General features: G+C 50.3%; 3 protein-coding genes and 1 long non-coding RNA gene across 10 annotated transcripts; 2 read left to right on the top strand and 2 right to left on the bottom strand.

Annotated features, from left to right (window-relative positions):
- Nucleotides 1-64480: 64480 nt before the first annotated feature.
- On the bottom strand, nucleotides 64481-67563 carry Fam43a (family with sequence similarity 43 member A). The gene has a single exon (XM_003476957.5). It carries the CDS (start codon nucleotides 66688-66690, stop codon nucleotides 65404-65406), a length of 1287 nt encoding a protein of 428 aa, XP_003477005.1. The 5' UTR covers nucleotides 66691-67563; the 3' UTR covers nucleotides 64481-65403.
- A 10214-nt stretch (nucleotides 67564-77777) lies between these two features.
- Lsg1 (large 60S subunit nuclear export GTPase 1) lies at nucleotides 77778-109033 on the top strand. 4 transcript variants are annotated; one of them, XM_063224286.1, is made up of 14 exons: nucleotides 77778-77970; nucleotides 78812-78938; nucleotides 86514-86634; nucleotides 86771-86857; nucleotides 87344-87430; nucleotides 96796-96856; nucleotides 97730-97852; nucleotides 100046-100453; nucleotides 101929-102030; nucleotides 102113-102256; nucleotides 103792-103915; nucleotides 105153-105232; nucleotides 106394-106567; nucleotides 108560-109033. In XM_063224286.1, the coding sequence occupies exons 1-14, from the start codon at nucleotides 77872-77874 to the stop codon at nucleotides 108737-108739; spliced, it is 1917 nt and encodes a 638-aa protein (XP_063080356.1). In that variant the 5' UTR covers nucleotides 77778-77871; the 3' UTR covers nucleotides 108740-109033. The 4 variants fall into 4 exon arrangements, with proteins under 4 accessions (XP_063080356.1, XP_063080355.1, XP_063080354.1 ...); XM_063224285.1 differs by having other exon boundaries at nucleotides 97730-97906; XM_063224284.1 differs by having other exon boundaries at nucleotides 96796-97030.
- LOC134470348 (uncharacterized) lies at nucleotides 91690-96863 on the bottom strand. The gene is made up of 2 exons (XR_010039187.1): nucleotides 95373-96863; nucleotides 91690-92551 (listed from the first exon to the last, which is right to left on the bottom strand). It is a non-coding gene; the product is annotated as an uncharacterized LOC134470348 (long non-coding RNA).
- A 1956-nt stretch (nucleotides 109034-110989) lies between the features above and the next one.
- Tmem44 (transmembrane protein 44) lies at nucleotides 110990-130655 on the top strand. Of its 4 annotated transcripts, none has more exons than XM_003476956.5 (10): nucleotides 110990-117636; nucleotides 118490-118616; nucleotides 119790-119883; nucleotides 120439-120614; nucleotides 120770-120856; nucleotides 121535-121705; nucleotides 122250-122384; nucleotides 123247-123348; nucleotides 124653-124823; nucleotides 130190-130655. In XM_003476956.5, the coding sequence occupies exons 1-10, from the start codon at nucleotides 117314-117316 to the stop codon at nucleotides 130202-130204; spliced, it is 1401 nt and encodes a 466-aa protein (XP_003477004.4). In that variant the 5' UTR covers nucleotides 110990-117313; the 3' UTR covers nucleotides 130205-130655. The 4 variants fall into 4 exon arrangements, with proteins under 4 accessions (XP_003477004.4, XP_063117323.1, XP_012996253.2 ...); XM_063261253.1 differs by lacking the exon at nucleotides 130190-130655 and adding an exon at nucleotides 125648-126008 and having other exon boundaries at nucleotides 122250-122324; XM_013140799.3 differs by lacking the exon at nucleotides 130190-130655 and adding an exon at nucleotides 125648-126008.
- Nucleotides 130656-141327: the final 10672 nt, after the last annotated feature.

Below are 141327 nucleotides of genomic sequence, written 5' to 3'. Positions count from 1 at the left end.
ACCGTGTCACTTGGAAACAAACCACTCCAAAGTCTGGTTGTTAAAAACAAATTCTGAAGGCCTGAGCGCGCCTTCCCTGGGGCTCTCCGGGGGCTGGAGTCAAAGCAATATTTATTTTTGATCTGTCAACTTAACTGCATTACGAACCACCTGGCAGGTTAGTAAAGTCTGGATGTGTCTGTGGATGATTGGCATATAGGCCAGCCAGTTGAGGAGGAAGACCCCAGATGTGGGCGGTGCCAACCAATAGGCTTGTAGCCTGGATGGAACAGAAAGGGAAAGAAGGGAGTCTGCCCTTGCTCCATCTTCTCCAGGCGGTGGTCTGCAGTATGTTCAGGCTTCGGACACAGACGTGCACCCCACACTCTACAGTGAGTTTCCAGGGCTTTGACCTTCAGTTGCTACTGGATCCTCTGGCTCTGCAGAGTGCAGGCAGCTGTTTTGGATTCTTCCGTGTACGAACCAGCAAATGCCATTGGGACTCTTCTGATTCAGATCCTGTGCATCTACCTCATAAATTACAGTACCTACATTTTATACTGAATCCGTTCCTCCTTCTGAAGGCTCTGTGGGGCAGGGACATCCAAACAGCTTCCTCCCCAACACATTCTGGGCCTGAGCAGTTAGAGAAAGGCTGAGCACCTCCAGCCAGGTGGCCTCTTCTGCCACCAGCTTGGGCAGCCTTGCAGCATGGTAGAGCCTGAGAGGTGCACCTTGTGCCACATAGCTGGACCTCCCCGGGTGAGCCTTCTCAGAGACAGAGAAGCTGCCAGCATCTTACGGCCTGGCTTCAGAAGTCAACTGCCATACTCACTTTGGTGGCACAGGGCCAGCCCAGATTCCACCAAGAGGGAAGAGGCATGGGGATAGGAATATGACACAGCTCCCTGGGGCCAGCACGGAGCCTGGCCACCATGCAGGCCATCAGATACAGTACTGAGACATCCTCTGGACCCCAAGTGGGGAGGCTCTGCTTCAAGCCTGCAGCTACGTCACTGCCACCCAGAGCTCCCATTTGGTTATCTGTGGAGATATGTGACACATGCTCCCTTGGTTGTGGTGGAAACAGATGCCACCATCTGCAGAAGATTCTAGCACAGTGCCTGCCACACAGATTCACAAAAGCCCACCAGCCTGTTCCAAACCGGAAGAGACCCTCACCCTGACACTCTTAGTCTCCCTCCTTGCAGGGGCCCGCTGAGCCTAAACAGTCGTCCCTCATCCCCAAGCTCCATGTGTGTGTTCCAGTGACACCTGGCACTGAATAAATAATGCATTATTCAGAAACATAATTGCCACCTCATACTGTGTTGCCCGGCTCCTTCTGAATGGAGTTTGTGCTAAATTCAGAGTGAGTTATTTTAAAAATAAAAGAAAAAAATTAGGCTAGCTGATCTAAGGAACTTCAGAAACACTTCTATTCACTTGGACCTCTATTCTTTGGGACCTGCTGGGGACCTCACATGTACTCATTTGGGATTTAACATGAATTACCAACCAGCTGGAGAGAAATCAAGGTGGCAAATTACTGACAACAGTTCTTAATGTGGAGCTCTGGGCACCAAAGAAAGCCACTTAGCCTCTCAGTGGCGAGCTGTGTCACTTCTCTGTGGCCCTGGGCCTGCAGGGAAATCAGCAGACTCCCGGAGTGGCAGGACCCAGGTGCCAGTCACGGTGTACCCCCCTCTCCCAGCTGGCACCAAGACGAGGGAGCACCTAACGGACCCCTGCTCCTGACTCTTGGCCGCCAGCTTCTTGCAGCAAAGGAAGGAGCAGTCTGCCCACATACCTCGTGCATCTTAAGGTGCTGGCTGAGAACCTGACAGCAGCCCTGTTTGTAAGGCTTCGTCCCCTCCTCGCTCTCCCTGGGCTGGTAGGAGGATGTACATTTGCATGAAAGGGTGTGACCTAGAAATCAGCTCTGGCTCTGCTCCTACGCCCTTACAAACTTCCCTCTTAGGGCTCAACTTCCAGACTGTGCAGGGGGAAATGCCACATGTCACCGTCCTGGAGCCACACAGCTCCTTGTCCTCTGGACTCCCCATGATGTAACACATCCAAAGCTCATCACCCACTTGACAAAGCCACCAGCTCCTACAATCCTAACACACAGGCACCAAGACAGGGAGCCGAACTGCACCCTTCTCCAAATTCATACCCAGCCTCTGCCACCAGGTTCCACCTGTCCTGGGAGCAAGGTCCAGAAAAGAGCAAAGTGCGGGGCAGCCCGGACTGGCTGCGGTCCCGAGGCCCCTCCTTTCCTGCTGTAAAGAGGTGGGACTGGCTAGAGCGAGAGCTTCCGGAAACATCTTCCTGTTCTATGAGGCATGAGAGAACATTAAGGTGGATGCTTTAATACAAATAGAAATGACACATTGCCACGAATCCTCCCAAACCCTCCCCCTTGCCACTCCACCCTCTGCCCATCTTCTTGCCACTTTCTGAAGCAGTTCTGGAGTCCTCTTTCCTGAGTGTCATTTCCTGAATCCATTCAAAATGTTCATAGCAATCTTAGTCAAATAAGAGCCTGATGCTGAGTCCTTGTCTGCTTTATTCACCAGATCTGGCGCTGTGCAACCTCTGGCTCCTCCCCAAAGTCCACATGACTACTGAAGAGAAAATGTTTAATCAGTTCAGGACACCACGGCAGCCAGAATAGCACACTAAAGACACTCAGGAAAGAGAACTCCAGAGCTGCTTAAAAATGCCAAGAACAATGCAGTGAGTGTGTTCAAACTAGGGGAGAATTTTAGGGGAGGTTAAGCAATGTGTCTTTTACTTAAACATTCACACCTCAGACAGGCTGCTGCCTGTAGCACTGTGAGGTGTCACAAAACTCCCTAGGACCTAGGAGCCTCCTGTGCTAAAGGAGCTCCCTTCCCTGCTCAGAGTCTTAGGCAGAGCCCGCTCTTCAGAACCCGCACTGAGATAACAACTGGTGTGGTTAAATGGCTCCTCCAGGTGTAACTATGGGTCCCCAGGAAGGAGGATCTGTTACCACTCACCCTGCATCCCTGACCTGGAGCTCACAGCATGCATTCTGCCCGCGGCCCATGGGAGCTCTACATGACAGCTGGGGGTAGCACAGCAAGTCACATGGCACTAACTGTGTCTTTCTGGTGAGGAAATAAGGCTCAGAGAGGTTAGGGCATTTCCTAAGGTCACACAGCTAACAGCAAGGTCAAGGTGTTCTTCCTAGTGCCCTGACCACATCTCAGGCTCTATTGAGCCAGCCAGCTGCCTTCCCACCCATATTTGTTGCTCAGAAAAAGCAGTTGCTATGGCGACATGGCTCTCCCTGCTTTTTATGAAGCTACTGACCCCCAGGTCGGTTCATGATCATCATCATTAATCACCGCCATCTCGACTGTAATTATATCTTGAGTGTAGACGTGTGGGGATTTTTGCACACCTAATACCCAGGTGAGCCAGGGCAGTTCAGGACAGGCTGGCAGGGCCAGGGAGGAAGGATGGAAGCTGATGTTGATGGAGATGCCTCATCCTCCAGGAAGGCGCCCGGGGTTATGATTTAATCCTCGCCACAGACACGGCGGATTTCGTTCTCGCTGCAGTCCTGCGCGACAATGCCACCACCTCCCTTTTATAGAAAGGAGACTGGCCCATAGAATACCCAGGGCCGGGGAAGATCAGAGTCTCCCAGAGCAGGATTAAAATCCTTTGCCTGTCCCAGGCCTGGACACTGCAGGGATCCTGGTGCCTCCAATCAGTGTGGCCCTGACTCCCCTTAAGGAAGTGCTCCTCCAGGTCCTTTTTTTCCTTGGTGTTTTGAGAAGGGTCTCACCAGCCCAAGCTGACCTTAAATGCACTATGCAGCCCAGAATGGCCTCAAACTTGTGGCAATCCTCCTGCCTCAGCCTCCCAGGCACTGAGATTACAGATTGCACCACTGGCATGATAAGCACCCAATTCTAATTCCTAACCTTAGTGATCTCAATTCACCCTGAAGCAAACACCACTGAACATGAATTACCCTATGGAGACCTGAGGCACCACTGACCCATTCTGCACAGCATCCCTGCTTTCATCCTGTTCAGCCCCAACCTTAGAGTCAGAGGCCTGTGGTCCAAAGTCGAGTCCCTGTCTCAGCTCCCCACTCCCACCCCAATGTCCTCTCTGCCCCTGAGCCTTAAACTAAAGATCAGCTACCACCCCCTCTTCATGCCCCAGACGCAACCCAGCACCAGCTCTAACTGCATGTCCCGCTTAGGACTGCCAACCCCCCTCCTCTGGGTCACACCATCCCCTTCCCAGCCCGTCCTGGACTCTGCACCTCCTTCAAGACCTGCTCCCCGCAGGTTCTCGCTGGACCCAGCCTCCACTTGCCTGCCCCCTCTGTTCCCACCCCTCCCCTGGCCAGCTGCCTCAAAGTTCATTCTGCACTAGTGTCCTCCAATGCAGGAGCCTCACCAGCCTTACTCACTATTGTATCCCCAAGGCTCAGGACAGAAAGAAGCTCCATAAGCACATGGGAGGATGGATGGGTTGATGGATGGATAGGTGGATGGATGGATGGATGGATGGATGGACCAGTGGATGGTGGGTGGATGATGGGTGGATGGGTGGGTGAATGGATGGATGGGTAGATGGATGGGTGGATGGATGCATTGATCCATTGCATTGATCCATGCATTGATGATTGATGGATGGGTGGGTGGGTGGGAGGATGGGCGGGTGAATGGGTGAGTGGATGGATGGGTGAATGGATGAATGGGAAGGTGGGTGAATGGCAGGATGTGTAGGTGGATGGATGGATGGGTGGATAGGTGGATGGGTGGATATATGAGTGAATAAATGGCCTCATAGTGCTGCAGCACAGTGTCATAAGAATGTACAGTTTTGCTCCCTGCTTCTCTAACCCCTGGTGCTCTTTTCCAGGCCCCTGGCTACAGCAGCACAGGCCTGACTATGTCTCAGCTTATTCTCCATTATGGGCCAGCTCAGCCACCTGTCCCTCAGCCAGACTCCTGCTTCATCCCCAGAGCTCCCTGGGGCCCAGCCTTCTATGCTCTGCCTTCCCTGCTCTGTCCTGTGGGAGAAGCAGCCCAGTACAGGCCTCCCTTGTACACCCCACCCATCTCTGCCACTGTCACAAGGGCACAGCCCTGTCCAGATCCCCTCTGGAGGCTACATGAGCTCTCTTTACTCCCCCTGCCTTGAGTGTCGCCCTCCTGTAGGTGAAGGGATGAAGCACAGGGCTGGCACCTTCAGTCAGCGCCCTGCATCCATCTCTCCCTGCTGGGCTGCTTTCCCAGAATGCCTGGCAGTAAAAACACATCCTAGGGGTTGGGGATACAGCTCAGCAGCACAGTACCTGCCTGGCAATTGTGAGTTCGATCAAACAAAACAAAACAAGACACGCCTTGCTGTTATTCTCCAAAGATGTGCATTATCTCGGTTCTCTGCTGTAGAGTGGAGCCCCGGGTGACCCAAGCTTGCACACACAGTTACCATGTTGAGGGGAGGGTTAGAGTGTTGTGATGCATGGGACCTGCTGTCCTCAGAACTCATCCTGGGCCTGTGTGTTCTGTCTGGGCTGTGTGTTCTGTCACCTCCCTGATCTCCAGCTCTGGGCTCCTATAAACCAGAGTCTTGGGCTCCCACCAGGAGTCTGTGTTCCATTTTCTGACAAAGATATAGGTGAGGTCACTGGCAGCAGAGCTCTGCGTGCGATGCTAAACAGCATGAAAACATCCTGCAACTTTCCTCCTGGGTGAAGAGCAGCCAGAAGAGCACACCTGGTTATGGCTTAACACAGCGCACGCCGTGGCGGTGAACTGGGAGTCACTGGGCCAGGAGCATCCAAAGTATCAGCAGATACACGGAGCCCTGCGAGACCAAGGCATCGCTGGAGGAAGGGTAGGGCTGGGTTTTGCAAGCTTTTGAGTTGTTCCAATCCTCACAAGCATGTTGTGTGTTCCTTAAGAAAAGAGGCCGTTAGGATTGTGCTGACAGACTGAGCATGACTCTCCGGAGATGGGTTTGTTACAGCTGGAGACTGAGTGAGAAAATGCTGGAGCACTTCCGTGGTCAGGTGGGGATGGAAGGGTGACCCTCCTGACCACATGTCGGTCAGTATTTCTACCATCTCTTACCCATTTCTTGGGAGAAGGAGAGAGAGAAATTGAGCAAAAGAAATAGATCACATGATGGGGAGAAGAGGGATGGGAGGGTGACAGGTGAGATGGATCACATAATTTTATGACTTCTCCTTCCTCAAGTTCCAGGGGGAAAAACTTATCTGGCAAGAAGATAGAAAGTTTAAAAAACAAAAAAAGAAAGAAATGGGTCCCCAAAGGTCTTTTGAAACCACGAAAGAGGACTCTGGTAGGTCAGAAGGTTGGAAAGGATCTTCCTTATGTGTCAGATGATATGATTTGCATGTTCTTTGCCTCACAAGGATCTCTGTGTCCCCAGCATGGCCTTGGTCCCCAGTATGATAATGCACGAGCTGATGGAAACGTGAAAAGGTGGGGCCCACTGAGAGGTCTGTAGGTCACCAGGGTCACTTTATTTGAAAGAGATTAAGGTGATTCTGGGGAGAGCAAACCTGACTCTTAAATCTCTCACTTCCTGTAACATGAAGTAATCACTTCCTTCCACAAGCTCCTACCACCGCATCCGCTGTGATGCGACACAGCCCAGAGGGCCCTCATCAGAACTGAGAGGATGCAGGCAGCACACTCGTGAACCTCCACACACCTGTGAGTAAAGAAACCTTTTGTCTTCATAAGTAACTTGCCTCGGGTTTTTTAGTATAGTGACAAAAAGCTGATTGGTGCATCACAGCAACAGGGAAAGCTGCAGGGCTTTCTTTTTCTGCTTTCCAGTTTCAAATGCCTGCGCCTCCCTAGAATACCACCAAAGCAAGCTATTGGTGAGAAAGAGAAATGAATTTAATCTTGCTGACATAAGAAGAGTGCTACTTGGAGAGAGCCTCAGTAGCTCCAGGGGGGCATTAGATAAAATTACAATACTGTGCTTACTGAGTTCTTGAAGTCTAGCTGGAGACGGGCGGGCTCTCAAAAAACACTACCCGTCACTATGACTACAGTTCTGATGAGAGGCCTGGGCTTAGACCCAGCCAGGAAAGGCGGGAAGCACCCTTTCCTTGGCTTTCCTGGAAAGAAAGACGGAAGATGAGCCCAGGAAGCAAAGGTGACCTGGGGAAGGGGTTCTCTGGTGCTGCCATGGTCCAGGGTTCTCATGGCTCCAGAAGGGACAGACAGCTTCAGGAATGCACGCTACGGGTAGGTCTGCCTTCTCCCTGGACATCTGGGATCCAGGGAGGGAAGAGAGGGAAGCTGCCCTCGGAGGGCTCAGGGGAAGGCTGGTCTCACACAGGCACCCAGGAAGAACTCACTCCATGGAAGCCACATAATTGATTTACTTATTGCCCGCTGAGTTTTCCCTGAGAGCCCAGGCCTGCCCTGTTTTCTTCGTGTGTGGTTGAATTTAACCCTTCTACAGAGAGAAAACCAGCACCACCCGCAAAGCCACGAAGATACCAGTGCACCCCCAAAGGCGTGAGTGTAGGCACAGGTGGGGAAACATTCCAAGATCCGGGCTGTGCAGTTCAGGAGCTGGCGGGCTTGACATCTGCACACCTGCTGTCCCAGCTTGAGTCCGAAGGTGGCAGGTGCCACAGGAGTGGGAAGAGCTGACGTCTGACTTCCAAGGCCATCAGGTGGAGAGGCCGCCTTTTATTATGCACGGGCCTTTGCTGCAGATGATGATCCACACATGATCATCGGATATTAGGGTCTGAATGTCTCCCCCAAGTCATTCCCAGAGCAGTAGTGCTGGGGTCAGGGGTCCTGATGGCCAGGATTAGGCTGAGGCCTTTGTCCTCCTGGGGCAGAAGCAGGCTTCTTATGGAAAGGCCAGGACCACTCAGACCCTTATTTCATTTCCACTCCTCCTCTTTCTCCCCTTCCTCCTTATTTTCCTCTTTACCTCCCTTCCCCGCCTGTCTATCCTGCCCCACTCCAGGATACCACAGTAAGAAAGCCCTGCCCACCAGATGCCAACCACTCAATCTTGACCCCCCCCCTTCTCCCTGCCAAGCAGGGGACCAGTCCTCTTCTGTTCATGGGACTGGGGTTCAACTCAGTGGTGAACTGCTCGCTGGCCTGGAATATATAAAGTCCTGGGTTCAATCCCCAGCACTGGGAAAAGAAATTCTGTCCACTGTAAATTACCTGGCCTGTGGTACTCTGTTATTTCAACACAAGATAAACAAAGACCTCCCTGCCCAAAGCCCAATCATTCATTTAAAAATCACTCAGAAATACCCAGAAAAATGTTTGACCACAAATCTGGGCACCAGTGGTTCAGCAAGTTGACATGTAAACCTCACCTTCCCATTTACCCACAACTCACACTAATGAGAAGGGAGCTGGGAGGGACTTCCCGGAGAACATGGTGGATAGATAGCAGCAGCTACGGAGGCTCTCTGAGATACCCCGCTTTGAGTCCAGGAATGGTGCGGTGCAAGGAGTCCTAAGCAGGGGGAGGTGTACCCTGCCGACCCAGGAACGAACTAAGCTAAGAGAAACAACTGGAAACGCAATCCCGGTGCTATAACAGGAACAGATAAGGTCTCAGCGTGGAAGCTGGAGCCTGAGCCACTGGAAGCTGCAATTTGAATTTCCTGCTACTGCTGCTATGTCTGAATTGGCACAGCAGGGAGAGAGACAGCACAAAAACTCTGAGAGTGGGAACCGGCAAACTGAGTTGAGAGCGGGACTGGCAGGGAGCCCTGCATCGACCTGCGGTGAGTGAGTGGAACCGGGACCCTTCCATAGAGTAGGAGGCTTCAGCAAAGGACATTCTGGGACCGGGCGGACTTGCCGGAACAGGACACTGCAGTGACTTTAGTTGCACATTCCCCTCTCAAGCGGGATTGGTGGGGAGTATCTGGCTTGGATGATGCTGCTGACTAAGACCCAGTAAGCTAGCCCAAACCAGGTCCCAGCGCCTGGAGGTGCACCCTAGCAGTGAAGCCTTCAGTAGGTTGACCTGGAGGGGTGGGCCCAGCAGAGGCTGCCCAGGTCTGTGTCTCCATAGTACACTGTAGTAGGCAGGAACACCTAACCGGTGCAATTCAAACAAACTGTAACAGACAAAGAGAAAAAAAACTGGGCCTCCTATACTCGCTTGTATGGAAGGAACAAAAAATATGGGAAGAGGAAGCAACGAGAAAGGGTCCTCAGTCCCCAATTCTGAGAACACTGATGCAGGAAAGGTGAATGCAAAGGAGAATGAGGAAAGAAAACATGCAATATCAGACACAGCACCAATAGACATAAAGCGATATCTCCAGAGCCTCATAGACGAGTTCAAATGCAAAGTATTTAATGAAATAAAGCAAGATATAAGTAGAATAGTTAGAGAAATGCTAAGCACCGCCCAAGAAAAAACAGATGGTGGAATGGAAGAGCAGAAAAAAAAGGGGGGGGGGACTGTTTGATGGAGAAAATAGAGAAAACATAAAATACATGAAGCAGGTTCAAAGAGATTACCAGGAAACTAAAAACTCTATTGAAAGCTGGGATAACAGCTTGTAAGAAACTAAGGATAGATTATCCGAACTGGAGGACAGGTTCGTAATGTGGGAGCATGAAATGAAAAACTTCTTAAAAATAACAAGAAAACAAACAGCAATAATACAAAGGCTAGAAGATGATAAGAGGATCTATAACTTAAGAATTAAGAATATAAAAGAAGAAGTAGGGACACAAACAAATGGACTACAAAAGCTATTCACAGAAATAATCCAGGAGAATTTGCCTAATTTAGCAAAAAGTAAATATACTTAGATATAGGAGGCATACAGGACCCCAGCCACCTACAACCCAAACAGAGCTACACCCAGGCATATAATAATCAAAATTCCAGAAATCCAATATAAGAACAGAATATTAAAAGCCATCAGAGACAAGAAACAGATCACTTACAGATCACATACCCATCAGAATTATAGCAGACTTCTTGGCACAAACCATCAAATCATGAAGAGTGTGGGGAAAATAATTCAAGCTTTGAAGGATAATAATCTCCAGCCAAGATTGATATATCCTGCACAACTGTCCCTAGAAATTGATGGAAAAACAAGGTGCTTCCAGGGTAAAGAGGAACTAGGGGAATTTGCAACCACCAGTTCAACTCTACAGAGAATACTGCAGGATATTCTAAAAAAGGAAAATACCAAGATTCCAGAAACAGTGGCAGAGCGGCCACAATGAATGGAGCAGAAAACAAAATGAAGAAGACAAACTGACAACAAATGATAGAAAAAGATCTCAACAGAAATGAGGCAGAGAAGGTTGGATGGTAGGAACAGCTATTTTGGAGAACATAAGACATCATAATAGCTAGTGCTGATTTAATATCATCTTGTTTTGAAGTCCCATCAAGCTTTTATTCTTCTGTCTCCATCGGTCTTAACAGGTTGTATCTTATTGGATTTTATTATATGTGATAATATAAGCAAAAACTTTTATAGACAAGGAGATTATACAGAAACCACTGTTCATTTTCTGATAGTTGGTTCTAAATACCCTGTAATAATGTCATTCTCTTGAATGGTTTTACATTGTCTTGATATGTTTGATGCTACAGTATACAAAGTTATACTCAAAGATTTCAAGGAAAGAGACACTATGGTAACTACTTTTATGTCGGGATATCTGGTGGTGAAACACTATTTTGCTTAAATGGTTATGCTTTGACCTGTGCTCTTTTGTTGTTATGCTCTCTTTTATCTCAATCTCCTTTTTTTAATTATTTACTTTTTTATTTTTATCTTTTTAATTAAGGGAAAAATAAAAAATAGCAGGATACATTATAGTAACCCACTTTGATTTCCTATTAACTTGATTTGAAACCCTGTATAGCCCTCACCATCTTGTTTTAACTGATTTTCCTCTATTCTGTTTTGCTTAATACTACCAAGTTTGAGAGTATAGGCAACAACTGTGAAGACAATAAGATTCATTATGATGCCCATTTTGGTTGACTATTATCTTCTTTTGAAGTCCGGTAATGTCTCCAGTGTTTTGGTTTTATTCTTTACTGTTTTGTTCAATTTTATTATAACTGATGATATAGGCAATTCTTTTTAAGATAGCAAGAGGCAGTATGGTAACCATTGTTGATCACCTGGTATTTTGTTTTTACATTATCTATTATGTCCATCGTTTTGATTTGACTGACTCTGTTCTATTATGTCACATTTGGTTTTACTCTCTTCAAAAAAAAAGTAATAAGAACTGTAGGAGTAATAAAACCCAAAATGTGTAATTGTCATTGTACAAAAGAGAGGAAAAGAAAGAGCTCTAAAGGATATAACTGCATATATATTTAAGTGTATAAGATAGATAACCATATTACGGAGTTTCGTTGGATCATTGAACAGAACTGTTTGCAGTCTCACTGTTTGAAAGTCCACTTTATATGCTTTAATTTAGTAACTTGAACAACTATTTGTAAGATAACAATATGTAATCTATTAACTAGTGATTTCCTACTGTTTATTCTTTCTGAAATTCTGTATAACTTGTACCCTTTTTCTGTTTTTTTTTTTTCTTTTTCTCCTTAAATAAAATTTTTTTAAAAAGGGAGCTGGGTGAGGACCACCAGGATGAAGCAGACCAGAACCTGGACGGAGAGAAAGCCTAAGCCATCACCACTGTACCACCTTGCCTCCAGCATCAGCTGCAGAGTGGATGCTCAGTATGTTTGTCAATGAATGGATGATGCAGGAAAGAACAACTTAAGCCAAGTCCCGTGAGCACAGAAAAGACGGAAACTTTCTGATTGAGAAGACAAAGGAAAACTTTCATGAGATCACACCCAGTTTCCAGTTAGCAGAGCAGATAGAGCAAAAAGAGGTCGGGTGTGAAGTCAGATGCCAACGTGGCCCGTGGTCCCTGCCTCTCTGTCTTTGTCATAAATGAGTCAAATGGGTCAAAAGCCCAAAGCCTCATGGTAGGGAGAGACATGGTGCAGCCATCCTGTCCGCGGTATGGCACTGGGGGAGAACTTTAGTTCCCATGAGAAGCAAGTCACCCAGGGCTGAAAAGCTGTCCTCTGTAGTGGGACACGGATGTAACCCTCGCATTCAGTCAAATGGCTATTTGGAGCAGACACAGAAGTTTGGCTCAGAGGTGGCTGCCGGTGCTGGACTCAGGACCGAAAGCACTTGGTGAGAGAGGGAGACAGGCCAGGATGCGCAAGAAGCAGAGGCAGCTGTGAAACCACAGCCCCAGAGCTCTAAGCACCCCAAGGCCAGAGCCACAGCGCATCCCAGCAATGCCCAGATAAGCAAAGGAAAACCCCATTCTGACCGTGCCAGCCACGGCCCTTGGCTATAGACAAAAGGCAGCTTTCAGGGGCTCCAGGAGAATTCATTCATTCCGCAGCCACCGCCAGACCGTGCTGGCACAGATGGGGCATGGCGCTCTGGGGTAGGAAATGGCTCTGCCCTTGGCAGCACCAAAACCTGTGGGAGACAACAGGAAACAGGTACCGCCTGGCAGGCAGGTTCAGGGTCACATGAGGAGGGAGACACTGCCAGAGAGGGGCCCGTAGAGCAGGGGCCAGGAGGGACAGGGCAGGAACACAGCTCCTCATACACCAAAGGTCCAAGGTGGCCACCACGGAGCGGGCAGTGTGGTTGAGGCTGGAGCGTGCTTTGGGACAAGATGGATCCCAAAGCCTATTTTTAACAATTCACCCCAGGAAGCTCCCTGGCTTCTGCCCCGGGCTGCTGTCTACTCGGAGGGGAGAAGTTTGCAGGAGAGAGAGAGAGCTCACACCATCTTCCCAGGCATGCATCTCTCAGGCTCCCTCATGCAGGCTCAGTCGCTATTTCTCCTCCAGGTTCTCCGTACAAAACTGGTTTCCAGCTGCCAGTGATGGGAGACAGCGGGTCTCTGTGTCTTACCCGTCATTCAGCGTATCAGTCAGTGATTTACTAGAGAAGCAGACATAACACAAGATGCACAAATGTATAAGAAATTATAAGATGGGCTTATGACGATCACCTACAGTCAGACAAGAAGTGTGCAGGTGGTGTCTGCACACGGGAGACCAAAGGCTTCGGTACACAGTCTGGAGCTCCCTGCAGTGTCCCGTGTGAGTCCCCATCAGGAGGCCAAGGGGTCTGCAATGGAAGGCTGAAGAGTCTAAGTCAGAGAGCTGAAGGGTCTGCACCGGAAGCAGGGAACTCTGCTCTGGAATTGAAGTCAAGACTGTAGCTCCTCCAAAGACCAGAAGCAGATCCCTCCCTCCTCCTTCCCCCCAAGGTGGGTCTCCTGCGCCCTAGGGAATAGAATTGCTGGGCCGATTTAATGAAGCTTCTGGTAACTACACTTCTCACACTGACAGTCAATCAGCACTATAGTGCCATGGACCTAAGCCAGACAGGCAAAGCCTTGAGGGCCTAGGAAGGAAACTTTCGACAACAGCCCGATCCCATGGTTCCCCTGGTCTGCAGAAGAGTTGACTTATTTGGTCCAGAACTCAGATCCTTCGTGTTATAGCCCTAGTCATTCTAGTGTCATCTCCTGTTTATCCCTAAGTCACCTGCCACCCTAAGAATCCATGTCCCCCAGGTAGGTCCAGCTCACCCCCCCCAGGGGCCCTCACGCCCACTGTAGGAACATATTTACTTAAGGCTGAGTTTGTTGACATTGTCTGTAGGACAATGGATGGGGGAGAGGATTGGAGAAAATACCAGTAAGAGAGTGAAGGAAGGAAGTCTATATGGGGTGCCCTTTGTAGCCCTGTCTCATGATGGCTAATGAAGGTTTGATTCTCCTGAGGACTCCGGGAGGCTGCGTGGACCCTGCTCCAGCCCGGGGTGCTCATCCGGCCACTCCGTCAGCATGTGAGTCCAGCGGACACTGCAACGTCCATGCTGAGCGGATGTGGGCAGTGTCCCAAGAGGGCCACGGCCTCCTTTCACACCCTCCCTCTCCCACCAACGTTTCTTTTAGTTTTCTCAAAAGACTGGTCCATCCGATTCAATGCCATCGCCTCCTAAAAGCTTCTTTAGTCTTTATTCGAAATCAATAGCCCCTTCCATGTGTGTCCATAGAAAACCACTGACCGTTACCAAAACCCTGTAGGTCTTGGCTCCGCATGCAGATGAACAGATAAAGGCCAAGCTGACCACTGGACTGTAGGATACTGGCCCTCCTCCTCCTCCTTTGATCTCCTTCCTGCCTGCTTTATGCGCAGTAGGCTCCGTGATTTGCATACACATTGAAATTTTTAGTTCCATTAACATTAGAAATTAGAAAATACCTCTTTAAAAGGACCATTGGCACTATCGCCTCCAGCTGTTCCTTAAAATGAAAATGCAAAAATGAAAATTTAAATAGATGTTATTTGAAGCAGTGTCTGGTAATTGCTGTGTTGTAATTCAGTATGAACAGTCTTATTTGCATAAAGAGGTCATATCTGTGGCCATACAAAGACTAGAGGAACACCTGAGTCCAACTTGCTCGTTCCACGTTACCTGGGGCTGGGGTATTTGCGTACACAGTGGCAAATTCTGCCCTGGAGAGAGAGAAGGTGGCGCACAATTACAGGAAAGGTTGTAGAGAAGAAGCCCGAGACCCACAGGGTTGAAGAAGGCTGCCTGTGAGTATCGAGGTGGTTTTATGGGGCCCACAGTGCACCCCGGGTGATAGATTTGAGGCCACTACACTCTTCCTTGCACACAGCTGTGAAAAGAGCTCACTGCTTACAATCTTATGGAGAAAAGGAGGAACGAAGATCCTGGAGCCACGGCTCATGGATTAAGAAGAGGCCAGTGCCCCTCCTGGAAGCTTCCGGGGCACCACAGGAGGAGAGGGAGGCAGCGTGGGAGTAAATGGCAGCAGAGAGCTGCATCTCTCCATGAGCTGCCCTGTGTGTGTCCCCTCTCAGAGAGCAAGTGTCCACACCATGGTATCCCCGCTTGGCAACTCCTTCTGCAGGACAGGCCCACCTGCACCCACGGGAAATCCAGACACTGCCTCGGCCTCTGACATGAGCAGCATCCGTGACCACCAGGCCCCACAGCGGTAACGGGGCAGCAGAGGCTGGGTGATGCTGCAGGCCGATGCAGACAGCTCTCGAATGAAAGTGGAAGGTGGGCCCTTTATTTGGTCATATTGGAAAGCAATCCTACTGATTCCAACTTGTTTTTTACTGTTTTGCTTTGTTTTTGTTTTTGAGACAGGGACTTGCTACATAGTTCAGGCTGGCCTTGAACTCATTAAGTAACCCATCCTGGCCTTGAACCCTCAGCAATCTTCCTGCTTCAGCCTCCTGAGTGCTGGATTACAAGTGTGCACTGCCACACCCAGCTCCCTGAATCCAATTTTATCTTTCACTTACCTACTTACTCAAGGAGAGAAAATATTTTTGCCAGAGAATTATAATGGATATTTGCATCTCTCCCACTTTTCCTCACTCAGAAATCTCTCTGGTCCTCAGCACACATCTGGACGCCACCACCCCATGTCACCTCCCCTGTCCCCAGGGAACCCAGTGAGGTCCACTCCATACCCTTGCTACGGCACTCACCAGTTGCTGCACCACTGCATCGCTGTGACCAGGGGACAGGTCCTGCTGAGAGGGGACTGGTCTGATTCATCTCTACCCTGCCTACTCTGGCCCACCCAAGCCGCAGACCCAACCAGAACAGCTTGCCAGGCAAAGCAACATGCACTTGTAATCTCAGCACTCAAGAGGCTGAGGCAAGAGGAGCATTGCAAGTTTGAATTTGAGGGCAGCCTAGGCTATGTGATGAGTTCAAGGACAACCTGGGTTACATAGCAAGACCCTGTTTCCAGAAAAGCAGCCTCAACAAAACACCTAACATGGCTCAGGTGGATTCCAGGGCAACTTTCCAAGGTGCCACGCTCTGTGCAGGGGGCTGCAGAAGCTACATGTGCCTCACCAGAGACTGCGTCTCCTGAGCTCTTCGCCAAGCCCCAGCTGACACCCTTTGTCCCCTTGGGGCCCTGCCACAGTGTCCCTGGGCTCCTTCCTGGTCCTGCTTTCAAGGAGGCAGAGCTGGGAGAGACAGCAGACCTTCCTGATCCTGCCAGAAGAAGCCACCGAGGATGGGGACCTGGTTCTAGTGTGACATCAGGCTGTGGGTTCCAGGACAGGGTGAGCTTCATGCCCCTCCATCGGTTACCCTTTCTCTTTAAACTCAGACTCGGGCTGCAGAAGAACATGGAGAGCCAATGGCTCCCCAGACAGCTTTCCTGGAGAATCCCAGGCGGGCAGGGAGACCAGAGAGTGAGCCAGGCGGGTCTCAGGCCAGCTCAACAGTGGCCAGGAAGACGGATGGGAGGAAAATTCCTAAGAGGCACCTTGGTGTGGCAGTGCACACTTGTAATCCAGCACTCAGGAGGCACCTTAATCTTGTTTTCCAGAATTTTCCTTTCACAGAACACTGGAAAGGGTTCCACAGATCAAATCCCTTAAAAGTGAACGCTAAGAGGAGTCACCGGGTCAGCCGCCCTCTCCTCCTCTCCCTTTCTCCCTTTCTTTTTCTCACCTTCTTCCAAACCTGCTGGAGGTAACAAATATCCCAATGTTTTTATGGGCTTGTGCTTTAATTGCCTTAAACCACCCAATGCTTCACATGAGTGGGATATCTGGAGTCCAGAATCTTGGGGGGACAAAGACTTCAGGCCAAAGCTGAACTTCCCGTAATGAGGTCTAAGCTGTAAGCAAATCAGATATCACAGCACAAGATTCATTTCAGCCCTACCGGACTCTGTCTCTCTCTCTCTCTCTCTCTCTCTCTCTCTCTCTCTCTCTCTCTCTCTCTCTCTGTCTCTCTCTCTGTCTCTGTCTCTGTCTCTTTCTCTTTAAGGTAGGGTTTCCTTATGTCCTTGTGTAGTTCAAGCTACCTTTGAACTCACTGTGTAGCCCAGTTTGGCCTTGAATTTGTGGTGCTCCTCCTGCCTCAGCCTCTCGAGTGCTGGGACTACAGGCATGCACAACCACACTGGACTTGATCCCATAAATTTTTAAACTGGCACAAAATCCTTCCTCCCAGTGGATCTATTCCTTCAATCCTCCATTTGATGAAAAGACAAAGCAAAAACATCTTAAGGTGTAAGGATCTTCATGACGTCAACCAGAATCCAGTCCGCGAAACTTCTGAAGGACAGTAAAGCACTTAGAACCTCAGCTTTACATTCATCACCCCGTCACCCCGTCACCCCGTCACCCCGTCACCCCGTCACCCCGTCACCCCGTCACCCCGTCACCCCACCCTGGAGACTTTCCAGTTTCACAAGAACTCTTCCTCCTCTGCTTCCAACAGCCAGTGCATCCCTGGCCCCTCCCAGCCTCACCCCTACTCTCTGACCGCAGCGGAAAGAGGAAGCCCGTTTGTGAGCTGCTGAAGACTTCTTGGGACACTGAGTACTCATGCAACTTACCACAAATGTCACAGACACCATCTGCGGGGACCAAGAGCCCAGGGACCCCGACCCGGTCATTGCACATCCTACACGTGTGTCGAAATGTCTCCCTGAGGAATTCTTATTGTGTGTTAAGTAAGTTTTAAATACATGCATCATTAAATAAATACCTCATAGCATAAGCATTTTTCTGTGGAGTTTTATTTTCTTCCTTAAAAAAATTTTCTCTCAGGGCTGAGGATTTAGCTCAGCAGCATAAGCACCTGCCTTGCAAGCAGGCGGTTGTGAGTTCGATCCCTGGTACCAATAAAAATGAAAAAGACAAAAAAAAAATTTTCTCACCCTAACCCCCACCTCCATACTGGGATTTGAACCCAGAGCCTTTGCACTGAGTTGCATCCCTGGCTCTTTTTAAAATTTTGAGGCAGGTTCTTGCTGAGGGGCTCAATTACCCATGTGAGACTCAAACTTGTCATCCTCCTGCCTCAGCCTCCCTCAGTGCCTGGATAACAGTTGTTTATCATTGTACTTGGCTTTAAAAAGTAAAAAAGTCTCCTTAGAAGTAACATGAAGTGACCAGATGATGTAGGTGAGGGGAGCTTTTGAGCAGAGAGCTTTTGGATTACTTCCCTGGGACAGAGCCTCTGAGGTTAGCTCTCTGAGCTGCAGGCTGCATCTTGAGCCCCCTGGTGCGTACACTGCAGCTTGGCTGTCCCTCCCCAGAACCGGCACTGAAGCAGGAGGATTGTAGCCATTCTCTTCTGTGATGCTGTCACAAGAGGCCACACGAGGAGGGGCCTGGCAGGATCTGACACTGCCTTCTGCCCCGCAGGTCACTCCCAAGGCAAAACAGAAACGTTTCAGTTTTGCTTTTGCATGACGAGACCAAAAATAATCCACCTGCCAGCGCGAGCATAACTGTCCACTCCGCTGGCTATAAAACAGCCCCGGCTGGGCTCAACCCAGCAGCTCGGGGTGAATGAGGCTACTGGCTCCAGGAAACAGGTCCCCAGCTTTCAGGGCGAGGTCAGGCGGCCACAGAGCACAAGAGCTCTGGGTCCCTGCACTGCGGAGATCTCTGTGCTCCGCCTGAGGACCCCCATCCATGCTGCACCCACGCCAGGGTCCTCAGCACAGAGAACGCTGCTCTCCATTCTCTTCCTGAGAGTCAGGAACTTGGGAAACCACCCAGGGCATCGTGAAATGTGAATCGTGGGCAAGGTGTGTGGCGGGGTGTCAGATGCCCCCAAATCTGCCTGCCACTCTGGCTCCAGGACACAGAGGTGAGTGGCTCTGCTGTGGGGGCAGAGTCAAGGTCCTGGCACAGTGCTGCCTTCACTGTGTAACTCCCTGCCAAGGCTAAGGGGCAGAAGGAGGCACGTGTCACCCCAGCTTTGGGGCTGGGAGAAGGAGAAGTGGTGAGCTCAAGGGAGGCCAGACAGACAGTGAAAACATACAGAGAGCATGTGAGAAGCCAGGTCACTGCCAGGGATGCGGCCATAGGGCATGTTATTTACATGAGGGAAAGTCCCTGTAAACAAATGGGCACAGGCACATTCAAATGAAAAGACGCATGCAAATGCATGGGAACGGTGGCTTCTTCTGAAGCGACAGGGCAGGATCAGCAGGTGGGGGTAACCACCTTTGGGCTAGAGAAGGAGGCTGCTCCCAGGGGCAAAGGCCAGTACACAGCCCTCTGGACTTCGAGACCAAACTCTCAAACTTGTTTTTCCTTTTAGCAGCATTGTGATGAAACCCAGAACCTTCACCTTGAGCTACATTCCATGGTTTTTATGTTCGTTATTTTGAGACAGGCTTTCCTTAAGTCACTAAGTTAAAGGCTGAGCTACAACTTGTGGCCCTCCTGCCTCAGCCTCCCAGAGTGTGGGGTTATAGACATGAGCCACCCTGCCCACCGCAAATTCCTTACAAGAGAGACAAAAGCCTTCATCACCCTGGGAGGGTCAGAGTTTAGGGGTTTAGCAGCCCTGGCTTTGAGGACTGCCCTGAAGTGAGCCCAGCGCGACACGCGACTCTCAGGAGGTGGGAGGGTGACTAGGAGCCGGAGGAGGAAACGTGGCCAGCTGGGGTCAGGGTTGGAACAGGGGCGCTGTGTCAGGAAGGAGACGTGGCACAAAGGAAGAGGGGAGCCTGGCATGACGAGATGTGATCCTGAGGACTGAGTGTGGACCTTGTTCCTTCCCCTCTGGCTCTTTCATTGCCTCTCGCTTCCTTTCTGCCGTGAGCTGAACCACTCGCCTGCACCAGGCCCTTTTGCTGTGATGCCCCTCTTTGGAGCCAGCCACCACGGCCTGGACCCTCTGATACCAGGAGCCAGATAACCCTCTCCTCCAGTCACCATATTCCAGCATTTCCTCACCTGACCGAGAGCTGACAGACTTGATCCCGTCATCAGAACCATGCAAGACGGGCCTATTGCTGGAGCATCTTTGGTGAATACAGTCCTCCCACTCTTCCCCCGCCCTGGCATTTGAAGCCTTCCTCCAACTGTGTGTAAGCCCGCACCACACAGGCCAACCTCCTCTCCACCCCTAAATATGGGCCTTCACCCCAGCATGACCGGGCTCCGGCTGTCCATGCCCACTCCTTGATCATCCACCCTGCCTTCCAAAGGTTTCGGGACCCTAACTAACTGCTCCGCGTAAGGGAAGTCACTCAGCAAGGGTCCTCATCCCTGCTCCAGGGCAAGGCCTTGCTCTTCCTTGGAAACGGTGAAGATTCCACCATGCTGAGAACCCCTGGCTCTGGAGAGTAGCCACCAAGCATGTGTCGTCTTCAACTGTAACCGTCTGGGCTCCACAGCACAGTCCGTGTCTCCCAGACAGAAACAGTGAGTGTCATAAATTAAAGGCAGCTTGTTGCAAACTGACAAATGGCACAGCTGACCATAGAAGTATAAACACAGTTCCAGTTCACAGGCTTTCTCAGCCCTGCTGGTTCAACTTATTGGGTAATTACCCCTCAAGTAAATCAGAGCCCAGCACAGCCCCCGAAGCAGACCCCAGGCCCTAGGAGTCTGGGGCGTCTCATGGTGCACCGCACAGGGAACCAAAAATCACAGAGCCTTCACACTGTTGTGTCGCCCTACATCTGGCCTGGGACCACGTCCCTGCTGAGCCAGCGGTGGGCCAGCACTGTCACCAAGCGTGGTTGCCCCACTCCTCGCTCACAGCTCACTGCAGAGGGCACAGAGGGAAGAGGTTGTTAACCCTACTTTCCAGGGCAGGGAGCTGCGTCTGGAATCACTTCCTGCAAAGCCCTTGCACACCCTGGGCTACGCTGCTCCTGTCCTCTTGGGATTCTTTCGGGGACCAGCTGACAGATGCACACGGAGCACGCCCTTCAGACACAGCACAGCACAGGCACCTGGAAAACGCTCACAACCCAGAGTCCCTGCGGTCCTCCAGCATGCGGCCTGGTAAGTACCAAAACCATCCTGCACAGAAGGGAATTGACCTGTGCTTCAAGGAAAACAGAACCGGGTGATGGAGTATGCACAGCATGGGACATAGGCAGAGGCCACTTTCTATTTTTACTATTTTACTTTCTCATAGTGCTGTGCAAGTGCTCTGCCCCTGCCCCACACCCCAGCTCTAAGAGAGGGACCTGGAGAAGCACTGTCAAGCAAGCTTCCCTGAGACACTGATGCTATAACTGATGTTTTCATGGTGCAGAGAGATCATCTGGAGGAAAAAAGATTCCAGGAAGTGGGTGTGGCAGGTTTGAAGGTCCTGAGGCAGAAATAAGAACAGGGTTTCATGGCACAGGGACAGAGAGGTCAGTTAGATGAAAAATCCCGAGCAGGAAAGAATGAATGGACCCACAAGGTCCCCCAGGGAGGGGAGGAGAAAGCCTGGGGCAGCTAAGGAAGATCTAGAGAGCTTGTGCCCCTTGCTTGCCCTGGAGGGGCCTGCGAGAATACAGTAGGAGTGGCTTGATTCTAATTTAAATTTATTTCCCAGGTGACAGTAAAGCTATGGGGTGTTCTTGAGCCTCCAAAGCCCAAGCGTAACATCCATGCGCATGGCTCAGGGTCTGTGACTTTTTCCACTCTTGCCATCTGCCAGCGGATTGACTCACTTTACGATGCTGCGGTTATTTCTGTCAAGATGAATTCAGTGTCAGTATCCAAATATTATGTTCATTATAAAAGTTCTCATCCGACCCAGGTGCAGTGATGCATGCATGTAACCCCAGCATGCAGGAGGCTGAGGCAGGAGGGTCACTGTGGGTTTGAGGCCAGCCTGGGCTATAGCAAGTTCAAGGCCAGCAGGAACTATGTCTTAACACCCTGTCCCAAGAAATCAAAAGAAGGAGGAGGAGGAGGAATTATTCAAACCTCCTGTAAAGGACAACCTAAAGTTGCAGGACCCAAGTGTGGAAGGCACCCTTAACTCACTACTGAACAGGAGACAGAGCGTCAGCAGCGAGACGCAGGCCGACCCCACTCTGTGAAATAATTGCCTCTCCGAACTTTAGGTCCCTTCCCTGCTCAGTGAGGATGGGATGGGGGCCGACCCAGAAGACGATGCCTGAGTCGGGGCATAGCTCAGAAACATTAGCTCTGCAGCCCCGAGGCTTCAGGCGGGGCTGGGCACCCGGGAGTCAGGCCATCGAGGGATGTTTGCTCGCCTCTAAAGAATAATATGCTTTTAAAAAAACTTGTTCTTCACGAGTTCATGTTCAAGTGCACAATGATTACATCCCCGTGGGGAGCTGGAGCACGTACACAATGCTTGTTTTTCAGTCTTTTTTCAGTCCTCTCCCTCGCTCTCACCCCCTCCCTTCACCTCTTGGGCCTTGTTCCCATCTGCCAAAGATCCAGCTCCTTAGTAAACTTGGTTTCTCACACAAGAGAAGCCTTGTGCTATGCAAGCCTGTGTGTCTGATTTGTCTCATTCTCATCATGGTCTCAGGTGCATCGTTTCCTTCTCCAGAGTAGTACTCTGCTGTGTGTAAATCCACATTGTTTTATCCAAGCGTCTGTTGAAGGATGCAAAAGCGGCTTCCAAGACGTAGCCACTGCGAGTTGTGCTGCCGTAACAGACGTGTGCAGGGGTCCCCGCCTTGTGCTGTCTTCCGGGGCAGCGTCCTCGAACAGCAATAGCTGGTGAGTGCACTATGATTCTTATAACCAAAGCTACTCAAAACTCCGGCGTGCCCACCAAAGCACTGCCTCAGATCGTTTGTCAGGAACGTGAGAGAGACCCCTCCAACTCTTCAGGCTCACTGTTTTCCAGAGAGAAATCAGAGGCCTCTCTGCCTCTCCAGTGCTTCCTCAGGCCATGACGGAGTTTGCTGTCCAGAATGTGTGCCAGGCGCCCTGCCAGCTGCTGCGGAGGGAGGGCCACGGGCTCCCCATACCAGGGAGCGGACAGCCGACATCCCGTGGCCGCACTCTGCGTGGAGGCCACCGCGGATCCCCTGGTCCTCCTACAGGCAGTGTCGGCTGAGGGACACTGAGCACAAGCAGCATGGCGCTGGGAGTCCCGGGCCCTCTGCCGGCCTCTGCCTGCCATGCTGGACTGTGCTGGCCGCTGAAGTTAGGGGAGGAAATGCCTGGGATTCCAGGCCCGGCTGTCCCCTCCCCCTGCCTTCCGAGTCAGCAGCAAACGGAGTCCTGGCTTCACCACACAGCTGAGAGGCAGGCCGTTGTCCCCACCATGCACTGGGAACAAACTCGGGAGCTTGGGTGGGGCCCGGAAGCAGCCGTCTCTAAGCCTGGCAGAGATGGCTGGGGGGAGGGGGTTAGCAGTCCTCGGACCTCGCTCGCCCCGTCTGTGTCCCTGTCCCTCCGTTCCGGCCAGGTTGGTGTGCACACACTCACACATATTCATACACACGCTCATACACACACTCACTCATACACACACACTCACATACACTTACACACTCATACACACTCACACACATTCATACACACTCATACATACATTCATATACACACTCATACACTCACACCCTCATACACACTCATGCACTCACACACCCATATACATACTCCGACACACTCATACACACATACACATGCACCCCTTTTCCAGTTTCATCACCTCCCCGCCCCCAACTCTCCCTGCATCCAACTGAAGCCGGGCGCAGGTGACCCTCAGGAAGAGCCGCCCCAGGTCCGCTTCCTGGACTTCCTATTATGCATCGAGAACTCGCTGTCCTCTCAGAGCCAGGCCTGAGCCGGGTACTGTCCCAGGAGCCGCCGCATGCCTCAGGAAGCAGCCTGCGGAGGCCGTGAAGTCACAGCCGGGGCCACCAGGCCACCTGAAAGCAGCTCTGCGGGCAGCACAGCCAGCGGTGGGCAGCGAGGCCTCCGCCTGGGGGAGGGAAGGCAAGAGACGGAGGGTGCTTCCCAGGGTACCACGCAGCATTTAGAAGTCACAGTGGGGGGGGGGTGCTCCTGGAACCTGGCTCTCCAGAGGCTGAGGCAGGAGGATTATTTCAAGTTCGAGGCCGGTCTGAGCTACACAGGGAGACCCTGCCTCAGCTGTGGTCCACCTGTGCACTTGATGATGTGGGTGGAGCTTGGAACCTCTAGGCCGGGTGAAAAGGCAAGATGAGATACACAAACCCCAAGGCGTTGCTAAGCACCCAGCACTCAGGAGCCCTGGACACCAACAGCCCTCGCACAAGCTCGTGTACAGGCAGAGAGAGCAGCAGGCATATTAGAACATGTCACCTGTACGTGCGAAATGAGAGGAATAAAGGAGAAAGCGAGAGAGGGATTTGTAGGGACCCCTGAGAATGAGGCGTCCTAAGCCTCGGATGTGGTCAGCCTGCCGGAAGTCTAAGGGGGGAGGAAGACGTGGGAATCCCCGGCTGCCCCAGGCTGAGCTTTCCAGCCTCACCGCCCACTTGCAGCCCCTAGGTCCAGGCCCAGTGTCGCCTCCTCCTTGCGAGGCCTTTGGGAGCTGGGTACCCTCTCTCCCCACACCACAAGCTTGATCGGTGGGCCAGGAAACAAGTCCTGATGTGCAGACTGGAGTAGTCCCCAGGAAGCCTTGAGGGCAGGGCTGAGGAGGCAAGGTGCACCCCTGAAAGCCCAACACCTGGGAGCCTAGGCAGGAGGACGGAAAGCTCAAGTGTGGTCTGGGCCACTCAGTGACCCAATGACACCCTGTCTTAAAAGGATCAGGGCACTGCTGAGGATGTAGCTCAGTGTAAAGGCCCTGGGTTCAACCCCCCAGTACTGCAAAAAACAGGAAACAAGAAAAAGTGAGGCTCTTCTTCCTAGGGAACCCTGCAGCAGAGACACTCTGTACCCTCGTGGTGGCAGGTCCTGCCTTCGAGAACCCTCCTCCAAGGACGTCCCAAAGAGACTCTGTTCTCCATGGAGATGGACCACTTTCCTGGGAAAAATCCTCCGGCAGATGTTTGGCAAGTAGCCAAATAAAATGATTTCCACAGCCTTCCCATAGGTCAGCCCTGGCCTCTTTCCAGTCCCAGCAGACCTCTGGGCTCCCAACCTCTCTTCCTGCAGACCCCAAGACCAGCCCGGCTGCCTCAGCCCTGAAGACAGCCTCCACCCACCTCACCCGCTGGGGCTGACTGCAGGAGCACCGTGCTGTTCCCTCTGGCAGCGCCCCTCGCCACCCCACGCTGCCACGGTACCAAACACTCATCAGAAACCAGCAGAGCCGCTGGCCGTAGAGAAGGTAAACTTGCCACAGTCAGAGAAGAGCAGATGCACCCGGAGTCCGTAGGCTAAGTGAAGTCGGTCAGACGCACAAGCTTACATGGCGTTTGGTTTCTCTCATATGAGAAGCCCGAAGGATAAATACGAAGCCAAATAAAAGATACACGGCAGGAAACAGGGAGATCGACCTTCTGTAAAAGAACAGGAGACCAAGACATGGGGAGAGTGGGAAGGGGAGAAGGGCAAGGGATTAACAAAAAAGAATTAAGGTGCTTTATGCACATGGTGACAGCAATCATGTACACAAACACAGGCTGATGAAAAGTTTCTTTTTTAAAAAACCACCTAGAGGCTGACAAATATGAGGATCCTGGAGTTGGAAATCTTAGAAAGTGTGTGAGCTGGCTTTGCCTCGTCAGCCCGAGAGAGTCAAGGGACAGACAGGGTAGGGCACACGGCCCAGGCCAGGATGCCCTGAGCCCTGAGCCACGGCCGCCGGTACAGCGGGCGGCACCTGCTTCCCAGGCTGCTCCATATCTACCTCCCGGGGGCCACATCCTCTACGTGCCCTCGGTGAGAAGGTGAATTTTGGCAAAGTCCCTGGGCCCGTGCGGTGCTGGCAGCAGAGGGATGACTGGGCAGACCAGCAGCCCTGCCAAGCCTGGCACGCAGACGGGCGCTTCTGTCCCAGGCCTGGCTCCCACCCAGCGCGGCATCTGCTGGAGTTTGGAGCCCAGCCTGCTCCGATTATCCCGGACCGCTGGTGGGGCTGCTCTTACACGGCTCCCCCCGCCCCCCGTGTGCGTCTGCCCAGCGGTGGGTCACTAGGGCCACCCTTGAGGATGAAGAGCTTGGAGAAGCAGGCCCTGAGGAGTCCCTGTGGCAGAACCTGGGTGAGGGCCTGGCGACGTGCTGAGGACAAGCTGGCCGGCACCTACCTGTCACTCACGGCTTTCTGAGAGGCAGTCGCCTCCTCTGAGCCCTGGGCAAAGAACCAGGTATCTCCTCCTAGTCACACCACTGCCCTGCTGTGTGGCCGTGGCTGAATCCTCCCCTCTCTGGGCTGACACTAGGTGTTTTCTGAACCTGTGGAATTGTGGATGCAAAAGAGCTTTTAAAGCTCTATGCAAGAAAAAAAGCTCTTTGAAAACAGCAAGTCCTAATGGAACTCTGTACCTGCCACTCATACAAGTGCTCTAAAAGATAAAGTTATTCAAGCTGGGTGTGGAGGCACCTACTTCTGATCCCAGGGTTCAGGAGGCTGAGGTAGAAGGATGACCAGAGTTTCAGTCCAGCCTGGCTGGACTGTTCAAGGCCAGCCTGAACAACATAGTAAAACCCTGTCTCAAAGAAAGAAAAGAAATTAATTAAATCACATAAAAATAAAGTTATTCAAAAGTAGGAAACATGAGCTGGTTATGGTGGTGCACGCCTAGTGCTCCATGAGTTTGAGATAGATAGATAGATAGACAGATAAGAGAGAGAGTTCCTGTGATGAACCATAGAAGAAGGGTTTAAGATTCTTTTAAAAACTCAGGTTGTGTGTGGCCCTACAAATCTGTCCTGATCCTCAGTTTCCCTGTCCTGCCTAGTGCGGGCTTTGCGGGAATCAGAGGGGGTTTGGTTTTTTCCTGCTCCCTGGCAGAGAGACAGAGCCGAAGTTCAGCCTACTGGGTAACAGCAGGGCCAGCTACACGCACTGACCCAGCACACTCGGGGTGTTCGGAATGAGCAGGTGGAGAGGGGAGGTGGGGAGAGGAAGAGGACACCGAAGAGGGTGGGGGAGTGGAACACAAAGAGGAGAAACAGGAGGAAGGGAAACCGTGGAGGAGGAGAGGCTGCAGCAGAAGGAGAAGCAGCAGCAAAAACGGGCACAGAAAGCAACAAGGAACAAAGCTAGAAGCCAAATAAATCGAGAAAAGCCACAGCAGAAGCAAAGTCCCGAAGAACGTCTCAGGGTGAGGCTGGGCACACTCAGAAGGTCAGGGAGAGAGGACTGGGGCTGTGGCCTGCCTGGCCTCCGTTGTCCTCTCGGATGGACACAGAGGGCGGGCAGCCCCCGGCAAGTCCAATAGTTTGTGCCCAAATGTAGCTTGGGGCCGAGCGAGAAAAGTTCTCGGAAGAAGCAGGATGAAGAAGTGAGTCTCATCAGGAGCGGTGTGGGGACGGCAGGGGACAAAAGAGCCTCGAGGTCAGGCTCGTACCCCAGTTACTGGACCCAGGGTGATCGCCAAGACCCAGAGTTTGGGAAACAAGAATCCACCAAAGTAGCTTTCCAAAGAAGCAGAATTATTTTTTAAAAAAGTATTAAAGATAACCATAGCTACAATAATGTGTTGATGGATGTCCCAGATTTAAAAATATGAATTTTGACATCAAAAATGTACAGTGTGTGTATATAAAGTTCCATTATTATCAGCTTAAAATAGACTGTGCAATGTTTTATGTAAGTCTCATGACAACCACAAAGCAAAAACCCAGAAGAGATACACGAAAGAATAAGAAAAAGGAATCAAAATACACACTACAGGAAATCACCAAATCACAAAGGAAGACAGAGAAAGAGGAAGGAGGGCAGAAAAAAGAGGGAGAAAGAGAAGCTACAAAAGTCAGAAAGCATTTAACAGTCAGTGAAATGGCAATATTTAGTGCTTACCTATCAGTAGGTGCTTTAAACGTAAATGAATTAAATTCTCCAGTCAAAAGAATAGTGGCAAGATATGGAGGCGTATACCTCTAATCCCAGCTACTCCAGAGCTGAGACAATACAAATTTGAGGCCAACTTTGGCAACACTGTGAAACTCCATGACAAAAAACAACAATAACAACTAATTTTTAAGGTTAAATAAGATCAGATAAATACATAAAAATCAATTGAAAGTGGATTAATGACTTAAATGTAAAACCTAAAACTATAAAACTATTAGAAGAAAATATAAGGGAAGTATAAAATATAAAATATAAAATGAAATGACTTCACAGATAAAGCCTACCAACATGCTTTGTTTTGCTTTGCTTTGTTATTTGAGATAGGATTTTACATACAGTTCAGGCTGGCATTGAACTTCCAATGTAGCCCAGGTCATCCTCAAATTCAGTGATCCTCCTGCTTCTGCCTCCTGAGTGATGGGATTAAAGGTATGCACCATTACATCTGGTTTTCTACCAATATTTAACAGTAATTAATGTTAATCCTTTTCAAACTCTTCCAGACTCATTCATTGAGGCCAACATTATTCTGAGTCCAAAGCCAGACAAGAGCATTACAGCAAAAAAGAATTATAGACCAAACTCCATAATGAATAGAGATACAAAAACCCTCAACAATATACAAACAGTCCAAATCTAACATCAAATTAAAGGAGCCATAAACTATGATTACGTGGACTCATCTCTTAATGTCAGGGTGGCTTGGTGTGTGTACATCAGTAAGTGTAAGACACCACATTAGCAGGAAAAATAAAAATCTTATCCCTGTCTCAGTAGATGCACAGAAAGCATTTGACTTTCCCTAGGAGAAAAAAAAGAAAAGGGGAACCTCTCTCCCCACTTCTAGTCCCCACCTTTGTACAGTGCTGGGAGCTCTCTTACTAAGAGAGACAGACAACAACAGTGCCAGAAAGGAAGAAGTCAAGCTGTCTGCTTTATATGATCTTATACAGATGATACGATCTTATAGAGAGAAAACCCCAAGGGACCCTCGGGAGCCCACCCCCTTAGAACTAATGAACAAATTCAGTAAAGCTGCAAAACTCAAGATCAGGACATACAAACCAGCTGTGTTTCTGCACACTAACAATGAGCCTTGTAAAAGGAACTAAGAAAGCATCCATTTACAGTAGCGTCAAGAAGAATAAACTGTATAGGAATAAAACTTCATCGAGGATGTCAGAGAGCCGTGAAAACTGCAAAACACTGAAGAAAGAAACTAAAGAAGACCGAGGTAAATGGAAAAATATTCCATGTTCACAGACTGGGAGAATTAACATTGTGAAAAAGCCCATACTACTTCAAGAAATCTGTAGATTTAATGCAATTCTTGCCAAAATTCCAATGGCATTTTTCCACACAAATAGAAAAGAATCCTAAAATTCATATGAAAACCAAAAAGAACCCAAATGCCAAAGTAATTTTGAGCAAGAAGACAAAATTAGAAGCCAGATGTGGCCGTGCATGCCTATAATCCCAGCACTTGGGGACTGAATCAGGAGGATCACCACAAGTTCAAGGCCAGCCTGGGCTACAAAGCAAGACCCTGTCTAAAAAAACAAGAAAGGAGGTGGAGCTTCCTGACTTTAAATTACAGTGTAGAGCTACAGCAATTGGTACAGCATGAAACCAGCAGAAATACAGACACACAGCCTAGTGAAAAAGACTAAAACCCCCAGCCCAGAAACAGAGCTCGGCAAACAGTGCAGAAAATCTTCCGCAAAGGTGCCAAGTATACACAGCAGTGAAGAACAGCCTTTTCAATAAGTGATGCTGGAGAACTGGATAGCTGCATGGGAAAAAAAGTAAATCTTACAAGAATGCATAAAAATCAACTTAAATGAATTAACAATTTAAATGTAAGATCTGAAACTATAAAACTATGAGAAGAAAGCATAGATGAAAATCATCTTGATATTGGTCTTGACATTGGTCACATTTATTATAGCAATCATTATGAAGCAATGATTGTTTTAAATAAATATGACACAAAAAGCACAATGAAAACAAAATAAGCAAGTGGGATAGCGCCAAACTATTGGTTAATATCCAAAATAGACAATGAACTCATGCAAAGCAACAACGACAATAATCCAACGTTAAATCGGCCACGGGAGCCCAGGCACGGCGGTGCACAGCTGCAGTCCCAACATTTCCGAGGCTGAGGACAGAGGCTCCACGAGATCGAGGCCAGCTGGAGCAATTAGCCACTTACTGCCATCCAGTCACAAGGTAGAAAAACAGGAAGAACGGGGAATGTAGCTCCGTGTAAAAGCCTGGGTTACATTTCTACTACTGCAAAAAATAATAATAAAAATGCAAATGAGCAAAGGACTTTCATAGACATTTCTCAAAAGAAATCCTGTAAATGCCACACAGGTAGGAAAAGGTGCTCACATCACTAATAACTGGGGAAAGCAAACCCAAACCTCAGTGCAGGGGCCTCTCTCGCCCGTGGGAATGACTGCTGCAGAAATACCCAAAGACAGGCGCGTGCAGAGATGTGCAGAAAGGAGAATCCTGCGCATTGCTGGTGAGGAAATAAATTAGCACAGCCAGCCCCAAAACAATAGGGCACTTCCTCAGGAGATTAAACATAGTACTCAGCATATGGCCCACAACGCTAGCACTGGATAGGTGTCCAAAGGAGATGAACTCGGTATGTCCAAGAGAAATTCTCATTCTCGTGTTTATTGTAGCACTATTTACAGTAGCTGAGATATGCAAACCACGGGCAGTATCCTAACCGTCAACGGATGAGAACAACGTCATGGGGACACACAGGAACATAGTGGAATATTACTCGGCCCTAAAAAGAAAGGCTTGTCATTTACAACTTGAATGAACCTGAGAAATGGGATGGTGAGTGAAATAAGCCAGGCACAAGGAGACTAACACTGCAAGATCTCACTTATATGTGGAATCAAAAAAAGCTGAACTCATAGGAACAGAGTGTCTGGTAAAAGCGGAGCTGCCAGGGTTTGGAGAACAGAAAAAAGGTGTCGGTCCACAGATACAAAGTTTCTGGCCGCTGTGCTCTCTTGCCTAGTGGTCTTGGTCTCTCTCCCAAGCTGCAGGGTAAATTCTTTTTCTACTTACACTTGGGAAAACTCACTCTGTGGAGCCTGTTTTTCTTCCTATCTTTAATAAAATTTTGCTACCAATAAAAAGAAATTCAAAATTTCAGTTATAAGATAAATAAATCCTGGAGATCTAATGAGCTGCACGGTGTCTACAGGCAATGAATGTGTTAGACACTGAGTTTGCTGAGAAAATGTTTCCCTGTTGTGATTTTCGTTTTTTGACACAGGATCTCCCTATGCAGTTCGGTCTGGCCCTGAACTTGCTGTGTGGCCCAGGCTGGCCTCGAAATCTGGGTGAACTTCAAACTCACAGCAATCCCCATGTTTTGGCCTCCCAGGGCCTGGAGTCACCTGCACACCCACGCCTGGCTTTGGGGTTCTGTTTTGAGAAGGTTAGGGTGACAGGCAGGGGTCTGTTAACAAGCGGGACTGTGGCCTTAAGGTGCACTTGTGTATGAAGATGACGTCACCTCCTGCACCTTAAATCGTCACGGTTTGCGTTTGTCACTCATAAAGCTCGGTACAGCTGGACAGGAAGAGAAGGGTCGGGTTTGAGTTCAGAGCCAGGTGATGGAGATGGGGTTCGACAGGCGGATCTGGGTTGGGCAGGACACCCGCCCTTCGAGTGTCTGTGCTCCGGCAGCCCTGGACAGACACAGGCCTTTCTACAAAGTGGGGGCGCCGGCTGGACGCTGTCTGTGGAGCTCCGTTCCTGTGGCTTAGAGCTTGGGCCTGTCACAGAAAAGTGTCCCCCTTCCAGAGGACAGGTGGATGCTGGATTGTGTCCCAGCTCACAGACTAGAAACACTTTCAGAGTGACAAGGGAACCCCAAAGAGCTGAGGAACAGACACCAGAAGGGCAAAGGTGAAGAGAAGAGGCAAGGGCCAGTCAGTGTCCCTGCGGTGGCCCTAAGCTCAAGGAGGGCTGCTCCTTCTGGACACCAGCTTGGAGCTGCCTCCGGATCGTTAAAATGCAGCAGTCTGTGGACTTGGGGTCTTTGATATCTCCTTCCCTTCCCCTCAGGCCACCACAAACGCGTGGCTAGGGAGACCTCAGGCGGCCTCTCGAAGCATCCAGGGCGTGCAAAGAGACAGGGCAGGAAGAAACCAAGGTGGGACCAGGGAACTGTGCTAGGGTCTGTCGTGACTAGGTGATTTCCCCAGAGATGACAGGAGCTGGGCGGCTGGGGAATCAGGGGGCAGGGAAAAGGCCAGAAAGGGAACCCCCACACACTGCCAACACAGGAAAGCCCCCAGCTCTGGTGCACACTAGCACCCCATTACATTTTCTGTCTTTAGTGGCACTGTCATGGCTGTTTATTGTCCTGGCTGTCAATTTAAAACATTGACTGCTCCTGGTCATTTTGACTTTGGGGAAAAGCCAGAGGTCTGTGTCAGATCTGGTGAATAAGATGGATAAGGACACAGCGTCATGTTGTTGTTTTTTTTATTTTGTTTTGTTTTGTTTTGTTTTGTTCTGTCTTGTTTTGTTTTGTGACAGGGTCTCACTATGCAGCATAGACTGGCCTTGAATTCTTGGTGATCCTCCTGCCTCAGCCTCCTAAGTGCTAGGATTACACATATGCACCACCATGCCCTGCTTGAAGTGTGTGTGTCTTTTGTGTGCTTCTTTATTTCACACTGATCTCCCCTGCTTGTAACCTTTACAAGGTGGGACGTGTATCTGTGTGTGTGCCATCACACATAGCCGCCCCCCACCCTACATCCACCTGCCCGAAGCTCCTCCATCCAGCAGGAGGCTGGCCAAAAAAAAGCTTCCAGCGATGGCAGCCCTTCTTCCGGTGCCCAGGGCTTAAGGGGCTCTGAAGCAGGAGCAGGCGTCCACAGACCTGCACCCCGGCCCTCCCAGTCACGACTTCAAGCGGTTCCTTACCTTCTTGGGACAGGGTCCTTCGGCACACAGTGAGGACGCTGTGCTGCTGGTCTCTTAGTTTCAGCATCGGTGGTTTCTGGTGCTGCATGCACCGACCGGAACTCCTGTCCTCCAGCGTCGCCCTCTCTCCTTGGAGCTTCGGTCCTCTGCCCTCTGGAATTACAATGCCTCGCTGCCTTTGGCTCAGAATACAAAGTAGCGATGATCCTACACTCGCTCCCCAGGAAGAACAGGGTCTCGTATTTGCACACATTTATTTCCCAACATGGTTTACACGCTACAGAGAGAAAAGAGAGTCATTCAAGGCACTCCCCAAGCAGCACACTCTATCCACCACGCAGAGGCTCTGGAAATGTGCGCTGGACACGCATCACATGCTCAGGGCTGGAGAAACCGTGTCTGGTTGAAAGTAACCATGGAAAAGCCCAGCAGATTTCCAGGGACCCTTGCACACTAGATAAATGCAAGCCAACATGAGTGGCTCCCCCCGCCCCGGGCCTTTGGGGGCAACTCTTGAACCCAGAACCCTCCTGTCCTAATTGTGCTTCCAAGGACCAGGCCCACCACCCTATTAAAATGAGCTCCAACTAATTAGGTTTTTAAAAGCTCTCCTGGTTCCCGTAATTAATTTGGTCCCGGTAACTTGGATACAAAGCCTGAAACACAAAAGAAGCTTAAAATAGGCCCCAGAGAGTGTTATCGCCCAGCGCTTGTGCCCAGGTTAGGGAAACTGGGACATATGCTCATGAAATGGGGGCCATTAGAATTTAATCAGAGGGCTGGCTGAGGTTCTTAACATCTCCCTGTCCTTTGGGGGAAACAGAGAGTAGCTTCTCTTCCAAAAAAAAAAAAAGATGGAAATCACTATTGCAGAACTCTGCAGGATCTGGACAGGGGCTGGAAGGGTATCAACAGCTCCTCTCAGGAGCAGTGGCCATGCCTGTAATCACAGCACTTGGGAGGCAGATACAGGAGGATCTTTTAGAGTTGGAAGCCAGCCTGGGTTCAATAGCAAGACCTTGTTTCAAAAAACAACAACAAAGAGGCCAGGGATTTAGCTCAGTGGCCCGAGTGCCTGCCTGGCAAGAGCAAGGCTGTCAATCCCCAATACCAGGAAAAAAACAGTAAAAAGGTTTTTACACATGTGGCTGCTGAGAGACAGACAGACTTAGTAACATACTCCAGACACACCGTCAGCCACCGCCAGCAGTCAGCACCGGGGAGTCTAGTTCCCAGCACAGGGGCTCTTAGCTGCAATCTAGGATCAGCTAATTATCAGGTTAACTGATATTCATTTCCCTTGTGATAATGTGAGACTTTCAGAAGAAAAAAACAATTAAAAAGAGAAGTAGTTTAGGCATTTATTCCTAAGCTGGATTTCTTTAAATGTAGCTTTGGGCAAAACGTCATTTTTTGTATTTGGGATATTTTTAAAAAATTTTCTTATCTCTAGCATTTCATTTCAAATGTTGGCAAGAATCAGAGGGCATTTTTTGGTGGACGTTTTGTTTTGTTCTTGTAGTACCGGCTAGCCTCAAACACGGCATATCCTCCCGCCTCGGCCTCCTGAGTGCAGGGATTACGGGAGGAAAGGACATTTTAAAAGGCTGGGAGTTCTTGGCTGTGTCTCCCTCCCCTTGGCTGTGTCCCTGCCCTACCTCTCTCCCCTACCTGCTCCATGTAGCTGAGGGAGTTTGGGTGGAGAGCCAGCAGTGGGCTTTTCTACCCCTTTTAACTTCCCAGGCCAGGGTTTTAAGTAAAGCAGCTGTCTCTGTGTCCTGGTGGGGCCAAGAGTCACCCACTGATGCCGCCTGTCTAGTAAGGGCTCTTCGTGATGGGCAAGTGCGGAAGGACAGGAGCAGGAGGCAGCTGCATTGCGGGTGAGCCGGGTCGCTTGGTGCCGCCCTGAGTTTCACGTGTCTTCCGGTGAGCGAGGCCAGGACCACTCCATGGCTTAGTGGGAAGGAGGCAGTGATCAGTACACGCTTTTCTGTACTCTGCTGAGTGCCTGGCCCTGGGCAGCCTCGCTCCTGCATGCCTTGGGCACAGGTCTCATCATTTCCTTGTGTCCAATAATTCTTCCTCTGTAAAATGAGACCATTGTAAACACCACCCTCGAAGTGGCTTCAGGACTCATCGGCGCTAGGTACATGGTGAGTGCTTTCCAGGGAGAGGCTGAGGGTTCACAGCTTCCACAATTTTGGCACAGAAATGATCTGCATGATAGTGTATACCTATAATCCTAGCAGAAGCAGGAGGATCACCAAGAGTTCCAGACCACAAATTTAAGGCCAACCTGGGCCACAGTGAGATGCCCCATGTGAACACATTTTTTTAAAGTACACATGAACCATCTTGCTCTCTAGGGTAGCAATGGAGTCCTTCTAGGTGTCCTTGTCCAGGAGGTGGTGGAGCACAGGGAGAAGCATTTAGCAAATGGAAACAAATAAGAAAGTGACATTTGCCCCCCAGGAATCCTCAGCTTGACCAGGTGTGTGGCTACACCTATAGCTCCAGCCCCCGGGGGACTGAGGCAGGATAACCCAGGAGTTTGAGGCCAGCCTGGGCTACACAGCAGATTCGCCGGGTTACAACGGGCACCTTGAAGCACTGCAGAGTTGATGTTTGAAGTAAGTCTTTAGAAAGGAGAGAGCACCCTGGCATAAGTGCAGCCTTGGGAGCCGCCCCCCAATACTCTAACACCCTGCAGAGATCCCGAGGGGCCAGGAGCTGATGACCTGTTGCCAGTGATGACCTCTCAGTCGCATGGCCCAGGGTGTCTGGCAGGTAGATCCCCGACTTTCCCAAGTCTGCCCATCACATCCTCCTGTACCTATCACCTCCCAGGGGTGCAGGTGAGCCAGCCTCTCCTTCAAAGATACCCCTGTCCTTCACCTGCCCAAGAGCAGGGTCCCCACTTCTCCTGCATCAGCATCGCCTCTACAAAACCTTTCCTTCAGCATGCACGCGCGCACAAACACACACAGGTTTTATCTTTAAAAAAATGTTTGACATGGTGGTGCACGCCTGTCATCCCAGCAGTGAGGAAGCTGAGGCAGGAGGATCACTGTGAGTTTGAGGCCAGCCTGGGCTACATAGTGAGCGGGGCAGGAGGAGCGGTCTCTTTTACCCACCCCCAGAAGCTGCTTTGCTTCTGTCTTTATGATCAAACTCCTTGAAGCCTGGGGAAGCCTTGCAGCTTCTGTGGTCCGCTGATCCCATTTGGGCTGAGTTTGCAGCGTGAGCTCAGAGAGAACAATGCCCTGGCTGTGGGCCCTGTATCCCCTTCCTTGATGGGCAGCATTTGACCCGACTGTGACCTCCTCCTCCTCCCCAAGCGCACTTTCCGTTTGGAGCCATTCTCTCCTGATTTCCCTCCTCCTTACACCCCGCTCCACCCAGTCACCTAACAAGCCCCTGAGCCTCCATGTCCCAAACTGAGCTCTTGTGTCCCCACCCCGTCACTGCAGCAGCCACCTGTCCTGCCTTTCCTCAGCCCAGTTGATCATCCCCGACTCTGCTCTCCTCTTCCGTCCAGTCTACAGTCTGCTCACTGTGAGTGCCTCCCTCCAGCGATTCAGGCTTCTGCATCACGCCCAGGGCCACCACTTTTGTCCTAACCATGGCCCCTGTCACCTGGATTCCTGAGCTGGCTCTGTTCCCCCACCCGGCCCCCAGCGCCCAGCTGGAACCAGCATGTTAAGCAACAAGTGAGACGGGGTCACTCCAGCTTCTCCTATGCTTCCGTTCACACTGGGCCTCAGCGTGGCCGTGAGGACCCTGCAGGACCTGGCGGTGTCACCTCGCTCCGCTCACAGGCCTCTGCGCTGTACCCTCAGCAGCCCAGACGGCTCTGAAGGCAGGGAATGTGCACCTGGGGGTGACGCTGTCCCCAGCAAGGCTCCCACCCAGACTCCTGTGGATGTCACCCGATGTCCCTGGTCCAGGGTGCAGTCCCCGACCCCCCGCCTTAGCACAGCTCCCAGTCCCCCCTCGCTTCACTCCCTCTACACTTCCCTGTTGTCTGTCTTCCCATCCATCCACCTTGGGGTGCTACCTGCAGGCGGGAAGCCGGGCTGCTTCGGCCAGTGCTGTGGCTCAGGGTTTGGAGCCCAGGTCTCTCTCTCTCTCTCTCTCTCTCTCTCTCTCACACACACACACACACACACACACCCCTGACACAGATCTTCAAAACGACCAGTCCCAAAGCCCAGGTCCCAGCCTGTGCCACGCAACAGACCCCACAGACCCCAATTCCCCGACTTGTGCAAATCCCCCACCGCATCCGGGCTGCAGCTTCCCCGCCCAGTGCCTGTCCTGGCTCCAGATGGCTGACATGCCACTTCTTTCTCATTAAAGTGACAGCTGACCCACACTCGGTGCACTCAGGGGCACCTTCTCCCCCAGGACTTCACACTCACGTGAACAAGGCTTTATGACCTGTGCTCCCAGCCCTCTGAGTCACTGGCCTCATCCACTGGGCAGTCATTTCCTCCTGTTCCCACGTGGACTCTGGGTCACCAGACCACACGGGCCTTGGCTCTGTCTGTGACACAAATAGGATTCCCAGTGGCTCACCCTTGGGAGCCCAAAAACCCCAAAGATTTGCAATTTTAGAGACATGGATTTTACAAGTTCTGTCAATGAACGTGTGTAACTGTGTTGATTCCTGAAGATCCTCTGAAAAGTTATTTTTAATCTATTTTTGAGTGATGGCCACTGGTCACAGACTGAATTCATTTTTTTGCATAAATCCAGGCCATCCATATACAGTCACACTGGTTGTGTCCTGGGGTCAGGCAGCCTTCCGTCACCGTTACAAAATGCCTGTGATGACCGACTTTTAGAGAAGATGGGTTCATGCTGGTTCACAGTTGTGAAGTCCCCGGTCCATGGTCACTGGGGCTGGGGCAGCACAGCGAATCCTGGCCACAGCCCTAGGCAGCCGTCTTCAGCTTGCTCCTGCTGGGAAGCAAAGAGAAGAAAGGAGGTACAGGGCTCCCAACGCCCTCTTCCAAGGACACATCCCAGGGGCTGAGTTTCCTCCACTGAGCACCGCTTTCTATAGGTTTGTCACCTCCCACGCACCTCAGCCTTCCTGAAGCCCTGCTGAGCCCGGGCCAGGGCAGGAAGGGAGCAGTGGCCACAGACCTCCAGAACAGAGCGTGGCTCCTTGTGCCTGGTTCTGAGTACCTCATGCCCAGCAGAATCTCCTGTGGCGGGGACAGAATTACCTCGCTGTGGGGCTGTGAGCTGGGGTCGGGGTTGGCGGCACACTTGGGATTTCTGACCCAGGCCTCGAGCTGCTGAGGAATGAGCAGGAAGCCCTCGCCCAGTGCCACCGAGGGCCACTGTTTCTCAAAATCAAGGCCTAAGATCTAAGCAAATGCTTGTTTATGCTTCCATTACCTTCACCTGTGCAACCCAAGACACTGCAACCCAGTCTTGGGATCTTTCTCTCCAATTGTGGATCCTACCTGAAAACCGCTTTAGACCCAGCAGCCGAAGCAGTCACCACCCACGGATCCACCTGCTTTTAAATGTACTTGACCTCTCTGCTGGCTGACCTCCCCAACCATTGGCAGGCATTCGTAGTCAAAAATATACATTAAATAACAAACAGACTAAAAAATACATGAGCAGCCAGACATGGTTGTGCATACCTATAATCCTGGCACTCAGGAGGCTGAGGCAGGAGGATTACCACCAGTTCAAGGTGAGCCTGGGCTACATAGTGAGTTCAAGGTTAGCTTGTATTATACAGGCTCTACCTTAAAAAATAATTTTTTAACTAAATATGGATCAAAGATCTAAATAGTGAAACAGAAACACTAACTCTGCTGGAAGGTAGAACTCTTGAGGACATTGGTGTAGGCAAAGACTCTATGAACAAAACACTAATCCCACAGGAAATATCACAAAGAATCAACATCTAGGATCTCATCCTATTAAAGAGCTTTTGCCCAGCAAAAATAGTACCAACAGAGTGAAGAGACAAACCACAAAATGGAAAAAAAAATTTACCATGATTACTATGAGAACATATAAAAATTTTTTGTGAAATCAGATCCCAAATTTAAAGACCCAGTCTAAAAATGGGCATCTGAAATGAACAGACTCTTCTCAGGTAAAGAAATAGAAACAGCAAATAAATATATGAAAAAATGCTCAGCATCATTGGTCATTCAAGAGATTCAAAGTAAAACAGCACTGAGATTCCACCTCAGCCCTGAAAGAATGGCTACTACCAAGAAATCAGCCAGTAACAAATGCTGACGGGGTTATGGGGAAAAGGAACCCTTCTCCATTGTTGATGGGAGTGTAGATTGGTGTAGCCACTGTGGAAACCAGTGTGGAGGTTCCTTAGAAAACTAACACTAGAGGTCCCATTCGACCCAGATTTTCCCCTTCTTGATAACTTCCCAAAAGAATTAAAAGCATCATACCACAGCAGTATATATACACATCCATTTTTACAACAGCTCAGTTTGTATAGCCAGATCTTAGAAACAGCCCAAATTTCCATCAACCAATGGATAGATACAGAAGATGTGGCTTTTTTATGCAGTGAAGTACTACTCTGCCATAAAGAAGGATAAGCTTGAGACATTTTTAAGTAAATGACTGCACTTTGAGACCGTAGTCTTAAGTGAAATAAATCTGACACACATGTGTGAATAGTGCATTATTTCTCTGGTGTGAGAAACTAAAGTGTAAATAAAGATCAAAATATATAATAGGTATTGGGAAAGGGGAAGAAAAGTTCAAATGGGAACAGCAATAAGGAGGGACGAGGGGACAAGAAAAAAGGGACTAGAAGGGAAAAATGGAAACAAAGCTTCTGTATGAAGGAGGGGAGGAGGGGTGGAAGGGAGGAGTGGAGGAAGAGGCAGCGGTATATCACACACAGATACAGATTCCCCGGGAGGGTGGGGTCATTACGTGTATCTAAAGTATACCAATAAAAAAAGAGGAGAAACCAGGTACAGACAGTGTAGCCACAAAATCAGGGCTCCAGGTCCCCCTGGTCCTTTCTCAGTCCGCATCCACCTCCGCCCCCTGGTTCCTGTGAGCCGGAACCTACCCGTGTGCACTGCTGAAAATCACGCTACGAGTGGTTGCGCTTTCCCACAACAACAATAAGATAATTGGGGATTGTTCTCCTGGCTAGAAACTTGGCAGCAGATAAATCACAAAGATGTGCAACAATGCACCACACGAGCAAATGGATCCGCTGTAGCCTCCGGTGATTCAGGGAAATGTGGACCATGCGACCCCTCACCAGGGTCCTAAGCACACACGCCTGATGGATCAGTCCGTGCGTACGAGGCACCCAGCCCCCAGGTCACCCGCTAACTCAGCTGCAGTGAACTTCAGGAAATACTCATTAACTATTGAAAAGAATTAGATTTGCCTTCTTAGGAATTAAGAACCGCTGTGGGGGTCATTTGGAGAACCCACATTTCTGTGGGGAGAAGAAAGAATTGCCAAGGAATATTGGAGTCACTGCTTTCTCTTCTTGAGAAGATAGCAACCAACTTCGTTTGTTTGTTTTTGTTTTCCAGTACTAGGGATTGAACTAGGGTCTCTTCCTACTGAGCTCCATGCTCAGTGTCATTATTCTTTTGATTTTGAGACAAGTTCTCACCAAGTCTTTAAATTGCTCAGAATGAGCTTGAATTTATGATCCTCCTGCCTCAGCCTCCCAAGATGCTGGGATTCCAGGCGTGCACCACCACGCTGGGCTCACCAGTATTTCTCGAAGCTCACTGTGTTCGGGGCATTGTCCTGGAGATGCTACCAGATGAAACTCCGCCTCGTCCTTGACCTCGAAGCTGCACCCAGGGGTCTTTCTTTCCAAACTTGTGGCTGCACTGTGTGAGTGTGAAGATTTCCCTTCGGGGTCTAGTCACCTACTGGCTGCTTCTCTGTTCCTCTCTCCTTTCACAGCTTAATGATTTGTTATTTGTTCTTTGTTTACGTTAGTCATTTGAAAGCTTCACCTGGAGGTCTAGAAGCCATGCTAAGTTGGACTTCTGGAAACCACCATCCCGGACTCTTTTCTCTCAACCTGGATGAGCAGTGAGACCCTCAGGAGGCCTTTTCTGAGCATCTCTGAGGAAGAATTTAATGATGAATGTCAGCCCAAATTCCACCCCAAGTCCTCTTCTATGCTGGCTTCTTCAGGCTGTCACAACAAAGCCCCACAAACTTGCTGTCTTCAAACAACAGAAATCAATCAAGCATGGTGACACACACCTATAATCGCTGCACTGAGGAGGCTGAGGCAGGAGAATCATTGCAAGTTGGAGACCAGTCCGGGCTATAAACTGACTTCAAGTCCAGCCTGAACTACAGAGTGAGACTCTATCTCAAATAACAAGAACAACAAAACAGAAACCTCTTCTCTCACAGTTCTGAGAGCTACAAGTCCAAACTGAAGATGTAAACATACTCTACTCCCGAAAGCCCGATCTTTCCTTCCCTTTCTCGCTTCTGTGGCTGCCGTGACCCTGGTCACTCCTTGGTTGGCAGCCGCCTTTGTCCAGTTTTCCTCTCCACTGTCACACAGCCTTCTTCCCTGTGTTTCTGGGTTCTTATTCTCTCTGAATAAGGACCCGAATCATTGGAACTGGGGTCCACCCAGCCTTATATAACCTCATCTTAATTTGATTACATCTGCAAAGACCCTACTTCTGAACAAGGTCACATTCACACTGTCCAGAAGGACGCGCATCTGAGGGGCATGCGATGGGTCACACGTGGGTGTCGCTCTCCGTCCCTGGGGCCCAGGCAGTGGACGCTGTAGTCAGGGATGAACTGCAAATGCATTTAGAGCCCTAACCCCCGCATTAGAAAGCTGTCTACCATGTTAAAAGAAGGCAGAGGGGCTGGTTAGGTGGGCCTTTTAGATGTTTTTAGACAGAGAGATAAGGAAGACAGGCACGTTGCTCACTTACTCAGATCTCATTCCCGCTTTTAGCCACTGAGCCTCTCCCGTGCCTGTGGAGAAACAGAATGTGTGGAGCATCTAAAGTCCAGTCAACTCACTCTTCCTCCTAAGGAAGAAGCCTTGAGAGAATAACACACTCGCAAACTGGACCGCAAGCTTCTTTGACTTTCCCGATTCAACATCGTAGCTATTAGTAGGACATGAGGTACGCAGCTATAATCCAAATACTCAGGAGGCTGAGGCAGGAGGATCCCAGTGAGCTTGAGCAGCCTGCCTACATGGTGAGCTCAACACTAGCCTGAACTATGTAGTGAGACCCATCTCAGAAAAATCACACTGCAACTATTAACATAGATGGGCCCAGGAGCACAAAGGGGAGCCCAGGCTGCTGCTCAGATTTTGCAGGAATTCCTATGTGAGAACGATTTCACACCAATCAGGTTTGCTTCATCCACCACTTTCTTTTACAAAATCAGAGGTGGCTTTTAGCTGGTGCTGTTGCTTGCACAGCTTTTCAGTGCCAGGCCCCGGGTGTATTTGCAGAATTAAACCACATTAGGCTTTGAAGAATCAGAAAAGGTATTTATAAAACCCCTGGCGTCCCCAAGGGCTCTGGCTGACCAAGAGGGCCGGCTTGGGGAATTCACTAATCCCACTTCCATTTCTCCCTGGTACCTGAGCGTCCCCTTGGTGGTGTCACAGCCCAGCTGCGTCTCCTTCTGTGAAGTGAGAGTGATGCTCATTGGCTGCGGACATCAGGGAGCATGAACTGTGGCCAGGAGAGGAAAACTTATCCTCACTGAGCAGGCTCGGTGCTCAGAAAGGCAGCGGTAGGAGGCGAGGGATGGAACCCGAGCCCGGAGGGGGAGGCGGGAGGTGGCAGGCTCGGGAGCTGGTCTCCTGGTTCAGATCTGAGGTGTGATTTTGAGGGGTAGGATACCTACCTTCTCTGAGCACACCTATAAAGTGAGGGTGACCGTGGCAGCGGCCTTGTGGGATTACACAGCAGTAACAACGATGGGGGGGGGATGCCTGGCACAGGGAGTGCCAGCTCGTATTGCCCGAGCGCCAACTCACTGAGTCTCCATGGTGCCTGAATTAGAGCCTGGGGTCCCATCCAGGCTCACTGGGAAAGAGTGAGCAGGTGGATTAGTCACATCTGCGCTGGGCGCAGCCAGGAGGCGGGACTTAGCTGGGGCACGTGCCGGAGTTGCCCTTCCTGCAGGGACAGTGCAGGTGCATTTCTTTCCTTCTGAGACTCCTTTCCAAACCCACCACATGGGAAGCATTCATCAAACACCATGTGTGATTGAAAAACATGGTGTGTTTTTAAATATTTTTGAGATTATTGCAGTAAGAGACACAATGCACCCCTCTCGCTCCCAGCACGCTCATCCCCACCCCTGCCACTTCCGCAGCAGCTCTGCAAGCTCTCTTTCCTGAGGGTCTACACTTTGCTATTGTGGCTGCCTCGACGTCCTGAAGAGATTCAAAGCCCTGATCTTTCCTGGTCATTTTGACTCTGGGGAAGAGCAGAAGCCGCACCGGGTTGGATGTGGTGAACACGCTGAACACAGCGTCCTGTTTCTACAAACCTGAGTGTCCTTCAGGTGGCGCTCAGAGGCAGCCACCGTCACTGTATTTCTGATCACACCTCATAAAGGCAAGAGGGCTTCCTGAACTGCTTCAGACAGCCGAGAGGATAGTGGGGAGTGCGCTCCAGGCAGGAGGGCATATTAGCAACATTGTGTCTGCTACTGTCATAAAATTTTTAATGTAAACATTCGCGGTATTTTTTGGTTATATCTCATCTAAACTTTAAAAAAGAACTCACAGTTACCACTGACCTCTCTGTGTATTATCCTTCCTTCCCTCCCTCTCTGCCCAGAGGAAACCACCCTTTGAAACTAGCTATCTACTGTCCCTGTGCCCTACTCTTCACTTTTACCATGCACGTGGCACCCCTAAATTATCAGCAGCATTGGAACTTATGTTTAACCTAATCTGAATGAACCCACCCTATAACTGAACAGAAACTCACACACAAACTAAAACAACACATTTCATGTGATAAAAATGGGTACTCTATGAAATAGAGCATTAAATATAATATTGGTGAATTCGAAGTGCTGCTTGCCTTGTCTTGGGACTCAACACTTGTGACCAAGCCTCACCCCTGTCGTGAGTTCCCCGACATATTCAGATGCCGCCGTGTGTCCACAGGGTGACGATACTGTCACCTGTGTTTCCATTCTCCTCCCAAGGGACAGGCAGTGTTCCACTTTTTACCCATTTGCATCTTGGAACAGCACCCCGCTGAGCACGCAGGAGTGGTACGGGGTGTGCGCCCAGGAGTGGGACCTGGGTTTGCGGAACCAGAGGCTCAGTTTAGGCAGGCCCTTGTCAGCTTCTGGCCCTTCCTTGCTGCCTTAAGCGCCCCACATTCAATTGTCTTGGTGCCACGAGCAGGATGGCAACACCACCAGCCAGGCCTCCTGCAGAAGCAGAAAAAATCAAACCTATGGACGCAGACCTAGGCCTGGGGCAATGCCACCAGCTACCAGCAGTCTGGTGGCCCAGCCTGAGAAAGAGAGCGGCCCTGTCTTAACTTTCCCCTTTACAAAATATTTAGCTTCAAATTTGGTGTGGTGGCACACACCTGCAACCCCAGTACTCCAGGAGGATGAGGCAGGAGAATCACAAGATTGTGAGCAACTTTTCAGTTTAATGGGCGACTTAGACAATTTACCTCTGTCAATCATAGCCAGGTGTGGTGGTGCACTCTTGTAATCCCAGCACTCGGGAGACTGAGGCAGGCAGATCATTACAAGTTCATGACCAGCCTGGGCCACAAAGTGAGTCCAAGGCCAGCCCGAACCACATGGTGAGACCCTGTCTCAAAAAAGACAAATAATAATGATAATAATAATAACAACAACAACAATAGAGGACTGGAGATGTGCTCAGTGCAAAGGCCCTGGGATCAGTAGCTAATACCACAGAATGAATGAGTAAATAAACAAATATGTCACTTCATTTCTCCCTTATTGTCAAAGTAATATGTGTCCTTCATATACATTTTAGACATTTTTTGGTGTTGGGGATCAGCCCCAGGGTTCTGCACCTGCTAGGCAAATACTCTACTACTGAGGTACATTCCAGCCAGAAAAAGTTTTAATTTATATTAATCACATAAAATACTGCTATTCTGCCCTGGCACTGTTGTGCCATGGAACTCATCCCTGTCATGTGAGTCCCCTGGTGTATTTAAAATGAGCAAAGCTGGGGATTTAGCTCAGTGGCACAGCACCTGCCCGGCAGGCACGAGGTTATGAGTTCAATCCCCAGTACCAAAATGAAATGAAATGAATTCAGGTACATTATGCACATGTACCAGTTCCCCGTGATGAATATACAATGCTGCCAACATGAGCTGGTAAAAGGTTAAAAGACCTCAGTCTGTTTTCCTCCAGTCTTTTCCCTGGTGTTTTTCTCTTCCATGTGTGCTATATTGCATGCTGATTTCTTTAACCTAATATGTTTATTCTTCCAAACTACTAAAAATACTATAAACATAACACTAATGAAACCAGATTATTCTTTTACTTTATTTTCAATTATCAACTTAGTTATTTCTACAAATGTGGCATTCAAAATATTCCTCATTTTTCTCCATAAATTAAACTACAGTGGGTGTCTTTGGGCATACATCATTAATGGCTCTTCAAATGTTTAAGAGAAGTTCCTAAATGAGTTTTTTTGTTTTTTGAAACAGGGTCTCACTATGTAGTTCAGACAGGATTTGAGCTCACTTTGTAGGTCAGGCTGGCCTCAAACTCATGGACATTCTCCTGCCTCAGCCTCCTAAGAGCTGGGAGTCTAAACACATACCTCTGCAGCCAGCTAAAATCCTAGACAATTTCCAGAAGAACATTTGTAAAAATTTTAATGCACATCGCTTGGCCATGTTCTAGAAAGATGACCACATGCGCCAGCCGCCAAATGCGGACAGGCCAATGGGTCTACCTTCACTCGGCAGCCTGTCGTGAGCTCCCTATGCTGGGGCTTGGGTGCTGGCAGGGGAACTGGTAGGAGCCGGGGTGCCTGGCCTGTGCCAGGCTGTATGAGGAAGAGTGCTTGGCCTCCTCCCAAGCAGTGTGTCCAGAGCTGCCTCTTACCCTGAGAACCAGCAAGACAACCCATGGATCAAGTAAGCTGAAAAAGTCAGGCTCCACAGCAGGGTCTCTTCTAGTACAGACAATGGAAAGCGGCCCCTGAGGCGGGAGATGATACATTGTTTAAATTTCCTCAGGTTGAAAGATACAACCACCACCACCACCACCAAAAAGACTCTGTCTAAATTTAAACAGGAAAACATAAAAAAGGAGTTGATTGAAAAACTACCAAGTTGGGGCTGGGGATTTAGCTCAGAGGCATAAGCGCCTGCCTTGCAAGCAGGCGGTCGTGAGTTCGATCCCTGGTACCGATAAAAATGACAAAGACCAAAAAAAAAAGAAACACTACCAGGTTCAAAGGGCTATCCACAGGGGCGGGCTGTCCACTGCACCCACCAGGTGCTAGGAGAATCATTCCCTTGTGGTCTATGTGAACGGCGCCTGCTTCAGTGGTACAGTCTGCAGCAACCTCACTGGAGGATTCCCAGAATCCCAGGGTTTCAGTGTGATCGCTACTATTCAGATCTACTATGGGATCAAACCTTTGGTAAATTAACTAACTACTGATTGCTAGTTGATGTCTCAACAATGTCAATTATCAGGCCTGTAATTCCAGCTACTGGGGAGGCTGAAGCAAGAGGGCCACCAGATTTGAGTCGCAAAATTTAAAACAAAAAATTTTAAAGGCCCAGGGATGGGGCCCATTGGTAGAGGCTCACCTAACATGCATAGGTTTGGCCCCCAGTAGCACACACCCACAAAATCGGTGAAATGGTCTCCGCGCTTGCCTCACTGCGGAGAGAGACGGTGACCTAGACTCTTCACGGCTGTGCCACAAAAGGAAGACGATGAGTCTCAAATCAGAGCACCCTCGGGGCTTCCTCACACCCACAAATGAGACCTGGGTCGCCTGAGCCTAGGCCGGGACACCCAGAAGACACCCGCTCCCTTGGGGACCATGCACACAGGGCCGGGAACAGTTCTCAGAAGGGCATAAAACAGGCAAGCCAAAGGGTGCCTTAGGGTTCTGTGCCTGTGCTTTCCTCCATCTGCTGCCCACTGAGGGCTTATTTTGAAAGGTCCCCTCCTCCTCCAAAAGAAAGGGCTTGTGGTTAGATAATCCTGGGGAACGTGGTCAGCGATACCTCGTGACCAGATTCGCGGGTGGGCCGCACATTAGGAGCAGGAGAAGCCCTGGGGAGAGAACCCTCTGAAACTGTTTAACCCAGTGCGTCCCAAGCCTGCTTGATCACAGAAACATTCCCAGTCATACTCCATGGGGTTTGGTTCTAGGAATATACTTCGAGCAGGTGTGGTAGTACATGCCTGTAGTTCCAGCACTCAAGAGGCTGAGGCAGGAGGTCACCATGAGTTTGAAGCCATCCTGGGCTACACAGTGAGTTCAAGGCCAGCCTGCACTACATAGTGAGATCCTGTCTCAAAACATAAAAAATAAAAATACTCTGGAAAAGCCTTTCTAGCTAGTAGATCTTCTTCAGAAAGATGGGATCCATTTCTTGAAAAAAGAAAGCAAAGCAAAAGAAAAAAAAAACTTTAAACAATCTGGAGAGCTGAGTATTCATTTTAAAAAACTGGTAAATCATCTACAAAGTGTGCTTTTATAATATAACTTAAATGCCATCAAGCCCCTAGTTACACCATCAAGCCTCCCCAAGGTTTTGTGTGCCCCCAGCCTTGCACCCTATGAACAGAGGCTACCTGGCTGCAGCCTTGACCCTCTCACTCTGGAATATTCCTTTCCCAGGGCCATTTCCAGAATTGCTCCAAAGTCCTTGCCTGTGCTCCTTTCTGTCCCCTTCAGTCAGGTGTCACTGTACCTAGTTGCCCAGCACAGAGTTTTCAAAACCGATTTAATAGCAGAACACATCTGTTCCACCCACGAGCTGGAGTCACAGAGGCTCCCCTGGCGAGCAGCTGGCCCGGGAGCAGTGTTCCCATCACCTTCCACCTGGGACAGCTCGGAGGCCAGGTGACGCCCAGGCCAGGTGACGCCAATGAAGGGTGTCTCCTCTGGGAGACAGATCGGGATCTTTACCCTGGCCCACCGGCTAGATTCCAGGAACACCAAAGGCACTGTGAACTGCCCAGGTGTCCAGGAAGCCAGAGTGATACAGGTTGGCTGCTAAGTCTGGACACACAGATGCATAACGAGTTCTTTACTGAAGTTGCATCATCCTGCGTGGCCATGGAAGATCTGTGTTTCTAGACTCCCAGGCTGCTCTGTATGTAGCAAAAGCTCCAATTTCTATGGAACCTCGGGAAGCAGGGCTGAGCCTTCTAAATGCTTCGCCAGATGCAGAACTGGGAAGAGAGGCGCACCGCCACCCCACCCCACCCCACCCCGTCCTCTTGGTGGCTTTGAAGAGCCCTCAGGATGTGCCACTCATCCCAGCAGCTCCTTCACCCCCGCTCATCTGGACTTCTGCAGATCCTGCCCCTCCCAGCACCCTCAAGCTCTCCTACACCAGCCACCTTACAATCCCCCACCCTCAGAGCCCAGGGTGGTGCTGCTTGCCCCACCCCAGAGCTCAGCTCAGGAAGGCTGTGGTGAGTGGAGCACAAGTTCAAATCCTGCCTCGGCACCTCAGAGAGAACCTGTCTCAAAGTGAAATCCTCCAAGCACACGGCACACGCACGCCCACACACACAGCTTTGTTCTGGCCAGCTTCTGAGATGGACCACGTTACTGCCCATGCCATCAGATTCCTGTGACCTACAATGCCACCTCTTGGGTCACAAATTTCACTCTTCCCTGCAAAGCACCCCTCCCCGAGTCCCCACTGAATCCTCATTTCCATGGGTTTTTCTCTGTTTGTTTCTTTGAAATAGGGTCTCACTATGTAATTCAGGCTGGCCTTGAACTCACTGTAGAGCCCAAACTGGCCTCAAACTCACAGCAATCCTCCTGCCTCAGCCTCCTGAGTGCTGGGATTGCAGGAGTGCGCCCATGGAATGTCATTAGGAGCTCAGTTTTACTGAGCACTCATTTACCAGGGAGAATCCTGACCGGGTCTGCACCCCTCTAACTTTCTCCCCCGCCAAAGACAGGCCACACAGGGTCAATCTCTCTCCTTGGTGCCTGGCACCGTGTCGGCCTGTGCAGTCTGCAGGGAGAGGGATGGAGCCACATGGGGCCAGCAGGGGGCCAGGTGACAGAAGCAGGCAGCTCTGGGGACTCCACTGCCTGAGAAGGCCCCCAGCAGAGAGGTCCAGGTGGATGGGCTGGGGACATGGGAGAGGTCGTTAAGGACAGAAGCCCTTCCGGATCCCTCTGCAGTGGCTGGGTCTCCCCAGGTCATTGCCACCTCTGTTTTCTCTGTCCCTCTCCTGAGACTCAGCTCCTACTCTTGACAGTGAAAGCCCAGCCCTCTGTTCTGTATCCTTCACACAGGGTTAAGTTGGATAATTACAGGCTCAAAACACAGAGTAATCACATGTTCAAGGCCCTGTCTGGCCGCCATCTCAGGGCCGGAGCCCTGGGGGTCCCCTCCCCGCAGCTATATTCCAAGCTAAATGACAGGGCACACAGATATGCCGACCTCAGGGAGCACCTGCAAAGTCACTGCAAGGGACACTGGTGACCTGCAAGCTCTGCCCCAGTCACTAAGAGACCTGGGGAACCTGTGTGCACCAGCTGGTCTTCCTGACACAGGTTCTAAGCCAGTTCCCCCACCCTGCCCCTTATCATCGAGCCTGTAAAACCACAGTAGGAGGGCACAGTAGACCACGCCTGTGATCCCAGCACTCTGCAGGCTGAGGCAGCAGGATCACTGTACATTGGAGACCAGCCTGAGCTACATAGTAAGCTGAAGGCTCACCTGAACTGCACAGTCTCAAAACCAATAAAATATAAATAAGTAAATAACAATCTAAGAGGTTGAGGCAGGAGGACCACAGGTTCCAACCCAGTCGTACAGCTTAACAAAACCCTATCTCAAAATTTAAAAATAAAAATAAAAGGTTTAGGGGTGTAGCTTAATGCAAAGACCCTGAGTTCAATCTCCAGTACCAAAAGAGAGAGAGAGAGAAAGAATTGCTTTTCATGTCAGGAGGCTAAATGAAGCAACAGATGTAAAAACACCACTGTAAGCCGTACACGTATACCTTAGTGGTAAAGTACTTGCTTTGCATATACAAAGCCCTGGCTTTAATACCCAGCATTAAAAAAAAAATACTGTTCTAAAATAACTATAAAATATTAGTTGTGGCTGGGCGTGGTGTACAGTCCTGTAAGCCCAGCACTCAGAAGGCTGAGGCAGGAAGATCACTGTGTTGGAGGTTGGCCTGGGATTCATAGTAAATTCAAGACCAGCTTGGGTTGCGTAGTGAGACCTTAACTCAAACAAACAAACAAACAAAAAAAAAACCCTATACATATTTATTATTATTATTGAAATTAATTAGCATGTTTAAGAATCTTAGAAACATCCCTGGGTAAGTTAAATAATTTGAATCTGGGTGTGGACATCGAGGTGAGTGTGAATTAGGAGAGAAGCAAGGGTCCCACTCAGAACCGAGCGCCCCGCGGACGAGCCGTGCAGGAACACCTCAGGAGTGCTCTCTTAGGCCCACGATCTGAGCGAGGTTTGCTCCCCTGTCCCTTCCGGGGCTGGTCCCGAAGGCCGGAGTCCCCCCAGCCGCGTGCCTCTCCAGGGGGAGCAGAGCCAGGCGGCCTCTTCTTCCCTCTCCGTTAGGGACGCGGCTCTTCGCACTCCGGCGGGCTCCGCAGGGAGCAGGTCCCCTCTATCTCCGAGGGCGCGGCCACCTCCTCCGGACCCCACCTCCCCACACAGCTAAGGGCATAATTGGGAAACCTTCGCGGTGTCCGCGGGACAGGGTCACCGCGAGCGGCTGCGCCCAGGGCAGCAGGAGGAGGGCGAGCCATCTTGGGGTCTCTGCCCGGAAATGACTGTCACCCCCACATCGAGCTGCCCACCAGAGCACCCCTGCCAGTGCCTCCGAGAGCAGCAGAGACGCAGCCGCGAGCTGCCCACCAGAGCACCCCTGCCAGTGCCTCCGAGAGCAGCAGAGACGCAGCCGCCCAGCTCCCACCTGGGGTTGGATGCCAGGCCCAGTCGGAAGCCATGTGCTCCTTCCTCAGTGACCTCCTCTCACATTCCTAAGGACACAGGTTGACCCACAGGGGACTGTCCTTCTGCGGTGGAAGTCAGACCCAGAGCCTTCACACTGGGCTACATCTCCAGCCCTTTTTTATTTTTAGTTTTGAGACAAGGTCTCTGTAACTATGTAAGTTGCCCAGGCTGGGCTTGAACTTGTGATCCTTCTGCCTCAGCCTCCTAAACACCAAGATGACAGATGTGTGCCACTAACCCCAGGTAGGAGCACCCTGTTGTATCTGAAATACAGCCTGTTAGAAAATAGGCGTGAAAACAAACCCCAATGGTGCTTTTATGAATGAATTAAATAGTATTAGTAATAATAATAACACATTACTGTCATGGCAAAATCTCAGTATCTGTAAATTATTTACAAATAAAGAAGAATTTTTCTCCTGAGTGCTAACGCAGACACACTAATCAGTATGAGAATGAATTACTCCTCTACCAGTTGCTGTATATGGTAATCACTGGCCCAAGAGCCCCTGCAGAACTCCTGCATCACCCAGCCACAAGCCTGTCTTCTGGGGTCCCTGCCCTGGTCCTGCACACACCTGCCCACACCCGTGTGTCTAAGGGTTAATCCCTGGCTGAGTTGAGCAGGGCCCCGAGATTTCAGCCCAGCCTGTTAGCAGACATCCATGCAGGAAGGCTGGCTTCCTGTCCTGTGCCCCTCCTCAGCACCTCGACACTGGGGACAGAGCAGCCTGCAGGCAGCCTGCTGCCCGTGCCCCAAGCTCACTGCTGGCTGTGGCACCCCAGCCAGAACACAAGTCAGCTTGCTCGGAACAGGGCAGGCAGACACCAGACCCGCTGGGCCCTGCTCAGGCAGTGAGGGAGCGGTGAGAAGCATCCTAGTGACCAGCACTTAAACGTGGCCTGTGCCCTCAGCAGTGCCCTAGAACCCAGGTCAGGGGCCTCCTCAAACCCAGAATAATAACACGTAACCACCATACGCCCTCTGCGTGCGCTTCCCTGCCCTGGATCCACAGCGAGATAATGACCCACCTCTGGTTTAATTAACATCTGGGCCTGCTGCTGGGAAATTCCCAGACCCATGTCTCCCTATAATTGCAAACCTTCATTCATTCGGGCGCTTTGATGACAGCCACATAATGGGAGCATCGTCCCAACCCCACCCATGCCTCATGCTTGCCAGCCACCAGCATCCCCTCCCCACCTCCTCTGCCCTCTCCCTGTTACCCTCCTGATATTCACTTACCCATAACTCCCCTGGCCGTGCCCTAATGGGCTTGCAGGGCACAGGGTACCTGGATGCAGACCCCTCTCTGCCGCCACCAGACTCCAGTGAGTCCTAAGCCCTGACTCTGAGTGATACCTGCCCCACTACCTGCCTCTCTGGGTGACTGCTGTCACCTCAAAGGGTGACAGTCCCTGGGTGAAGCTAGCCCAGCCCAGCATCTGGCCTTTAGAAATGCAGGTCCAAGGGCTGGGGATTTAGCTCAGTGGCATAAGTACCTGCCTTGCAAGTACCTGGTACTGGTAAAAAAAAAGAAAAAAGAAATGCAGGTCCTGAGGAAACGCTGTGCTTCCATCCTTGAGATGTTTCAGGAAATCAAGGAAGCAGCTGGAGAGGGACAGAGGCTGGGAGGCCTCCCTGGGTGTCCCAACCCCAGCCTGCTGAGACACAGCCTGAGCCTGGCCTCCGGGGACCTCTGAGATGTCAGCAAGGACAGCTCCTCACATTGGCACCACATGCTTCCCCTCAAAGTGGTTTATACAGCTGATCAAGATGACACCTGCAAGATCAGCACTCAGGAGGCTGAGGCAGAAAGTACAAATTCAAGGCCAGCCTAGACCACATAGCAAGACCTTGTTTCAGAAAAACAACCAAAAAATAAATAAACATGTTCTTAAAGTGGCTTATACTTATGGTTTCTTTTCAGCTGCATAATGCCACAAGGCAGTGTAATTATTATACTTACAAATGAGGGCATCAGAGAATTTCTTGACTGGGCAAGGCTGCATGGCAGCCTGGTGGAATCAGGCAGGAGCCGGGACTCTGCATCTGAACTGGATGTGGCTCCTGCCGCCGGGTCATCCTCTGGGAGTCACTCATTGCTTGGCTTTCTTCTTCTCTTTGTCCCTCCTGCCTGCCTTCCTTCTTCCCTTCTGTTTTTTAATGTTACTGTTTCTTCAATTATTTTCAGGTTCACCACTGAAGCTATTGCCCTACTGTATAACGATGCCACCCCATTGGCACCCATACTGGGAAATTTTCCAAATATCCTTGCTAGGCACCATAAGCCTTTTGAAAAATGCCATTTTAAATCCTAATATTGCTAGAATACATTATAAAGCCCTGGGGTTATTTTAAAGTTAGAACCATTTATTGTCAATCAGCACGCTAATAAAGAGGATACAAATCCAACCAGGAAAGCAAGCAGAGTCACCACACCGTGTAATGACCAGCCACACACACAGTGGTGGGCCCACGGCCTCCTGCCACCTGGCAGGATCAGAGTCTCCTATTCCTGTGGGTATAATCTGTGATGTTTGCACAAGGACAAAGTCACCTCGTAAGCATCCGTCAGAACATGTCCCCATCGTTAAGTGACACAAAGTGTACAAAGCCTTCCTTCCCTGCACACCTCTGAGGCCAATGTGTTCTCAGTGAATTAGAAGAGGTGCTTCAAACAGGAGCCGTGACATTTCTGCTACTGCTTGTGAGGCCGCTGAGAGGGCTTCACTCAGGGCCTTCCCAGAACAGAGTGATCCTTTCTCATCCAGAAGCAGGGCTTCCCTCTCCCCAGGGCTCTGAGCTCCTGAGGGAAGAGCTGGGGACTTGGTGAGAGAAACATAGGCCCCTCCTGGCCTCCCTGCCACCAGCGGCATCCACCAGGGAAGTGCAGGACCCAGAGGGCTGGTTCCCCTGAGGAGTGGTCAGAAGGACTTCGGTGGCAAGACTTGTGTCTGCCCCACAAGCTGGGAAAGAGCCAGTAGCTCATCCCCACAGCCTCTCAGGGCAGAAGGAGGACCAGGGTGCCAGGTGCAGGGAGAGAAATCTAAGAAGAATGTTCTAAGAACAAGGGCTGTCCATCTAGGGCCTGGGCTGTCCCAGGAGAGAGAGAGAGAGAGAGAGAGAGAGAGAGAGAGAGAGAGAGAGAGAACGAGCCTTTCACAGGCTGTGGGGATTAAGGGATCCCCTGGCAGGGACAGCTCTTCTCAAATATCCCTCTAGCCTGAGCTAAAGGTTTCCACATCTCTTTTCTGAGATGTTAGTTTGGCTCTGGGTCCTGCCCCTATGGAGCCAAGTGCAAAGCTAAGCAATGAACACCTTCACAAACTTTTAGGAGTCACTGACTTCTCATGACCTTCCTGAAGTCTTAGCTCATAGGAAATTGGGTCAGTGGTCCTAAAAATGAAGGGAGAGAGGACAGAAGAGTGGGCATTTTTCATGTTTGGGAGCAAAGCTATAGCTTGCAAGATGAATGTCTAGTACATGAACAGACTTGGAATAAACAGGGTCTTCAACCTGTGCCACTGTGGGAGACACTTATCCAAACGTAATGACAGTCTCCCTCCTTTCATACTCCTGGGCTTTGCACTTACAAATTCAACCAGCTGCAGGCCACAACTGTGTTTCATAAAATCAAATAAGTATGCAGCAATAAAAAGTAATAAAAACCCAGCACCTGAGAGGCTGAGACAGGAGAATCACTGGAAGTTAGAGACCAGCTTGAACTGCATAGCAAACCTCTGTATCAAAAAAAAAAAGTAATACAGGCTAGGGATTTAGCTCAGTGGCTTAAGTGCTTGCCTGGTAAGCACAAGGTCGTGAGTTCAACCCCTGGTACAGAAAAAAAAAAAAGTAATACAAATAAAAACATATAGTATAGCAACTATTCCCCTCACCTTTAGTCATATTAGGTATTGAAGGATATCTAGAGTGATGTAAAGTGTACTAGAAGAGGATGTGCATAAATGACACTGCAAATATACATCCCTTTATAAATAGGAACAGAGCACACTCAGGTTTTGGTGTGGAGGTATTCCTAGAACCAGTTCCCTTCAGATACTGAAGGACACTGCTGTCGTGGAGCATTAGCAACACAACCAACAGGGGAGACTATGTTCTAATAAAAGCAGATGGCAGATGGAGGAACCACAATACAGAAGGAGTCTGGGACCCTGCTTGCCTATCTATCAAGCTAGGGTATTCATATTTAATATTACTTAGGCATAAATCTTAATTGTGTCAAGCCAGCGACAGGATGGGAGCTGTGAAAGCAACAAGTGTCTTCTTTATCCTACATGACTAGAGCCATCATACTCTTCCTGGTTGGCCCTAGTTGTGGTTTGGAACCAAATGTCCTCCAAAGCTTCGAGTGCTCTGGGGTGGGCTGTGATTGGACAATAGAGACTATAGCCAGCCGGATGGAGGCCGGACCCCGGGGGCGCGGCCTGGAAGGTTTCTCTGCGTCCCTGGCTCCTCTCCCTCCCTCTATTTCCTGGTCACCAGGTTGAGAGCAGCGGCACGCCCTTCCTCTGTGATGATTCTGTCCGGGAGCCAGCAGACTGCAGACTGAGACCTCACAAACTGTGCTCCCAAATACCACTGTCCCCCTTTAAGTCGCAGGTGTCAGGACTATGTCCCAGAGTGAGGAAGTAACTAACACACCAAGTATCGGATCGGGAAATGGACCAAAGAGGAAAAACGTGAATATATGTCTGAAGTGAGCTTTAGAAATGCAGGACAAAAAAAGGGTTGGTGGTAGAAGATTTTTACAAATATCTCCTCCCCAAAACAACTTTAAAAAATTAAGAGCTCTGAAGAAATCTGCTTCCTCTAGAACCTAGGTCAGGCAGTTTCATATCTCCAGTCAGAGCCTTGGAGGAGACCCACTTTGATGTTTGAAAGGAAGGACCACCTCCTCTGTGAAGCCCTCCATGACTGTCCCCTCCCTGCCCAGGGTGGACTGGCTGCTCTTTCTCCATGTTCCCTCAAAGCCCTCAAAGGGCTTGCACAGGTGAAGGTCAGACTTGCCACGGTGACAGGTGGCCAGCTGTCCCCTTTATCCACCACCTGGGGAGCTCTCCAGAGTGAAAGGTGACTCTCCTATAATTACACACAGACATCCACCATGAGCCAGGACTGTCTTGAGCAAGCGGGACTCAGGCCAGGCCTCCTTGGAACACGGTCTCCAGCCTTACAAAGCATTCCCAAGGGGAACTGGGGGTTTTGATTAGCTTAAGGACCCTTTAAGATTAAAAACAAACAAGGAAAACAGAGCACAATGGAAAGGAATGGGGATGTGATTTGCAGTTTTTCTTGGCAGAAATCTAGACAGATCAGCATAGCTCTCTCATCTGCTGAGTTTTCATGGTTCGTTTTGTGCTAATGCCAACCACAACAGCCTGAGTTTATAGTGACCCCTGAACCCAGGCCCAGGCATGCGCACAATACACACACACACACACACACACACACACACACACACACAGCACATTCCATTAGCATAAGAGGACCCTACGTATTCCTGGCTACACCTATGCATGACTCTAAGGAAAACCTCAGAGCCTCCACATTTCTAGAAAATATCAAAAATCACTTTAAACCTACTGAGATGGTGCATGCCTGTAATCCCAGCACTTGGGAGGCTGAGGCAGGAGGATAGTTGCAAATTCAAGGCCAATCTGGACTACAGAGTGAGACCTTGTCTCACAAAAAAACAAAACGAAAGAATCATGTTAGGGGCTGGGGATTTAGCTCAGCGGCATAAGCACCTGCCTTGCAAGCAGGCAGTTGTGAGTTCGATCCCCGGTACCGATAAAAAGGAAAAAGACAAAAAAAAAAAAAGAATCATGTTAAGATCTGCGCCCATTTTAGGACTGCCTGTTTGAGAGGTCAGTGAAATCACAATTGCAGATAGCAGGGGGCACGTGAAGGGCCAGAGTAGACATATGCAGACCATAATCTCTCTAAGAACACTGAGCGGGGCTGATCATCAGACACTGACATCAGGAACAGAGGACACTCCAGCCCGGGGGGCCACCCTGCTCCCGTGCCACAGTAACGAGCCGCTGGGCAGGCGATGGCCCAGCACACACAGGGACACCTCAGCCTCCAGGGGGAATGGAAGGCTGTCACAGTCCACACAAAGCCTGCTGTCCCCACGGCCCCTAACAGCACACACTCCTCATCAGTTGTGACCCCATCGCTGCATGCTTCCCCTTGCTAACTGAAACATGTCACCTGAAAGGTGTCCTTGCCCGTGGCCACAGGGAAGGGGTGGCTCTGTGGGACCCCCGAAGCGTACTGTGCCAGGTCTCAGCCTGGACAGCTCAGCAGCAGCCACTCAGCCTCAGACCGCCTCTCCCACATGTCTGCTCAGTGCTTAGATTTGAGCCTCCGAACAACCCAGAGAGAGCTTGGTCTGCTACTGGGGCCTCCATTGCACAAACGGTCTAGCTCTGAGGTCAACTCTGTGGGAAATCCAGGCTAGAAACCTCATCTCCAGTCCTTTCCTCCTGCTGCTCTACTGCATGGCCCTGCCCACGGGAAAGTGCCCGCCCCTACCACACCCCCCAGCTATCGTTACCACCGGATACTCCAGAACCTGGTCAGAGGAGAGCAGCGGCTGACCCACAGCACACCCAGGAACCGGCTCTGATCTCAGAAGCTTGAACTGACCCCAGTGGGCGTGGCTCTGGTTTAAAGACAAAGTCTCTCTGTCACTCTTCTCCTGGACACCTGTGACTCTCTTTCCCTGGACGTCAGAGACACAGGGGAAGCTGGTTCCCAAAGGCCAGGGCAAGTTTCTCTCTGTCTCTCTCTCTCTCTCTCTCTCTCTCTCTCTCTCTGTCTTGTCTGTCTCTCTGTCTGTCTCTGTCTCTCTCTCTGTGTGTCTTTTTTTTCTCTCTCTGTCTCTCTCTCTCTGTCTTGTCTGTCTCTCTGTCTGTCTCTGTCTCTGTCTCTCTCTGTGTGTCTTTTCTCTCTCTCTCTCTCTCTCTCTCTCTCTGTCTTTTTCTGAGACAGAGTCTCACTATGTAGTGCAGGCTGGCCTTGAACTCACTGTACCCCAGACTGGCCCAGACTGGCTCAAACTCATGGCAGTCCTCCTGCCTCAGCCTCCCTTTGCTGGGATTGTAGACATGCACCACCATGCCCAGCTAGGACAGATTTCTCACAGGAGAATCCACAGGGGAGGACAGGCAGTAGCTACAGATAAGGAGGTTCCAGGCATTCTGCAGGAGGTGCCTGGCAGTCATCTGCAGCCCTGAGCTGAACACAAAACTGACCAGGTGTGGATCCAGGACCTCATGGTCCTGGCCACCCCCTCCTCAAATACATGCAACCTCAGAAACATTTCTGTCTATCCCATTCAGCCGCAAGGTTGGAAGGGCTAGCAATGAGACTGTGGTGCTGGAAAAACACGGGAATGTTATGAGAAGTGCTCCCTGCCCTAAAAGATTTCTCACTGTCTCCCTCCCGTCGTGGTGCCTTCATCTTTGGCATTTATATCTCTGAGGATTTTAATATCTAAGAGTTCCCTATTAAAATGCCAATTCCCTGGAAAGGTCATGTAGATAAGAATCCATCTCCTCCAACGCAAGCTTGAGGAGATGGGGGCAGTCTTCACCAGCTGTGGGAGGACCAAGCATCTGGAAGTCACACATGGACAACTGACCGGGTCCCCAAGGATTCGAGGCTCCCTGTGTGACTGCTGGGGCTTCTGGAGGAAAATGAAAGCTCCATTCTAGCTCTTTTATAAACTTCCTGTGACATGGGCACAAATCCCTTCCCTTCTCTGGGGCTCAGTTTCCCCATCTGTAATATAAGGGGCTGCACCCAGGGGCCCTGTGGTTCCTTCTGTCTGCTCTCAGGGACTCCAGATGAGGGGAGGAAGAGGAGCGTGGAATGAAACTAATGTCCACCCAGCCCAAAGGACGCAAGGAGAAAAGTGCAGGACCTAGAGTCTGGAGATACAGGTTCTGGTCCCAATGTGCAGTCTTAGGCAAATCTTTTCAATTCTCTGGGCCTTCGTGTGGCTCATAGGTTCAATCACAGTCTTTATTGGAGGACCCAGAATGGTCTCAAGTGAAAAAAACCCCTACAGATTTTCCTGCTCTTGTAAAGAAAATGCCCCCCACCCTGTCACTGTGATGCACATTGTGTTAACAAATCCCCGATTGACAAGCCATGCTGCCTCTGTACCTTCCTGCCTGCTTATCGCTTATAAGCCCTAGACCACCCGAAATCCCGGCCTGATCTGGAAATGAACCCAATCCGTGCCCACTGACATAAATCAATCTTCCTCCATATCCTGGTTGTGTTGTTTTGGAGTTTCTGCTTCTGCTGCACTACGGCCAAGGGACTGTTGCTTCCAAGTCAGGCCTTTTGAGTGGGTTCAGGCACCACTGCTTCCCAGGCTCAAGCCCACAGTCAGAAGTACCCCACTGAGGGAAGGCAAACCTGAAATACACTGCACCTTAACTCTCGCTTCATGAGGAGTCTTGCTGCTGTTGAACCCTGACACCTATCTTGCATGTGAGGGCGCTGAGGCTGAAGAGGGAAGCTTCATAGCATGCGGCGGGGAGTCCGGGCCATGGACTCTTCAGAGATTGTGTCATACTACCTGCTTTGAGTCTTCACCTGCACAAAGTTGGAGGCATTTGGGCAACGACCTTAGAGCTGAAACGATGAGAAACAAGCCTTCAATTTCACCCAAAGCCAGTTGCAAATAAACCATCCTGCTCTAACCAGGCATGATGGTGAATGCCTGTAATACCAGCACTCAGGAGGCTGAGGCAGGAGGATTGCTGGGAATTCCGAGGCCAGACTGTACTACATAGTGAGACCCTGGCTCAAAAAAAAAAAAAAAAGTCTGCTTGCTCTAAATCCAAAACACCTCTTCTATCTCAGGAACCTGGCCTATGTTCCCTAGGTCTAGGAAGCTTCAAGGAAAATCCCAGGAACTGAAGTGACCTCACTCAGAGTTGAGTTGGACCAATCCCAGTCTTGTTCCTGCATCTGGGTGATGACCGTATCAGACCCCAGGTGATTTATCAGACGTGTTCTCCTGACCTAGAGCAGAATCATTTCTTCATCCTCCCTTAGCATTTTCTGAGCACCCACTGGTGCTAAGTGGGATGAATCAGAGACACAGAAGACACATGCCTGTGGCTGGAGAATTCAGCCAAGCAGGAAGGACACCGGTGATTAATTACCAGGAGGCAGCAGATGGGACTCTCCCAGCACAGAACAGACCTGCTCGTCCAGGGCAGGCTCTCACCACACCAAGTCTCACTGCGGCACCACAGGACACAAGGTCCTTCTGAGGCTGCCACCCCAGTCACTACCAGCAGCAGCAGGCAGACACTTGGCCTCTCAACCGCCAGTACGGAGCACCTAGTTCATCCTCAGCCATCGAGGGGGAGACAGGTGCTGAGGAGCAGTATCGTCAACATTTACCACCCAGAACTACTGAGCATGTGTCAGGGATTTAGCTCAGCGGCAGACGTGCCTGCCTGGCAAGCATGAGGTCATAAGTTCGATCCCCGGTACCAAAAAGAACAGAACAAAACAAAAAAAGATCTACTGAGCATAAAGTGTGGGAAACTAAAAACAGGGAAAATAGAAGTTTAGCTGCCACTTCCTGCTATCCCAAAACTATTAAAAGTCTAATTACGAGTCCTGAAAACCAGAGAGTGAAAGAGCACTGGTCTTGGTCTGAAGGTTTGAGTACCAGGATTCTGGTCCCTCCTGGGTGACCTTGACAGGACATCAGCCCTCTGCGACTCAGTTTCTTCAGCTCTAAGTGTGTGACAAGGCCAGGTATGCCTGTCTCAAGCTGGAGTGGTGCTGGCCGGCACCTGGTCTGTTTTCCCCTCAGTGTCTGTCTGGGCTTTCTGGGATTAGGGACGCCGCTCAGTGGTTGAGCAACTGCCCGGCATGGACGAGGCTCTGGATTCGATCTGACACAGCCATAAAATAATTTAAGAATTTTTAAAGTGGGCTTTCTTTGCTTTTCGATGCTTTCATGTCTGAGCAGTGTTTGTGGAAAGGAAGAATGAAGCAGGGCCAGGGAGGAGGGGGCTGAGCAGCAGGAGAAGCCAGAGGGGAGAACGTATTAACAGGAAGTGGGTTAAGAGTGGGACAGGAAAGGAGGCTGTCAGAAGGGCTGCTCTCTGTGGGAGTCAGGAACAAGAACCAAAGCCCGGGGTGCAGCTCAGGCGTAGAGTCCTTCTCCACCATCCTGCAGGCCTTGGGTTCAATCCCCAACACTCAGAAAGAGGTGGCTCATTGTAGCATTTGGGAGGCTGAGGCAGGAGGGTCACTGTGAGTTCAAGGCCAGGCCAGCCTGGGCTACTTGGCAAGACCCTGTCTCAAAAACAAAAAAACCAAAGCAAACAAAATCAAATTTGGTTCCATGGATCAATACTGGCTCCAGCTAACAAGCAAACCAGACCCAGCTGTGGCTGTATTCAGAGAGCCATGGCAGAGAACACTGTGGGCCCTGGATCAGCAGCCTCCTGCCCACCTAGAGCCCTGTATAGCTCTGGCCTCTGAGGTCCATGCACATCTCAGGCCGGTCACACTGCCTTCCCAGCCAACACAAGGCCACCCATGCCCACCACAGCACAAGGTGAGGTTCAATTATGAAATTACTAAATCCTATTAGAAAGACAGCAGCTCACTCCAGAGGAATTATTGTCCCTGGTGGTACCCAGTGGCTCCAGGGAGGTTTTGCAATCTCCAGTGAGGTCCTGGGGTAGATTCTCCCAGCCTGGTAACTCTCTCTCCACCAGCAGGGCCGTGAGACACAGCTCTATCCTCTGGAGAGAAATTGTTTAAAATCTCATCTGTTTAAAAGCTGTGGTGCCACACAGCCACAGAGCGTGGGGCAGGGAAAGGCCGTTTTCTTCCCCTGCAGCCAGGTGTGATGAAGGGGGCAGCTTCCCCGCAGTGACAGCTGATCGGGCTGTCACACTACTGTTTATCTTCCCCTCCTCCTCAGCATGCACACAGGTTGCAGACTCAAGCCACCATGTTTGTGCTAACAGAAGCTGACGAAGGCAGTGAGCTCCGTGGATTCAAGCAGCCACCTCGGCCACCCTCTCCAGTCACCAGAAGTCACTTGGCAGCTTGCCCAGTCAGGACCACCCTGCTGGACACAGAGGATCTCGGAGGCTGGGAAAGAACACCCAGAGCGCCCAGAGCATCTCCCTGCGTTTAAGGCACCATCAGGTTACCTAAAGGAGAAACAGGATCCTCACCTTGCAGGAAGGCAGAGCTAAACCAAACCAGACTCGGGCGATTCTGGACCGTGTCCTTCATCACGCCCCCAAGCTCTGCTTTTGTCACACCGCTCTCATCTCTGGGAGTGCCAGGTGCAGGCTATATTTTTTTTTTTACTTGAAACACATCTCTTCTTACTCGAGTAATAGTGTCCCTGGAGGCTGAGACGTAGGGAGGTGAATTGTGTATCACCTTCCCTCTCTTCTAGAATTACATCAGGCCAGAGCCCTGGGGTGTGGCCAGGACAGGGGCCAAAAAGCAGAGAGGAGGGGGACGGAGGGGTAGCCACCAGGGCCAGGGAGGAAGGGACATGGTTCTTTACCAATCTGCTTTTCTCTTCCCCCTCCGCATAGCCTCCTTTTCCTATTTATAAACCAGGTAAGTAGAAAACCCAGGCTTTAAAGCAGAAGTGGCCTCACGGTTACTGGTGGGGTTGGTTTGAGCGTGAGGACGTGATGATGTAGCTCCCTAGCTCCGCCCATTAGAGATGAACACTGAGCCGGGTTTGGTCGCTGGGCACGTGGGTTAGGAATGAAAGCACATGCACCTCACCTCGCCCCAACTGTCAGCTGTATTCCTCCCACTGTTTTATGGCTTTTGCTTTTGTTTTTTGAGACAAGGTTTCAAAGTACACTTCAGGCTGGCCTTGAGTTCATTCACTGTGTAGCCCAGACTGACCTCAAACTCACAGTGATCCTCCTGCCTCAGCCTCTTGAGTGCTAGAATTACAGGCATGCATCACCAACCTAGATAACCTGGGTATTTTTTTTTTTTTAAATCTTTTTCAGTACCGGGGATCGAACTCACGACTGCCTGCTTGCAAGGCAGGCCCTTATGCCGCTGAGCTAAATCCCCAGCCCCCAACCTGGACACCTTAAACCATCAGTCAATGATGTGCATCGGAGGTGCTCACCAAGAACAAGGACTCTAGCAAACCAGAACAGAATAGACTCAAAGGCCTGCCCCGACACTTACCATCCCTAGGCACACGTCAAATATGGGTAAAGCTATTTCCCACCCTCTCCTTTGGCACCTTTTCTTCCCAAGAGTTTTAGCCCTAAACCACTCCCACTAAGTAGGAAGAAAATCTTCCTCCTCCGTTCCTCCAGGTTGCAGTGAATTCCAGACTCCTCAGGATCTCCTTTTGGGCTGCTCCAAACACGCTTGTGATAAAAAGAGAACAGAGTGGCCCAGGACACGGGGAAGGCCAGCATTGAGGTCTGTTCAGTGACACAGGAAAGGAAGCCAAAAAGGGCAAATGGAAACGAATCTGGAGAAGGCACAGTTTGGGCAGCATCTGCTCCAGACTTGCAGCTGACTGGGTGGAGCCCAACCACAGACATTTGCTTGGAGTTTACAAGAGAAACAAGCACACAGGAAACCTGAACGCTCTCCAGCAGCACACACAGGCGCACAGCCCCCTGCCTTGCCCTCCACATCGCTGCCAGGCTGGGAAGCAGACGGATGCGAATGGGCTCTGCCACCTGCCCACCCCACGTGCCTGCAGTGACACCAGGTATCACAGTGACGCAGGCAGGGCTGGCACTCACAGCTCTTCCCTGGCTTGGTTTTCCTTCCAGGAAAAGCAGAGAAGCCCTGCTCCTCCGAGAGCTCTCCGCTCCCTTTCCATCCGCACTCGTAAAGGAAAAGATTATGTTGTAGCCTCCTCCTTGACCGGGAGGGTAACCCACAACATCTCGGCAGAGCTGCACCTCACCCTCCTTACACAGCCTCACAACAACTCCTGCTGGCCGCGCCAAAAATTAAATTTTAAAAATTGTTTTTGTTTTAATTAAATCAGAAAGACCAGAGAGAGCCAGGTGTGGCGGCACATGCCTGTAATTCCAGCACTTAGGAGGCTGAGGCAGGAGGATCCTTGTGAATTTAAAACCAGGTTGGGTTACAGAACTGCACAGTGAGACCGTGCCTCAAAAAGAAAAGCAGAAAAGAAAGACCAGAGAAGGTTCACATTCGCACAACTCACTAAGTGAAAAACATGGAATACGCTGGGGACTCAGCACCCAAAGTAGAGCAGTCCAGGAAGGTCCAGGACTCACCATAGTCCAGGGCTGGACACACTTGTCCCTCGGCCACCTCCCCACCATACACCCTGGGCAGTAGCTCCAGACGCTCACCTGCTGTGTGACATCATCCTCTTTATTGCAGTCCCCACCTGTGTGCCAACAGAACCAGAACCATGCAACTCCAAAAATAACAAAATGTTTTATCCACATTTCTGTATATACAACTGAACAACATTTTACATGTTTCTTTTGCACAGCAAAAGAGATATATAAACATTCAGCTCTGAGAACACAGTTATGTACAAAAAAAAGTCAAAAATATTTCACAACAGTGCAAAAATATTTTACACAGCATCACAGAGTGAGATCGTTGGGGCAAGGGGAGGAAGATGTGTGTTTCTAAAGGAAAACTCCTTTTTGAAAGGTATTAGATGTCTTTGTAAACAAAATGCAACTTTCTTTCATGACCCACTCCCCAAACAATTATTTGAGGAATTTGGCAGATTCTCAAGACTCTGAGTCGAAGATAAACAGCCCAAGCTCTTAACACCAAAAAAAGAACTGGGGTTTGGGGTGGTATTAAAGGCTTGATGTTGTGACCGCGACTTTTTAAAGTAGGTGTCAATGACAGTGCAGAGCGGCCGGCAGGGCGGGGGTCGGAGGAAGTTAAACCCGCCCCTCGCGGCCCCGCGGCCTCACAAACAGGAAACTGGCTGCCTGGCCGGACTTTTCCAATCCTTCAGCAGCCTCTCCTCCTCCCCACCCTACAGGGCTTCCCTCTACTTTTAGGGTTTTCTCTTTCATCTCCCCACATCTCCGCGAGCAATCTGAGCCACCTCAAACGGAGCAGCCAGAGTGTAGCGGTGCAGGTTGGGGAGGAAGCAACCATGGAGAACTCCAATCCTGCCCTCCCCGGCCGAGGCAGGCATCCCGGTTCCCCTTTCCTGGGGTGGATTGGGGAGAGGGAGGTCGTTGGGACCGCGGTTGAGGAGTCACTGTCGGGTGCTGGGAGCGCACGGCAGAGTCCGCTGGAGCTCAGCCCGAGTGGGGCGCGTCGGGGTTGGGGCTGGCACTGCTGTCGGTGGCGCCGACCGGGTTGCCGGCGGTGGCTGAGGTGGCGTCGGGGCCCCCGCCCTCAATAGAGCTCTCGCTGCCCGTGCTCTCGCCGGACAGCAGGCGCGTTACCCGCAAGTCTGCCTGCAGGGTGCGTACATCGTTGCCAAAGCTGAGCTCGCCCAGGTCGCTAATCAGTTGCGACAACTGGGCCTTCATATCAGAGGAGGCACCTTCATCTGGCAGCTGAATTGGCATCCCAGCCCCGCCGCCCAGCGCCTCCTCGTGGCCATTCTGCACTGTGTCCAGCAAGTCCCCGCACTCTAAGTGCATGGCCACCACCAGTGCGCTCTGCTCATCGCCACCCTCCTGCGCTGGGTCCCGCTGCCTCTCACGGTCCTGCTCTTCTTCGCCGTCGTTCTCTTCCTCGTCCTCCTCTTCCAGGCAGCCCTGCAGGTGCTCCTCCTCCTCCTCCTCCTGCTCTTGCTGCTCGCCAAGCAGGTCCTCGGTGATGGAGCCCAATTTGGGGGCACTGCGGCTGCGCTCCACCGGGGGTTTGTAGCAGCAAGGTCCGTGCAGCAGCAGCTTGCGCAGCGGCACCAGGGGGATAGTGTGCGCCCCTACCAGCTCCTGCTGCTGATGGCGTGCGTCGTCCCGCCGCTTGAGGCGCTTAAACTCCGCCAGCGCGTTGGCCGACGTCTGGTACAGCAGCAAGGCCATGGCCTGTGCCTTCTCAGGCTTGGACACCAGCACGGCGTGGCAGCGCAGCATCACCGCCTTGTGCTTCAGCTCGTGCCGGTACACCCAGGCAAAGACCTTGGGCAGTCGCGCGTCCGCCACGCAGTAGGTGACGCGGTGCAGCAGGTAGAGGTGGCCCGGGCGGCGCAGCGCGCGTTCCTCCGCGTGCACCATGCGGATCCCTTGCGCGCTCACCGTCAGTTTCATCTTCGTGCCCTGGCGGCCCGCCTCGCTCTTGCTCCAGATCTTGCCCACCGCCAGGTCGGTGCAGCCGTCGCCGCGCGCCTGGATGGTGGTGGCGTTACCCAGATAGAGCACGGTGTACGTGGGGTCCTCGCTGGTGATGTGCAGCTTCTTGCGCTTGGAGCGGAACATGCTGCCCACGCGGCTGAGTGCGCCTTCGGGGCAGGCGCGCGCTAGCGAGCTGAGCGCAGAGTAATGCAGGCTCACGGCGTAGCCCTTGGGCTTGGACGCCTGCCGCGGCGGCGCCTCGGCCAACAGCTCGAACTTGTGCCTCTTCCACGGCAGCATCTCCGAAGGGCGCCCCGGCGTGGCTGGGCGGCGCGGCAGAGCCCCGCAGAGCCACCAGCCCCGGCCGGGCTTGGCCTGGGCAAGATTGAAAAATAAAACTCTGCTGGGAGCGGCCCTGGGGAGCAGGCAGAGGGGGACCGAGGGTACTTGGGCACTCCACAGGAGATGGAGTCCAGTTTTTAAGAGAGAAAAAAATATTTAGCTTCGAGGGTGCAAAGGGGGTTGAGGGCGCCGGAGCGCGCGCGCGCACAGTATCACCCCGGTTTAGATAAGAACGAGGGCAAGTCTCAGGCGAACGACAGCACGAGAGAAAGGGGAAGGAGTGTGGAGCGGAAAATGTCTCCGAAAAAGCCCAAATGCGCCCATGTAGATAAATAGGGGCGCCCCGACCGCGCAGCCTGGATGAGGCGCCGAGTCGCAGGAACTCTCCGGAGACGGCGATCAGGCCCGCACCCGGCACCTCGGGCCCCGGCCGGGAACCTCGGGGACTCTGCTACAGCCCGCCCAGGGGCCAGACACCCCACCCGCAAGGGCTGTTGGAGAGTGCGTGCCGCTGCGGGGCAGGTCCCAAGATTGGCAGCTGACCGAGGGTGACGGAGTCCGGGTGGCCCTTGGGCCCCGCGCAGCGACCGCGCCGCTCACTGCATCCCGCTCGGGCCGGAGCTCACTGTCCCGGCCGGCGCCGCTTGGGCAGAGCGGGGCTCCGAGGGCGGGGCGCGCGCATGTCGGCTCAGAGACGCCGCTACCTCATGTTCGCTCCCGGGGAAGCCGCGCTCCGCTCCCGGCTGTCCTGGATTGATTGCCCTTCTTTGCAGCGTCCGATCCTGTGCGCGGCAGCCGGCTCGCCAGCCTCACATCCTTGCCGTCCGGGAGCGAGAGCTCGGGTAAATATAGGCCGGCGCGAACCATTCGCGCGCGGGGACAGGGGAGGAGCAGAGGAGAGACTCCACTCTGGGCTGCAACGCCCGACGGATTTCTGGTCTCTTAAAGGGACCTGGTTGCAGCCCGTGGTCGAGGGCAGAAAGAGACCAAGCCAATGCTCCAATTATATCCTAAATCTATCAGCATCTCTTTTATCTACAGAAACCACGAAGATGTAGGATTACCCCGCAGCAAAAGGAACTTGCCCTCTGACACTCCACCCCCAAAGCTGAATTGCAACTCACTGAATAAATTTACGCCTAGAGCCTAGATCGAAACTTCTGGGGGAGGCAGGCAAGGTGAGGTTGTAGACTATCATTTCCAGTACAGAAAAGCTGGACAAATGGTGATTGTCTTCCTTTAGGGGCAGCTCAGCTTTCTGAGAATCCCTGGAGAGTTATTTTCAGAATTGGATTTTTTTTTAAAGAAAGCAAGTCCCCTAATCCCAGCAGTTGGGAGGCTGAGGCAGGAGGATTGCCAAAGTTCAAGGCCAGCCTGGACTTTATAGTGAAATCTTGACTCAGGAAGGAAAAAACAAAACAAACCAAAAAACTAAGAAGAGAGGCAAAGACTTATCTTTTAACAAACTTGGTGCCTGGCACCGACAAATAAACAGCAAGTAGTGAAAAGTGAGCGCTGAGCCCCAGTGCTGTTTACAGTCAGGGAGTGAGGTGCTCCCGGCTCCCAAGGCCCCAGCGGTGTTTCCTGCTCTGAGCCCTCCAGTGGGTGCCTGAGAGGAGCATGGCTTTCAGTGCTGCTGTGTGTGGAGAGACCTCAGTTTACCCAGGAAGGCCGAAGTTTACCCGGGCAGGCCAGGCACTCAGTTTTATTATATCATTGGCACATTTGGGATGAGCATTCCTAGTAAAACTACAAATGGCATTTGTTATTTGAGTGTCAAAGAATGCCTGGCCACCCTCCCATGGGAGGGATGACTGCATTAATCATGCTGCTTTTGGTGCCAGCTGGGCGATGTCCCTCGCTAGCTCATGGCTGGGCTCCTGAACTACCTTCCTGCCTCTACGCTCTGTCTGCTCAGCCAAAGCACGAGGACTTCAAGGCCAGGTGTGGTGGACAAGTCTGTAAGTCCAGCACTCAGGAGGCCGAGGCAGGGGAACCTCTGCAAGTTTGAGAACAGGCTGGGCTACATAGTGAGACCTTGTCTCAGAAGCACAACGAGGAAAAGGAGGAGGAGAAGAGGGAAAGGAAGACAAGTGGGTTCCATGCTCTGAGAAAGACCCAAAATACTATGGGAAACTGGGAGGAGAAGGACTTGCTCGTGACTAAGGAAACCAGAAGAGGGTTCCTGGCAGTGGTGACATTTGAAGGGGGAACAGAATTTCCCCAAACAGGAAGGCCTGCTGGGCTTTCTGTGTATAAAAGACAACAAAATCACAGAAGCGTTAAAAATGCACTCGCGCATGCAGGGGGGAGGATGGAGTTTAGTGTTGTAACAATAAAAAGAGAAAGTTTCCCCCGGCAAAGCTGAAGCTTTCCTGCTAATGGATTTCCGAGCCTCTGCTTTCAGAAGGTGGAATGGCCTGACCTGGCCCAGGGTCAGGAAGCTCTGCAGAGAAAGGACAGAGTCGCGGACACACAGCCCCAGTCACCACCGCCAGGGTCACGCCTCGACTGCCCCTTTAGTAAGCTGGCTTCACCGCAGGGAGCAGGCAGGTCTTAGGCAAATGTGAACACCCGGCCGTGACTCACGGGCCAGACCTGCGCTGAGACCCAGGAGCGGAGCCGGCCGCCTCCACCCCGCCGGGCTGGCCACCCCCGCTGAGAGCTCCTGAGGACGCCAGCTCCGAGATCAGAGGCTGGGGCCGCGCTGCCGCTGCACCTCTGTAGAATCTGCTGGGAAACCGCCCACACTGAGACTACTTTTTGTGACGTGGCGCCATCTAGTGGTACCAAGCAGAAGCGCCACTCGGTGGGATGACTTCCCATAAAACCATCCAGGCCAGTGGTTGGATGGACAGATAGCCAAGTCACAGCTGGAAGGAAACGCTGTGACCTCAGCAGTTCCACCCCCAAGTTGGCATTGAGGTCCGCCTTTCCTGCCACAGAAGCCTCTGGAGCGACTCCTCCCGCTCCACCGCCCTCCCCCAACCTTCCGCGGAATGGGCGTCAACTTTAGAGATGACAAATGAGGAATCTGGAATCTTCAAAGCTTCCCACAGATGTTTGCTGAGAGTCAACTCTCCTGTGAGGGGTTGAGGGGAAAGGAAGAGCAGTAAAGAAGACAAAGGTGTTTGCTTTGGTGGGATTTATAGGCAGATGAGGCAGATAATCAACAAACAACTAATAAAAGATTGTGCAGAGATAATTCTGAGACAATGAGACAGCTTTCGCAGTGCAAAGGGGCTGGTTTAGACACACAGGCCCAGCCAGGCATGGTGGTGTACATCTATGATCCTAGCACAGGAGGCTGAGGCAGGAGGATCACTTTGAGTTCAGGCAGCCTGAATTACATAGGAAGACCCTGTCTCAAAAACACAAAATATATGACCAAGAAAGTGTGTCACTGACAGCCTCCAATGAGACAGGGGCAGCTGCACAGAGAGGACGGAGCACTCTGGCCCACGCTAGCTGGTAGGGTCATCACCAGCCATGTGAGGCTTTTCAGCATTGAGATGCACAATGGATGTTGAGCTGAATCAAAATATATATATATATTTTGTTTTCATTTTTTGAGACAGGGTCTCCCTATGTCATGTAGGCTGGGCCTGAGCTCACTATGTAACCTCGGTTTGGCCACAAACTCATAGCAATCCTCCTGCCTCAGTCTCCTGCGTACCAGGACTAACAGGTGTGTACCACCACACCAGGCTCCTCCTACTCACTTTTAAGAGCGTTTAACTCTGTTCCTCTGCTAGACTGTGTGCTCCTAGGGGGCAGGGACACTTTACCCACTGTGTCCGCTGCTAGCACAGCGCTGCCATCGTGTCGATGTAGGGTCAGCGAAGACCGCGTGCAGCCTTTCACAGTGATGGGACTGCAGAGACTCGGGCTGCTAGAACCAGAAGGGCCCCACAGGATAACCTGGCTGGCCTGACCTCTGGGTTCACAAATGAGAAACAGAGGCCATGAGATGGCCAGATGATGAGTAGCCAAGCCAAAGTCTGTGCCCGAGCCTTGGTTCGGGACACCTTCCTCCTGCTAAACAGAACAACCCGAAGAGCAGACATGCCTGTAATCCCAGCTCTCAGGAGGCTGAGGCAAGAGGATCACCAGGAGTTCAAAGCCAGCCTGGGCTACACATTGACTTCAAGGCCAGCCTGAACTACAAAGTGAGATGTTGTCTCAAAAAAACAAGCAAGCAAACAAACAAACAACTGAATACTCCAGGACTCAGAGGGAAAATAACTTCCAGTGAGCAGCAAAGCAGGCAGGGCTTGCCTTAAGGAGGAGGAAAGGAGCTGAGTGTTAAGCACTTCAGGGGAGCAGATTGCTGCAGACAGAAGCAGCAGGGGGCCGTGCAGAGGGAGAAGAGGGTGCACGCAGAGGTGGCAGCTGGGGAGCGCCAAGTGACAGGGACAAAGCACACTGAAGACCTGTGTGTGGCAGACACTGTATCCAGGGAGCCAGGGAGAGGACTGGCCTGGAGCAGAAAGGAACTGGTCCCCAGGCCCCCCAAACCCATGCTCTTCATCATTTCCTGGGGCTGCCATAGGAATACCCTAAGTGAGGTGGCCCAGAAATATTCTCTCAGCATTCCTGGATGCCACCTGCTTTGCCTCTTCTGGCATCTGGCAGCTGCCCCCCAGTGCATTGACCCAAGCTCTGCCATGACGGTCGCATGCAGTATCCTTCTGTGTCCTGGGTGTGCAGCCACAGTGTCAAGTCTCACAAGAGGGCAGCCCTGAGGTAAGGCCCGCTCCGATCCGGGGATTCTTTTCTTCCCTTCTTTAAACCCGCAGAGACGTTTCCCATGTAAGAGCTCCTGTGCACGTCCCAGGAGCTAGGACTCAATGTCTCTGAGGCCACCATTCAACCCGAGACAGAGACTGTGGCAGGAAGGCGCAGGAGTGAACGAGGAATAGGAACGCAAGGTCAGAAAGCCACAAGTTTGGAAGCGACCCTGCAGCCCATGTCTCCAGAGAGGTTCTCCTTGTGCCCTATCCCAAGGCTGCTTGCTGTAATGCTCACCATTGGGACCCAACAGAAACACATCGTTAGACGGGAGCCAAGAAGAGAGAAATCAGCACCTCACTTAAATGATGAATCAAAACCAACAGTGAACAGTGTTTACCTTTTTTAAATTTATTGCAGTAAATGACACATTGCCATCGATCCCCCTCAATACTCTCCTCTTCCATTTGAACACACACATCCCGCATTCTTGACACTTTCTGAAGCAGCTCTGGCCTCCTCTTTCCTGAGGGTCTTTCCTTGCACCATTATGGCTACCTTGATGTTCTGAATCCACTCAAAATATTGACTTTTTTCAATCGTGTTGACTTTTTGGGGAAGAGTCGGTGGGCACATGGCACCAGATCCGGTGAGTAAGGTGGATGAGGAGTGTTTATCAGCTGACTTTCTGCAGCAGAATTCACTGTATTTTTTATCATACCTCATAAAGACACTCAGGAAAGAGGACTCCAGAGCTGCTGGCCCCCTGTCACCTCAGATACCGGGGAGAAAACAGGGCAGCATGAAGAGGGGGCCCACCAGGGTTAGTGGGGTCTGCCACGCATTTGGGTGGTCATCTACCCGCTGTAGAACCCCCAGGCGGTCACAGCTTTGCTCGAGCTCCTCCTTGTGGGGATCGCCGTCTTCCAAAGCCACACAGTCCACCCTGGGACCAAGCTCCTGTCCAGCCAGCGCCGCGTAAGTTGCAACTGTGATTTCTGCCGTGTCCTGGTTCTGCTTGCCTTGTGTCCACTTGGAACTGTCTCCTCCCCTGTCCAAATGACACTGCTTCCCATAAGTGGCGGTGGTCCTTGCGACCCTCAGCGTCCTCAGGCCAGCCACACCTCCATCGCCTTTGCCTAGGAGGACTGGGTCCTGATCCCGCCCCCACGTGGCTAAAGAGCCAGTGCTTATTGATGTAGAGCGGTCTCAGGGGACTCACATTCAGAGACAGAGGGTGCCCGTGGGAGAGGAGGACAGCCCAGCAGTGCAGTGCAGGGTGTCGGTGCTGACTTGAGTCATAACCCCTGCTGATGGCCACTGAAATGGACATTCATCAGCCAGGGAGTCGTGCCGATGCCAAGTCGCCAGAGCTGAATGAATGAATGTGTGGAGTAAACAGATGGCTGGACAGGATAAGCCTGGCACTTCCTCTCTGCAGGTTTCAGAACTGGTGACTGTGAACCCTGCTCCCAGCTCCCTTTACTGTGGCTCACTTTGCTTCACTTTACGGAACCTCAAGTTCTAGAGCTAAAAGTGCAAAGATAAAGCACCCCTCCTTGGCTGACTGCTGTGAAGGAAAGAGCTGATTCAGAGGCACCTGTGAATGACAGGCCCTGGAGGTCCACATGCAAGAGGTGAGAAATTTGTGAGTAAAAAACACAGCACACTAGGATCATGGAGCCTGTGTCGCCAGAACAAGAGGCCTTTTACACGTTGCCATACACACACAATTTGCACAAGCAGACAGTCTGTGTTCACTTTGCAGTAACTTGGTCATTAGTAATGACCACCAAAGAAATATCTCCGCAATTACTGACTCTTGTTCATGTGTGAATCCACCCATTTCCAAATCAAACCAACAGTGCATTGCTTTGTTTTATTTTGTTTTGAATTGGGTTTTTTTGTTTGTTTTTTGTTTTGAATTGTTTTTGAGACAGGGTCTCACAAAGCAGTCCATAGTGAGTCACAAAGCAGTACATAGTGAGTTACACTATGTCACAAAGCAGTACAGAGGAACTCACTATGTAACCCAAGCTGATCTCAAACTCATAATGATCCTCCTGCCTCAGCCTCCTGAGTGTTCGGATTACAGGCATGCACCACCACACCAGGCAACCAAGATAAAGTGAGGATGGACGATAAACTGAAGAGAGTTTCCCTGCTGATTCAAGGATGCTGCAGGATTGCCCAGACTTGTTTTCAGAACTTGTCTCATACAAAGTGCCTTAATGTCCTTGCAGAAGGGGGCGCTGTAGAGAACAAAAAAATAGGGGGACAGGTCTGCCAGTCTGCCTTGGAATCTTTTTTCTGCCATTTGACACATTCTTGGCCAAGGAGTGAAATGAAAAACAACAGAAACCGGCCGACCGCTCCCTCTCTTTGCTCCAGTCAGCTGTGTAGAGTGGGCTTGCAGAAAGCCCCTCCAAGCTTTGCCCAGCTGTGGGCTTCAGGGCTTATAGCTGTCTGTTGGGAGGTAAAGCAAGCATCAGGCAACACTGGGAATGAGGAGCTGGATACATACAAGGTGTCCAAACCCCAGATTAATGCTGCTCCTCCAGGGCTCCAATGTTCAGAGAATCCTGGCCTCCCTGACAGTGATAGGGTGGTAAAATGTAACTCCAGACCTGCTGGACAGCGGACACGCAGAATGTGTGATTCTAGAAATCGAAGAATGAATGCTGAGGTGCAGTAGAGGGTAAGAATAGGAAAACTGACCAGGGGACAGGAATGGGGAGTAGGAATAGCTCCTGAGACACAGGAGGGGTCCTCAGTGGGCTGCCAGTGAGCCTGTGCTCTGAGAAGGTTTTACAGCAAAATCATGAAGTGAGTACTACGTGGGTCAAAATGACAATCAAGTATAAACCATACATGTGGTACACACTTGTAATTCCAGCACTCAGGAGGCTGAGGCAGGAGGATCTCCAGCCAAGCTGAGCTACATAGTGAGTTGTGGGCCATCCTGAACTATATGGCAAGATCCTGTCTCAGAGAAACAAAGATAGATCACAAATGCAGCCTCTTGGCTGATACCAATCTATTAGTAGCACGAACATACAGATGACATCGTTAACCTTCATTGACAATCAATGGGCTTTTTCTTGTCTCTAATCTTAGTCTTAATATTCTCAGTGGGTAGGAGGGGATGTCCACCCCTACTCAGATAATGATTTATTTATATGGGAAATTTCAAAAGAGTGGCACCAATGACCTCAAATCTCTTGGCCTTTGGCTTTAATTTCACTCGGATGCACCTCCAGGCACTTTCTTGTCGCGTTCTCATTCCTGCACTGACTCCCTCGAGGGCCCAGCCCTGTTTGCCACCTCGAATCTCTCTCCCTAAAGCAGTCGTCTGTGATAACGGGACCAGCACTAAGAGGCACAGAAGAATCGGACCAGTCCTGTAGATGCCAGCCTGGGAGGTGTCCATCTCCTGGGTGCGACACGGTGGCTGGGGTTCGGCTGGGCTGTGCTGTTCCCTGAAGCATGGTGGCATCACTTCTGCAGGGACCTGAGCTGATTCATCTCCGCAGGCCCCCACTTGGGCACCAGCCAGTGTCGGCCTCCACTCCCCAGCCCCACGATCACCACTCCTTCCTCGGGTGACTTCACCCCTCTAGGTCTGGGTCCCACGACCTTGTCTCACCAGTGGTTGCTTTCCTCTCTGCCCACCTTGCTGGGTTCTCACTTGCCTTGTTCAGGTGATGAAGAAAATATACCAAATGAGTCCCCTCGTGAGCTGGGTGTGGTGGTGCGTGCCTATAGTCCTAGTACTCAGGAAGCTGAGCCAGGAGGGTCATCACAAATGTGAGGGCAGCCTGGGCTACTGAACTAAAGGCCAGCCTGAATAAATAAACCCTGTCTCAAAAGAAATTTTTTTAATAAAAAAAAACTTGGTATTCACACTAACTCCTGAGCAATGATCTTGCAGTATTATCTCCTTTCCTCTGTCTGCAGAATAGGAATTAGGACAATCATTATTAACCCAATTCACCAGATTAAGAAAAAACCCAAAACTCAGTTCTTTGAGTCGTGGCTTGGGGAGTATCAGAATAATCAGCACTCTGCTTATTTGCCAGCCAGGCCGGTTTGCTAAGTGTCAATGTCCGATTGATTCCCCCATGAGTCTTGATTACATTATCACTTTGGTTTCCTTGATTTTTTGAAAATACTTAGAGAAATGAGAGCAGCAATTCAAAGTGTTAGCTTCCTCATGACCCCTGCAAGTGTTGAAATCTGGGAAAGGAAACTAGGGTGAAAGCCTCGAGTTACTGACTGAGATCTGTGTGGCAACAGGGTTCTCCAGGTCATCTGCAGGTATTGAACTGTAGACCTTACCTTGTATCGGCATGGTCTCTCACCACTCAGCTCTGGAGAGAATGCCAGAAGCTATTACTGGTCCTATTCCATGTGTCTTTGCAATACGGTTCTAGAGATTGTATTTATTTATTGCTCGTTTGTTTCAAACAGGGTTTCACTATGTAACTCAGTCTGGTCTCGAAACTCACTATGTAACCCAGGATGGCCTGGAACTCTTGGCAATCCTTCTGCCTCAGCCTCCTGAGGTCCCAAGGGCTGAGATGACAGGCGTGTGACCCCACATGTGGCTTGTTCAGAGTTTTTAGACACGGCTCGTGGGCTAGGAAATGGGAGAGATCATGCAGGATGCAGGCTCCAGTACGTCCTTCGCTGGCTTGTGAGCCCTGTCTTCCAGTAGCCCTGCCAGCCACCACAGAGCTTATCGGCAGCACTGGGAGTTGCCCAGAGTTCACTCGTTAGGCAAGAGCCCCCATGCGATGCAGCACACAGGCAGGGGGTGGGGAATGCTCTATTGGTTTTTTCGGCCTGTGCACTGGTTGCCTCACATGAAAGCATGATTTCTCTTCTAGCTGGAGCTCTTCCCATCCATATGGCGGTGCTTACTTCACAGGAAGGCATTAGTTAGCTTCTTGATCCTTTTTCATTAGTTTTAGCAGACAAAAATTATATACATGCATCATGTACGGGTTGTTTCAATGTTAAATGTGCGCAAGAGCTAAATCAAGCCAGTTAACACAAGCCTTTCTTTAACTTCTAAAATTGATGATAACAACCCGGGCATAATAGAACATGCCTGTGATCCTAGCACTCCAGAAGCTGAGGCAGGATTGCTGCGAGTTCGAGGCCTGCCTTGGCTACAAACTGAGTTTAAGATAAGCCTAAACTACAGAGCGAGATCCTCTCAAATAAATAAATAAATAAATAAAATTAATGCTAACAATCTTTCCCAGAATCCTCAGGGATATCAGGTTAGCAACAGGGCAGATTGAATTCTGACTCTGAATAAACTTGGAGCTACGACTTAGGCAAACTGCTTCCTTCTCTGAGATCACAACAGAGGGGCAGTCCTCCGGATTGTGACTGTTTTCCCGGCACACCCATGACCTAATCGCACTTCTCACCTGACATACGGAACCCTGTTAATAAGGTGAGAAAAAAGCCCAGTTCTCTAATAGGCCAGCTTGCTGTTTCCCCTTTTTGTTCACCCCAGTTTTTTGAAACAGAGTCTTACAGTGTAGTCCAGGTTACTCTTGAACTTACTATATAACCCTGGCTGGCATCAAATTCACTGGGATCCTCCCGCCTCAGCTTCACGAGTGCTGGCATTACAGACGTGTGCCACTATGACCAGCTGCTCCTTTTAATTGCAGCAGACTGATGCACTATTAGCTGGAATTTACAAACATTTTTATTTGAAATAAGTCAGAAGTCAGACCCTGTTGGCTTTCCTTACAACTTGCCACGCCCTCGAAATAACAATTCAATTTTCCATTCGGAACTCCCATTAAGGGGGCACTTCCCTCCCCAGTTTACAGCTGTTGAAGGGGTAAACAAAATGAAATTCAGTCGCTGGGTGTACCCCGACGCAAACCCTACTTTGAACCCGGACGTGAGCTTTCCCGGTCGGGGGGAGGAGTGGGAGAGGAGGTGGGGCAACAGCCCTTCCGGAAGTTCTGCCCACCTCCCGCCAGAAAGACACCGCATTGGACAAAAAAGTGGAAAGGCGGGGCTACAATCGAAAATGTGGACGGCCAGATAGTCTAGTTGTCCTAGTTTCCTGACGGACACTAGAGACTGAAGAACAAATCTGGGATGTACCATCCTTCTAACTCAATCATTCTATCAAATTAAGACATTCATAGGGATAGCTACAGTAAAGTTCAAAGAATTATTTTTACATTTTCCTATGATACCTGCAAGCTCGAAGTATACAGAGAGCATTCTGGAGAATGTCTTTTCCTTTTTCCACTATCACCCCCCAGGTCTAAACCACTTGGGTTTGGTTTACGTCACTTCCTGTAGTAGCTCCGTGAATGCCGGAAGCTGCACGCGTGGAGGAACTAGGAGTTGGACCACACCGGGGATGCTATGGGCCGGAGGAAGGTGCAGGGTAGTGGGTCGCTGGGCCGGACCCTTATCCGCCACCAGACACAGCGGAGCCGTAGACACCGTCACACCGACTCCTGGGTGAGACGGACCTTGTTATTTTTCTTATTTCAAGACTCCTAGTGCCATAAAATGTGAGGTCAAAAGTCACAGAAATTTTCCTTAAGTGAGGCGTTTTGCAATGTGTAGGAGTTTCCTCCTGGCTGGGCAGCGGATCCTAGCGAGGCGCGGGGCACAGAGGTAGAGGTTTGAAAGCAGGACTGGTGTGATGGTGAGGCGAGGGTGAAAATATGAAGCGTCACAAATGCCAAAATCCCCTGAATGTTTGTCTTTTGCCCTAGAAGTCTTAAGAGCTCTCGGAAGTTTTTGAGAAAAGAAAACTTCGTGATAAATATATAACTTAGAATGGCGTTTGTCAAACTCTAGGTTGTATCTTGAGTAGTTAGATAGAAGATACTACGGTGTTACATAGGCAACTTGTTTCGAGATCCTTTTGTTTACATTTTACTATATTGGCCGGTACGTTCCCACTTGGATCACTGTGTGTCTCATGTACTTTTGGGTCGTTTATATAAAATACATTTCTTAGTGTGGAGCTCTGTCAAAAACATTTTGACTTACCTGGCTGAGAAAGTCAAGATTGTTCAAGTTCTCTCACTGTCGCTTAGTTTGCAACTCTAGGCAAGTTAGAGTACCTGTTTAAGCCTCAGTTTCCTAATCATGAAACGGAGATACAAGAAAATGAACTTCAAAAGATTTGGGGAACTAAATGGTGAAAGGAAAGCCTCTCTCCCAAAGTGAGAAAGTGCTCATTTAAATGCAAATTATTGCTGTGAGATTCTGAAGATTTGCAAAAGCGATCAGTTTCCTGGGCTGCCGCAGCAGAAGACAGCAGCTTTCCTCTGACGCTTTTGCTTCCTAGTTGCACACCAGTGAACTGAACGACGGATATGACTGGGGCCGCCTCAATCTGCAGTCGGTGACTGAGCAGAGCTCCCTCGATGACTTTCTGGCAACCGCAGAACTCGCAGGAACAGAGTTCGTAGCTGGTAAGTCGCTTGGTGCTGGTGTGTGACACGACTCAGTTCACCACTTGCTGCCAAGATGTAGATATTTGGAAGTGCTCAAGGACCCTGCTAAGGGTGACCCTCCTTTGAGGCCTCCCTGTGCCTCAAAGGAGGGTCGCCCAGGAGCAGTGTGTGGAAGTCCGGGAGAGTGAGCTGCATATGCCGCAGGGTTTTAGTCAGCTGTGGAGAACACCCTCAGTTATACTTCCTATCCAGGTCAAGAAATGTAGTACCAACATTTTCCAGAAAGTCTTTAGTATGGCTTTATTATTAAAAGAAAGGTCTTATCTTTGCTTCTGTTGGAAATTTGGATTTATCTTTATCTATGTCTATATATTCTGTTTTGAGACAGGGTCTTGCTATGTAGCTTAGGCTGGCCTGAGAATCTATAGTTCTTCCTACCTCAGCCTTCCTGGGACTGGAATTACAAGCATTCACCATCATGCCCAGCTATGACTATATTTTTAAAACACCAATCAACATCTGTACATATAATTTTAGTGCTTTTCTTTTTGTGAATGGTTTTTTTTTTTTTTTTTTTTTTTTTTTTTTTTTTTTTTTTTTGGTACTGGGGATGGAACTCGTGACCTTGTGCTTGCCAGGCAGGCACTTAAGCCACTGAGCTAAATCCCCAGCCCTGTGTATTTTTTTAATGTGGCCTAATACTCTGGTTTCTCTTCAGATCATATAAATCTTTCTCCTTAATGTGGCCTAAGCTCTTAGAAAGATGGTATTGTAAACCATTATTTCCACTCCTTTATAGCACATCATTTACTGATTTTGTCCAAAGTACTTTTATGAATACTCAGCTGTCACGTTAGCCACTAATAGTATGATGTTTAATTTTAGCTGTTTCTGTAAAATTTTGTTTTGCGTGCTGTGAGGTCTTTGGAAAACAATGTGGTCATTAAAGACAGGCTCAGGAGCCCTTTCCGTCTGAAAGAAGATGGAGGCCAGCCCCAAAATCCTTGCCCAGGCCTGAGTCTTCATTTTTCAGCACCAGCAAAGGAACCCAGGGCTTCCTGTGTACTGGGCACGCGCACCTCTGAGCTACACCCCAGCACCCAGGCTGAGAGCTACACTACAAGATGATGGAAGGAGAAGGGACGTACATAGCGGCCAGGAGTAAACCAGCAGTGAAAGAGGCGGGGCGTTGCTGGTGCAGGGAGACCAGCTGTGATGAGCACGCACTGAGAAAGGGACCAGATGGGTCCCAAAGAGAATAAAGTCAAGGGAGAGTGCCTACAGAGATTTTACTTTCTTCGGGGGTTTTTTGTCTGTCCCCGCCCCTAGCTTTCTATAGTTGTAGTGTACACATGATGTTTTGTTGTTGGTATGTGCTGTGGAGTGATCACCACGATCGAACTAATTAGCAGCTCCATCACCTCATACAGTATTGTGTGTGCAGCGAGATATCTAGAGTCGCCTCCTCTAAGACTGAGGATGTAGCCCAGAGGTAGAGCACTTGCCTAGCCCTGGGTTTGATACCCAGCCCTGTACAAAAGACAAGCAAGCAAAAAACCTGCTCTCTTAGCAAACTCTTAGTGTTCAATCCAGCGGTTGTAATTAGAGCAGCCATCCTTAGCTCTCCAGAACTTACCCTGCCTGCGTGAAACTTCAGTTGACCAGCATCCTCCTGCTGCCTGCACCTGTGCTTCTGATAACTACCATTCTCTCTCTGCTTCTGTGAGTTCAGCTTTTCATGTCCCACATATTTCTGAGACCACTCTTTGTGCTGGCTTGTTTTACTCAGCAGAATGCCCTCCCGTGTGCCCAGCTGGTCACATCGTCATAGTTGTCTTCTCCTTTAATATTTTTCTGTGTACATACACAGCTGTCCCTCCATATCTGTGGGACTTGGCCGCATAGCCCCGTATGAACCCCAAAATCTATAGCTCAGCTTTCATATAATGACAAAATATTTGCATAGAACCTTCAGATAACTGCTTGTATACTTGAGTTCATCCCTAGATGACTTTTTTTTTTTTTTTTTAATTTTATTTAAGGAGAAAAGAAAAAAAAAGCAGGGAAAGGGTAGAAGTTATACAGATTTACAGAAAAAAATGAACAGTAGGAAATCACTAGTTAATGGATTACATATTGTCATCTTAGAAATAATTGTTCAAGTCACAAAATTAAAGCTTGTAAAGTGGACATTCCATCAATGATACTGCAAACAGTTCTGTTCATTGATCCAATAAAACTCTGTGATATCATTTTCTATCTTATACACTTAAATATACCTGCAGTTATATAGTTTGGAGCACTTTCTTTTCCTCTCTTTTGTACCATGACTATTACACATTTTGGGTTTCATTGCTCCCACGGTTCTTATTACTTTTTTGGAAGAGAGTAAAACCAAATGTGACATAACAGAACAGAATCGGTCAAGTCAAAAGGGTGGACATAATAGATAATGTAAAAACATAATACAAGGTGATCAACAATGGTTACCATAATGCCTCCCGCTATCTCTAATAGAATTGCCTGTATCATTAGTTAAAATACAATTGAACAAAACAGTAAAGAATAAAACCGACAAAACCAAAACATTGGAGACATTGTAGGTCTTCAAAAGTAGATAAAAGTCAACAAGAATGGGCGTCATAATGAATCTCATTATCTTCACAGCTGATGCCTAAACTTTCGAACCTGATACTATCCAGCAAAACAGAATAGGGGAACATCAGTTAAAAACCAGATGGTGAGAGAAATACAGGGCTTTAAATCAAGGTAATGAAAAGTCAAAGTGGGTTACTATAATATATCCTGCTATTTTTTTTCCTTTAATTAAAAGGATAAAGATAAAAAAGTAAATAATGGAGTGGAGATTGAGATAAAAGAGGGCATAACAACGAAACAGCGCAGATCAAAACATAACCATTTAAGCAGAATAGTGTTTCACCACCAGATAATCCTAACCTAAAAGTAGTTACCATATTGTTTCTTTCTTTGAAATCCTTGAGTACAACTTCGTATACTGTAGCATTAAGTATATCAAAACAATGTAAAACCATTCGAGAGAATGACAGCATTACAGAGTATTTAGAATCGACTAACAAAATGAACAATGGTTTCTGTATAATCTCCTTGTCTTTAACAGGTTTTTGCTTATACTATCATACATAATAAAATCCAATAAGATACAGCCTATTTAGATCATTGGAGACAGAAGGACAAAAGCTAGATGAGACTTCAAAACAAGATGATACTAAATCTGTATTACTTATTAAGATGTCATTTTCTCCAAAATAGCTGTTCCTATCATCCAATCTTCTCTGCCTCATTTCTGTTAAGCTCTTTTTCTGTCCGTAGCTGTCAGTTTGTCTTCTTCATTTTGTTCTCTGCTCCATTCATTGTGGCCTCTCTGCCATTATTTCTGGATTCTTTGTATTTTTCTTTTTTTAGAATATCCTGCAATACTCTCTGTAGAGTTGAATTGGTGGTTGCAAATTCCCCCAGTTCCTCTTTATCCTGGAAGCACCTTGTTTTTCCATCAATTTCCAGGGACAGTTGTGCAGGATATCTCAATCTTGGCTGGAGATTATTATCTTTCAATGCTTGAATTATTTCCCCCCACGCTCTTCGTGATTTGATGGTTTGTGCAGAGAAATCTGCTGTAATTCTGATGGGTGTTCCCTTGTAAGTGGTCTGTTTCTTGTCTCTTACAGCTTTTAATATTCTGTTCTTGTATTGAATTTCTGGAATTTTTATTATTATATGCCTGGGTGTTGCTCTGTTTGGGTTGTAAGTAGCTGGGGTCCTGTATGCCTCATACATCTGAGTATCTTTACCTTTTGCTAAATTAGGAAAATTCTCCTGGATTATTTCTGTGAGTAGCTTTTGTAGTTCACTTGTTTGTGTCCCTACTTCTTCTTTTATGTTCTTAATCCTTAAGTTATGGATCCTCTTATCATCTTCTTGTCTTTGTATTATTGCTGTTTGTTTCTTTGTTATTTTTAAGAAGTTTTTCATTTCATTCTCCCATATTACAAGTCTGCCCTCCAGTTCAGATAGTCTGTCCTTAGTTTCTTTCAAGCTGTTATGCCAGTCTTCTATAGACTTCTTAGTATCTTGGTAGTCCCTTTGAACCTGCTTCACGTATTCTATGCTTTCTCTGTTTTCTCCATCAAACAATTCTCCCCTTTTTTTCTGTTCTTCCATTCCACCACCTGTTTTTTCTTGGGTGGTACTTAGCATTTCTCTAACTATTCTGCATACTTCTAGCTTCAGGTCATTGATAACTTCATTCCTGAATTGGTCTATGAGGCTCTCTATATGGTGCCTTATGTGTATTGGTGTGGTGTCTGCTATTGCCTGTTTCTCAGAATTGGGGGCCGAGGAGCCTTTCTTGTTGCTGCCTCTTCCCATGCTGCCTCTTCTTCTCTGTTCCTTATATATGCAAGCTTATATAAGAGGCCCAGCTTCTCTCCCAGTCAGCCACAGCCTGATTGAATTGCGCCAGTTAGGTGTTCCCGCTCACCGCTGCGCACCAGGGAGTTATGGACCAGGCAGCCTACGCGTCTCCCCTCCCGGCCACCGTCAGGCTCTGGGATCTGGGTTGGGACAGTCTACCAGGTCCGCCGGCAGCGTCACGCAGGCCAGGCACTTTTCACCAATCCCGCCCGAGAGGGGGATGTGTGACTGGAGTCGCCACCGCGCCCTGCTCCCGCAGGACTGCTCGGGCCCAGAAAGTCCTCCGCTGGAGTCAAACTGTGGTAGAGTGTCAGCTTCTCTCACTCACCTCACCACAAGTCAGTGCACACCTCCCTGCCGTTCGCAGATTGCCGTTCTCAGAGCTTCCACGCGTCTCTCCCTGCCGAGCCACTGTAGAGGCAGCCAGCTGCCGTGCGGCGGGAAACCCAAATCGCGGCTTACAATGGCGCGGTTCCAGCCTCCACACCAAGTCTTTTCTGTTCCTGTTTTAGCACCAGGACTGCATTCCAAGTTGGCTTCTCTCAGCCCAGTTCGTTCCTGAGTCAGCAGAGCATATCTCCACCGACTTATGTCTCCTTAGTCCGCACCATTCCTGGCTTCTGAGCCGAGTCTTTCAGAGAGCCTCCGGTAGTTGCTGTTATCTGTCCGCCATGTTCTCCCGGAAGTCAATGACTTTTGTTTTGAAACAAGGTCTTGCTAGGTAGCTCGGGCTGGCTTCGAGTTCTCAGTGATCCTCCTGCCTCAGCCTCCTGAATGCTGTGATTAGCCCGCCTGATTATCACATATTCTTTACTCATCCCCGATAGCACATTGCATCCCATATTCTGGCCATTGTGAGTAACGCTGCAATGCAAATATCTCTTCAAGATGCTGATTTCATGCTCACTTCTTTTGCATGTACACCTGGAAGTGGGGTTGCTTCCACATCGTAGTTCTGTTAACATTTTGAGGACATTCCAGAGTGTTTCGTAGTGGCTGTATCACATTTCTCGTTTTTAAAAAAAATCACTGATAAGTGAAAGGAAGAAAGAAACTTGTTCATCACCAAGAGATGCAAGCTTGACTGCAGCAGAAGGAGCAGAAGAATGGAGAAAGAGTGGCAGGAGATTGAGGGATGTGGAGTAAACCAGACTTGTAGCAAGGGACGAAGAGCAGAGAGAGATTCGAGCAGGAGCCCCAGGCTTCACAGGAAGGGGCCCTGTCAACCCCAGGGTGTCAGGCAGGGGAAGAGTGGAAGAGCTTGGAGAGAAGGGAACTCAGACATTGTCAGCAGCAACTTCCAAAGACATCTGGAATTCCTCTGAAGGCTGGATGTGGACCTGCTGACTACCCAGCAGTTCCACTCCTGTGTGCACCGCAGTCATTAAAAACAAGGCCATGAAAAGTCTTGTATGTGAATATTTGTGGCCACTTTATTTGCCATACACAAGAAGAGGCACATCTATACAGTGGGACGGTGTGTGGCTATTAAAAGGACAGAAGTTCTGGTATATGCTGCAACATGCATGAGCTTTGAAACAGTAAAGAGAACAGACATAAGAACACAGAGCGGGCCAAGGATGTAGGTCAGTGGCACAGCACCTGCCTAGCTGCACGAGGTGCTGAGTTAGATTCCCATTACAAAAAAAAAGGATATATTTGTAGGAAGAGTCCAAGAGTCAGCATATTTATGAAGACCTAACAGCTTGGGTTACCTGAGGATGCGGGTACAGGAAGGAGCTGCCAATGGGTAAAAGGTTCTCTAGAGGAATGAAAATGTAAACGTCATCTTAGTCATGGTTACATAACTGAGAGCTGAGAGCCTGTGGCCCCAGGAGCCCACTCACCCCACCGAAGGGGCAAGTGCTCTTTAGAGAGGGTGGGGGCTTCCCTGCAGGACACCAGGGAGAGCCCAGAACAGGGTGGATTTGGGTGTCTTATGGGCAGTGCCAGTGGCTGCATTCACAGTGGCAAGGCTCACTGTCCTGTCCTGCAGCATCCCACAGCATTCTGGGGACATGAGAAGAGATGGACGGTTGGGTGTGCAGTGAGTGAGGAGTTTGATGGTTTGGTGCAAGGGTGGGTGAAGGAAGCTGCAGGGTGGATGACAGCCTGGGCCTGAGGTCAGGGGTGCAGAGTAAGGGGCCAGGTGTTCCCAGAAGTGGGCTGAGCCATGGGAATGCCAGGTGGAAGGTCAGCGCCAGAAGGGGAAGCAGTTATAAAGGGTGCTATTGGTCGAGGGCAGTGTGGATGAGAACAGGCTGGGTGACAGTGACCCAGATGAGGGCCACAGGGTGCTGGGCGGTGTGACTGGGGAGGGCGCAGGCTGTGGTCTTAGACCTCCAAGGACAGAGGCACGGGGCCGAGACCTTAGCTCTGCAGGCAGCGGGATCCTCAGTGGCTGCTCCCGTGCTTTCCCAGTGAGGCCCCGTGCCTGGGGGTGCAGCGGAGTGAAGTAGGAGTTGCTGGGGCTAAAGCCTAGAGCAGAGCCCTGTCTAGTTCATGCCTACACTTGCTTCTCTTTCTCTCTCTCTTGTTAGTTTTATTTTGACATAGAGTCTTACTAAATTACTAAGTTGCCAGGCTAGGCTCAAACTGCAATCTTCTGCCTCAGTCTTCTCCAGTTCAAACTGGGGCAAATCTGGTCACTAAGTCTTTCCTCCTCACCACCTCCTTTGGTTTCGATTTTTTTTTTCTGGTCTTTGAGAGACAGGGTCTCACTATGCAATTCAGCCTGGCCTTGAGCTCGCTCGAACTTGCAGCCATCCTCCCAAGTGCTGGGATTACAGACATGTGCCACCATGCCCGACTTCAAAATTATTCTTCAGTGTAAAATGAGACGATAGGTGGTACTGTGCCCTGCAGCTCCGGGGAATATATTGACCAAGAGAGATTAGTAACGTCGGTACTTAACGAGATGGCGAGTCCTTGGAAATTTTAGTGAAGATTTCTGAATTTTTCTCTTTTCATGGTAAAAAAAAAACTCCACTTCGAATTTATAATTTATTCAGTTCTAGAGGAAGTGAATGAAGGCTTAAGTTCTGTTTTAGCCTCAGTGTTAGTTTCCCGAGTTTATTAAGATGACCAACATTCTGTGTTTTCACTTCTTAAATAATAGTACTTTTTCTTTTCTGTAAACAGAGAAGCTAAATATTAAGTTTGTACACCCTGAGACCAGAACTGGGCTGCTGTCATTTGAGGAGAGCCAGAGAATTCAGAAGCTCCATGAAGAAAACAGACAGTTCTTGAGCATCCCCAGAAGGTGAGCAAAGCAGAATCTAGACCCTGGGACATCGGGGATGATGCTAAGCTGCTTTTTCTCTACTGTCATTATATCCTAAATCCCATGTTATTTTGGTAACTTACGCTTGGGATTTTTTCCCCTCTGATTATTTTAGACCAATTTGGGACAAAAATACTAGCCCAGAAGAACTCAAACAGGCTGAGAAGGATAACTTCCTAAAATGGAGACGCAAGCTTGTCCGGTGAGTGTCCAGCCTGAGGCTTCACCTTGAGTCCTGGGTGGGGACCTTGGCAGCTTGCGTTGCTGTCTACCCTGGGAGCCCTCAGTGCGCCAAGGGGAATGGTGGTGTTCTGTTCACAGGTGCACATTGGTACAACACGCAGGTGCCACACCTGCTGGCCTGTGTGTCTTCATTGCAAGGGAGTGAGCTGGTTATTCGGTCCATTCCTTCCTCCTTCCCCTGTGACTGTCAGGCGCTCTGCCATTCCTCCAGTAGGAGTTGAGAGAGAGGTGTGCTTCTGTATGAGAAGTGAACTTCCATGGGGAGCTGAAGGCAGGGTGTGGTCTGAATAACTCATTGTTATTTTGACTCAGTAGGCAGTGTATAAAAATAATTCTAGAGTATTTGTATAGTTACTTTCTAATTTGGTGAATTTGGGCATTTATACTGCTTAAAATTGTCTTCTTATAATCTGGCAAAGATACAAACTTCTCATTCTAAAGCCAGACTAGAAGAGGAACAGAAGTTGATACTAACTCCATTTGAGCGAAATTTGGACTTTTGGCGCCAGCTCTGGAGAGTCATTGAAAGAAGGTGAGCAACCATTTTTCTTTTGTTTTGCTTGGTTTTGAGACAGGGTGATTCTCCTGCCTCTGTCTCCTGAGTGCTGGGACTACAGGCATGCGCCTGTATGCCTGGCACCATTTTCTTCTGTGTAATGAAGAGTCCATGGCAGTGGTGTTAGATATGGATGTGGATATACGCTCATGGGCTGTAGATCTAAGAGGTTGAGGATTGAAATATATAAAAAGTTACAATTTTTAAAAGTGAAAGAGTTTTTCCTCACTAGAGGAGTGGATTGGCAAGTATGTGAGAATCCTGAGCATTTTCTAAAGGTGAATTCTGTCGTTATTTCCGCAAAGATACGTTGAGTTTCTAGTGGTGATGGAAAGTGTAGATGTGTAAAGGGGTAGATTTTTGCCTGTAGAGAGCGTGAATGTTACAGGAGATAGATGGCAATGGCCATTTCAGCAGTTTTTCATGGAGTTCAACTAGCTGCCAACAAAGTGCCACCAGGGGCACCTAGATGAATGCAGTCCTGTCCTCAACCTCCAAGAACTCAGTACCCAGTAGGTGACTGGACCATTACTGGCCTCACTGTTGACTGTACCCTTGCTGTTTATATGGTGTGTGCCTGGGCTCGTGTCCAATCTTTGGCACCCAGCCTCCTGGACAGAAATAAAACTAGATACGTAACTGTCTTAGTTACTTTCTTGTTGCTGAGATAAAATACCTGACATCCACAAGTGAAAGGAGTAGAGGTTTGTTTTAGCTCACAGTTTGTAGAGGTTTCAGTCCATAGTCAGCTGGCTCCAAGGCAGGATGGTGCAGTAGAGGAGAAACAGTTCGTGGCAGGGCAGACAGGAAGCAGCAAGCCTCCCTCCTCCTTTCCCTTGTGTTCCATCCAGGATAATAAGCCCATTGGCTGCCTCCCACATCCAGGGCGGGGCTTCCCTCACCAGTAGTTCCACACCCATACCCAGAACTGTGCTGCACCTGGCAGTGAGCTAATGCAGTACACACAGCCCTGATCCAGCCATCTGGCAAAAGCCCCACCTGAAAGCCATGATACTTCAGGGGGCACATCTAGATAGGAGCTAAAATAGTTACACATGACATCCATCACCCAAATCAGTTTCTGTGCATGTTAAATGTAATTACCGTCAAAGTCATTAGAGAATTTAATTTTGTTTGAAACTTATATGGTAGTAGCCTTCCTACATTATTTACTGTCTAGTTTGTTTTGTTTGGCTTGGGTTTTTGTTTAATTTCTGTTTTGTTTGGTGTTTTATATTTCTTGTGTTCGTCTTTTTGGAGGTTTTTTTACTTTTTTTTAGAGACATGATCTTACTATGCAGTCAAGCTGTCGTGGAGCTGGGATTAGATGCATGCTCCATCAGGCCAGGCTCTGTTCCCTATTTTTAAAAATCCAAAAGCTTTACATTCAGTGCCTTAATAATTAAAAGATAAATCTTAGAAGTGATCTGAAATGTGACCTGAAGTTTAACCTATTGAAAAAAATGTATGTGAGGCATTTTGTTTAACCAACAAAACATGAGGAAAAAGAAAACAAAGACTTGCCCATAACTTCTGTGGCAAAAGCTAACCTCTCTTCCAGTCCCTTACATACCTAAGCTAGTAAGGCACTGTAAACAGTCTTCTGTGTTTCACCTGGTTCTCTAAACTTTACTCTTACAGTACTTTATTCTCATTGACCAGTTGTTTGGATTTATAATACATCTAGACAATAAAATCATTAAGCTCTTACATCATTAAAGACTATCACATAATAATAGAATCTTTGTATTTTGCCAAGCTACTATAAAATTTTCCTCTGAAAGGAAGTAAGTTGCATATGGAAATACCTGCTCCTTACACGTATGGGCGCAGTCAGACTGCCTCCGTAACGCCCTACATTCATAGAGGCATTTGCAGGGCTGCTGACCTGACAGTAGCGGTTGATAGTATTTCTCTTACATTTAAAAAAAAAAGGAAAAAGAGCCCGTGTTGCTTCTGCCACCTCCTGCTCACCATGAATTGCTCTTCTCTGTGAAGCCACCCTGCCTTGGAGCCAGCTGATTATGGACTCCAACCTCTACACACTGCAATGATGATGGTACATGTCATAATCCCAGCACTCTGGAAGGCTGAGGCAGCAGATTCCAAGTTTGAATCTGACCTGACCAACTTAGCTACTTAGCAAGACCCAGTCTCAAAAGAGGAAGACTTCTGGGAAGATAACGAAGTGGTAAGCAGCAGAGAAAGAGCCTGCCTGAGGTTTGGTACCCAGACACTGGACTGTAGCAACTGGAGGAAGAGAAGAAGGAGGGAAGTGGGTCTCCTGGACCCAGGGGCGAGCACTGAAGCCCATGGGAAGAGTCAAGAAGGAGGTGGCAGGCAGTGCCTTTCCTGGAGTCTGGACTCAGTGTATGGGAGGAACAGTTCAGACGCCGGCAGACACACGGAGGCCTCCATGGAGAGACTGCAGCAGAGTAGTGGGTGCCATGGATGCACTGCCTGGCAGTTGCCAGGAGCCGTTTTGAAGAGGGGCGAACTGAGCACAGAGCTCAGAACAACTGCTGGCCCCATCGAGTGGCTTCCAGCTGAGTTTAGGCCCACATAAGGTGTGCAAACCACTGCAGGCTCAGCAGGTCTGGTAAAACAGCATGAACTTCAGGAGAAAGAAAGGTGCAGGCTTGTGGTAGTAATCATGAAAGATTCCTGGAAAATAGCAAGGAATCACAAAAACTCAACCCAGCAACTGGTAAATGATGCAGAGAAGAATAACATAAGATCGATTGGGGAAAAAAGAGTGATTGGGGTCAATAAAAAAGCAGGAGATAGCACAAATGACAAAAAAGCTGTTTACAGAAGTCATAGCAGAAAAACCTCCCTGGCAGGGAAAAACAATTTGACATACAGATACTACAGTGAGGAATACAGAACTCCCAATTAGCCACGGTCAAAAAATATCTATAGGGGCTAGAGATTTAGCTCAGCAGCATAAGCACCTGCCTTGCAAGCAGGCGGTCGTGAGTTCGGTCCCCGGTACCAATAAAAATGAAAAAGACAAATATATATATATATATATATATATATATATATATATATATATAGCAAGGTATATAATAATCAAGATTCCAGAAATTCAACACAAACACAAAATAGTGAAAGCTGTTAGAGAAAAGAAACAAATCACCTGTAAAGGAAAGCCCATCAGAATCCCAGCAGACTTCTCAACACAAGATCTAGTCAAGGAGAGCTTGGAGTAAAGTACTTCAAACCCTAAGAGAAACCAACCTCCAACCCAAATTGATGTACCCCGCAAAGCTGTATCTCAAAATTGATAAAAAAGTAGATTGTTTCCATGACAACATCTGACGAAATTTATAAACACTAAATCAGCACTCCAGAATGTTCTGAAGGACATTCTAGATGAGATAATGAGGATTACAACTCCATGAACCCCAACAGAATGAATCTACAAGGCAAAGCAAAGGGAAAAAAACAGCCAACAACACAAAAATAACATGACAAGGATAATTCAGGACATATCAGTTACCATCCTCAACATTGTCTCAATTCAGTAGTCAGAAGAAACTGGTAGAACAAATCAAGAAGCAGGATCCAACAATATGCTGCATATGAGAAACCCACTTAATTCAAAAATTCTAGACTGAAAGTCAAAGGATGGATAACAGTATTTCACGTGATAGGAACCCAGAAAAAAGCAGGGATGGCTATCCTGCAAAGTGGATTTCAAGCTAGGACTGATTTAAAAGATAAAGAAGGTCGCTACATCCTTGTAAAGGGAGCAGTCTAAAAGGAAGAAATAGCAATTATAAATACATATGTAACAAATAACCAGTACACCCAACTTTATAAAACAAACACTAATATGATTATCAGAAAGTCACAATACCCTACTACTGGCACAAATAGATCAACTAGACAAAAAAATCAACAATGGAATATCAGAACTGAACCACACTTTTGAACAAATGGACTTAGTAGATGTTTACAGAATGTTCTGCCCTACATCAAAATATACATTCTCAACTGCACACAGGACATTCTCCAAAATAAACCCCATACTGCCTCATAGAATGTGCTTTAGTAAATACAAAGAAATTGAATTATCCCATGCATATCACCAGACCATAGTGCAGTGGAATTGGAAATCAATGGCAAAAAAACCCCACAAGAACTTCATAAACACATGGAAATTAAATAACACCTTCCTGTTGCAGGTGACATTAAAGAAGCGAGTAGACAGCAGGACGGTGGCCATGGAAGTCAGAATCCGCTAAGGAGTGTGTAACAACTCACCTGCCAAATAAAAAAAAAGAAGCGAGTAGACAATGTTATAGTCAGGGATTGTGCAGAGAACAATTAGAATCAGGACATGGAGTTTATAATACTGTTTTATGATGGGCACCCAGAGTTAACACAAGAAAGTGCAGGAAATCTATCCACAACACTAAAGACATAGAATATTTAGCCAGGGCCTCGATCCCACAGCAATGTCTCACAAGTCCAGATGAAAACCCAGAGCCCATTACAATGCCTTCCATGAGTCCAACTGGAGGTCCAGAGCCCACAGATGGACTCACACCAGTCTCTCTTATGGATCTGTGCCAGGAAGGCCCAAAGGTCAGCGGTGGAAGGCAGAAAGTCCATGCCAGCCGGGTGAAGGAGCTGTGCTGGTAGGTTGAGGGTTCTACTCTGGAGCCAGAGAAGTCACACGCACAGCAAAGACTAGGGCTGTCCTGAAAGGCACCACAGCCATCCTCGGCGACATGGAGGCCCCGAGCTCCTCCTCCAACGAGCACAGTTGGGTACATGCCAGGAAGCCAGCATGAGGAGTTTGTCCTGGAGACCAGGCGGCACACGTCTTCCCCTCCGGAGTGAGGAAGCAATGCTCAATGTGAGGACCAGAGCTTCTCCAGAGAATCTTAACAGCTCAAACAGCAACACACAGGAGAACCCACAATGCCTCAACACTTCAAAGCATCAATGCCTAGCTTCTCCTTCTCTGCACCTCTTTTTATGCTCGCAGCTCCCTCAGGTGGAACATCTACGCTCAGCAGCATGGTGACTCAATTCCGCTGATGTTAAGTTGACCACCAGTTTTTAATCCATAACAGACGGTTTCTACAATTAAATAATAATGCCAGTACAACATACTGGAGCATATGGACCCATTGAAGCAGTCCTAGGAGGGAAATTTATAGTAGTGGATACCCTGCCACCAGAAGAACTCAGCACCTGTGGAACACAGGGCGGTGTGATTTCTGGTACAGACAGGACTCCCGCCCAGGAGAAAGGAGCCCCTGCTAAGGAGGGGTGATTGGTTTGTGTGGCTTTCAGCCGAGACACAGGCTCACTATGTAGATGAGACCTTCCTTAAGCTCGCTGGGTAGCCTAGGCTGACCCTGAACCTGAGGTGATCCCCCGCCTCAGCCTTTTCAGTGTTGGGATGAGGTGACAGGTGTGCGTCGCCACATGTGGGGGAACTGCAAGGTGTTCTTTCTCTGCTCTCTTCTGTTTTTGGCAGTGCTGGGAGTTGAGCACAGGTTCTACCAGCATGCTAGACAAGTGCCCCTGGGATTGTTTTTGGTTTTGTTTTTTGCGGTTTTTTCTTTAATTGGGGTTTTTTTAAATGAGAATAATTTAGATAAGCTGAGAATGGCATTGTATTATGATGTTCCATGTAATACTGAGGAGAATTCCAGTTCAGCTTTCTTTAATCTTACCTTTTTCTTACAAGAGTTTCTGAATTATGCTCAGGGATTTGATAAAGGAACTTTTTTTTTTTTTTTGCCTTTTTGAAACAGGGTCTAGCTGTGCAGTTCAGGCTGGCCTTGAGCTTACTTTGTTATCCAAGCGGGTCTCAACTCACAGTAATCCTCCTGCCTCAGCCTCCAGGGTGCTGGGATTATAGGAATGCACCACCACGCTTGACTGAACTTTTTTTGTATGTGTGCCGATAATCAAATTCAGGACCTTGCCCTTGCCAGGCAGGTGCTGTGCCACTAGGCTATATCCCCAGCCAATAAATGAACTTTGACATTAAATGCTTTTAACAAGGAACCTACAGGCTGTATTTTTGTTTTGCTTTATTTTGTTTCTGTCTTTTTGAGACAGGGTCTCACTATGCAGTTCAGTTTGACTTGAACTCACTTTGTAGCCCATGTTGGTCACCTACCTCAGCCTCCTGAGTGCAGGAATTACAAGAATGCGCCACCACGCCCAGCTCAGGCTATATTTTGAAATCCATAAATGTATCTAGTAAGAACATTAGGAAACCAGGTGCTTGAATTTAAATACTCAAGAAAAGAATATTATCACATTTACCATTGTTGCCAAGAAAATTGCACTTGAGAAGAAATTAATGTTTTCTAAAGGAATTAGGTAGTAATAATGTTTATGTGATTGTACCATTGAATTGTGTACTTAAAAAAAAGTGAATTTTGCCAGGGATTTAGCTCAGCAGCCTAAGTGCCTGCTTGGCAAATGTGAGGTCATGGGTTCAATCCCCAGTACCAAAAAAAAAAAAACAAGTGAATTTTATGGTGCACAAACTTCATCTCATTTATTTTTATTTTTGTTTCTTTTCTTTCTTTTTTTTTTTTTGTTGTTGTTGTTGTTGTTGTTGTTGTTTTTAAGGCAGGCTCTCACTATGCAGTTCAGGCTGCTCTTGAACTCACTTTGTAGCCCAGGCTGGCCTCAGCCTCCTGAGTACTGGAATTACCTGGCTTTCATCTGTCTCTTATTTTGCTCTTTCTTTATGTGTTGGATTTCTAGTGTAATAGAAACCAGGTAATTAACATTGTGGTCTGATTTATACCATTTAACATTCATTTTAACAAAACAGAAAACACCTTACATTTCTCCCAGGCATGGTGACACATATCTCAACATTCGCAAGGCTGAGGCAGAGATATCTCCTCAAGTGCAGGGTCAGCCTGAATTACATAGTGTGTTTAAAGTCAGCCTTAACTACATAAATGAGACAGTGTCTCCATCGAAAAACACAAACAAATCATCCCCCTCCTAACAGCCACTCCTCCCTCGGCTGTGACACAGCCCATAGCCCTTCTGTCTGTGACAGAGGCAATCATGCACCCCTCTGTATTCCACAGGGTCTTAAGCTGTTTTTGTTTTTAATACTGGCAAAATATATTGCTCAGGCTCTACTGTGAGTTGGCATTGTGCCTCGTTTTCCAGCGAGTAAGTTGGAAAAGCCAAGTTGGTGCCCTCGCCCAGCTCCCTGAGGGCAGGTTGGGCCAGGACGGGAGGAGGTCTGTGCTTAGTTTTCTAACGCTTCCTGCCTAGTCTTTTTCCTGTGTCCTCTTCGTTGTGGCTGCTGACCTTTGCATGAGCACACTTGGGTGCCGGGCAGCCGGCCAAGAGTGACTGCAGGGCAGCTCGCAGGCACCGGCTATGTGGGGGGGGGGTAGCTACAGCTCACTGCCCAGCAGTCCTTCCCTTCAAACAGGGGGCGCTGTCCTGGGAGTGGGCCAGGTGGGGCGTGAGCATGGGCAGGCTGCGTGGGCTGCTTCACCCTGCCGTCCCTCTGCAGCACCCACTGCCCTCCGCTGCCGGGCAAGGGAAGGGCTGTGCAGAGGGCCATGCCAGCCGAGAGGACTGCAGGGCCAGCTTGGGGCGGGCAGCTCTGGCCGTGCCTCATGTTTGCCTTGAGAGACACCCCATCTTCCTGGGCTCGGGCTCTGGCTTGCCTTCGCGGCTGCCCTCGCCCTTTCCTGTGTCCTGAAGGGTTGCGTCCTCTGCTTTCCCTCCCGTGGATCCTGACGGGGAGCAGAGGGGCCCACGCTGAGCTCGGTCTCCATGAAGAACAGGGAGGCCCTCACCCCGGGCGCCTGGTTAGCACTGTTTCCCGGGAGCTGCTCGCTGGCGCCTGCAGCCCAGGTGGACGAGTGTCCCTTGCTCTGATGTTTACTGTGTGACCCACCTGTGACAGAAGAGCGCTGACTTAGGGTGGGCCGTAGTTCCTACCGCAGGGATACACAGAGATATACTCGGGAGTGACAGCCACTGCGGCTCTCACAGGAAATGTTTACTGCTGTCTCCTCTGTCGAAGATGTCTCCTCTTTGCTCACTGCTGGCTGGGCCACTGGCCCATTAATCCCAGCAGTGTCTTTCAGGGTGTTTGCTGCGCACGCGCAGCAGGACGAGGCACCCGCCAGCTCTGAGCGCAGAGCGCTGTCCTGGCTGTCCCGGCGAGACAGCTGGCTTCACCCTGGCCTCGCGCTGGGAGCAGCCTGGCCCAAGGCAGCTTCCTTTCTTGCTGGTGTCTTAAAGCTGTTTGTTCCTCTTGCATGTCTGTGGGGCTTGTGATTTTAACTCATCATCCAAATTAATTCCATGTGGAAGTGAGATGAGTACCTTAAAGGAAGCAGTAGTGGGGCCAGTGTAACTAGAAAGCATAGCAGTCTCCAAATTCCCACGCCTGTCAGTCCTTTAAATCCGAGATTGTGCTAGGATTTAACTCTTCTAAAGCAGGTCGATTGGCGTTGTCTTGAGGAGCCCTGCCCTTCAGGATAGAGCTGCTCCCGCAGGGCCTGGTAGAGTTGCAGGGTTACCTGAGAAAAGGCCGCTGGCCAGCCTAGAATTTGTGGAACCTGCTTTGAGGTGGTGACAGCACTGCAGAGTGGTCACAGCTGGCCTCATAGTGTATCCTTAGCTGCAGAGGCCACAGGGAGAGTGGAGCCTCCCATTGAAGTTAACCCCTCCCCAAAGGGCAGGCTGTGAGCCTCGGGCTTTCTCATCACACAGTGGGAGAAGTTGGACTCATCCCTGCTTCCCTGTGCCAGCTGGCACTGGTAGTGGGTGGTTTTACATTTCTGCCATGAGATACATTCTGGAAACTGTTGGGTGATTGCTGGCTGGCTACAGACCGTCTTCGTGAGCAGTTCTAAGTTCAAATGGGATATTGGCTTCTTAGTAGCAGCTGGCAGAAAGAGCTTTATTACTGCTCTTTTGAGGCCTGAATACCAGCACAAATAAGGAGCTGGATTTTAGTAGACGTCACCTGGGAAAGCAGGACTTGAATCCTCTCTTGTCATTCCAGGAGGTTCATGGAAGTCACAGCAGGGGTTTAGCATGGAATGCCACATGAACCCCTTGAGGTAGCATTGGAGCCGCAGAGCAGGATGTCTGTCCAGGAGGCCAGGATTGCTTTTTGGGCTCCAGCACTCTTAGCTGATGCGGTCACACGCTGCTGTAAGGGTCCGCTTGCACACGTACAAACAGAGAACACCTGTGCCCAAAGTGGTGGGCACACAGCGGGTGCTTATGTGTGCTCTGCCTTCAGGACGCGGGCCATGGTCCTTTGCCTCCACAGAGACTGGATTGATTGTCTGCTTGTGTTTCAGTGATGTTGTGGTCCAGATAGTGGATGCTCGAAACCCACTCCTGTTTCGCTGCCAGGATTTGGTAAGTGCCAATTGCCGTCCTTGGGACAGCAGAGAGGCCGGAACCTCAGCACGTGCCTGCGGCTGCTGCTCTGCCCTCCTTTCCTTGAGGCCCTGGGCTCGCACAGTGCGTCTGCTTGGACAGGTGACTTGTCAGCGGCTGTTTCCGTCTGCAGGAATGCATCGTGCTGCTCAGGTTCCATTGAATTTAGATGCCACTTTATTAATATTCTTTTGCCAGTTTCCCAGTTTTCAAGACACTGATCGAAACAGCCTTGTGCCGGTTTAAGAGGATCCTCCAACTCTAATCACCTCTCCTCTTGATCCTTCTCACCTGAGCCTGCTCACTACTTTTTGTGGCGTTTCACAACTGTATAAAAACACCACAAGGAGTGGTGACTGAGGTGTAAGATTATGTGAAATCTCAATTAATAAAACATTGTACACATGTGAGGGGATCGTATTTCTGTTTGAGAACAATAGATAGTTACTATATTTCAGGTTTTGTGGTTTGTTTTTTTGGGTTTTTTTTATTTTTTTTTTTTTTTGTTTGTTTCTGTTTTTTTGAGACAGGGTCTCACTGTGTATCTCAGGCTGGTCTCAAACTCACAGCGATCCACATGCATCAGCCTCCCAAGTGCTGGGATTGCAGGCATGTGCCAGCACACGGCAGGTTTTTGTTGTGCATTTTGTTTTGTTTTTTAAACTGGTAAGTAACAAAATGTTTTAACACTGAAACCTTTTGTTCAGAGTTTACTGAAAGAATTGTTTACAACATACTAAAATTTAAAATCTACACTAGAAAAAGATTTGAAACTATTGCTGGCGATCTTCAGTATATAATCGGCCCGGTTTTTTACTGGTGTGCAAGGTCTCTCTATCTTGCCTTCCACAGGAGTGTTACGTGAAAGAGATCGATGCCAATAAAGAGAATGTCATCCTGATCAACAAGGCAGACCTGTTGACTGCTGAGCAGCGCAGGGCCTGGGCCGCGCACTTCGAAAGCGAAGGTGTGCAGGTGATTTTCTGGTCAGCTTTGGCTGGAACTTCCCAGCTGAATGAGGATCCAAAGGTAACCTTAGCAGGGTGGTCTTGAGGGAGGGTTTTGTGCACAGTAACGTGCTTCATTTGGGTTTTTTTCTTGGTGGAGACTTACTAGCTGTGCTTTTTAGGGTTTTTTGTTGTTGTTGTTGTTGTTGTTTTGTTTTATTTGTTCATTGTTAATAGTCTGACATCCCTAGTGTTGGGCACTGATACTTTAATTTTTTTTTTAATTTTAGGCAGGAAGTTTTCGTTTCCTAATGACCTTGTAGTTGCTTTTAAGAGAAGTTAGAACAAAAGTGTACAACTGAAGGATGTAGTGACTTCTCCGGGCTGATCCAAATCTCTTCACTTTGTTTTGAAAATGAAGAAACTTAAGTACCCTTAAATTAAGATATGCCATGTTATTTCCCTTTAACTCAAATTTTACAAAAACAACTTAGTGCTTATTTTAAGTATAAAAAGAAATTAGTACTAGAACTCTAAGCCTGGTACCCCTTTGTCCTGCCCCTCTTCGGTTGGCTCTGCGTTTCTCATCCTCTGAGGTGCAGGGGGAGCCAGTCTGACCGTCCCCTCCTGCCTGGCATGGCATCTCAGGGTGACTTCCAGTGGCCAGCTGGCTCAGTGCTTTTTCTGTCTGGATTTGGGAACTCTTTGCCCTGGTCTGTCCCTGAGTGCGTGGCTTCAGCTCCTTGGTTTCCTCTTTACAGCCTGCGAGTCTTCTGAGATCAGATCCCTCAGCATGGCTCGAACCCCTTCCCAAGCACAGTGACCAAGTGCAGTATGAGGGGCGGCAGAGACTCCATCTTCTTGTGATCAGGTCCCCCTCAGTTTGGAGATCTGACATTTATCCCCCTTCACAGCCCTGGGTTGCTGTGGAAGCTGCCACCCTATAAGTGATCAAGTCCCACGAATATTTTTTTAAGATTTTTTTTTTTTTAAATCAAGTGTCCTGGCACATTTTGGGTATATTTAATGATCACATTCGTTACAGGGAATTTGTCTCTGTACATGATACAACATAAGTGGTTTTTCTTCCCATTCCCTCCCTTCAACTCTTCTTCCCTTCCTTATTTACAAAAGCTTTGTTTCCAACTTTTCCTTTTAAGACTTTGATTTTTTGTGGGGTTTTTTTTTTTTTTTTTTGGTGTTTTTGTCTTTTTTTGAGGCAGGGTTTCATTATATATGGTTCAGCCTAGCCTTGAACTCACTTCATAACCCAGGCTGGCCTTGAACTCAGGGCAGTCCTCCTGCCTCAGCCTCCTGAGTGCTAGGATTACAAGTGTGCACTACTGTGCCCAGCTTAAGACTTTGATTTTTAAAATGATCCAGAAAAATTTACAGTGAGGACACAGTGTCTTCTTTGCATTCATTGTTCATTCATCATGAAAATTGCTTCAGTTGTACAGCTCTCTAACAAGCAGTGTTTCTTTTTAAGGTGCCAGAGGTGATCGTGAAATCCTAGTGTTTTCTCCTAATGTTTAGGATGCCTGTTTAACCAGGTTCACTGTGTCCCTTTCTGTCACTATTAACACCCAAACCCTAAATGATTTAGGGATGATAGGGGGTCTGTCACATTTCCAAATCCTGACTAGTTCGCCCTGGGATGGAATTTGCTGCTTCTGTCTGTGTGTCGTGGAGCTTTTTGACTTACTAAAGGCAGTGACAGAGGGTAGCTGGGCTGGGTATAGCTCAGTAGTAAACTGTTTGCTGGCACATACAAAAGTCTGCAGCTTCACACAAAACGGGGGCAGTGGTTTCCTTAAACATGCAGAAGCATGTAAAATGGCTCTTACATGACAAATTATGCTCTTGTTTTGTGCAGAGTATAAAAATGTTTTACTGTAAAAGAAAAAAGCTTTGTTTTATTGTACATCCCAGAGCATAGCAGTGTATTGCCAAGGAGTCAATGTAAACACTTGACCTTGCTTTGAGGTTTATTTTTAAGTTAGATAAGCAGTTCGTGGAATTCTCTGTGAAGTTCAGAGGATACAGAAACAGCTGAAGGCATGCGACTCTGTGGTCCTGCATGGAAGGCTCTGCCACCTGCTGCATGCGGGTGACTTTTTTTGGCTCCATTCATCTTAGGTAACTGGTTCGTGAGTGTCGTCCCTCGTGTGAAAAGTGTGGTTACAAATTTGAGGGCTTTCTGTTGCTGTCATTTCACCAGGAGCCAGAGCACAGCGAAGCTGGAGAGGCCAGCACGGCCGAGTCTGCAGACTCCAGCTCAGAGGAGGACACAGGCAAGCCAAGCCCTTGCCCAGACAGTGAGGCGGTCAGCGAGGACGACAGCGAGTATGAGGACTGCCTGGAGGAAGAGGAGGAGGAGGAGGAGGAGGACTGGCACACGTGCTCAGAGGAGGGCAGCGGCGCCGAGGAGGAAAAAGAGGAGGAGGAGGCGTACAGCCGGGGCTGGAGGGACAGTCCGGCCAACCCAGGGGCCTCGACTGGGGAGGCCCCACAGAGCAGGCTGCCCCGCAATCTCAGCCACCTGGTGTCCAGGCAGGAACTGCTGGAGCTCTTCAAGCAGCTGCACGGCGGGAGAAGGGTGAAGGCCGGGCAACTCACTGTGGGCCTGGTAAGAGGAACCACACGCATAAGGGTCTTCACTCCTGTCCTTTGGCAGCCATGCAGGAGCCCCTAGAATCAAGAACATGTGGCCTCCTTGTTCCAGTGGCTTCCGGATGAGCCACTGGTACAGCTCAGAGTTGCACCCTCGGGGCTGTATTGATTCCTCCCCATGCTTGGTCCTGCTCTCCAGCCACTCCCTCCCTCTGTCCAGCCCTGGGCTGTGGAGTTACCAGAAGAGGCAGGTGGGCTGAGAGTAGCTGTGCACCTTGCCGACTACACTGATCATCCCACGTGGCCTGTAGGAGAACCCTGGCACTGTCCCTGGGCAGATGGGACAGGTGTTTTGCTGCATGGACACTCCCGGTAAACGGGAGACAGAATCACCTCCCCACTCATACAGTGCTCACTCCACAAATGGTGATGAAAGTACGCATACCCCAAGGGCTACAGCACACCTCCAGGTGCCCCTGGCCTTCTCAGAGGAAGTGCAAGGTATCAGAGATGGGTAACAGAGCTCTCCTTCAGGAGGGCAGCACAGAGTGGAGAGCGGGAGTTACGGCAGGAGGAGACACCCCCTCCTCAGTTCCTGTCCAGCTCATCATGAGGGCTGGATGTTCTTTTCTTTAAAATTTGAGACAGTCCTGCTGTGTAGTCCAGGCTGTCTTTGAACTCACTGTGTATCCCAGGCTGGCCTCGTTCATGGGATTCTCCTGCTTCAGCCTCCTAAGTGCTAGGATTGCAGGCTGGCTGGTCTTGAGCTGACTCCTCTGGATGACTGAGGAAGATGAACCATGTATTTGTGCACTAGCAACTATTTGAGTCAGGCAAACAGGGGTGTGAGTCCCCATCCTGCAGTAGGGCTGGCTTACCCGGCATGCTCGCTAGGGAAGCGACACATTTCCCTCAGCTTTATGGCCTCATCCTCTGTCACATGCACTAAAAAGCGCAGCTTTGCTACAGAATTCTTTCTCTTATGGCAACAATGAGCAGCCCTCCCTTTCTGAATGCCCTGCTCTAGGAACCAGGGACTGATTTATTGACTCACTCTTCAGACAGCTGTTGTAAATCAACCACAGTAGTAGTTTATAACCAGTGGGTGACGTTGCTTGTAGGTTAAAACCTGTGAAGCTGGGCATGGTGGCGCACTCCTGTAATCCCAACACTTGGGAGGCCAAGGCAGGAGAACTATTTGCAAGTTCAAGACCAGCCTGGGCTACAAAGTGAGCTCAAGGCCAGCCCAAACTGCATAGCAAGACCCTGTCTCAAAAAGACCAAAAACAAAGAAAATCTGTGAAAGTGCAGTTGTCCCTGGAGAGGGACGTGGATAAATGCACCTAGTCCACAGGAGAGAGAGAGGTGTACTGCCTAAGCATCTGCCCCGAGGTCTCACAGAGCTGGCGCAGGTGTTGGCCTCTGCTGTACGATGTCTCTGGGCATCTGGACGCTGCCTGAGACTGCTTGTGACTCCTGCGTCTCTTGTAGGTAGGCTACCCTAACGTTGGCAAGAGTTCCACCATCAACACCATCCTCGGCAACAAGAAAGTGTCTGTGTCCGCCACACCTGGCCACACCAAGCATTTCCAGGTAGCCCTGAGGGCCACTCACCTACAGCCCCGCTCTGCTCTGGAGCTGCATGCTGAGCGCACGCGCCTTCCTTCCCCTGCAGACCCTCTATGTGCAGCCCGGCCTCTGCCTGTGTGACTGCCCTGGCCTGGTGATGCCGTCCTTCGTGTCCACTAAGGCAGAGATGACCTGCAGTGGAATCCTGCCCATTGACCAGATGCGAGACCATGTTCCTCCTGTGTCACTCATATCCTTCCTGCGGTCTGGGCCAGTGAAGCCTCAGGGATTGGGGCAGCACTGTCCAGTGCTGCATAGAGACTCAGGTCTGAGCCCGTAAGGGAGGATCTAAGTGTGGATTCTGCCCACCTGGATTTCCGGTGAGCCAGCTGAGGACTTGTAAGTCAGAACCCAGGCCACACACCCAGCTCCCCCTGCCACTTGACCCGGGGAGTGTGCTTCCTGTCTGACACCTTCCCTGCTCTCTAAAATGGGTAACATTGTCCAAAAGTGTCGGCCACCGGGCGCTCTGCTGCCTCTCAGTGGCAAGTGACCATGTTGTGCGCCTCCTGGAGAACACCGTGCACTGCCCTGGCTGGGGGGGAGATGGGGGTTCCCACCTAGTGGAGAGCAGGGGGCTGCTCTGTTCTGCAGGTGCCAGCAAACGAGCGACAGGAGATTCTGAGCCGGTGGCACTGGAGCAGGAAGGGTGCAGTTCCCCGCTCCTTAGCAAATCCCAAAGCCCCTGTTCTGTTCTGTGAGATAATGAGCAAAACTGGGCGTGGTGCTGCTCACTTGCAGTTACAGCACTTTGAGACAGGAGGATCACACGTTCAGGTCCTTCCTGGGGAAATTAAGACCCTGTCTCAAAAATCAGAAAGGGTATGGGAATGTAGCTGAGTGCAAGGCCCTGGGTTCCATCCCCAGTATCATTCTAAGTAAATAAAATAGTGCATCACTAAAATGGGATATGAAACAGTTGTTGAAAAGAATGCACTAATTGTACCTCCCAGCCCTTTTTAGTTTTATTCTGAGATGGTGTCTAAGTCACCAAGTTACCTAGGCTGGGCTTTAGCTTGCAGTCCTGCCTCAGCCTCACAGAATACTGGGATTACAGGGATGTGTCTCCATTCCCACTAAAGGCTTGTATTTTTATTTTTCTACCTTTCTTTTGGTTTTTTTGTTTTGTTTTTTGAGATGGTCTCACCATGTAGTTCAGGTTGGCCTTGAGCTCAGCAATCCTGCCTCAGCCTACCAAGTGCTAGAATTAGAAGCCGGTACCACCATGCCTGGCCAGGTCTGAGCACAGAGGTTACTATGCCGTCAGACGGGTGCTCGGTGCTCACAGTTAGGCAGTGAGGTGCTGTGGGCAAAGCACTCAGGTGGGCCCTGTCTTCTAGCAGTGTCAGCCCAGGCAACGGGGAACTCTCATGGGGGACAGGGCAAAGCAGGGCACTGTGACTGTCTTAAGAAAGCACAAGTAAACAGAGATGAGACAAGAGGAAGTCAGCTTGCATGGTCACAGCTGTTAGAGACAAGGACGCCTACGCCCGCGTCTTCCATAGGTTTCTCACAGGCCCGAGGCTCATTCGTAACACTGCCTTGCAAGGGGAGGGTAACTTAGTTACTAGAGAATTCGCTGGAAATGGCCACTGAGATTTAAGGTTTTGTTTGAAAGGAAAAGAAACTGATGGTTTCCATGCATGAGCAGTCAGCCTGTCTGGGAAGGAGAGTGAGTGTTGGGACGGGGTCAGCTGCAGGCAGTGGGCACCTTGACTGAGTCACGTTTGCCAGAATATTCCCCGGCGCGTCCTGGAAGCCACCTATGGCATCAGCCTCACAAAGCCCCGGGAAGACGAAGATCCTCACCGGCCTCCCACCTCAGAGGAACTGTTGACGGCATATGGATGTGAGTTTTTTTATTTTTAAACATGAATACAGCAAAACAACGTAGTTAATAGAAATGGTTCATTGAATTGAGGAGGCAGTTTATGAGAACTGATCCAGGGTAAGTAGGTGCTTTACCCCTGAGCTGTACCCCCAGCTCCTTTAGTTTTTTGATAATACCCAAAATAACTATTTTTCATCCAGTGCTACATGGTAAAATCAGTAAGAGGAAAGACCCCACATGTACCCTTTCTGAGATCACTGTCCGTAGCTCTGTTCAGAATGGCATCTCTGGCAGTGGATTTTCAAAGATTGCCCAGTTGCTCTAATGTTTTTTATGGTTTCTCTAACCCTGTAGAAGTTGACATTCTCTAATAGACTCTTTCCTTTTGGGCTTGACTGGGTTTGGTCAACAAGTTACCTGGAAGCCTTCCCTGGGTTTAAAGGACAAAACTATCTTCCTATGGTACTTGTTATTTTGAGATTTTTTTTAACCTTCCTAGATTTATTTTTGTATATGGTGTAAATTAGGATTTTAAATCCCTTCTTCCAAAGTGAGAAGGGCTATACACAGCTAGTGCATACGGGGGCTAAGTTCTGAGGCCATCCTGTGGGCCACACCCCATATCCTTTGTCCCTGTGCTTTGCCATGGTCTACTGAGTCAGTGTTAAGGCAACTGTATGGTCTGTTTGGAAAATGGGGGAAAAATACAGAAGTTTATCACTAGAGAAGGAGGCTTGCTGCCAGGCAAGGCTGTTCACACCTGTGTTCCCAGCTTTTGAGACCGAGGCAGGACAATCACAAGTTTGACTCCAGCCTGCATAACTTAGATTCTGTTTCTAGACATAAGCTAAAAAGGTTTAAGGATGTAGTTTGGTGGCAGCGAGCCGTAGGATTCAGCCCAATTACTGCTGCAAATTAGAACAAAAAAGCTTGCTCTGCGGTGTTTGGCTCTGCTGCTAAAAATATTCCGGGGTAGCCTCTGTACCAGCCTCCAGGTGAAGGAACAGGAGCTCTGAGGTACTGTGTGCGTGTCTCTCGGTGTGGGCTGCGTGGCTTTTCAGGGACCAGGACAACTATGCAGTCTGTCCCCTGTGTCAGCACGCGTTAGTGCTAAACAAAAGGTCCTCTGCAGGGCAGTGCAGTGACTGGACCCCAGGAGGGAGTGCGGGGAGGAAGGTGAAAGGCGCGCTGCCGCGGTGAGCGCGGCGTCGCGGTGCCGCCTGGGCCACGGTGCTGCATGTTGGTTTCTCCACAGCCATGCGGGGCTTCCGGACGGCACACGGCCAGCCCGACCAGCCTCGCTCTGCGCGCTACATCCTGAAGGACTACGTCAGGGTGAGTGAGCCTGCGCCCCGCCGCACGCTGCGTTCGCAGCTGAATTGCCCACTTTCAGGTTCCAAGACGGTTTTTCATTGAGATGGAGTACGGTGGGGTTTGGTTTCCATCGGGGGCAGTTAAGGCTGCCGCAGAGCCCAGGGCCAGAGCAAGTACACCATGAACATGAAAATACGAAAGCAGGTCTATGCAGTGACACCCTGCCATGTTACAAATGAGGACACTATTTGGGATTGCTCATTGCTGAGCAGTGTCTGTTTCATACTGAGACATGTTATGTAGTGAGTTAAATTTTTTTTCGAAAAACCAGCATTGTCGTAGTTCCTAGTTATAACTAGTTGAGAAGCTTGGACTTTATTGCCTCCACTTCTCAAGCCCAAGTCCAGGGAGCTCTTGGAGTATAAAAGTGGGCCGTGCCGTTTGACTTCAATTCCGAAAGAACGCAGTTACTGCTGTTTGGATGGAAAGTCATTTATTCATTCCACTTGTAACTAGAGGTTACAGAGATGAGCTGATAAGCATAGCTTTTAAAGTGTCTAGTGTAAAAAGACCCTCTGAACCGAGGCCGCAGGCATAGTCCTTCATATTCATATAAGAATCCAAAGAAGCCAGGCGTGGTGGTGCACACCTGTAATTTTAGTACTCCTGAGGCAGGAGGATCCAGCCTGGACTGTAGTAAAACCATGTCTCAAAAAAGGAAAACTAGAAAGGATTATCTTTGGAGTTCCCCACGCCCACCCGTGGTGCGGGAGATGGAACCAGCCCCTCCCACCTGCTAGGCAAGTCTAGGGCTCCCTTGATGTCACAGTCCTAGTCTAATGTTCCCATTGGTACAGTCAGAATCTTCAAGTCCTGTCTTGGCTTTGGCTTTGGTTTTGTTTTGGAGAATATTTAGCAAAAGTCTGATCTTAAAAGCTCACTAAAGAATCCTTAGAGATGCAAGCAGTGAAAAGAAGCCTGGAGAAGAATGACTCATTCAGGCATGAAGCTGTGGGACAGTGAGCCCCGCCCACAGAGGATGGCATCCGTGTGGAGATTAGGCCACCGGAAATCAGTGCGGCTGGGTCCTCCTACGGCAAGCCCCTGTGGGGGTGACCTGCTTGGTGTGTCTTCCTACGGAGTGCTGTGGCCTGTGGTACACTGTCTCCTGTCTCTCTGCAGGGTAAACTGCTGTACTGCCACCCTCCCCCCGGCATAGACCCCGTGACCTTTCAGTACCAACACCAGCGACTCCTGGAGAACAAGATGAACGGTGCTGAAATAAAAACGCAGCCAAGCAGAGACAGAAAGGAGAAGCAGATTGAAAATGTCGTTGACAAAACATTTTTCCATCAAGTAAGTTGTAAGATTTTTCTTTAACTTCTGATCCAACCCATTCTTTCTCACAGTAAAGATTGAGGTGTTTGCAAACCAGAAGTTCACTCATACCATTTGAGATGGTAAAATCCAGTGGTTTATGGTATTTGAGAGTTGTACAGTCCATTTTAGAAATACCTGAAGGCCTGTAATCTCAGCAATCGGGAGGCCGAGGCAGGAGGATTGCTGTGAGTTGAAGATCAGTTTGAACTGCATAGTGAAATCCTGTCTCAAAAGACCAAAGAAGAAAAAAAAAATCCCAAAAAGAAATCTCTTAGTCTACACTTAGCAGTCTTGGCCTGCTCCCCTCCCCCAGCCCTGCCAAGCCCCAGTCGGCTCAGTGAGTACGACTTTGCCTGTCCTGGACCTCCCGAGGACGGGACCGGACGCGGTGCTCTTTGTGACTCCTCCTTTCACTTTGCATGTGTCCTCAGGGTTCCCACCGTGTTGTACAAGTGCAGCGCTCAGTATTACTGCGAACACGAGTGGACGTCTTTTATCCATGTGGCTGTGGGCAGACATTCACCTTTTAGCACTAATGCTGCTGCTCTGCTGTGATCGATTCTATAGAGCTCCTGTAGGGCGGCGGTTCCCTCCCCTCAGTCTGTGCCCAGGAGCAGGGTTTCCAGGTGTGAAGTCCCAGAGGTGCCAGTGCAGTTACTCTGTCACATCCAAACCAGAGTGCTGAAGCTCTGATTCCTGCACGTGCTCAGCGGTGCTTTCTATCTCCCTCATCTCCCCTTTGCCCATCCTGATGGGTGTGAAGCACTGCCTTATGTTTTGATTTCTGTTTCACTGATCCTCTTTAGATGCTCATATGTACATGGGTATTTTCCTTGGAACAGTGTCAGGTTTTGAGGGGGGGTTGTTTCTTTCTTTCTTTGTTTTTCTGAGACGGGGTTTTGCAGATGGTACAGGCTGGCCTTGAACTTCAGCAGGCCTCCCGCCTCAGCCCCTGCCGACTTCTGGGCCTTCCCGGGCCTGTACCACCACGCCTGGGAAACACTGCTTACTGCTAGATTCCAGGGGTCTATATATGCTTTGGATATCGTGGCCCTGGGTGTTGCTATCAGTTGTCCTCATCAGACTTATGATTAGGAAGGGCCAGAGAGACAGGCTTCCTACAAGTCTCCTGCACCTTACAGCCCTAACAACTCGAATTGCTTACAGCTGCAGTTTAGAAGTAGTGTTGTAAAAGACAGGTATGTGCACAGGACAGTTAAATCATTGCACTGTGCTTAACATGCTTCAGAAGTGCTTTTAAGTGGACTGTGGGTGTAGCTCAGTGGTAACTAGCATGCAGGAGCCCCTGAGTTCGATCCCTAGTTCTGCGAAATAATAATGATAGTAGTAATAGTAGTAATGATAATAATAATGCTTTTAAGTGGTTGCATCTGAGAGAAAGGAAGAGTCGCTGTGTCTAGGCCAAGGCAGGCTGCTGGCTCTCTGGTACGGCATCTGTGTGCCTCGAGTGTGCAGCCTATGTGCAGCCGCAGGTGTTCCCACCCCCGCTTCACACTCAGGGACTGCAGCCCCAGGACACAAGTGATTCTGCCAAGGCCCAGGCCCAGGCCCTTGTTTGACATGTGGCCGAGACGAGCTTGGATACCGGTGGCTGTTGGTTTGAATTATTCCCAGGTCTGCGCCAGTGTCTGGAAAGGACCCATATGCAGAGGGACTACGGGTTCTTTCTCAGGCCTGCCGCTGACATAGCAGACGTTTAATTTGAATGTTTACTGCTTACAGGAAACTTCTAAAGGCCACATATGCGAAAGCCAACAGCTTCCTATTCATTACAGTCCACATTCTTGACCCTTAGCCTCCAGAGTGCGCTAGCGTTACACAAAGATGGGCTGTTGCTTACACTCACCACCCTGTTGGATTCTGTTAAGTAAACAGTTTCCTTAGTTAGTTTCTGGTTTGGAACCCTTGGGGACACCCCACTGCTGCCATGTTTCTTCTGCTTTACAGGAGAACGTGAGGGCGCTGACGCGAGGGGTCCAGGCTGTGATGGGTTACCAGCCCGGCAGCGGCCCGGTGACCGCAGCTGCTGTGAGCTCCGAGAATGTGGTGGGGAAGCCCTGGAAGAAACATGGCAACAGGAACAAAAAGGAGAAAAGCAGGAGACTCTACAAGCACCTGGACATGTGACTGCAGCCAGGCACGACAGAGGAAGCTGTGTGGCATAGGGGGATGAGCAGCTGCTCAGGCCTTGGACTGCCCCAGACAGGCACCCACCAGCCTGCTCCTGGGGAGCACAGCCACACCCGCAGGCTTGGCACCAGGATGGGGCTGCGTGGACCAGGCTCTGAGCAGCAGAGTCAGGAGCCCGGGAGCAGTTCCTTGGAGGGCAGAGCTCGGGATTAGGGGCGGATGATGGGATCTGTGTGGACGGGCACCGGTTTGTGAAATCAGGAGAGTCTGTAGATTAAAGTTCAGCTACCACTGGGCCGTCTCCCTGATATGAGTGGGTGAACTGCCGACTGCCCAGTGCACATCCCACCACAGGCTTCTCCGCTAGGGTTTCTGGGCTTGAGGGGCTTCTTTGAGGGCATGATTTAGGTTGGGAGGCCCTGGCTTGCATGCAGAGTGGCAAGAGCAGTCCTTTCCAACACCACCTCCCGTCACGGTGCCCTGCACACCCGCCTGTCCCAGGCCCCTGCTCCTTTACATTCGTAGCCTTCTCAGGGCCGTGTTATTCCCCCAACTCAGAGCTTAGCCAAAAGCATCTCTTATAGCGGAGCTGCTTTAGGAACACACCTCCCCGAGACAGAATCCAAGAAGACGCCCCGAGCCCCGGGAAGCCCTCCCAGGGCTGGTGATAAAGCCAGGTGCCACACAGCAGCTTGTCACAAGGGACCGCCACTGCAGATGATTTCGGAAGGGGTCACTGGCCTGGCTGTCTCAGCTGTCTTAGCTGTACCTGTGCTCTTGACGGGCACATGACAAAGCAATTCCTGTCTCTGCCAGTAAGTGGGGCACAGCTGTATTTAGGATGTGTTACCCCAGAAAACTGTTATGTCCAGGAATTAAAAAAGGTTCCATTCATTCAGTTAACAGAGTTCTTTAACAGCCTCTAATGCCAAGAAAAGCAGCACCACTAGGTGTGGAGGCGCAGCACTGGCGGCTGAGGCAGGAGGGTTACCGGGAGTTCAGAGCCACCCTAGACTACACAGTGAGCTCAGCTCAAGGCCAGCCTGATACCTAGCAAGACAGACAAAAGGAGAGCAGCTCAGGAGCAAGCACTGGAGGACAGGAACGAGTGAGGGCCGGGTTCTGGGCCACAGGGCAGCTGCAGGGACTCTGGCTGTTTCCTGGGAAATACAGCAAGCTAAGCAGTTTGCACAGTGGGTGAGCCTCACTTGAGTGCTCATATGACAGGTGACCATCTGTCTATCCAGCTCTTGTTCTAGATGTTCTGGCCAAAAGGAGCGTGGGTAAGGGTGGGGCTGGTCGGTGACACCTCCACTTGCGTGTGTGTAATTTGTTGTTTATTCTAGGGCTGGCTTTAGCCCAGCGGTTCCTTCGAGTCTGGCTTCCCAACCACCCGGGCCGATTGATCTGGTGGTTCGAGACCCGAGGGCGCTCTCCATTCCTTTAAAAACAAAAAAAAATTTTGTTGTATATTCTAGATAGCAGTCCTTTGAGGAACAGCTGGCAGAATTTTTTTCCCAAATGTGAGTTGTCTCCACTCCATTAGTGGTTTCTTTTGCTATGCAAAGGCCTTTTGTGTGTGTGTCTCTTTTTGAGACAGGGTCTCACTATGCAGTTCAGGCTGGCCTTGGGCCTCACTTTGTAGCCCAGGAATCTTGCTTCCCTTGCAGTTGTGTTAAACAGTTGGAGATGCAGCAGCATTAGGGCCTCTCGAAACTTCTTGTAGAGTTTAGTTGTGAATGCATTGGACCCTGAGCTTTTCTTTGTTTGATGGGTTTTTAATTACATTTCCAATTTCATTGACTGATTTTGATTTATTTTGAATTTTTGTATCTTGATTCAACTTTGGTGATTGATTTGTGTCCAGGAATCTGTCCATTGCTTCTGTGTTTCCCATTATATTACAGTACAGGTTCTCAAAGTAGATATTGGTGATCTTTGGGATTTCTACAGCATCCATTGTGATTTCACCCTTTTCATTCCTAGTTGCATGGATTTGAGTATTTTCTTTCCTTTTTGTTGATAATTTCATCTAAGGGTTTGTTGATTTTATTTAATCTTTTAAAGAACTATTTTTTTAGGGGCTGGGGATTTAGCCCAGCGGCATAAGCGCCTGCCTTGCAAGCAGGCAATCGTGAGTTCGTTCCCTGGTACCAATAAAAAGGAAAAAGACAAAAAAAAAAAAAAAAAAAAAAGAAAAAAATAGTTCTTTCTTTTTTTTTTTTGTCTTTTTCCTTTTTATTGGTACCAGGGAACGAACTCACGATTGCCTGCTTGCAAGGCAGGCGCTTATGCCGCTGGGCTAAATCCCCAGCCCCAGAACTATTTTTTTCTTAGTGTCCAAAACATTAATTTCTGCTCTGATCATTATAGTATCCTCACTAATACAATCTTTGGCCTTGATTTGTTTTTCTTTTTCTAGAAGTTTGAGGTTCAATGTTAGGTTGTTATTTGAGATTGCTCTGTTTTCCTGACATGAGCATTCACTACTGTAGATTTCCTTCATAGCACTGCTTTCATTGTGTCCTCTAAGTTTCAGTATGTTGTATTGGCATAATCATGGCATAATCACTTAATTGTCTAATTTCTTCTTTAATTTCATCTGTTACCTGTTAGTTATTCAGGAAGGTGTTAAATAACTTCCATGAATGTGTGAAGTTTTTGTGGTTTCTTTTGCTATTGATTTCCATGTTCATTGCAGTATGGGCTGATAAGATGCATGGGGTAATTCCGTCCCTTTGCATTTACTTGCGTGTGTTCTGTGAGCTATTGTGTGTCTTGGAGAATGTCCCGTATGCAGCCGAGAAGCATGTGTGTCCTGATCTGTGGGGTGAACACTGCAGGCATCGATTCAGTCCATTTGTTCAAAAGTTTTGGTCAGCTCTGACATTTCTTTATTGAGTATTTGTTTTGGGGGGGGGGGTTGTCCATTTTTCTTTTGTGACAGTAGGCTCATGAGGTTCCCCATTATAATTTATTAGTGCTTATTTGGTTTTTCATGTCCTTAATATGTTTTATATAGTTGGATGCCCTGGTATTTATGGATGCCTATGTATTTATGATTGTTACCTCTTCCTCTTGGATCATTCCTTCTGCAAGGATGTAGTGACTTTCTTTGTCTCTCATTCAATCTTGACTTGAAATCCACTTTGTCTGCAAAGAGAATAGATACTGGGCTGGGGATTTAGCTCAGCAGCATAAGCACCTGCTTTCCCAGCACGAGGTCATGAGTTTGATTCCCGGTACCAAAAAAAAAGAATGGATACTGCTGCTTTTTTCCAGGTTCCTGTGCATGGAGTATTGTTTTCCATCCATTGACTTTATCTATGAATTTCTTTTTTTTTTTTAAGTTAAATGTTTTTCTTATATGCAGCATATGGTGGCGTCTTGCTTCTTGATCCATTCTGCCAGTCTGTTTCTTTTAATTGATGAATTGAGTTTTTTTTCTTCTTTCTTTCTTTCTTTCTTTCTTTTTTTTTTTTTTGTTTTTTGAGACAAGGTCTTGCTCAGGCTGGCCTTGAGTTCACTTTGTAGCCCCAGAGTGGTCTCAAACTTGCAGCAATCCTCCTGCCTCAGCCTCACAAGTGCTGGGATTGCAGGTGTGTGCTGTCACACCCAGCTGAGACCGTGTACGTTGAAGGTTTGAACTGATACATACAGATTTATCCTTGTCCTGTCTTTGGTTCCTCCCCACCCCGTCACTATTTAAGTGTTCTTTTGCCTGGTGGATTCATTCTGTGGGAGTTTTTGTAGTCCTTGTTACCTCTTTCTCGAATGTCCTCAGAACATCGTGGTGTACTGGCTCATGAATTTCCTCACGTGCTGTTTGTCATGTTCTTATTTCTGCATCAATTTTAAAAGATCTGGGCTGGAAGTTGATTTCTTTTAGAGCTTTAAGTACTTCACTCCACCCTCTTGACTTGAGGGTTTAAGAGGTCTGCCGTTGATTCTCATTGGCTTCCCTTTATAGATGATTTGTTTCTTTTCTTTAACAGCTTTTAATATTCTGTTGTTGTGCTGAATTTCTGGAATCTTGACTATTATATGCCCTGGTGTAGTTTTTTGGATTTTTTCTGTTTGTTTGTTTGTTTGTTTGTTTTGTCATGGCTAATTAGAGTTCTGTGTGCCTCAGTTATCTGTCTATCAAGTTCTTTTTCCCCGCTTGGAAGTTTTTGCGCTGACTTCTATGAACAGGTTTTTTTATGTCATTTTGTTACTCTTCTTTTCATCATTTAACAACTCTTGGATTGATTTTTTTGTGATCCCTTGCTATTTTTAAGGAATCCTGTCTATATGAGATTGTCCTCACATTGGTTTATTCTGCTAAAAGTATTTGCAGTGGGGTCTGTAATCTCCTGGATAGTTTGAATCTGCTCTATGGATGGCATTTCTTTCCTGTGTTTCCATTTTTCCATCGTTTTCCTAAGCCCTTCTGTTTTGTTACCTGTGTTTGCTCTATGTCACTGTGCATGTCTTTGTCACCATCTCTAGTTATCTGTGAGGTATTTCTGCCTTGATTTTTTTTCTAGAGTTCATTCAGCTGCTTTTGGGTTTTGATTGCTCCACCTTATTGTCCCCTGGGTTTGCCTTTGGTGAGCTGGAAATCTGGAGTTGCATTTTGTTTTTCATTGTCTTGTTTTTTGGGGTTTTGTTTTTGGTCTGTAGTTTAATTCCTGCGTTGGTGCTTGTAAATTCCTTATGACCAATAGCTTTATTGCTAATATTGAGAACCCTTAGAAAAATGGCTCCTTCGCAAAGATGTCTTTAGGTGTAGCTGCTTTTGAGTTTTATTCTGTGGGAAGATACTGCCTGTTCAGTTTATTGAGAATGAGGAGTTGGTACCTTTTTGACCCGGCCCTGGCATTTGGCCTGTGGTATTGTTTATGACCCTTGGCAGTCTCATTCTTGGCATAGCAAGAACAGCTGATTAGAAAAATGATGTCACATTGGTAAAGTGGTACCATCAGCAGTAGCATCAAATGCAGCCTAGAAAATGACAAGCTGTGGTCATTACTAATTTACCATCTTTAACTGTATGGACTATATCTGTTATTAGATAATGTTGAGGTTTGTGTCTGGATGTCCCCCAAAGCCTCATGCAGGCATGGGGGCAGGCTGCTAGAATTTGTAATTGATTCATGCTCCAGTGCTGGAATTGTGGGTGTGAGTGCTACACCCTCCCTAGGGTGGGTGTGACCTCCATACAGTGTAAGGGACAGAAAGTCTTCTCTCTTACACTCCTCCCTTTTTGCTCTGGTTGCTTTTGCTGTCTTCTGTCACCATGAACTGTTTGTTCTCTGCCATGAACCACCTTGCCTTGGAGCCAGCCAATTGTGGACTGAAACCTCCACAAACTAAGCTTAATAAACCTTTCTTCCTTGATTTTGGATGTTGGGTATTTTTTTCCACCAATGAGAGAAAAGTAATCAAGACAGATAACAAAGCCTAAAATGAACCAGAAAATTGTATACAATAAGTATTCCCTTAATGTGGTAATGTTACCTTCAGGGGAGAAAACATTGAAAACAATTAGGGGCAAAAAATAGAGAAATAGAAGAAGAGGGGGAGATTAGAAGCAAGGCTGAAGGAAGATTACTCAACTTTAGGAAATTTGGTGATTAAGAGAGGGAAGAAGTAAAAACAACAGTTGTTACTCCCCCTGAAAGAAAAAACAGTGTCCACTTCAGGGTGTGTGTCTGCTGTCACTGGTAGACAACGTGGACAGGCAGAGCCCAGGACCATGGGAAAGAATCCCAGCAAACCAAACATAGGTGTACGTACACAGGTCCCACTGTGTGGTCAGCCTGGTTTCCAGCAGTGAGGCTGGCACCTGATTTGTTTGGCCCACAACATGCCATGTGCCTCCTGTGAGCTTGGACTCGGCTCCCTGAGCTCCTACCAGTCTTTACCTGGTTCTGGCGCACCTGACACTGGGAGCCGATAAATGGAACCAGCCGAAACCCGCTCCAAGTTTGGAATCCTTACCTCAGTTGGCCTGTCTCCAAGACGGCTACCAGCCGTCTACCATCCTCTCCTAACAGGTGTCTGACTCCGGATAACCGCTGCGGTCCACTGCTCCAGTCTACTGGTGCATTTCTCTGCAGAGGCCAATGGTCACTGCAAACGCAGGTCCAGTCCTCTCCCCCAGGGTGGCTCAGGGCTCAGGGACAAGGCACTGCTTGCCCACCTCTGCTCGGCACTGAGGTCTCTCGGCTCTCTCATTGGCTTTACTTCTTGCTTCAGATCTGTGCTGGGTCGCAGGGGTGTGCTCTCTCTGTCTCTCATCCTCACATTGCTATGTTTTGGCATCTGGACACCAAATCTCAGAGAAGGTGTTTCTTTTCTGTTCGCCACTATACTCTTTTGGAAGTCTGCACCACCTTTTTGTTTTGGTTTTTGTTTGGTTGGTTGGTTTTTTGAGGCGGAGTCTCGCTATGTGGTTTAGGCTGGCCTTGAACCGCTTGAACCTGTGCTGATCCTCCTGTCTCAGTTCCCTGAGTGCTGGGATTACAGATTGCATCACTATGCCTGACACTGCACCTCTCTTTTAAAGCAGAATGTATTATATATCTGCCACTTGTAGACTTTCAGGAAATTAAGATATTTGTCAAGAAGCCAGTGTTTCCCTGGCTCAGCTGGAAAACCTGGCACTCAGAGGAAGTCGGGTGGGTGCCTCTTGTCAAGCACCTCTTGCCCCTGTTAAGTCTGCAGTGAGGAAAGTTACCCCAGATTTCCACTCCTAATACCCAGGGGCTGCCAGACAGGTGGCACATGTCTGTAGTCCCAGCCCCTGGGGAACCTGAGGCAGGAGGCTTGAAAGGCAAAGGCCACCCTGAGTAACTCAGCCTCTGACTCAGACTCCAGAAACTAAAAGGGCAGAGCTCAGGGTTCAGCCCTCTCCCCTGCAGAAATCCAACTGCACTGTATCCAGCCCACGTGAAGGACAACCCGGCTGCCCGAGGAGGCCTGCATGCAAGGAGTCGTGTGCTCTACAAGCTGAGGGCAGCGTGGCAGACTCGGCTGACACTGGGTGAACATAATTGTGTGTAACAGTGACAGGTGACACACGCGGGCAACACTGAGACTGCAGCACCTAGACCAAGACCACCTGTCCCTCTGCCCCTCCCCAGAATGACCACAGTGCAGTGAACAGGTCAGGCCAGTCGCTACAGAGCACCTTGTGTGTGTGTGACCACGTCCCTGCCTGGCAGTCGGGTGCATGGGCTGGAGCAGTCAGAATCGCAGTGCCCAGGTGCTGGTACTCAGCACTGCATTGCTGGACGAATGCTCAGGAGCTGCACTGTCCCCTGGTAACTGCTAAGCCCCTGGCATGTGGCCAGTGTGATGGCAGAGCTGAGTTTCTATTTATTTTTATTTTCTTATGGCCTTGTTTGTTTGAAACAGTGGCCTAGCCAGACATGGCTACGCATGCCTGTAATCCCAGCATTTGAGAGGCTGAGGCAGAAGGATCACCACGCATTCAAGTCCATCCTGGGCCACAAAAAAAGACCCTGTCTCCAAAAAACAAAACCACAAAAGCAAAGCAACCATCTTGCTCTGCTGTCCGCATGGCCTTGAACTCACTTCCTAGTCCCTCCCTCCCTTTCTTTTTTCCATTTTGAGACAGGGTCTTGCTAAGACACTAAATTGTCCAAACTGAGCTGACACTCAAGATCCTCTGGGATTATAGGCATGTGCCACCACCCCGGACTTGAATTTTGTTTGTTTGGACTCAAGGCTCTTCAGACTTGGCCATAGGAAGTGACCTTAAGTGGAGGGGATCCCTGGCAAAGGGTCAGTTTCTCCGTGCCTGTCTCAGACACGGGGAGCTGTCATTCCTGATTTGGGTGGATCTGTACCCCACTGGATTCCTAGGTCAACAAATCCTTCAGGATTTTCCATTTGACGAGGCTGACATTAAAATTGAAATACTCAAAATCCCATATTATGCTTTGCTCTGTTTGTAGGGAGGGACGCTGCTCTAGACAGAGATGTCTTGACTTACTATGTAACCCAGAGTGATCTCAAACTTGTAGGGATCCTCCTGCTTAAGCCTCCTGAGTACTAAGTTTACAGGCATGTGCTACATGCCCAGTTTAAACCTGTATTTTTAAAAAATAAAATAGCAAACTCACTGAAATCAGTGAGGACATTAACAATTCTAATATAGTAGCCAGGTGCCGAGGTGCAGCTTGTGGTCTCAGCAGACAGGGAAGCCGAGGCACAGGACCACAAGTTCCAGGCCAGCCTGGGCACCTTAGCTACTCAGCAGACCTAGTCTCGAAATAAGGGTCAAGTGTGTTAGTCCAGGGACAAAGGCCCCTGGGAAAATTATAATAGTTTATTTCCCAGAAAACAGCCGGACCCCGATGGGAGGGGCAACTGGGAAGGAACCGGGGATCCTGGAGATGCGGAGAAGAGCCCTGGGCCTGCGCAGCTTCCGCAGCGACCCGAACCGCCGGTGCCGGGTCCACGCCGCACCCTTCGGCACACCGAGTGACCCATCCAGCCTGGACCCCGAGCCCTGGTCCCCAGCTCCCGGTGCTGCGTCCCCGTTGTTTGGCTCGGGAAATGGCGCACCTGGGCAGGCGATGGGTGCTTAACAAAGGCGGGGACCCGGTCCCCCATCCTTGGCGATTACCGGGTCGGTGCTCCCGGGCCGAGCCTTTGTGCCGGCGTCTCCGCTCTCCACCGCTGGAGGGCAGCCTGAGCCGGGGACCAGGGCGGGGCCGGGGTGGGGCGGGCACTGGCTCGCGCCCGGACCGCGGTGCCATGGGGGAGGCGGCAGCCGGGGACCCCAGCTACCTGGGTCGCTGCTTCGTGCGCCGCCGCGTGTGCGCGTCCTTCGCGCTGTGGCTCTGCGCCGCCTGCTGCTGGGTCGCCGCCCACGCGCTGTAAGGGGGACAGGGTCGGGGACGGGGACTCGGCGGGGTAGGGGATGTAGGAGTCCAGGGTGGGAAGGGACATAGCCCGGGCCGGGTCAGAACGATGTCGCTTCTGCTCGGATGCAGAGCGCAGTGAGACCTGGCTCCTGGAGCAGGCCTCTGTGGGAGGAGCCGGGTGGCGCAGTGGTGAGCGCCCTGGGCGCCCTAGTCCTATTGTCCGCCTTGCTTTTCCTAGCTGCCTCGCGCAGTGGCCAAACAAGTTATAAAACCTTGCAGCCCAGTGTGGGTGCTCGCCAGCACTGGGGAGGCTGAGGCGGAAGGATCACAGAGAGTTTGAGGCCAGCCTGGCTAGACCCTGTCTCAAAAAAGAAAGAAAAAAACGCCTTTGGGCCTCAGGGAATGGGTTTGACTCCTCATAGGACTAGCGGGAGGGCTCAGTGAGGACAGAACGCAAGAGGACTGAACAAGTGCTCGTTATACATCACATGCCCCCTGCCACCAGCCCTTGGGACTTCAGCAAATCCCTTGACATTTCTAGCCTGGGTTTAACACCAGCCCTTAGCTGGGTAGCAGTGGGATCATACTGACCCTGGCCAAGCTTGACTTTCCAGCACTTGGAGTAGTTTGACCACGTGGTCACTGGAGCTTGGGGTGTTGTTTTGGTTTGTTTTGTTTTTTGAGACAGTGTCTCATTCTGTAGCCCAGACTGGCCTCAAACTTGTGGAAATTCTCCTGCCTCAGCCTCCCAGGTCTGGGCTCACATGTGTGTGCCACCGTGTCCTGGCTGCAGCTGTACTTTTAGACACCTGTGCTACCTTCTCCAAACTCCTGGCCTTGTGTTCTGTCTACACCCGTCCCGCAGGCTTCTCTACCTGAGATGTGCAGCGAAACCCAGACAGGACCCAGCAGCCCTGTGTGCTGCATGCCGCCTCCTAAGCAGCCTGTGTGACGTGGCAGGTGCGGCTCTGGCCAGGCAGCTCCCGATCCAGGTACTCGGGCCTGCGGGTGTCGGGGAATCTATGCGCCACGGGCTGGCCTCCTCTATCTGCTCTCCAAGTCCCACAGCCTCCGCCCAAAGGCCTCCATAAGAAGGCCTCTCGTGTTTGGAGTCGTGTTTGGAATAGTAACCTGTCACCCTGGCCCTGCCTGTTCCCAGATCCCCTGGATAGGCAGAGATGTGACCTGAACACACCGGGAATGTTTACATTTTCTGAAATGAGACCCCTGGCTATGAATCCTCCCTCACTTCCTCAGATCCTCCCTTACTTCCACACCCCCATCCCATTGTCTCTCCTCCCGAGTCCTCTTCCCTGAGGGTCTCTAGTTGGGTTATCTTGCTGCCTCCATGTCCTGAAATGACTCAGAATGTTCCCCTTCGGTGGTCATTGTGACTTGGGAAAGAGCCAGAGTCTGCAGTGTCAGATCCGGTGAATATAGCTGATGAGGACCCAGCATCCTGTAGTCACTGTACTTTTGATCACACCTCATAAAACACTCAGTAAAGAGGACTCCAGAGCTGCTCCAGACAGTGGCAAGGAGGATGCGTGGGTGTGGGATTCATGGCGACCTGTTTCACAGTCCAGGCCTTCGCCGTGTGTTTCCATCACACCTCCAGTGTGACCCACTTGTCCTGTGCTCACTCCACGTCGGCTCAGCGACATGGGACGCACTTGCTTCCTTGAAAGTCCGAGGGCCTGGAATAAACTGCAGCGCATCCGTGTCTCACCTCCAGGGGCTGCTGTAGGCACGTTCTATGAGCTGTCTCCAGACAGCTGCTTTAAAAATGAAAAATAAATGGGGGGGGGGGCTGGGCGTGGTGGTGCACAACTGTAATCTAGGCATCGGGAGGCTGAGGCAGGAGGGTAGCCATGAGTTAGAGGCCGACCTGAGTACAGAGCAAGACCATTTGGGAAAAAAAAGGAAGACTGCGTTTTAGGCCTGCTCTGCAGAGCCGAGCTGGGCTCAGAGAGGTTACAGATGGCGCCGCCGCAGTTTACCATCACTCGTCCCATCTCTGTTCGGGCACCTGTGTACCTGGGTCAATCCCATGAGCACCCTGTGTGGCATCAGGCTCTGAGGCTCCCTTGGGAAGGCACTATGAGCTGCAGGCAGGAGTAGGGGTGCGGACCGACGTCCTGACCCTGCCTGCATCCTGCGCACAGGTCTTCACGGGCGCCTATCTGGCAGCTGTGGACCTGCTGGGCTTCCTGAGCATCGTCTTCCGGCCCTGCACATCCCCGCACCGGCTGGATGTGGGTGAGTGATGGTCTGTCTTCCTGCCCCCATGTGTCCTCGTCATGCCCTGAGCTGTGGCTGAGTCCCCATCTCGGTTCCCTGAGCCCCAGCTCTGTGCAGCCGCAAGAGCTGGGCAGCTCAGACAGGGCGAACTGGGCAAGGGGCAGCTTCAGAGATGCAGGAAGAGGCGCCACTGGGCTGGGAACACAGATGGGAGCTTTTGGGGCAACAGGAAGGTGTGATGGTGCACACCGTGATCCCGGTACTGAGGAGGCTGAGGCAGAATTGCTGTGAGTTCAAGACCAACCTGGATTCCACAGCAAGACCCTGTCTCAAAAAAACCAAAGAAAGGAAGGACCGTGCTCTACGCAGGCCAGACCCCCTGTCAAAAATTAAAAATTATAAAGGGAGGGGGCTGGAGGCGTTGCTCCGCGGTGAGCAAGCTCTGAGTACAAGATCCTGGGTTGCATCCCCCGCACCCCGCTGCAGGGCGGGGCGGGGCTTCGGGAAGGGGCGTGGCCTCCGGGGCCTGGACGGAGCAGCTGGCAGGGTGACAGGTGTCGCTGTCTCTTGCAGGTCCGGGCACACGAGCAAGGACGAGGCGGCGGCGTTGGCAGCGGCTTCGGACCCCGGTGTTCGTCCTGGCCCTGCTGCTGGGCCTGGTCCCAGGCTGGGCGCTCTGGGCAGCTGTCCCCAAGATGTGGGTTCCAGTCCCAGGATCTCAGCGAAGACTTCTGGGAAACCTGCCCCCGGTGAGGCTGGGCCATGCGGGTGCAGGCAGCTCGATGGGGTGTCCTTGCCTTGTTAGGAGCAACTTTCTGAAAGCAGAGCAGGACGCCCGCGTGGCCGCTCCTGGGCCAATGGGATGGTCCTCAGGGAGCCCTGAGCATTGTCGTCACTCTTACAGGAAACCACCGACGTCCTCGGCTACCTGCTGGGGGGCATCGCAGTCCTTGGCGCCTGGGCATCCCAGATCCCCCCACTCTGCAGAATCGTAAGGCTAGGCTAGGCCTGGAACCGAGAATGACAGACAGGTCGTGGCCACCATGGTCAGCAAAGGGTGTCCAGAGACAGAGGCTTGGGGGCAAAGTCAGTGGGATACAGAATGACCTGCCAAGTCCTGAGGATGCTTATTTATTTACTTAGTTGTCTTGAGACAGCCCAGACTGGTCTCACACTTGCAGCAATCCTCCTGCCTAGGCCTCCTGAGTGCTGGAATTCCAGGCTGTGTCTTGTTTTTGAACCAGTATTTCCATTACTTAGTCTCCAAAACTACCTCATTGGGCTCCACATTTCTGGAATATTATCTCCTGCTAGCCTGGTTCAGAATAAATGTCCCAACCACAGAAAGGCTGGGCCGAGGCTTCCTGATCCAGTCTCCACACGTCCCCCTGGAACAGTCAGGCTCCTGCCCTTGCCATGTGTCTGTCAGCAGGCAGTGGCTCCCCCTAGGGTAGAATGGTAAGGGGAGGTTTCCCAAGGTTAAGTTGAAACCAGGTTCCGAGGGATGAATAGGAGTTCACCTGGCCAAGGAAGCAACTAGAGCCTAACAAGCCACATTCTTGATGACTGTCTTCAGACTGAGGGCTGCCCTGCAACCTGCTAGACCACTCAGGAACCTGGGTTTTGGGGTCCAGCGTCACCCCTTCCCAGCCCCCTCCTCTCTGTCCAGGGCCAGGGGAAGCCCTTCTCCTGTATCCACCTATGGTCCAGGTTCCTGGATGCCCTGGCCGGGCTCCTCTACGCCTCAGCCATTGTGGCCCACGACCAGCGGCCCAAGTACCTGCTGCGGGCCATGCCCTGGTTCCTGACATCCCTGGGCCATGCCGCACTGGACCTCGCTGTATCCACCCCTGCCAGTCAGTTGCACCCTCTGTCCCTCGTACCTGGCTGAGACTTTTTCCAGTAGGCACCGAGGCTAGAAGCCCAGGATGGCACACGTGTGCCATGACCTGCAGTTTGACCCTCTCCCTTTTGTTTGTTTCTTTTTTTTTTTTTTTAATCAGTACCAGGGATCAAACTCAGGACCGCCTGCCTACAAGGCAGGCTCTTATGCCACTGAGCTAAATCCCCAGCCCCTCTTGTTTGTTTCTTAAGACTAGGCCTCACAGGGGCTGGGGATTTAGCTCAGCGGCATAAGCGCCTGCCTTGCAAGCAGGCAGTCGTGAGTTCGATCCCTGGTACCGATAAAACGGAAAAAGACAAAAAAAGACTAGGCCTCACTGTATACCCTCGCTGGCCTTCAACTGCCAGCAATCCTCCTGCCTCAGCTTCCTGAGCATTGAGATCACAGACGTGTGCCACCCGGCATGCTCAAACAGGCACCCCAGGCGGGAGGGGGAAGAGAGGGTGGAAGACCCCGCTTTGTGCCTTAACCCATGACTCAGCTCATCCCCGTCTCCTGTGTGGTAAGGACCAGGGCAAGAAGAGCCGTGGAGCCGAGTGGGAGCCCCGACAGCCAGGTGCTGCTGCCCCGCACCAGCGGAGCAGACGGGAGCCCGGAGACGGGGCCCAGGGACCAGGTCTCTGCACGCTACCGAAGCTGCTGAGCAGTGTGGATGGCGTCACGCAGTGTCCACGCACAGCATCGGGCAGCTTACTAACAGACACACGAGTGCCGTGCTGTAGAAACTAGTGTCAACTGCGAAGTTTGATTTTCCTGTCCCTTCCATAAGAATGCACAGTCCCACTTTCCCAAGCTCTTCTTTTTTTCTTTTTTTTCTTTTTTTGAGACAGGTCTCTTAATGCAGTCTAGGTAGCCTCAAACTCATGTTGATCCTCCTGCCTCAGCCTTCCAAGTGTCACCACCATGCCTGGTGGTTTTTTTTTCCTTTCTCTCTCTTTCCTGTTTTTTATTTTGTTTTGCTTTGTTTTTGTTTTTTTGCAAAAATAGGGATTGAACCCAGAGACTTTGGACCGAGCTCCATCCCCAACCCTTCTATTATTATTACTATTATTATTATTATTATTATATTTTAAGGCAAGGTCTTACCAACTTGCCAGATTGTCCACTCCAGGTTCAAATTTGCTATCTTCCTGCCTCGGCCTCCTGATTGCAAATTCAGGCTTAACCTGGGCAATTTAGCAGCTCAACAAGGATTCAAAAGAAGAAATGTAGGGGCTGGGGATTTAGCTCAGCGGCATAAGCGCCTGCCTTATAAGCAGGCAGTCGTGAGTTCGATCCCTGGTACCGATAAAAAGGAAAAAGACAAAAAAAAAAAACAAAAAAAAAACAAAAAAAAAAAAAAAAGAAGAAATGTAGAAATGGGCTTGGAATGTAGTTTGGTATGAAGGCCTTAGGTTCAGTTCCCAGAGCATGGTGTGCGGGGGTTCTCGTTTTTAGAAAACTCTTCTTGACTTTAAAATTCTGTGTCCCACTAAAAGGGTTCAGACTGGGTGCAGCTCAGCACACTGTGGAACTGTAAGTCCCTGCGGACGGTGGCTGCCATTAGTCCCACAGAGCTGACCTTGGGGCTGGTGCAGCAGGTGAGTGTCTGTGGCCATAGCGGGGGTCCAGCAGCCCTGGGAAGCCCTGGGAGGAGGCAATGGTGTCTTTGGAGGGAACCAGACAGGAGCTGCAAGCTGGGTGCAGGGGCAGCAGAGGGGCGGAGGGTGTGTGAGCAGTGAGTCTCCTGTGCGCTGGGTGGCTCTGGAAGTGGCTTTCTTCCTAGGCGATGAGCTTTGTATAGCCAGGTGTGGGGGTGCTCACCTGTTAGCCCAGCACACCGGAGGCTGAGGCAGGAGGATTGCAAGTTTAAGCCCAGGCTAGGGAACTTGAAGTGACCCTGCAAGGCCCCAGACTCCACACAAAAGCTGAAGAAAGGGTTGAGGGGTGACCCCTGGTTTCAGCCCTTAGTGCTGCAGAACAAGCCCGGGATGAGTAGCTTCAGACGAGCCCTGTGCATCTGGGGTCTGCACTGTACAGATAGTAGGCTGTGTGCTCTGGGGTACTGGGGTGCAGCGCAGACCCTGTCCCTGAGGGCTCGGTGGTGGCCAGGTGGGGCCTTCCGCCTCGTGGATGCCTGACATGAGTCCCGCCCGGACGGCCACCCAGACACTGCTTTCCAGAGGCTTTGCAGGGTGCAGGGGGAGCAGTGTCTTGAGGCTGAGCTGGGAGGGTGAGGCTGGATGGGACTCACTCTCCCTGTCATCTGGTGCCACCTGCGTCCCCACCTGCCCCAGGGTCTCTGTGTCACCACCCTCAGAAGGGCAGCAGGCAGTGCTCACCATGGTCCTGGGCTGTGTCCAGGTCACTGTCTGGTTTGTTGGTGGACCTTGAGACAGGTTTCACTGTGTAATTTAGGCTGGCCTTGAGTTCATTATGTAGCCCAGGCTGGCCTTGAACTCATGGCAATCCTCCTGCCTCAGCCTCCCAAGTGCTAGAATTACAGGTGTGTACCACCATGCCTGGCGAACTGTATTGTTATGGTCCTAGGGATGGAACCCAGTACTGCATGAGCTATATCCCAGCACTTTTTTTTTTTTAACTTTTTATTGGTACCAGGGATCAAACTCAAAACCACCTGCTTGCAAGGCAGGTGCTTATGCCTCTGAGCTAAATCCCCAACCCCATCCCAGCACTTTTTATTTTTGATAGTTAACCAGGATTTCACTAAGTTATCAAGGTTGGGCTAGAACTTGGGATCCTCCTGCCTCAGCCTCCCTAGTTCTGGGAGTACAAGCATGCACCACTGTGCCTGGCTGGTTATGTTGTTTTAGATTTAAATGTTCCCTATCCTTTTTGGCCACCCCTGGTAACCGTCCCTGCCTGTCCTCTCCTGAACTTGCAGGTAGCCTGTGGTACAGTGAAGCTGCCCAACGACGGACAGACAGATGGATGCATGAGGGTGGGGGACACGACCCTGCAGAAGCTGCCCTCCTCCCCACCCATGCAGTGTCCCCGGGCCTGGACATCATCCACCAGCTTGTCCGAGGCCTTATCTGTCACCTCAGACCTGGAGGTACAGCACCCAGGGCCATGCATGCGGGGCAGGGCTGTCACCACTCTTGGCCTGAAATCCTCCCCAGTGTGGCTTCCAGTGCCTGCCGTCCCACAGTGGCCAGGGAGCTTCCACAGTCATGCAGGTGTAGAAGTCTCTTTTTGTTTGTTGAGACAATCTCACTATGTAGCCTGGTTTAGATTTCAATTCGTGATCCTCCTGCCTCAGCCTCCCAAGGGCTGGGATCACAGGTGTGCACTGCCTCGCCCAACTGGAGCTCAGTCTTCATGATTCACTCACTGTCCAAGTCCCATAGAAGTAAATGCATGAACAACAAGCTTCAGAGTGTCAGTGTAGCCAGGCATGGCGATACACACCTGTGATCCCAGCACTCGGGAGGCTGAGGCAGAAGGGTCATGAGGAAGACTATGTCAAAGTAAAGATTTTAAAAATGGGCTAAAAAATAAAACACACATACAGGGAAGCAACAACACACACACACAACACCACACTGTGTTTCCCAAAGCTGCTGGAGCTGGGCAGGCAGGTCTGCTCATCTGCAGGGTGCTGGATGTGGGGCACCGAGTCCAGCACCTTGGTGCACTCAGCCTCCTGCCATAGCACTGAGCAAGGCGTGTGTGACAGCTCTCACGCTGGAGCCCTAACAGTCCTGTTGCTGGAGGCCATTTAGAGGAAACACCGGGCGGACAGCACAGCTGTCACATGGGGTGGCTGTGCCTCTCAGTGGACGCACTGTCCCCTTTCTGAGGTGCTGTCCTTCTAGGCTTTTTTGATGCCTGTGGTGCTTGGTGGCATTTGGGATTGGGCTTGGGCTTGGTTTTCAGATCCTGGCTTGGCACCAGCTACCCTGACACTTGTGAGACTCTGATGACCCTGGGTCCCGAGCGCAGAGTGCTGAGTGGAGCGTGGGGTGAGACCTGGAGTCCCCAGGGGCCGCTCCACACACCACAGCCTGCCACCAGCCTCCCCCACCCTGGGCCTTCCTGGGGTCCCATTTCCACAGAAACCTCCTCAGAGCTGAGTGTGATGGTGCACGCTTGGGGAGGCTGAGGCAGGAGGATCACCTTGAGTTCGAGGCCAGCCTGGGGTGCACAAAGAGTTCATAGTGGTTCATAGTGTGAACCACGAAGCGAGACCCTGTCTCAAAAACAAATCAGCAACAACAATAAAATGTGGAAATGCTCATTATGTGTAAAGGGAGAGAAATGATTTTCACAGTATGATTTTACTATACATGACATGATTATAATACAGCTCGGAGGGTCAATAGTCGGTCAGTCACTTTTAGGAATAGAATTGAAGAACATTTCTTTGGTTTATGAGGACGTTTCCACCAAGAACCCATGTTGCTCTTAGATGGCGCAGGCGGCATTTTCTTTATTTTCAGTCCTCGGCATGGTGGGGAGACCCGAGTTAGCTGCGCTCAGAGCAGCGTCCTCGGTTCGCGACGCGAACCTGCCCAGGGCACTGCCTCCTGCGTCCACGAGGGGGCGCGCGCCTCAGGGTCAGCGCCTGCATTGCCGGAGGCTTGGAAAGAAATGATCAGGGCTCCTCAGAGCCCGGTTGGGGAACGCAGGCTGCTTAATGTACAGTGCTTTCATGTTTACGTGCTTAGCTTTAAATACGCTTCTAATCTCGGGATCATTTCCGTTTTTCAGAAAAGTGCCAGAAGCACGGTGTTCTTTGCCATGTCCCCTGATGTTCCCATTTTGTGTAACCAGGCTATATTTACTAACACCCAGACAGTAACACCAGAAACGGCTGGCAACCAAATTGCAAGCTTCACTTACTTATTGTTAGTTCCTTTATTTTGAGACTCTATATATTGTCCAGGCTGACGTGAACTCAACGGCAATCCTCCTGCCTCAGCTTCCCCGGTGATGGCATTACAGGGGTATTGTTTTGATGTAAGAGTCGCCCCTGTCCAGCGGCTGTCACAGCAGCAGCTAGGCGGTCACACAGATGCTCACAGGCCCACCCCGCAAAGCCTTGTGACCCCCAGCTTTATGTCTGCAACACTGAATCCAGCACTGAGCGTCAGGCGCTGGAGGTTAGGGCATCGCCCTGTCACCCACCAAGGAGCCAGGCTCCCAGCTGAACCAGCCTGGGGGGGTGGGGGGACACACCATTTGAAACTGGCTCCTGCCAGGCATGGGGTTGCCTGTCATCCCAGCACTCGGAGGCTAAGGCAGGAGATTCCCCACAAGTTCAAGGCCAGCCCGGGCTACCTAGCAGGACTCTGTCTCAAGAAAAAAAGAAAACTGGGTGCTGACTGGCACCTCGCACCCCATCTTTGGGGCGGGGCTTCATTGGCTGTTCTCTCTCCCTCTTTCCTAGCTTGATGGGTTTGCACTGAGTCGTGCGGTTATTGACTAGGATTTATGATGGTTTCTCCCCCTAATCACAGTCCTTTAGAATTCCCCCTGGGCATTTTTCCCAGGTTTGCAAGTTCAGGATCCCCTCAGTTCTCCTGCGGCCACGTAACTAAGTTGTCACCCCTGTAACGCTGCCTTCCAGTTCCTGCACCCAGAGCCCCCCAGCCAGGGCCCCTCCCCGGCTTCTAGCGCATGGCTGTCCATGTCCTGAAGTCTGCCCAGCGTTTCCTGTCTCTGTCTTGCAACGGAAGGGTCAGGAAGCCCCAAACTCAGGCAGGTACAGCTGGTCACATGGTCTTGCTCCTCCTGGAGAGACTTTATGGCTTGGTTCCTGTTTCTGTTTTGTTACATAATAAATTCATGCAAGCCTGCCATGATGGCACACACCTGTAATCCCCACACTCAGGAGGCCAAGGCAGGAGGATCACTATGAGTTCCAGGCCAGCCTGGGGTACATAGTGAGACCCTGCCTCAGACAAATAAATCAAACAAAGAAGAATGGGATGCAAACCAGGCATGGAGGTGCACATCTGTAATCCCAGCTACTTGCAGGCTGAGAGATTGTAAATTTGACGGCACCCTAGGTGACACTGTGAGATTCTGTCTCAAAATTAAAAAAAGGACTGGGGGTTGGGGTGTGGCTCAGTGATAGAGCCTTGCCTGGCAAGCCTGAGTCACTGGGTTCAATTCCCAGTGTGAAGAAAAGAAAGGAGGGGAGAGGAAATACCAATGTGAGAGGCAACTTTGAGGCTGGGGAATTCGGGCTCCCTCTGGCCAGGCCCCTTCCTGTCTTGGGGTGTCAGATCCAGTCAGGCTGTAGTGGGATCAACAGAGGAGAAGCCAGGGTGGGAGCAGGTTCACCCGGGTGACCCCGGGGTGGCTGGCAGAGGCTACCTCCTGTTCTGAGGCCTGCTGGGCATTCCCCTCTCTGCCTCCCAGTAACAGGAGCAGGTTTGCTGCTTACAACCTGGGCTGTTCCCCCGGGGTCACCTCCATAAGAAAGACAGCACTCAGGATGTTTAGGCCTGGTTTCCGGAAATGTTTGCTGTGTTTTGTTTTTGGTACTGGGGATGGAACCCAGGGCCTGCTCACTGAGCTACAGCCCTAGCCCTTTTTAAATTTTTGAGACAGGTCTCTCAAAGGTGCTAAATTGCCCAGCCTGGGCTTAGACTTGTGGTTCTAAGGCGTGGAGCAAATGTTTGTTACTTAAGATGAAGTTTGGTTGGGGAGAAGTTTCCTGTGATTTGTGGTTGTTTGGTTTTGGTTTTCTGAGACAGGGGTTCACTGTGCAGTGCTGGCTGGCCTTGAACTCACTGTGGAGCCCAGGCTGGCACAGAGCTCACAGCAATCCTCCTGCATCAGCCTCCTGAGGGCCAAAATTACAGGTGTACACCCGCACACATATAGGATCCCCTGCATCCTGACCCAAGTGCCGTTCTTTGTGGCAGCCCAGGACCTTAGGACAGCTTCTCGACAGCTCCACTGGTGTCCAGGTGCTGCAGACCTCAGCCCCCATGTCCCTCTGCATCCCGGAGCCCACACTCCTGGCCGTGCTGCTGTGGGGACAGAGAATCAGTGTCTGTATCAGGTCCTCAAGTCTCCCACCTGGAGGAGGGCAGGTGTGTGCCCAGCTCCTCCAAGCCCATCCTGAGCTGTTATTCGAGAAAGGCCAGGGCTGCCCTGGGGTGCAGATAGTGGTGGAGAGAAGAGAAGAGGTATGTTTGCTCCTGGGGCTGAAGCCAGCAAAGTCGGCTTCCTGAGACAGGTGGAGGGGGAAGTGGCAGGGAGGTGTTTCTCTTACCACAAAGAGTAGGTTGTGCCAAGCATGGTGGTGCACACCTGTGATCCCAGAACTCCACAAGGCTGAGGCAGGAGGATCACCACCAGTTTGAACCCAATCCTAGGCAGCTTAGCAACTAAGCAAGACCTTGACTCAAAATAAAAATAAAAAGGCCTAAGACGGAATGTAGCTCTGGACAAAGGCCTGTGCCTCAGTCCTCTGCACTGGGGAATGGGTTGTGTTTTCCCAGTCTTTTCCAGGAATTATTTAGGCATGGAGGCTGAGGTTTGGGGAGGCTGAGGCAGGAGGATCCCAAGTTCAAGCCCAGCCTGGCCACTTAGTGACTTAATGAGACCCTGTCTCAAAATAAAAAATAAAAAAGGGCTGGGGCTTTAGCTCTGTGAGAAAGAACTGGAACCACTAGCGATCACCAGCGATGTCCACCACGGGGTTTGCAGCTGCCACAGAAGCTGCGTGGCCCCAGACCCGGAACTGAGACTCTGGTCCTTGGGGACGCCTGATCTGCTACGTGTTAGTGATGAGTGAAGATCAGTCTACACATAGTGGGAAGCGAGTGTGTCATGGAGTCCCTGCTGGAGTCCTGGGGCCACCCTGTTATTCCCCAACTAGAATCCAGCTTAAGTCCCAAGTCACATTAAGACAGGGCAACCAGGCACCGACCCTCCCAGCCTCACTGTACACAGAAACAATCGGAAAAGTGTCGTTTTGGACCAATCAGAAACCTGCCATTTTCAGTCCTCATTTGAATCTGGACCACAGGACCAATCAGAAGATGCTCTTTTCAGTCTTTCATTTGCATGTGGGCACAACCAATCAAAAAACACTGTTCTGGGTCATTCATTTACATACAGCAGGAAGCTAGGACAGCTTTTCTATGGAACTTGGTGTGAACCAAGCGAGTGACAGGATGACTGTCCCAGTACCCTGTTTGTGTGACAGAGAGAGAACCCAGGAATCCTGGTACCCAGGCCACTCTCACTCTGTAGGTGGACGTCTTTCCCACCTTCTCTAAATGGATGCCTTTTGCCTTTCCTGTGTGTTTTGGCTAAGTCTTTGTTCGAAACACACCAAGGACATGGAAAAGCACCCGGGGGACCCGCATCCAGTGACAGCCTTGACCTGAGTTTGTGGGTTGTCATCTGCCTTCAGGGCTGCCTGGTCTCGACCTTTTCCTTCCCCTCTCCTCGCAGGACCGGGATCTCTGAACCCACAGCTTTGGCGGAGGCTCCTGCTGTGGCCACTGCAAGAGGAGCCACACACTGGGTCCTGTGTTCCGATCAGCTGCCCTGGAGAGCAGGAGGCTCTAGGCTGCGACCCTCAGACTGCCATGCAACCCTGCAGAGTCCCTTAAACTCCAAAGCCATGCTGTTCAAGGCTATCTAAAGCTACTCTCTGAGAAACACTGTCCTCAGAAATCACTTGAAAACCCATCTGTTAGCCGGGTGTGGTGGAACACTTCTGTAATCCCAGCGCGCAGGAGGCCTGAGGCAGGCAGATCATTGCAAGTTTGAGACCAGCCTGGGCTACAAAGTAAGCTCAAGGTCAGCCTGAACTGTGTAGTGAGACCCTGTCTCAAAAAGACAAAAAAAAAAGAAAGAAAAGAAAACCCGTCTGTTGATGTAGAAGGGACATAAATAAATAGATAAATAAAATAAATGACAGAAATTAAACATTCTACTTTAAACTGGGCATGGTGACATATGCCTGGACTCAGCACTGTGTGAGGCTGAGTCAGATCCCTGGGAGTCAATGCCAGCCTGGGTTACAGAACAAGAGGAGACTGTCTCAAAAACAACAACAGAAAGACCAGGGTTATAGCTCAGTGGCACAAGCGCCTGTCTGGAAAGTGTAAGGTCCTGAGTTTGATTCCCTGTACCCAAAAAAATGGGGGAGAGGGGTTGCTAAGGTCGTAGTTCAATCTGAAGACCCTGAGTTCAATCCCCAGTATCAACTACAGCTGGGCATGGTAGCGTGCACCTGCAGGCCAGCATGAAGGAGGCTGAGGCAGGAGGAGTGGCATGAGCTGGAGGCCAGCCTAGGCTGTGTACCAAGACTCTGTCTCACAGTGAGTGGTGAACTGGAGGTGTTCACGGTTGCTTCTGCCCCTGCTGTGCTGCACACCTGCTGGCCAAGGACCGGCCCAGCCTGGAGGTATAGAGGGCAGACAGGTTCCCGTTTGTCTGACACTGAGAAGAAATGAACCCGGTGCCCCTGGATGTGAGTGATGGGCGGGGCAGCCCCAGGAAATTCTTCCCTGAATTGCCTCTTCCTATTGAGATAAGATAACACACAATGAGTCCTCCCAGGAATGTGGCTGCCAGCAGCCAGGCAGGCGCATGATCACCCAGGGTGGCTCCTGGTGGTCCCCAGGATTGTGAGGGGAGCCCAACAGGCCTGGGCAGCAGTCCTGACCCCCACCACTCACACTATGGGACTCATTCCCCATCTTTTTGGGGGGAGTTTTTTTTCTGAAACAAGGGCTTGCTATGTAGCCCAGGCTGGCCTGGAACTCGTGGGGATCCTCCTGCCTCAGCTTCCAAAGCGGTGGAATTACAGAAGGTGCACCTCTGCACCTGGCTTCGTTCCCATAATGCATCGCGTGGTTAGATGTCAGCGGGCCTGGGGCATGAAGGAGCCCTACACACAGGCTGTGCTGGGGACGGCTAAGTGCAGTGGCAGTCACTTCTTAGGGCTCAGGGCATCTCTGGTGTCCAGGGCCGTGTCCAGGTGTCGGCAGAGTGCAGCGTGGTGCAGAGGCCCCGCGGTGGGCGGAGACTGCCTGCGTTGGAGCTCTTTCAGGGGACAGAGACGTATCTCCCCGGGCTCTCTCGGCTCTCAGGCCGGGGGTGGAGCGCTGACCACCGAGGAGGAGGAGGAAGACAGCAGACAGCTCCACAGAAGCCCTGAGAAAATCATTCCTTACGTGTCAGGCTCGATGCCCAGGCCCCCAAGCCCAAGGAGGGACCTTGAGTCCACCAGACTTACACTGGGCAGAGGCGCACTGCCCGCTGTCTCACTAGAAGTTCTGCCTGTCAGTCTGTCTGTCTGCCTGTCTCTCTACCTCCTTCTGGTACTGGGGGGTGAACCCAGGGCATCTGCAATGAGCTACACCCTCACCTCTCCTTTTTGTAAGGCACCTTCTCACTCAGTCCCCGTGTTACCCAGGCTGAACACAGACTTGTGCTCCTCTTCCTCAGCCTCCTGGAGCACTGGGATGAAACCCAGGGCATTGCCTGTCGTTGAGCTGGTCCCCTGGCCCTACACACAAGAGCCCTTGACCTGGAACTGGAAAACAAGCACAGGGCCACACTGCTTCTGTCCCTAAATTGGTGAGAGCCGAACTTAATGAGACAGTGCCTAAGCGGATCCTTGGCAAGGAGCATGGGAGGGCGGGATAACATCAAGCACCACAGCCACAGGTGCTCCTGGCAGAGGCCAGGGTTGAGAACCCCTGCTGGAAGCAGGGGCATGGTGACAGCCAGCAGCAGACAGCAGTGTTTGCGGAACTGTGTGCCTTTCCAGTGCTTTTAGTCACAAAGAGGCTGCCATGGCTCCTGACCGGAACTGGTCGTCACCCTAAGAGGAAAGGCCAGCTCCCAGCCCAAACAAAAGACTGCCATTTGTTTGGCCCAGCCGGAGCTTGTATGACCCACTCTTCACTGGGTACCGTGTGCACCAAGTGGTGGTGTCCGGTCCCTTTCTGAGCCTTGATTTTCACAGTGGTACAGCGGGTCAGCAGCCAGGTGACTGGCAAGTGCTAGACCACTGTCCCGGGCTGCCATCCAGCTCTTGCAGCTCAGGCTGCCCAGGATATACCTGGGGACATGTGGGTGACTCCTGCTGATCACGGGGGCTTCGTCCTGCTAGGGGTGCTGCCAGAGGGAGACACTGTCTGCCACTGAGCTCACAGGGGAACAGCTGAGCACTGCAAGTCCCACTCCTGCCTCCTCAGCAGTCCAAACACACGCCGCTGCCGGATGGGGTCCTGCGGGCTTCTTTCTTTCTTTCTTTCTTTCTTTTTTTTTTTTTTTTGTCTTCTTCCTTTTTATTGGTACCGGGGATCGAACTCACAACTGCCTGCTTGCAAGGCAGGCGCTTATGCCGCTGAGCTAAATCCCCAGCCCTTCTTTCTGGTTCTTGATGTCTTGGATAAAGCATACAAAAAGGACAGCAAAGTGTTCTTAACAAAAAGAATTTTTAAAAAATGTTTCAGACAGGATCTCATTGTGTAGTCCAGACTAACCTTAAACTCCCAGAGATCCTCCTGCCTAAACCACCCAAGTGCTGGGATTATGCCCAGTGGAAGTGAATTCATTTGTTTTGGGGTTTTTTTGTTTTTTGTTTGTTTTTATCAAATTTCAATCAAGTTAACCGTTCACAGTAACTTAAAGTTTTAATTTTTGGTACCGAGGATCTGAACTCCCAACCTCACACTTTTTAGACAGGTGCTTACATTGCTGAGCTAAAGCCCTGGTCCCTAACAGTCTGCAGTAAAAGTGCAATTCTGTAGAAAGCCCGAATTTTACAAGTTGCAACTGGTTCTTGTTGTTTCTTGTAAAGCGTGGAAGGCGGAACCCATTGCGGAATCCTCTTTCTAGCTGCAGAGTACCGAGTACAGTAGGTACTGTCCTAGAGTGCCGCTCACATGAACTTACGGTTTTTCCAAATGAATTTATGCTTCACTGGAGATCTGGTTGTTGGAGGGTCATCTATCATAGCGGGAAGCCAGCGATGCCACCATGTTCCCGTCCACAGCCCAGAAAGTGTTCTTGCCATTCATTTCAGTAGCGTACATAACCCATCGGCGACAGTAAAAAAGCTGCTTGCTGTCCTCTAGTATCTATTGCTGTGTTGTCTCCTGCCACTAACGTGCCAACCCTCACATCACTCGCCCTGAGGAAAACTCAGCCACGGAGGCCAGGCCACAGGGGCCAGGGACCGACTGCAGTTCACACTTCAAAACCTGCGGTAACTGCATCCTGGCTCACGGCTCTACAGGGCGCGAGCAGGCCTGGGAAAGGGCTCCCAAAGCTGCAGGATAAGGGAAAGTCGTCCTTTGTACCCAAAGTGCTTAGACTGACTTCACCGTCATGCAAATAAGGCAGCAGCATAGTCAGTCGTCCTGTGGAACTCTCGCTTGGCCGCAGCCCTGTGTAACCTGTCCTATGGGAAAGCTTGCCCTCCTGCGGGATGCAAATAAAGGCTCAGAAACATCTTTGGATTGATCATGGCCTTATGCAAACGAAGGACTGAAAATTGCGACTTCTGATTGGTTCTGTGGACTGCACCGATTTAGATGGGGGACTGGGACTATTTGGTTACCCTGCTCTGGAGTCTGGAGTCATTCTAGGGCTTGTGTTCTCTCTTCTTACCAAGTGGCTCACCCAATCTGTTGGCCATGGGTGTGTTTGTTTGTTTGTTCATTTGTTTTTCTTCTTGAGACCGGGACTCCATATATAGGTCCCACTCCTGCCTGTCTCCCAGCGCTGCAGGACATGATAGCCACTCGGCGGGCTGCATGTATGGCCTCACAGCTGCCACTCACTATGTCCTCCCTGTGCCTCGGTTTCCCCGTCTGTGCTGTGTTGCGAAGAGGACTTCTGTGCAGAGCTGTCACTGAGCAAACAGCGAGGCAGAGGCACAAGGCTCAGCGCTGGGCCAGGTGACCAGGAGGCGTCTGTGGAGCAGCACCCATGCAGTGACCACTCCAGCCTCCAGGGGGCGCTGCGGGGCGAGGCTGCCTTTCTGCCCGTACTCCCTGCTGTGGACCTGGAGACAGCAGCCCTTTGCTGACTGTGGGTGGCCAGGGGATCCCGTGTAGCTCTGGCGATGGCACTACCTGAGCACAGCAGCATCCTCCGGAATACAGCTGGCCCTGATGCTGGTCCTACAGCACCCGGAACCGGAAGCTCCAAACACCCTACAGCCTTCTAAGATCCACCGGGTCCACGGCTTTCCTGGGACCACTCAGACCTTCCCTGGGTGATGGGCTGCGCCTTTTATTTTTTTCTGAAACAGAGTCTTCCTATGTAATCCAGATTGACCTCCAACTCACTGTGATCCTCCTGCCTCGGTTTTCCCAGTGCTGATCCTCCTGCCTCAGCCTCCCCAGTGCTAGGATTACAGGTGTGTCATCGCATCTATCTCAAACCTCTTTTGCTGAATAATAGATGCCGTCTTTTGCTCTCAGGGCATATTTTCAGAAAGAAGAAAATGTAATTCCAAAGGTGGAATTACACCTTTGTAAGCACAGGGACACTCACTTGGCACTCTGGAAAGCTGAAACAGGAAAATCACAAGTTCTAGCCCAACCTGGGCAACTAGCAAGACCCTGTCTCAAAGTAAAAAGTGAAAAATGGCTGGACGTGGAGCCCAGTGTGAGGGCAACTCCACGTACACAAAGCCAGCACTCCCAGCTTCCATCAGCAGAGCCCCTGGGAACGGAGGCTGAGCCCTGGGAATTCCAGCGGGACAATCAGTGCCGGCCGGTGAAGAAGGCCTTGTGCCCAGTGACCTCATGGCCCTCAGCTGTCGCCGGGCCTGGACACTCCCTTCCCTCTGTCCAACCCCACCCAGAGTGGGACAGTGGTCCCTGCTGGTAACACAGGTTCCTGCGTGCTGTGGCCACCGCCCCAGCCTTGTCCCCAAATATCCGGTGGTGACCACTGAGCTGGCCTGGAGTGTGTCCTTTGTCCCCAGAGACCCAGGAGTGTACAAAAGGGCCATGAATTCTTTATGTGAGGGAATTCTTTGTGTGAAACCTTTATGTGCATGGGCTCAGGTCTCATGGGTCCCCGGGCACCCAGTGTGTTCTAAGCAGTTCCACCATGAGAATACTTGCACATCTCTAAGCAGCTGTGGTGGTCCCTGCCTGTAATCCCAGCACTCTGGGAAGCTGAGGCAGGAGCATCGCAAAGTTTGAGCAGAGCCTCTGTGGGTCCCTCTGGGTTCCAGAATCAAACCCAAAGAGGGACCCACAGAGGTCCTCTGCCCACATCACCACTCTGCTTTCAGACTTCTGGTGGCTCCCCAGCCTGCTCAGTCTCCTACTTGGCTAAATATTTGGGAGCCAAAACAATAGTTTTACTAACCCAGTGGTGGGCAGCTGCTGGAAAGTCACGTGATTGTCCGCACTGGGCCAATTTGTCAAAGACCATTTTCCTGTCACTCATCGCCTCCCGAGGCCCACGATAAGATAGGGTCTCCAGAGCACAATAATGCTTTCCTGAGATACAATTTAGAGGCCCTGGGGAACAGAAACAACGGCAGGCTAATTTTGGCTTTTCTGAGACTAAAGGAAAGGGCACAGGCAGCCGGGTGGGTCCCGTGTCCCTCCAGGGTATCTGCCGGATCACCCAGAGACTGGAGGACAATGGCAGGGAAAGGGGCTTGGCACCTCGGTGGCCTCCGGGGAGACTCTCAGCGCCAGCCTGGACCTCCCAGCTCATGGCTTCAGGGCTCCCCGTCCTAACTGCTGCCTCTCCATCTCCTCCCCAGAGAAATGACGGCTGCAGGGAGAGCTGGGGGAGGGGGCACAGCAAGGGGATGTGGAGGGAACAAGGTTTGAATGTATTTATTTACTGAGGTTTTTTTTTTTTGAGTCAGTCTTGCTATGTCACTCAATTGGATTTTGAAGGCAGTGATCCTGCTGCCTCAGCCTCTGGAATGCTAAGATTACATTTGTGTTTTGGGGAACAGGGTCTTACTATGTCGCCCAGGCTGGCCTCAAACACATAGCAATCATCCTGCCTCGGCCTCTAAGGCAGAGGAGGTCCCTCCTGCCTACCAGCTTCAAGCTGGGTAGAATGGAAAAGGCTGCTTTAGTGGGCTTCACATGGGGCCTTTGCCGGGGCGCCTCTGAGCCCAGCCTGGTCCTCAAAGCCAGAAGACCCACTGCTCCTGTGAACGCCCCAGTGCTGGGGCTCGAACCTGGGGCCTTCACACTGAGTTACATCTCCTGCCCGTTTTTATGCTGAGATAAGGCCTCGAGAAGTTGCCCTGGCTGGACACGATTTTGGGCTCCTTCTGCCTCAGCTTCCCAAGTGTGAGGCCACAGGCATGTACCACCACACCTAGCTCACTCCTCCTTCGAGTTCTTTTGGTCCCCAGGACTGCAGAGGTCAACAAACATTGGACTCTGCAAGTTGCAGCCCTAGGGGATCCTGGGTCTCAGTCCTCAATGCAAGCAAAGAAAGAAGTTAGCATTTTTGCTCAAAGTTGGCTGGTGGGTGAGACCCTCTCTGCCTTAGAGGCTGAGGCAGGAGGGTCTCTATGCATCTGAGGCTAGCCTTGGCTACATAGCAAGACCCTTCCCCCCCCCCACCAAAAAATAAAATAAAAAAGACTATGAGCTGGGCATGGTGGTGCACTCCTGTAATCCCAGCACTCAAGAGGCTGAGGCGGGCGCATCTTTGCAAGTTCAAGACCAGCCTGAGCTTGAAAGTGAGCCCAAGACCAGCCTGAACTGCATAGTGAGACCCTGTCTCAAAAAGCCCGCTCCCCTCAAAATGGACATGCTTGCACACACCTGTAATCTCAGCATTTCAGAGGCTGAGGCAGGCGGATCACTATGAGTTTAAGACCAGATTGAGCTGCATAGCAAGACTGACTAAAAAAAATCTCAATAAGTAAATAAATTAATTAATGAACTAATTAATATAAATGATCTTGTTCCTTCCTCTTCCTCTCCTCATCCCTTCTCCTTCTCCTCCTCCTTCTCTTCTTCTTCTTCCTTTTGTCTCCTTTGGCAGTGAGTGGGGCACAGTCTCTCTTTGTAGTCCAGGCTGGGCTGGGACTCACTATCACAGGCTGACCTCAAATTTGCAATCCTCCTGCCTCAGCCTCCTGAATGCTAGAATTACTGGTGCACTCGACCAGCAGCCCCTCCAGTTTCATGTAAACGAGAAACTTGAGAGCCAAGGGGAAATGTCTGACCAAAAGGCAACACATCTAAAAATGGAAGGGAGGCCCAGGCTGGACCCTGCAGGGCCACACTGCCTGTCGCTCCAGCAAGTCCGGCCAGCATCCAGCGTGCCTGGAAACTTCCCAGGAAAAAGAATGGAAATGATTAAAGCTGACAAGTGACAGGTTGCTGGGATCTGATTTAAACACAAAGAACCATAAGGAGGTCCCCGCTGATAACATCCAGGAAAAGGAGCCACTGGCGCGAATCTGGGGTGGCGTCATCTAAATACTGGCCCAGAGGAAGGAGCTGGACTCCTCGGCAGGAAGTGATCCTTATAAATAGCTTTTATCTGGAGATTCCCTCAGCCTGGTGTAGAAGGACTCTGCAGAAGCTGCCACCCCAATCACACGATGATGCCCAGGCGGTCAGCAGGGGCAGTGCTGCCCCCACCCTGTGACCTGGGAATGGGTGGCCACCAAGCCAGCAGTGTGCACATGAAAGGCACCAGATTTTTATTTTGTTTTCTGAGAAAGGGTCTCCATGCACAGCCCAGACTGACCTCGAACTCACAGGGATCCTCCTGCCTCAGCCTCTCAAGTACTAGAGTGACAGGTGTGGGCCGCCACGCTGAGCTTAGCTCTGTCCTTTCATTTTCATGGTTCCCTGGTAGTGCACTGTAGGAATAAACCTTAATATAATCACCAGACCGACCGATGGAGTAGGCCGTTCTTAGGTTTGTGCTAACTTGGGGGCCTATTTCCTGCTCTGGAGTGAGGGTTCATCTTACTCAGCCTGTATGGGTGACACCTTTGAAAATTGAATGTAGGACTAGGGATGTAGCTCAGCGGCATAAGCACCTGCCTGGCAAGCATGAGGTTGTGAGTTTGATCCCTAGTACTGGAAAAAAAATAAAATAAAACAGATGAAAACTGGAACTAGCTTGCTGCTTCCAGTGTAACACAGGTGAACTTAGGGCGAAAGTTTCTGGGACCAGGGGTGGTGGGAAGCCCTAGTGTGTCTCCCTGGGAAAGGAGATGCTGCCAGAGAAGCTGCCACACTGCAGGGCAAGGCCCTGTGACTGTCGAGTGCCTGGAGATCCTCCTGACTCAGCTGACTTCCAGGGCCAAACTTGCCCTTGCAAACCTGCCTGTGGTGAGAGCAGGAGCAGCGCCCTGCCTCCCTGGGTCCCCAAGGGACCCACAGCCTGGTCGCTGAATGGGGCTGGAGCTCTGTCCACATCTGGGCATGGGCAGATGATCAAGGCCACCAGTCCTCTGCCTCTGTCCTTTGCCTCGAAGTTACAGTGAGAGATTCTGCTGGCCCTCACTCCCTGCAAGGCTGCTGTGTGACTGGCACCTGCCCGCGCTCCAGGGCAGCTTGGGAAAGACAAGGCCCCCTCCTCCCGCTGAAGAAGGGGCAGCGGCCAGCGCCACAGCAAACCCCGTCACCAGGCTCTTCCAGTTTGTCCAAGAATGGCTGCACCTAAGTCCCTTGGCACTGCTGCATCTGTGGAATGGTGTTCTTTCTTTCTGTTCTTTTTTGGTTTGGATTTTATTTTTGGTACTAGGGATCGAACTCATGACCTTGTGCTTACTAGGGAAGTGCTTAAGCCACTGAGCTAAATCCCCAGCCCTGGTTTTGGTTTTTTTGAGGCAAGGTATCAATGGCAGCCTGGCTCCCTGGCAGTGATCCTCCTGCCTCAGCCTCCTGAGTGCTGGGATTACAGGTACGTGCCATCATGTGACAGCAGTTACATATGGCAGTGTGTTAGTGGCATTCTGGGGGTTCAGGTGATACAGCTGGACACCAGGACAGCAACCTGGAGTAGAAGGAGCCACGTGGGGTCCAGGGTTAGGATTTGAGCCCCTCAGAGCTGGGGGGGAACCTGGCTCTGAACCCTGGAGGATGCAGAGGGTGGGGCCCATCACCCGTGAGGAATTCACAATGGGACTCTACTGGGAAGGGGCTCAGAGTTCCCAGACCTGACCTGCTGTGCTGGGGGACCCAAACAGTGGTCCGAAGGCCAATGGTGCCCACCAACAACCAGGTAAGGGGCTGAGGTTGGGAGCCCAGCGCTAGTCTATTGCCCCGCCTCTTAGCAGGGTGCTGCATACTCACCTGCGACAGCGGTGCCAAGCAAAGTCCGGCTGCACCTCACAACTGTCTGTGTGGCCAGGCGTGATGGGCCACACCTGTAACCCCAGCACGCAGGGGGCTGAGGCAGGAGGATTGCCATGAGTTCCAGGCCAGCCAGGCTTACATAGGGAGAACTTATCTCTAAATAGATAAAAAATAAAAGCCTTTGCCTTTTAAGAGGTCAAGAACAAGACAGCACAAAGGAGCCTGACTTAGACCCAGCCCTGATAACTGCAGCCTCATGGTCTGGAGTCTGCCGGTGCACCCAGGACGTTAGGAGCGGCTCTTCCTGAGGGATGCTGGGAAAGCACTCCTGTCATGTCGTTGTCTGGGCTGAAAGCGCCCCATGGTCTGAAGCTGGTCACCACCCTGGCAGGCAGAGATTAGCACAGGGACCCAGCTCACCCCTGGGGACAGTGGGACAGCAGAGGAAGGGCACTGTTCTCAGGGCCAGCTGGGGAGAATGGCTGGAAGTCTCCAGCATGGGAAGCTGTTATTGTTGTCCTTATCGAAACATGTAAATAGTGCTGGGGCTTATTGTGCCTCCAGAACAATGAAGATGATAGCAGCCACTGCTCAGGTGATAGCGACCACTGCTCTGGGCTCGCAATCCCAAGCCCAGCAATGGCTGCTGGGACCCAGGCAGTTCTAGAACCAGGGCCACATATGGTGTTGGAAAACTGAAAGGGATCAGGGGGCTCTTTATTTAATTAGTTATTTTTTCAGGTTGGTTTTGTTAGAGACAGGCTCTTGCTATACAGTCCAGGCTGGCCTCCAACTCACTATGTAGCCCAGGCTGGCCTTGAACTTGGAGAGATCCTCCTGTCTCAGCCTCTTAAGTGCTGGAATTCCAGGAATGCACCGCCATGCCCAGCTCTAGATGATCCTTTATATTCTCCCAAGGTCTGAGGGTCTTAGGAGACTGTGAATCTGCTGGTTCCTGCTTCCCTGGGGCAATGGGAAGGAAAGAAGCCAGGAGGCTTTTGGGGGTCTCCTCTCCCCATCCTACCCCAAAATGCATCAGCAACAGGACAGTCTGCCAGCTGCCTGCTGTGAATCTTCAGCTATTCTAGGAAAGCACACACAGGATGGGTAGAGGAGGAAGCCCTGAACCTATGTCTTGGCCCTGGCTGGGCCTCTCCTTGGACTCGAGGCTGAAGTAGTGTTGAAAGGATTTTGGCCCAGACAGGACACTGTAGCTGGTAAAGCCTTGGAGGTGGAACCAGGGGGCTCTATCTTGAGGTCATTTTCCCCGCCCCTAGGAATTTACCTGTGGCATGAAATAAA

This window comes from Cavia porcellus, unplaced genomic scaffold (genome assembly GCF_034190915.1).
Source record: "Cavia porcellus strain 051 isolate PalLab524CR breed Dunkin Hartley unplaced genomic scaffold, mCavPor4.1 scaffold_14, whole genome shotgun sequence".
NCBI classification, from domain to species: domain Eukaryota; kingdom Metazoa; phylum Chordata; class Mammalia; order Rodentia; family Caviidae; genus Cavia; species Cavia porcellus.
Note: the sequence above shows the minus strand (reverse complement) of the source record. Positions and strands in the feature narration are given on the sequence as shown.

Bases quoted from the DNA above. Each gene is read 5' to 3' on its own strand.
- Fam43a (XM_003476957.5), bottom strand. From the start codon at position 66,690: ATGCTGCCGTGGAAGAGGCACAAGTTCGAGCTGTTGGCCGAGGCGCCG.
- Lsg1 (XM_063224283.1), top strand. From the start codon at position 77,872: ATGGGCCGGAGGAAGGTGCAGGGTAGTGGGTCGCTGGGCCGGACCCTT. The intron at 86,635-86,770 runs GTGAGCAAAGCA...TGATTATTTTAG, and splicing joins TTCTTGAGCATCCCCAGAAG to ACCAATTTGGGACAAAAATA. The intron at 106,568-108,559 runs GTAAGTTGTAAG...TCTGCTTTACAG, and splicing joins ACAAAACATTTTTCCATCAA to GAGAACGTGAGGGCGCTGAC.
- Tmem44 (XM_013140799.3), top strand. From the start codon at position 117,314: ATGGCGCACCTGGGCAGGCGATGGGTGCTTAACAAAGGCGGGGACCCG. The intron at 119,884-120,438 runs GTGAGTGATGGT...TGTCTCTTGCAG, and splicing joins CCCGCACCGGCTGGATGTGG to GTCCGGGCACACGAGCAAGG. The intron at 124,824-125,647 runs GTACAGCACCCA...CTTGGTTTTCAG, and splicing joins CTGTCACCTCAGACCTGGAG to ATCCTGGCTTGGCACCAGCT.